Source organism: Thermobia domestica, chromosome 8, assembly GCF_964235325.1.
Source record: "Thermobia domestica chromosome 8, izTheDome1.hap1.1, whole genome shotgun sequence".
NCBI classification, from domain to species: Eukaryota; Metazoa; Arthropoda; class Insecta; order Zygentoma; family Lepismatidae; genus Thermobia; species Thermobia domestica.
Window position 1 is genome coordinate 40,610,859 of NC_137461.1, and position 144,179 is coordinate 40,755,037.

General features: G+C 36.0%; 1 protein-coding gene across 2 annotated transcripts; it reads right to left on the reverse strand.

Moving 5' to 3' along the window:
* Positions 1–23,474: 23,474 nt before the first annotated feature.
* On the reverse strand, positions 23,475–81,403 carry LOC145691697 (ras-like protein family member 10B). Of its 2 annotated transcripts, none has more exons than XM_081767035.1 (3): positions 81,157–81,403; positions 59,167–59,315; positions 23,475–24,128 (listed from the first exon to the last, which is right to left on the reverse strand). In XM_081767035.1, the coding sequence occupies exons 1-3, from the start codon at positions 81,185–81,187 to the stop codon at positions 23,559–23,561; spliced, it is 750 nt and encodes a 249-aa protein (XP_081623161.1). In that variant the 5' UTR covers positions 81,188–81,403; the 3' UTR covers positions 23,475–23,558. The 2 variants fall into 2 exon arrangements, with proteins under 2 accessions (XP_081623161.1, XP_081623162.1); XM_081767036.1 differs by having other exon boundaries at positions 23,476–24,128; positions 81,161–81,400.
* Between the last annotated feature and the right edge of the window lie 62,776 nt (positions 81,404–144,179).

Here is a 144,179-nt window from a genome sequence, read left to right on the forward strand (position 1 = left end):
ATGAAGGTCTTCCAAAGGAGAACTAGTTAACACTTCTTTGCTATCGCAGGGATTTGGAAAATGTTCTCATTCATTTTGCTGGAGAAGCAAAGAAAACTCACAGAAACGTCGACGATAGTTCAACTGAAATGCCGGAAAAACCGAGAGAAGAATCACGCCGGGCAACGAAGATAATGAGAGTAATCAGCCAGTCAGTACCAGAAGTACGTTACGACAATATTGGGCGTTTACCTTTGTTTCTGGTTGACAAATTTGCCAGCTAATGTCGACAAAAAAGGTGCAAATTCCAAAGTAGGGTGATTTGAAAAAAAAATGTACCTGTGTATTTTACAAAATATTTACATAAACAGAGAAAGCATATATAGCAATCTGTTAGTTAAAACCGCAGGTACACATATGTGTAAGACCCTGTACTCCGAGGTAACAAATAAAATATATTAAAAAATGACAAATTTGTATTAATTTGTCCCCAGTCATCATAATTCAAGCAATAGTTGCAAAAAAAAAAAAAAAAAAAATGTGGACAGCTCAGTACCGGGATTCTAGAGGTTAAGACATGGTCCATTTCTTATTTAGATTTACCGGTACTAATTGTTTCCGGAAGTTTTCGTCTCTCTGAATGTTATAGCTTAAAATTGTGTTTCACTAAAAGTTTTGTTTACACTGTTAGAGAAGTTTGCCCATCAACTTATTAGCTGATACACAATCATTCGTGCTCACATTTAAATGTGGTTAATGTTAGTGTGCTTCATATGCATTGGAAGTTAAGCTTATTAAATATTACACTGTCCTAAAGATAAACGGTAACAACTATCTGTAGTTTATAACCTGAGCTTACGTTGTTAACTTAATTAATCATATTATGCTACAAAAATGAAATATTTGAGTTTAACGTCGCACGTTTTTTGCCTGTTGGGCTAAAGGTGACCTATAATTAAAGCAATTGAACAATGATGATGATGATGATGATGCTGATGGAAGAATTGGTGGAATCACACAGTTGGAGGAAACGGGAGTACAGCGAGACAACCCTCGAGAATGGTTTTGCTAACCACAAACTTACTTGGCTGGGGGATTCATTGAGGTTGGCGATGGGAAAGCAACCGCCTCAGATCATTTGCTTCCTATGTTAATAATTCTTATCCAAATTTTATATTTAATGTTAGTAACATCAACCTACAGTTTGAATTTTTACTTGACTTTACAGGAGACGATCGCAGAAACATCAAAAACATTTAAAAAAATCTAGTGGTCTTCAATGGACGAGTATTTGAATGACCAAGATTTTCCCTCGGGATTGTCAGCCTAGTGCCTCAGGTCAACCGACCAATTTTCACCATACTTGTCTATTGCCATCGGCATCACTGAGCCGACCGCGTTTCCTTTATGCTGGTGGTATTACATTAATTTGGATTGACACATTCATGATTTTGCGTCATAAAATATCTCACTACCTCTATCATAGATGCATTAATACGTCATCATATACTTAAATTTTATATTCATTTATTTACTTTAATTTGAAGTTATTTGTTAAAGTGCCTAAGTGCGCTCGATGAGTGATGGGAATCGAACGTGGCTATCTCCTATAGCTAAGCTACTCTTTGCAATAATAGACTGCAAGATAAATTGTTTTGCCCTTAATATTCTTTGGTAGATAAAGAAGTTCAACATGATGCCTGAGAAGAAACACTAATGAGGATCTTCCTTCTTGTGAAGCAAGAGAGCATTGGAGAAAGAAAGAGATAAAGGTCCAGAGCAATTACTGAACTCATCTCGAAATGACTTCCCTTAAACTACTTATATATCGTAATACGTGCGATCGATACTAATGACCCAATCAACAAACAACAGCAGCACAGATAACGAACAGTATATTTGTGTGTAACGTGAAGCTTTCTCTTGAAAATTGTTGAACTTCGAGAAACATAAAGATTAAACCTTATTATCTTAAGACTATTAGTCTGTAAATTATGCATTGGTGAAATGAAATGAAACAGATGGCTATGCAAGGATAAAAAAAAATAGTATAATGATTTTGATTTGAACAACAAAACAAGAAGAGGAATTTATGCAACTTAAGCTTTCTCAATTACTAAAAACTTTCTAGGAAATGTTTCTCATGTTACATTTCTTGCTATATCGTGGATATCTCTTTTAAACTCTCATTTTTATTATCCAACAAAATAAATCGCAATGCAGTACATAGTCTACCAAATCGACTGTAAAATGATAGTTGACTTAGCTATCCACAATTAGCTTCTATGAACATCAAAGTGACTCCTTTGTACAGCAGAACAGCTCGTTTAGCCAATAGGCGACTTCTCGAATCCTTCGTTTAACTTTCTTCTCGGACAACAGTGTAGTATCTTCATCACATCGCCTCGATATTCGATTGATTATTAAAAATGATGTTACCTGGACTGAATGTCTTGTCTTGCGGCTAGTCTAAGTTATGCGTGAATTACACGAACATGTCTGAAAATAAGTTTCTTTTTTCTTTGTATGTTGGATGGTGATTTAATGTTCCTAATATTGCCAGTTTATATATACGTATTTCCACTAACTACGATGAAAGCATAGTTGCTGAAAGTAACAACAGCTGTAGATAAAACTGTAAAACTGTATAATCGTTCATAATTGCAAATGATGGTGTGTTGCAGTTCTGGACAGAAACGTAGATGCGGGTAGTGGTGTGATATAAATGGACATGTGAAACGACGTTTTCAGAAACACAGACTAGCCGTTCAGGTTTACAGGTAGTTTGCAGATGTACATGGAGGTGTAATTGGCGAGGATCACTTCGGACGATCACTAACATCCAGCAGTTGTACGAACAACTTTGAACGAGTGAATGGATATATTACAACGATAACGTTGTATGTATCATTGGCAATCTGTGCCTATTTACAGAAAAGGGATCAGAGGCGAATTATGTGAGCAATATAATGTATAATGAAAAAGAAAGACATATAGAGATTTCGAGATTATTATTTTGTAATCGGTAGCAAAAATATGAGTTGTTGTTACTATAGCAACGATATAAATAATTGTACATATACGTAGACATCTTAACGAGTAAAGAAGTGTGTATGAAGGTCTATATATATTTTATTATATGTGCAGAAAAGTTAATTATATCTACTCATCGTGGTCAAATATTAAAAGCTAATTAAGAAATTGATAAAACGCGTTAAGTTATTTAGAAGATTAACCTAAAATACGAACCAGGCCCTTATAAAAATTGGTGCCTCACCACGGGAGTTATATAAAGTGTCGTTTCGAAGGTCTAGTAAAAACGGCATTTCAACGCGATCTTAATATCACAATTTTGCGAAGTGGAAAAGTAATTAAACGAAATATGGCCACGGATAGTAATGATTTGTTGATGGACAAAGTGTGAATCTTGAATTAACTCCGAGGGACAATTTGGCAGACCTTCTAAAGGATTTGGCTTAACAGATGAAAAACCAATCGGAGCAAATGCAACATGTGAATGAAAAATTGGACCAGCAAATGCGTGTGAATGAAAAACTGGACCAGCAAATGCAACATGTGAACGAAAAATTGGACCAGCAAATGCAACATATGAATGAAAAATTGGACCAGCAAACGCATGTGAATGAAAAACTGGACCAGCAAATGCAACATGTGAACGAAAAATTGAACCAGCAAATGCAACATGTGAATGAAAAATTGGACCAGCAAACGCAACAGGTGAATGAAAAATTGGACCTGAAATTAACGCAACTAGCCAACGATTTTGATGAAAAAATACTAAAATTGAATCAACGTAATGAAGATAGATGGGAGCATGTGCAACATCAGTTAGATCAAATGAACTTACATGTGGTGCAAAATTTTGAGAAATACGAAGAGAAAATAGAAAAAGTCGTACAGCGAAGCACAGAAATTCAAGAATCTATGGATGTTTTAAAATCGACAATTAACGCACATGAAAACCACATCAAAGTACTACAAGATGAAATTAATTTCATCAAAGAAAGATGCATTCCCGGAACTTCATTTCAGGATACAGAAGGCACGAGTCATCCTATAGCCACAGGTTGGGTACCTGATCATCCTCCAAGAGCAACATTGGAATTTGTTGGATCATCGAGTGGTGCGGCGAGTAGTGGCGAAGAAGAACGAGTGAGGCAAACATCCAAACGCAGACGCATCTCCAGTAGATGTATGAAGACATATACAGGTAATCAGTTGCGGTTTAGCGAAGTAAAGTCGCTCACAAAGTTTAGTGGTGTGCCAGGAGATATACCCGCTAGGGCATTTCTCGAAAAATTCCAAGATGAATGTGAGCTCATCGGTGTAAATGAATCTCAATTCTTAAAAATATTACCGCATATCTTGTTGCCACCTTGCTTAACATGGTTTAAGGCTATTAGAGGTAGTCTTCATTCGTATTCAGTTTTTAAGAATGCTCTTTTGTCGAATTATGAAAACGATTTTATGGTAGCGAATAGAGATGCTGTTTTACGAAGGAACCACTATAATCCAAAGTTACATCGTAGTATTACTGAATTTGTAGTATCAACATATCATGAGCTAAGATCATTAAATCCGAACCATCCGGAATCCCGAATTATAGCTTCAATTAGGATCTTATTGCCATTTAGACTACAACAGTTGCTAATGTCAGCTCAGTGCATTAATTTCAATCATTTAATTATGCTCATTCAAAGTTATGAGAGTCAATCTGCAATTCAGAATCACAATAAGATGCAGGATAGAGGTCAGGGTAATTATGCAAGTAATCAGACACAATACGCATCTGTTCGAAATGTAGATATACAACCTGAAAATGAAACTAATGTTCGTAATTTCAATACCAGAATGAGTAGCTATAATGGTACCGGAAATCAAACGCAACTCAATTATAGAATCGGAACTCGGAATTTGAGAAATAACAACCGAAATTTCAGTAGGAATAATAATAATAATCGTCGATTCTCACAAAATCAATTTACAGATGGCAGGAATTTCGTAAACAGGGATCAAAATATGGTATCATCTTATGAAAGACAAGTACGTTCACAAGACTGTGCTATACAATGTTCCTTAAATGAACCCTTCGAACGTATAACTTGAATTGACTAAAAGGCGTCCGATGGATTTGTACTAAATTGACCTTTGCTTACGTTTATGGTTAATGTGTTTTTCAGTTCATTTATTATTAAAATGTACGTTGAAAACATGTGTAATTATGAAATATTATTCCAACTTTGTTATTCTATCGTTGAAGTTTCAAAATTGTATACTTTATCTAATGTTTGATGTTTGTGTTTCTTGTCTTTGCAAAGTTATCTCATAATTACTTATTTGAATATTATGAATCTTTAAAAATAAAAGATCGTAATTTTATGTAAACTTATGAAAGTAATGACAGATATATGAAATAGCTGCAATTTCTTATATGGAAAGAATAAGAATAATGAATATCGAATCCCTTGATTTTTCAAAACTTATTAATGTGTTACGTGATAACCATCAATGCGTTTATATGTTCCACACTTTGTTGACTGATCCTATCAATATTTAATATTATGAAGATCTTTGTTTGTAAATACAGTTATTTGTATATGAAGGAATAGTTAATTTTGTACCCTAGAAGGAAACTACTAGTTAGGTTTAATTCTTGAATAGCCTTAATTATGATAATTGTAATTCGTCGTTGTTAATGTCGAGATATATTGATAAAAATATAAAATTATGTTATGTTATAGTATATTATATATAAATGGAAAAGTTAATTATGTATGTGTATTAAAGATAAAAGGGCTATTCAAAAGATATTCATTAAGCTATTCATTATGTATGTGAGGGCTATACAAAAGATAAATGATGCATGATATCTAACCCAGGGTTCTTTCCTTCATAGTAAAACTATTATGGAAGTCCCGTTCGAGGTGACATCTACAACGATAACGTTGTATGTAGATATCATTGGCAATCTGTACCTATTTACAGAAAAGGGATCAGAGGCGAATTATGTGAGCAATATAATGTTAAATGAAAAAGAAAGACATATAGAGATTTCGAGATTATTATTTTGTAATCGGTAGCAAAAATATGAGTTGTTGTTACTATAGCAACGATATAAATAATTGTACATATACGTAGACATCTTAACGAGTAAAGAAGTGTGTATGAAGGTCTATATATATTTTATTATATGTGCAGAAAAGTTAATTATATCTACTAATCGTGGTCAAATATTAAAAGCCAATTAAGAAAGTGATAAAACGCGTTAAGTTATTTAGAAGATTAACCTAAAATACGAACCAGGCCCTTATAATATTTGACCTAACAGAATGTTTGCCGCCAACGAAATACCTAGAAGCTGAACACTGAACATACACGAGCACATGTAATCATTTATAATGTTCTGCAATACCAAATAACTTGGACGACGTGCCCATCCCAAGTTGTCTCTTGGTCACAAGACAATGCGTATAGTCATCGTCCCACAACATATGCTGCATAACGAACGGAAATGCAAACAGTTCCTTAGTGAAGTTGCCTTAGGATGACAATTTTGTTCCCCACTACATTAGAGAAGAAATTAGTATCCATAGAGTGGGAAATTACCAGTTCACTAGTCCTTAAGAAGTTCAAAGTGCTTTCCCCAGCTAGTAAAGCACACTTTTTCTACACATTGGAGATGTGCTTCTGCTGAAGGTTTCTGTAGAAGGGTCTGGCGATGCGTAGTAAAATTTTAACGCGCTTGATGGCTGTAATCAAGCTAAATTGATTGGACACACTTACATTGGGTGTTATGGCTTTTGAGGATAACGCCAAACCTCATGTAATTTAAATAACTGTCAAACATATGCACAATATTGGTTGGGAACGCATTGAAAACCCCTTTGCTGTCTGAATCATACGCCCACTGACTTTCATTGTTTCTACCAACTGGAAAAATGGTGTCCGGAAAGCGATGGAGGGTGAAAACCATCCTCCGACTATTCTTTCATATGATTGAGAGGTATTTGTATATCATACGTTAGTCAAACTGATGCAACTGTATGAGAAATGTTTTAAAGTCAATGATGAATTATACAGAGAAAATCACTTTCCGCATTAAAGGTGATCATTCTGCTATTTTATGTTCTTACTTGGCTCGATAGGAACATCGAAGGCAGTTCCGAGGAAACAACGTAGAACCATCGAGGACAGTTAGAAATTTCCATGCTCCTGACTGCGATTCGTTGAGTTCTTGTTCGTGGACATTATTTGAAGGCCAAGTTCGCTTTACTACACCACACAAGGTTACCACTGAACCAATACAGATCACGTTCAGCAGATCCCCGGGTAAAAGCTTTCGTTATTATTATTATTAGTCTATTATTAGTCTATTATTATTATTATTATTATTATTATTATTATTATTATTATTAGTAGTAGTAGTAGTAGTAGTAGTAGTAGTAGTAGTAGTAGTAGTAGTAGTAGTAGTAGTAGTAGTAGTATTTTATTATTATTATGATTAGCTTTAGTAGTAGTAGTAGAAGCAGATTGGTAGATTTATTAATACCGTATTCTTGATCCTTTCTATCTTAATAGCTCTGTGTTTTATGTTTCTCTGTTAATAACATGTTAATTCCTATGTTAATAACGAGGCCTTTATTAACTCTGTGTTTTCGTTCGTTTTCCTATATTTCGAGCAATAGGAGACAATTGAAAATCTAAAGGAATTAACACGTATCAACCGTGGTTTTAAAAACACGAAATTATTTTGCTGAAAGTTTAACCCATGAATACATTTCACCTACATGACCATGCAAGTCTGTCCTCTATCAACCCTTCCTAAGATGTTGTAAGTCGGAAACACTATTAAGTATAGTTTGTAGATATAAGAAATTATAGCTCCACCCTATACTTAAGATTGTTTCTTACTGTACAATACAGCATAATACTTATTCGGACTAATATTATTATTAGTATTTTTACTAGTTGTACATTTCTGTAGAGACTACAGACTTCCATTCCCAACACAAAAGTATGGTCACATTACGCAAATAAATAAGCAGGTCGCAAGTCGCCAATTCATATAACAATAATCTGATTTGATTGTCCTTCATTGCGTCCATTATTTCCATATGATCTAAAGTCATGTCAAAGTTCTAGGAGACTCTACACAACAAAAGGCTAAAAGGACTATTACAACGTTAGATAGAATCACAAGTAAATCTGCCCGTAAAAGTTCTTGCTAGAAGAAAAATAGAGGAACACGGAAAACGTCCCACTTTAAACTTGGATGAAGTTTCAAAGTCAATTGTCGTAGAGCAGACCCTAATGAAGCTCTTCCCTCAGAAGGATTAAGTGACAATGAGAATTGTCTGCAGAAAGAGCTGCCGTAATTAATGGATGTGTCTACATTTGAGTTGGTAACATGGTTAGTTTCTTCATTACGTATAATCAATACTAATGACACAGTCCATTTTATATGACCCTTCAAACTACAGTATGTTTATAAATTCGATGTCAATTCTCTTTCAAGCGATTTCTTTTGTCGAAAGAAAATTAAAAATGTTCTAATAAACGTGGTTTGGAACGTGACTGTTTACAGACTTGGGGGCGCGGTGGCTCAGTGGTAAAGCGTTCACCTCCCGTGCTTCGGGTCCCTGGTTCGATCCCAGCTCGCGCCGTGTGGACTTTGTAGTGGACAAACAGCGTGATCGTGGGTTTTCTCGGGTTCTCACGTTTCCTCCCACTTTCTTTATTCCACCATTTCATTCATTTCTCATCTTCACTGTCTCCTTTAGCCTAACCGGCATAACCGTGGGTCGTAAAACTTAAAGATTTCATTTCATTTCTTTTCAGACTTATAAATCGTGAACATTTACGAAATATTATGTTTTAAATAGCACAGTCTTTAAAACTATCGAAACTATAACAAGATGGCCAAATAATTACACAGAAACTAGTGGGTGCTCTATCTAAATATCTATATTTCACAATTAGCGGTATTTTTCTAACGAATTCAATAAAGTATGTTGGGATGTGAGTATTCGCTACATGGATATCAGAGAATTGTCAAACATCGATATTTAGATAGATCATTCTCGATTTGTAACTCTGAAAGAAGATATTTCTCGAATTATGTACGAGGTGTGTTCGATAAGAAACAGAACGTTTGTTATAAAATCTGTATTACTTTTTGACTGCATTTTAAACACAGTCCCCCATTAAATTAGTCCCACTACTGACATCACTCACTTACCAACGTTTCTTCCATTTTTGGAAAGCCAGCTAAAATGCACTTTTTGGGATGGTGCGTAGGTCTCTTGTGGTATGGTCCTGAAACTCTTCTATGGTTTGGAAACGACGTCCTTTGAAAATGATTTGAAGGTTGGAGAAGAGGAAAAAAGTCTGCTGATGCTAAGTCCGGAGAATAAGGTAGATGGGGAACAACAAGAATCTGACGTTTTGTCAGATAACTGCGGCTGAGGAACGAAGCATGAGTAGGTGCATTGCCACGATGCACCAACCAAATCTGCACCATCCGTAATTCAGGCCTCTTTCTCCGCATAGCATCTCTCAACAGCGCTAAAATGTTTTGGAACAGCTGTTTGTATACTATTTGATCATGTGATACAAATTCATGATGGAGAATGAACTTTCCAACAAACAAAACAACCAATTTCACCTTCATCTTTTACCGACTCATGCATGTTTTTTTTTTTTTTTTTTTTTTTTCCGACGAGGAGACCCTGGATGAATTGAAAAGGAATTTAAATGTCTCTGCAAATGTCTCGTCAAGTTTGTAGCAAACTTTCACACATACACATACACATCTTCAGTAAGCTTGTCACTGTATCATTAGTCACACGAACAGCTTATGCACATGCTCATTTCAGCGGCTGTAGCTGGACGACTACTAACGGTCATAGCAAAACAAGGCAAGGGGCAATTTGTTGTCTAAGCCTGCCGCTAGGGGCGCTAAGTACTCAGTACGCTTCATCTGCCGGTTGGCGTGCTATTTCGGTTTATTTTTGTTTTTAACACCCCTCGTGTTTTAGAAGTTCTTTTCTTTTTCTTTGATATGAAGAATTACCTCCCCGAAGTTTAGTCAGCAACATTTCTAAACACATAACATACAATATACAAGGAAATAGCGTTTTCCAATAATTGAAATTTCTCTTGGTTTGTATTTATTTAATATATTATGCGTCTGTTGTGCGTCCATACTCAATATCCAACTTTAGGAGGACGGGACCTGCTACGTGGGTTATGGGGCGTTTACATTTAGTCGATTTGCGTTCGATTCAGTTGAATTGACGTCACTTTCAACTTAATCGACCGTGTAAACGGGACTTCAACTTAATCGCTTGTTGATCGAAGGCGACTAATCGACTGGCAACTGAATTGAAAGACGTTCTATTTTCTGTGGTTGAAATAATTGAACACATCCATCGATCTGATTCGGCCTAGTTGCTTCCATTTAGTGGCAAATGCAGCGAGTCGATTTAGTCGTGCGACTAAATCGACCAAGTGTAAACGCCCCATTACAAAGCACGATGAAGGATTGAATCCGATGCATTTGGTGAGTGCACAGACCATAATACAAATAAGCAATTCTTATACTATTGGCCGTTCCTCAGTACATTATTTCGTCTTTTAAATAGCTGGATTATATGTAACTTTATAGGTAAGCTCATTATGATGAGCTACTTTGTGTTACAGTAAATTTCAAAATTGCTTAATTATCAAATGACTGTTTGGAGAAGTTACTTCAAAATTAGCCGTTTATTTTCTGAGCATCTTGATTGCCAGTGTTAGCTAGAGCCCTTCAGAGACTTATACCTAGGTATAGTCCAGGGCCGGGGTTCTAGGGCCCCAAATTGCTTTGAGTAACAAAAATAATTGAAGCTATTACTTATATATTTTTGAAAGTTTATAGTAAACTCATGATACGTATCATATTCTGGGTTCTAGTTGGCTCCCAGCTTTCCCCTTCTAGATCTGCCTTTAGTGCCATGTTCGCTGGTACAGTGCATAAAGCGTATACTCTTCGCATTCGTGTACGAGTTTTCGGAATTAATTTTTCATTGATAAAACATGAAACGCTCTACAGTGGTCCATATCAGGCCCGTATCCAGGAGGGTCTAGGGGGCGTCCCCCTAAATTTTTGCTGGCCCCCTAAAATTTTTACAGTAGGCTTGCAAAAAAAACCTATCATATGGTTGGATCGCCCCCAATAACTTCAGCCCCCCCCCTTACATTTTTGGGCTGGCTACGGGCCTGGTTCAGATCCTGCTTTAAACAAGAGATTTTGTTCTATATAAGCGCGCTACTGACACAGGACATAATACAAATAAATAACTAAACTTACTCTTAACATTCACAGCATTATAGAATAAACAAAGCCGTCATTGTATTGTCCAACTTTAAGAAAATCTCTTCACATTATTATCTCAGTAGAGTTAATTAATAGTTTTGAGGAAGATGTACTTTGTATTTATGTTAATTTCAAATTGTCAATATAATAGTTTTCGCTATCTGCTACCTCAGAAAAAATAAATATCATAACTTAGAGTTTATTATGTTAATGTAATTTATGTTTTAACGACAAACTTGTTGATATAAATTAAATTAAATTAATGCATTATTTTGTTTCAATGCAATTAATAACATTGCTGTAAAAACACAGTGTGTAATGAGAGATAATATATTAATATATCTCTGAGCAAGAAGGTGCAGTAATAAGCGAAACGATTCTAGTGAAGAGAAACAATTTATTTCAAAAATTGTTTTATTTATTAATTAAATTATTAATACACAAGGAACAATTACGATATAAAACGCATTCCTATAGTACATTCCATTACGTAAGCGGTATTGTATCTCCAACTGCGATATATACAGTATATATACAATATCGATATATTTCGCCGTCTGAGATTCAATACCGCGTAAGTAACATTTCACCATTTTTTACAGAAGAGAAAAAGAAATACTTGAAAACTAGCTTCAGCCTCATTATACGCGGTATTACTTTCAAGGAATAAAAGAGCAATTTCTCGTGATATAGGTGTACTACTTAACCAGATTGTGTGCCATCCTATATTGATTCTAATGGTATCAAATACCAAAACCTCTAATTCGCAAAACTTGGAGATACGCAGTGTTGAATCTCAAGTATGATACGAGCCAAAACTCAAATAGAAACATAGAGAAGTACATTGGCTCACTGCTAGTGCTTACTTATGGCACTAGGGGTCCTTGGTTCGATTCCCGGCGAAGTAACTTTGCGATCGACAATACCGTGTCCTTGGCTTTTCTTGGGGTACTCCTGATTAAGGTTGGGTACACAACAACCTCATTCCATTAATTCTTCCATTATCATTCACTTGCTTTAATCTTTGTCTCCCTCAGAATAAAGGTCATAATAGTGGGACGTTCAACTGAAAGATTTTATTTTCCAATAGAAACATATGCATTTACCGAGACGAAAAATGATCTTATGTCTATTTTTCGAGACGACACAGCCTCATCTCTTGTCTTGTCCTTTAGGCAACTCTCAATGTGAATGTATATACATACCAAATAATATTAGTTCTATGTGGTGACAGCTACTATTTGATTATTGTATAAGGCATTTTTGTTTAAATTTAGTTCAAGTAAGGAAAACGCAGTAGGTGTACTTGAAATATTGATTCTCGTGAGATCAGTAATGTCAAGCAGTGCCGTATTTGGTATTTGTCGCCGTGAGAGGAAATGGGGAGTTTTTCTGTTTGTTTGTTTGTTTGTTGCTTGATAGCATAAATAAGAATTTCTGTCTAGGAAACCAGAATTAACGGCGAGCGGAGACGATGTGGTTACCAGGGCAACAAGACCTAATTGCAAAGAATGAATGCAAATGGCTGGTAGGCACTACGGTGTATCAAAAGAAATTTCTTTTTCGAAATTGATTTTGCGATAGATCTATTTTTGAGTGTCATTAAATTAATATCACGTAAATGAAATTTTAAGTCTATTGGTGACGTCCTCCAGGTGACGATTTGGCTTTTAGTTTCTTAAAAGGGATAATTTGTACCTTCTTCACATTTTTTAATAAAAGAAATTAACGTTTGATATTCGTTTAGCGGTAGGAATATGTGCTTTTGGTTTCTTGCTCTCCAAACAATTGGGTAACAGTAAAAAGGGTTCGTTTGTGTATTTAAAATATTTATTATTTGTTTTGCTTTTAGAAACCGATATTTTAGTAATTTTCATTTTTGCTTAATTAGGAAGCGTATCTTTCTTGACTTTAACAAGGAAGTTGTCCACTACAACATAAAAATAAATTACCCTATAATTGGAAACTTTTGTTTAATTTAACGTATTTATTGGCATAATGATTTGTTAATATTTTATACCTCACACCACTGTCATTGTCGATATTTGACTGCATATCTTTCAAAAAGACTTAATTTTATATCAATTTTGCCGACTTTTTTAAAATTAAATTTGTAAATAAATAAAATCATTTATTTGACAAATATCTATGCAGTATGTATAAATAATAGCCATGGAGAAAAATGAGACACTTATTAACCCTCGGATGCATGTGTGGGGTCATTTTGACCCCAACATGCTTTTATTTCCTAGTATTACAAGGAAATCTCACTGAAAAATCCTGATGTTCTGTGACATCTAAGCAGGATGCTTCAACTACAAAAGAATGTAAACACATTTGTTTTGCAAGTTATTATTATTTATTTTTTTTACCATTTTTTATCATTACCCATCTATTACATATGTGGGGTCAATTTGACCCCAGTTTCAAAATAGTTTAGAAACGTTCAAAATAAAAAGTTTGGCCTGGATATAATGTTCAGCTATACCCAAAGTAGAGAAAATCTTTTAAAATCAGTATTCCCCGGTGGATAAGTGGTTACTCTCACCGCCTTGTAATCAAGGGGTCCCGGGTTCGATTCCCGGTGGGGACACATGTGATTCGGATCCCACGTTAAACTGTAGGTCCCGTCCTTAGGACGTCATCATCATCCCATGGAAGGCAATGAAAAACCACCATGGGCTCATCTTGCCCAGGGACCTTCGGGTCAAAGACCTGCCTTAGGGCAGAACAACAATCATCATCATTCGAATTATCGAGGGATGATGATGAATCTTTTTGTAAAACTGGATATTTTTTATAAGTTTTGATTTCGAGATCTTATTTTCTCTGGGAATAAACTTATGCTCTTGTAAAATTTCCATAAATTCGCATATTGCTGCAAGTATAGTAAAAATTTGTCGCGAATAAAAGGTTGTTTTATCTTATTTGAAAATATTTTTTTCCACTGTAACCTGACAACACTGCAATCAGTTGTTGTTGACAGACCGCGTGTATAGTCGGACGACATTTCTACAGTGCTCCGCTCTCATGTTTGTTTGTGTTGCAGAAACAATTGCACACCGTGTGTGAAAGAACGCCGCATTTTAGGTTTGAACAAGTGCATGCTTATTGCTTTTACGTGATTTTATAAAATCCTGATTATTAGACTGAAAGTGCCATAGACAGTAATGACAAAAAGAGGATTGTCTCTAAATGAAATAAACGAACTGCTTACGGAGGAGGATGATAATGGTGTTGCCAGCAACTTGGACAGTTTTGACGAAGATGATGGAGTTTCAGAGGAGGAAAACATTCCGAGGGAAGACAGTGATTTTGAAATGGATAATGGTGGTGATGATGATGAAGAAGAAGAAGAAGATGCAAGGGATGAGCAAGCGTCTTTCGGTATGATTTCGAAGAATGGAATTGAGTGGAAAAGCAAACCACCCGGTGTTCACCAGACTGCTAGGCACAACATCGTAAGGAATGTACAAGGTCTCCCGCGGGGCTTTGTCTTGACGTCACCCAAAGATGCCTTTGATTTGTTCATTTCCCGTAACATTTTGGAGGAAATTGTGCAGTGCACGAATTTAGAAGGAAGAAGAGTGGCAGTGAAATCAGTGAAAAAGTGGACTGACCTAACATTAGAAGAGCTTCAGGCTTTTATTGGCATCCTTCTTATCGCAGGTACTGAGAGAAGTTGGGATGTTCCTATTCGCGAACTTTTTCTCAACAAATTCGCTAATCCGAAATACAAAGCAACTTTTGGCGTGAATCGTTTCGAAGATATCAGAAGACTGCTCCGGTTCGATGACAAGCGAACCCGCGCTTTGCGTCTGGAAACTGATCACATGGCTGCATTTCGATATATCTGGACACTTTTCATAGAAAATTGTCGAAAAGTTATGGTTCCCGGAGTTTTCCTCACGATTGATGAACAGTTAGTGCCTTTCCGTGGGAGATGCAAGTTTGTGCAGTATATGCCAAGTAAACCAGGTAAATACGGCATTAAGATCTTCTGGTTGTGTGATGCTGAGAACTTTTACGCAAAAGACGGTTTAGTGTACTTGGGACGACAGCCAGGGGAACCAGTTCAAACTAACCTCGCCAGCAACGTCGTGAAGACATTGTGCTACACGCTGCGGAACTCCGGCAGTAATATCACAACTGATCAGTTTTTCACAAGTTATGATTTAGCTAAGGAACTGTTGGTACAAAATGTAACTATTGTTGGTACAATAAAGAAAAACAGACGTGAAATTCCACCTGCGCTGGTCAATGTTAAGTCAAGACAGCCTAGCACATCACAATTCGTCTTCAATAAAGATGTTACCCTAGTAAGCTACGTACCGAAAAAGAATAAGAACGTCATTCTACTCAGCACCATGCATCATGACACAGGCGTGGATGAGGAAGATTCCAAGAAGAAGCCAGAAATCATAAAATTTTACAACCAAACAAAGAGTGGAGTTGACGCCATGGACAAATTGGTTCAAACATACACCTGTAGGAGACAGACGCGTCGCTGGCCAATGGCCCTCTTTTATAATGTAATCAACGTAGGCGCTCTCAATGCATACACATGCTACTTATCACAACATCCGGATTATCATTCAGGGATCAGTCACAAGCGCCGTGTCTTTCTAACTGAGTTGGCGAACGAACTGATTCTTCCTCACATCAGGCTGAGGTGCCACAGTTTGAACCTAAAGAAACCAGTGATTGATGCGATGAAACTCTGCGGTGTAGAGAGGGAAACAAAGGCATTGGCTCCTACATCTTCGAACAAGAGAGTAAGATGTCAGATCTGTACAAGGGAAGAGGACAGGAAGACATCACAGCGTTGCAGCAGATGTGAGATGTATGTGTGCAAATTTCACAGTAGTGTGTTAGTAGTGTGTTCTGAATGTCAGTGATGTGTATTGATGTGACAAAGCCAAAACATGGGTACTTTCTTCATATTTAGTGTTGTTTTCCTTGCTCAAGAAATCTTTTGTTTCAAGTAAGATTATGGTGCTGAATTGCAGCTCGGATAAGTGTAAGTGAACTGTTACTCATATTAATATGAAGAAGAGTGAACTATTTTTAACTATTCGGAAAGCGAGGAAGAGGAAAACAGTTAAAATATCTGAACAATATTTGTAATTGGTTTATTCCTTATATTAATGAATAAAACGCGATAACCTGAACTATATACCTTGCCTAATGTAACCTAATCTAAACAAACTTAACATACCTCCGCATTACCTAACTTAACCAAACCTAACGTAATCTAATTAACCTAACATGCATACTATGTTATATTATTATCAACCAAATATTGCGTGGGGTCAAATTGACCCCACATATGTAAAAGTGTAGAAAAAAACCGACATGCATCCGAGGGTTAAAACTCATTCTCTAGTTTAGTCGGTATACTCATTAAAGTTCGAAAACGTGAATTATTTTTACCCCAGAATTGATAGTTTTCTTAATTTTTGAAGTGCTGAAGCTAATTATTTGGCAAATATCTATGCAAAGAACACATGCAGTAGCCATAAGAAACAAAATGAGCCACTTCCCATGAAAATCGGTTGAGAACTTTAGCCTGTATAATACTAAAAGACACCGATGTCGGCGTTAGCGGCCATCTTAGAAGTATGACGTCATACATCGGCTCGGTCACACTTTGATACAAAACACCCGTTAATACACGATTGTATATCTCATCACCTATCCATCGGCACCACTCATTTAATAGCTTCATTCAAAATCCCACGAAATTATATATGCCCCTCAACTAGTAGTGTCTACTGCTAATTAGCCTTGTAGTCTGACTTTTATTAGAAGTTTGGCATGTGCTGCCGCGATTTTAAGGTAGCCAGAACGAAATCATGCCGTGTCTGCGGTCCACATATAGAAGATGCAGCCTCGGTCACTAACTTTATCATTCTCTTCACGTTCTGTTTGTGAGAAGGAAAAAAATGTTTGGTAAGAAGGCGCACTGTCAGATTTACTGTTGACCAGTCAACCATATCAACGTAGGACGCAGCGTCTAAGTTAATCTTCTTTGGATTTCAAATTTTCGAACAGTTGTAGCGCTACACGTTCGAGTCTTCAGAATTCTTCGCTATCCCAATGGTCGCTTGTCAGCTTCGTCGTCACTAATCAAAGCAAGTAGGATTTTCTTCCGGATGACTGAAGTATGCATTCCTACGTATAACTGGATCGATTACTTCTTTCGTTGAGTTGGCCATTGTTCGAGATAATGAAATTAGTGTCCAGAGGTGTCGTTCCGTCTGTGCAAGACGGTTTTCTTTTAACAGAAATGCACGTGGAAGCATAAACGTACATAGAGAGCTAGGAACGTTATGTTATTTTTGTTTATATCAGTGTCGTCTATGGCTAAGTAAAGGCGCAGGGTTCGGGCCGCTATTGTCAACTACTGGGCTTGTGCTTCTTTCCATTTTTTTTTCCTTTCTAGGTCTATAGAACACTGTCCTGTTGAGATTGTTGTGCAAATGTCGAGCACGTACTGTGGGTAGGTGCTCAAATTGTCCAAATTTTGAAATTCGTCGATCCAATCAACTGCAATTGGCTGAAAGTTTTCAACATGTAGACTTCGCAGGAATACAGTAATCTTCCAATAGATCCAGAATATGTACTTGGGCCGAGGCTTTTCCCATCCAAGTTTTCGAACAGACGTGCAAGCGGCAACTTATTGGTGTGTAGCATACGAACACATCTGTCTAGTACTCTTCCCATAATATGTTCAAAGTGGACAATAGTTCCATTTTTGCGTCCTGAATTCTAAACACTAATAGACAGTGACACATAGACAGTGACCTACCAGATTGATAAAGGCACGTGGCCGGGCGGGCGGAACTCGCTTTGCAGCCACCAACTCGAGGTGAGTTCTGGGTTATTTCTAAGAATTTCTTTCTTGAAAATGTAATGCCAAAAACATTAAAACGACAAATTAAAAACAAACAGAAAAATGCATTATGATTTGCATAAGCTTTGCATACACTTCAACCTTTAACTCTACTACATCACTCCCTTCCTCCCCTCCAATGGATTATTGGTGATTTCTCGTGCGTGATGCAGGCATTGACACTTTTGAAAAGCCTTTCACTTCCTTTCTTTAAAAAAAAAAAAAAAAAAATCTTGCGTAAAACAAGAGGAAACCATTGATATACATTTTTGGGGTATTGTCGAATTTTCTCAAATTTTAACGTTTTAATGTATTTTTAGTCAAGTGGTCACCTGAACGATATGACCAATCGAACTGAAATTTTTCTACATGTTAAGAGAGCAAAACAAATATTTCTTCCTCTGAACGAATGTCACACATTAATTTATTCCTTTAAAGAAAAAAGGAGAGCCAAGTTGTCACCTTAAAGACGTCACCAATCAACTTAAGATTTTGTTTACGTGATATTCAGGTAAACGCTCACAGAAATAGCCGTATCGCAAAATCATTTTTTTTAAGTGTTTTTTCGATCCACCATAGTAGGCACTGGCCTGTTGTACCAGGACTGTACTTTTCTCTTTAGTTCGAGTAATTAGTTATATTAATTCGAGTAATTAATATTAGTTATATATTAATTTGAATAGTTAAGTTTAGCATTCCTTACCAGCACCGAGGCTATGAGAAACGTGGATCCAGATGGAGTTCAGTTGAGTTGATTTTGAGTTTAACGTACCGTTCAGCAGCGAGGCTATATAAGATGTGGACCTACTGATTAACGTGGAATCCGAATTACATGAGCTCCCGCCGGGAATCGAACCCGGGTCTCGCACGCCAAAGGCGCGTACGCTAACCGCTTAGCCACGAAGGAGCTCTGGATCCAGATGGAATCTACACCACCTTAATGCTTTTAGTTTCTTCTCAGAAGACTAAATCCGGGGCCATAACCACCAAATGGTTGGACATTAGAGCAACAGGTAAGTTAATGGGTCGTTACCCATTTCTCATCGTCCCTTTTAGCCTAGTTTGTCTGGTTTAAGCCTATTGACGTTTAACGTGCCCTTTTTTCTACAAGATACAATGAAAATTAAGCGAAGTTGTGTAATACTCGTTGCTTCGGATATTTGTTTCGGAGGGGGCGTCTATCCGTTTAAAAGAAGTTAGCCGAAAGGATATTTTCTTTATTCGTGCTTGGGAGAAACATTATTTGCACTTAAAAGTTCCTTTCTTAACGGAATGTTAGTGCATGTTTAGAAAAACAGAAAACTATTTCTAATTAATTACGGAAAAAAAGCATAATTATACGTACAGTAGTTCATTATTTTACTGTAAGATTGTTTCTTTATACACAGATCAATCTAAACCAGTGTTTATTCTTTCACCTTCTTGGTTTAAAGTATTTACTTTGCTCTCCCATCTGTGATTCATGAAAGAAACATTCGGGATCATACTTGTACACGAAAGAAAATGAAATCTGACAACATCGGTCTTATTGGCTTTCGTTAAACCTCACAAGATTTTTGAGCCGAACAGTAGTAATGATCATCTCCGTAGTTGTTGACCGTTATCACCTGTGCGCCACGGGCAACAGTCCGCCAGTAATACGTTGTTTTCACCTTTGTTTTAGACACATACTGTAAATGTAGACTATAATTTTGTTTGCGTATAGTTTTGTATATACGCGGCATGGACATTAAAAGACTCCAATCAGTGCTTATGGAAATCCGGTTTCCGTAAAATTGGCTGGTATTGCAGTATGTTGTGTATTTTGGCTCCATGATGAAAAGTTTCAATGGGCACGAAGCCCGTAAACCCCATTTTTTGAGATATCCGCTGATTATTATCGTCACTTAAAGACATACGCTCCCCCCTAAACTGAAAATAAAAATTTGATCGATATTTTATTGATGTAATATGAACGAGTCTCACTACGGTATACTAGAGGTTTTGGGGTCGCTGATTCCGAATTCGAAATCGGTTAACTTTCATCACGTCAGGTTCAAGATCATTTGAAGGTCAAATTGAGAGGGAATGATGCAAAAATCTTAACTTAAAGTACATACATTTTTTTTCCAGTCGCTGGATCTGATTATTTCATTTCCTTGACTGGACAAGACCATTTTAAGTTCGTTGCAAGGTCATATCAGGGTCCAACTTGAAAAATCGTCGGAAATATCTAAAAAAGAATTCATTGATAGGATTTTAGAGTAGCTGATTCCGAATTCTAGGTCAATGTTAATCGAATTTACCAGTAATATTATCCATTTAGTTTTCTAGTCAGTCGTTTGCAGTGTCGTCTTCTCCAAAAAAAAAAAAAAAAAAAAAAATCTGTTCAGCATCTCACACCTAATCATTCTTGAGCTTCAACCTCCAGTATATCACATTTATTTCTATCATTTTCACATTTCGATTTTAAGTATCTTGTATGTATTCCAGTAGAGCTTGACTAGAGCATTTGATTTGTTGTCGACCTCGAGCCTATCCTAAAAACCATAGGACACTGGCTACATGTGCACAACAACCTACTGTCCTAGCACCGGACTTACAAGTGTAATATCGGACCATCTACTTCCATGGCCGGTAATTCGTCATCACTCACTGCAAAGCGTATCCAATGTTGCAATATCCAGTAGCGTTTCTAAATCTTGAAACGATTCTAAACCGTAACAATTCTGGTTCAACCTATTTCTATCTAACTGAAAAATATCAGTACTTTCATGGCCTAAATAAAGTTTTCCTCAGCTATTCTAAAAGCCTATTTCAAATGTTTCAAGTCTTTCAGCTTCAAATGAAAGCCTTGACGGATTTTCACATTTGGCCCTGAAATGACCTGGTCGGATCAAGAAAATGACATAATCTCATCCAGAGACTCAAAAACACATTTATATACATTTTGTTCAAATTTTTGCAACTTTCCCTCTAGATTTGACCTTCAAATGACCTTGAACCTGATGTGATGGAGGTTAACCGACTTCGAATTCGGAATCAGCGAACCCAAAACACCTAATATACCCTAGAGAGACTCGTTTACATTTCATAAATAAAATGTCGAACAAATTATTATTGTTTTCAGCTTAGGAGGGAGGGTAGGACCTATGTCTTTAAGTGACGACAACAATCAGTGGATATCTAACAAAAGTGAATATGGCTTCGTGCTCATTGAGACTTTTCACTAGGGGGCCAAAATGCACAACATACTGCAATACCAGCCAATTTAACGGAAACCGTATTTCCATGAGCTTTGAACGGGGTCCTTTTGACTTCTATGCCATAGGTACGTAATTGCAAAAACACCCATAGAATGAACGTGACAAAAATGCAATATGTTGCTTGTGTATGGAATTCCATACACATAGTAATAAACGTAGAGTATGTATAAATAAGTTGATCAAAACGTACAATCGATAATAATAGTAATAATAATAATTTAAATCCTGAAATGCAAGTTTCAAGTTTTTACCATGTACGGTACCGTAAACAGGAAATTACTGGAAAATGTATTGCAGTAACCAGTCATAGATCTGGTCAGGATTTTTTTTTTTTACTTGAGACCCAGATGCAGTGAAACCGTGTGCCACTAGACCCTGGTAGACTCTGTATAACCCAGTGACCCAGACAAATCCATAACCCAGTGTGACCAGGACAGTCCCAAGACGCCGAGTGACCCGGAGAAGACGATACATCGTCACATAGACAGACCATATTTATGAGGTTATTTTAAGGCCCTTCACACACCTATTAGCCTGACCTGCCAGAAACCTTTCACCTGACACAAGCTAAAGACTTCGTGTTTCGAAGAAAAACCACAGCGCCACAATTTGTCTTTCCAGCAACCAGATACTCATTCTGAAAGATGAGCTCAATAGAAGCTTTCAACACAGACGCCTACATTGCAGAAATTCAGGCACAACCTAGTATACAGACCTCCAGCAGGGATTCCTATAACAACAGAAATGAAAGACGAAAGCATGGGAAAAAGTGTGTTGTGCATTCCATAGTGGATTCATGGATATGCCATCGAAAGAGAAGAATCGTATCGGTAAGTACACCGGATGTTGCCATTTTGTTCTTTCTTACATTATCCAAAATTCGGTGCCAAGTCAAATGAACTGTCTGGTGGAAATTTCAACATAGAACTAACTCGTTTTCCGCTTCACTTTACTATTTCAAATTAGACTTTTTTAAAAAAAACTACAAATGACCAGATATTCCCTAACATATTTTACACATTTATGAACTACGATCCTCCAATCCAACATGTAATTTTGTAACATTTTTTAACAAACATTCCTCGTCTGAATTCATTTTTGTAGCTAAAATAAAAAATGAAATGAAATCTCTGAGTTTTACGTGCCACGGTTATGCCGGTTAGACTAAAGGAGACGGTGATGGTGAGTAATGAATGAAATGGTGGAATGAAGAAAGTGGGAGGAAACGAGAGAACCCCGAGAAAACCCACGCACACGGTGTTTGTCCACCACAAAGTTCACTTGGCGGGGACTGGGATCGAACCCGGGACCCCAATTGTAGCTAAAAGAGTGTTACATTCCCATGACACGTCAAGTGTGACCTAGTATCTGTGGCGTCGCGGGTGTGTGTCGAATATCAGCGACGCGTCGACACAGCCTGTGGCGCGTCTTCGGCACACGAAATGACTTAATGTGCGATAGCCATAACGAAGATTCTCTCTTCTCTCTCTCTCTGTCTATCTGTCACTAAATCTATATATTTTTTCTCTATAACCAACTGTTAGGTAAACTAATATTTAAGTTTGACGGAACTAAGTATCAGACTCACAGACAAGATAAACAATGTGCTCTTCTTACAAAGGATCATCAAAGTTTGATAAACCCAATCTGTAACTTTTGTCGATTAGAATATAAAAGATACTACTGAGTCCTAAAAATGTTCCGTTATTTGTATTTAGTATTTGTGTGGTCTGTGTAGACTAAGTAAGACGTGAAGAATCAAATAACATCAATTTTTGAAGTCAAAATATCAAAAATCCCATAACCCGTTTCCGACCTATTATTTTTCTTCCAAGACGTTCAGCATGAAAATAGGTTTACTAAGTAGAACATTAATAAAGCAAAATTGCATAGTAATTTCAATAACTCAAAAGTGCATTACGTTTGAGAAAATTATCTAGTACTTATCGAGAAGATCCCAAAACATATTACAAAATGGTGAAACAATATACAAAATCAGATGGAATATATTTTTTAATTATATTTTATACAAGTTTTCGGCGATACAAACTTGATATAGATATTACAGAACTAGGCATTTATTTTTATCGAAGGCATCATGAAAGTTATCCATGGGCGAATACATTTCTTTACACTCACCATTTTCAAGTACATCAATGGCTCTCATTAATTCTTTAAAAACTGCGACCACTTTCCAATTATATTTTGCACTACATTCAATATGAGAGCAGTTCCACTCCTTTTTCACTAATTTCACAATTTCCCGCTTTTCCTTATTGTCGCCACCATCGCGTGTGTAAGGTTCAATCAGATCCAATTTATTTCCCACCACTATCATGGGTACATTTCTCATATCTCTGCTCTCCATAATTTGGTCCCGAAGTTTTGTAATATATTGGAATGTGTCTATATTAGACAAATCATAGACAAGAATGTATGCGGACGCATTACGTAGTCCATAAAATCGAAATTCAGTCCACTCGTAGTAGGAGTTGACAGGGAAGTATGGAATAACTGGAATGTCCGAAATTTTGAGTTCATATAAATGTTCGTTAATAATCACTGATGGATAATATGTGTGTTTCATATCGGTTGATTCATATTCGTCGGTAAATTCATTCCATACAAATTGCTGAAAAGAGAAAAAAATGGAAAGAACAATATTATTAAACGTTAAAAAACGCACAAGTACTAATTTATATTTCTTGACTTACAATGAAATATTCCCAGCCATAATCACTTACCCATTGATTGTAACACTGCATTGTACCTACAGTAAACGATATCATATAATGCTATGAGTATAACGTGGGTGGTAAACACAATTTAATTAAGATAATTCTGCTGTTCACTTTGTACTTCAGTTGGTCGCAACTGATCTGAATGGAGTATCGTAAATTTAATTTCGGAAATGTCATATTCTGATTGATGAAGATGAACCAATCTCTGAACAAACCTTATGCCTCATAGGTGTTTTAAACAACGTATTTGGGAAAAATGAAATCTTTGAGTTTTACGAACCCACGTTTATGCCGCTGAATCTAAAGATGACGGTGACGATGAGTGATGAAAGAAATGGTGGAATGAAGAAAGTGGGAGAACCCCGAGAAAACCCACGCACACTGTGTTTTTGTCCACCACAAAGTTCACTTGGTGGGGCTAGGATCGAACCTGGGAACCCAACCACCAAAGGTGGACGCTCTACCACTGAGCCACCGTGGACCCAACATATTTTGGATAACTTCATAATAGTAATAGCATAATTATACTATTTAGAACTAATTGAGTCAGTAGTTTTGAAAAGATCATGAGTCAGAAAAGTTAAATTATGAGCAAATCAGAACAAAAAGACTGTTTAATGTTTGAAAATCCTGCTAGACATTAAATCGTTGACGTCTGTTTGAAAAAGCAGAGTTGTCTTGTCAATGTGGGAAATGAACAACTTATCAGCAATTGATGTTCCAAAATAAATAAATAAAATTTTGGACTAAAGCAAAATCTAAATTTTCTGACTCATGATCTTTTCATAACTATTGATTGTATTATTTTCGAAGATTCCCTATTTACAATAGTATTTCTAACTTGGGTCCTTTCATATAATTAATTGAACATTCCTTACAGATATTTTGCAAAATGGATATTTTTATAATACATATTTAGGCAATTAATTGCAAGATTTCTTAATAATGATTGTAACGAAATGTTGTAATCAATAAATAGCATTAAAGAATGAAAACGGATAATAGAAGTTAAAAATAGTACATAACACCTGTATTAAAATAATGTAAAGCACGTCACAGGCATAATTGTATCTTTATATGTGAGAACGAAATCAACGTCATCTTCATAGTTTTAAGAAAATTGATAATTAAATTGGATATTTAACAAAAACGCAATCATCAGTTAAAATCAAGACATCTCTTTTATCATTTTTCCATTTTATTTTTTTTAAAATCATATTCTAATTCGTTTTAAAAATCAGTAGTCACTTTTGCCTGCCTGTATCTAATTTTGACTTTCAGTTCTTTTCCACAAAGCACGATACAAAATTTCTGTTAGACAACCAAAGATGTATTTGTACATCTCCCATTACATTCCACACATTATTTGGAGTGAATTAGAATTTTCTAGCATACCAGTATAGTATGAATTTGTTCATGTTCCGGAACTTTTACAATCCATTCAGGTTAATCATTTTATGTTTGCGAGGGTAAATAGCCTCGTCGATAATCTCGACATTGAAATCGTACTCAAACAGAAATTCTAGGTAGTGTAATTCAATTGAAGAGAACTATATCTGGATGGATGGTTTGATGCGTTTCGCAACAAAATCCACTTCTTCCCGCTGGTCTAATGACTATTGATTGATGGGGTTCTGCGTTCGATTCCCTATGAGGAACTTTGAAATTTGATTCGAATTCTAACTTAAACTATAGATCCTTGTTCCATACGCATAGGCGCTCAAAAAGAAAGCTAAAACCCAACAAACAAAATCTAGTCGTGTTAAGCTAATAAACTGTGTAGAGGACAGTTACCAAATCTAACAAAAATAATAGAGCAGCACCATTTTTTTAAAAAAAATAATGACTTCTACAAACATTCGATATTGCATTTTTTTGCTTAATTGTTCTCTTAAAATAGAAAATATTTGTAGCTCTGCCACTGGGGCACATAATGTATCAAAGAAAAAATAGGCTATTTATCCATTAAAAAGAATGTCTTATTTCTTCGTATCATGCATATCTTCTTCATGCATCCTATATAATTAAGAAGCAGGTGGATGCTTTGAGTAACTTTCATTCACCATCAAAGTGTGTTAACCACTAAAATTCCATTACAGAAGTTGACCGGTTTTGTTTAATTAGCCAATTGTTTGGCTGCTTTCTTTTTATTCCTTTTGTTATTTTCAAAGTTTTTGCGATTGATTATTAGTGATTTAATTGAGAAACTGTTTCCTTTTGTCAAATATCGAACTGAAACTAGTCTATGTTTCATTAAATTTACCATTTTCACTTTATTTTATTTTATTTTATTTTATTTTATTTTATTTTATTTTATTTTATTATTTTTTGTAACTTTAAGATTATCTCCTTTCCTAGTTACGACAAGTCTTCAAACAAATTATGTATAACGATGAGAGATTTTAGACTTTAAAGACGAACAGCGACGTCTACTGCACCCGGAATAGTAACTGTACAAACTGAGGGCAGATTGGTTCCGCGATAAACTGTAAACCTTGTTGCGAGGAGTCCCTTCGTCGATCTCAACTCATGTGAGTTTGTAGAGGACAACACTGTACCAGTGATCATTCTTGAGGGTCTCTTGTTTCTTTCCACATTCTCATTTTATTCTTTTCTCAATTTCAAGCTATATTTTAGAAACATACACTGAGAACAATTACATTATCCGGACAGCTGTATAGTGTACATAAACGAGATCAAGATGTCTACTACGAGAATTTGTACGGAGCATATGTTGTCCATATGCTGCATACATATTGTCTTTTTCCGCTTAGATGTTACATCATGCCGCTGCAGAACGTCTGACGTCTAACAGTCTTTCGTATACTACATACGTATACGCATGTTAAATACGTCAGCTATATGTTACATATGTCCATCTGTATGTGAGATCCGTTGTTCCTTTCATGCGGAAAATACGTATAGGTGGAAAGTACGCCTTATACAAGTATATAAGTATACACTTATACGGAAAGTATTATAAAACATACCTTTACAGCTATACGTTTGCTGAAGTTGTTACATATAGTTGTGCGTTAAGTTCAAAAACTAAAACAGGATTTACGCATGTAACCTACGTTTTTTTCTCTGCGTACACACGAAGTTTTATTTACTTGCATTTACTTTCAGACAGAAAGAAATCAAAATAGGCTATATAAAAATTTACGATATCAATTTCCTCATTATCTTCACCATAGTATATATCAATAATAGCTAACATGCTTATGTGAAAAAACGATAATGAATACGAAATGCTCATTATCAGGATTCCGTGTTCTCTTGAACAAAAATGCCGGAACTACATGAAGATTATAACCGTCTAGGGATGGCCAGAACCGGTTCCTAGTGGAACCGGTTTTCGGGTCTGAACGGATCCGGTTCTAGAAGATCCGGTTCCGAAACCAGTTTTTCGGGTCCAGGTCTGAAACCGGTTCCAGAACCGGTTCTGAAAACCAATCTCCAAGAACCGGTTTCGCTGGAACCGAAACTTTGTGACCATCCCTACGCTCAACCCGGCTGTGAACAGTGTGCTAGATGAATTGGTGGAAGCGACAGGCAGGCGCCCAGGCGGCGGCCGCTTATCTCATTTGGCTAAATAAACTGGGTAACTGGCAAACTCATTGGCTAAACAGGCAAACTGGCCAACTCATTTGGCTAACCACCCACTGGTGGACCAATTTTTTTTCTGGGGGCACAAGCGGGTCTGGGCGGGAAGGGCACAAGCGCATAGTCTTTTTTGCAGTGTTTTGAAGGTGAATTTTGTGCCTCCTTTACGGTTCTTTGGAGGCTTTCAAATCCAGGTCTGGAACCGGTCCCTAAGATCCGGTTCTGGAACCGGGTTTTCAGATCCGAATCTGGAACCGGTTCCTAAGATCCGGTTCTGGAACCGGGTCTTCGGATCTAGGTCCGGAACCAGTTCTGAAAACCGGATCTCCGAGAGCCGGTTCCTCGTGGAACCTGTTCCGCCGGAACCGGAACTTTGTGGCCATCCCTATTAATTATAATTGAATGGTCGTGAAATCGTTTCTGATCGAATTCGATCGTGAATTAATATAGCCTATACTTCTTTAAGGACGATTTTTAAGGCTTCTTCTAAATTGAATCATAGTTTTTGGTATTGTTAATCCAATATTTTAATTACATACAAAACTGCATGTATATGTATAATTAATATTATTTAGAAAAATATTTTTAACATTAGAAGATCAAAGCTTAATAAATATTTATTATTTGATATCTTAGCACCACGTCAGGTCTGGATGAAACCAAGTTTGTGTAACAGACATGGCTGCAACATAATTTTTATATTAAATTGTAGGCAAGTATGCGTGCTGCCATGTTTTGGGGGGAGGAGGAGGGGGGCTTCTTCAAGAGACTGATTCGTATCGAATATGCGTGAGTAATTTTTATGCTAAAATTTTGAATTAATTACAATTATTGTACTAAAACAATTATACATGATTACCTGTAATAGTATTGAAACAGTGCTTAGCAGACAATTAATATCATCTTTGCTAGTTGCTATACAACGTCACAGCAAGGTTCCTCACAAAACACTAGTTTTCTGTTTTCTCAAGACTACGCTATATTTTTAGTTTATTATAAATGCATTTTTTGCGAATATATGTCGATTTTGCACTTGCTATAAACATGAGAATGGAAATTTGTATACGACGTTTCAATCAATGTATTATGCGAATCAAATTGAAATCATTTACGAAGTACCTTTTGTCATATTACTAGGTTAAATTGATTTCAGGTGAACATGTAAGACGAAACTTTGTATGACTTCAAAATCCAGATCAAACCTATATAACACACGAATCTACTGTTGAACTCTGGATTCAAAATATATGAAGATTTGCCGAAAGCCTTGCGTTGTTATTTCAAACCAGAAACGCGTACGTTAACCATGCAAACACAATGTGAGTTCTAAAGTTAGTGGTAGAAACTCTGTTTATATATATGCAATGTGAGAATTTCAAAGTAGCTGAATATGTAATGTCGACTTTGACTGCAGGCAGGAGTGCATGCGAGTCATATTTAAAGCTGAAGTGTATGTCCAAGTCTCAGATAACCTCTGTGTTGTCAATAGACGCTCTCACAGACGGAGATCATGTTCACGAGAAACGCAGAACGAATTCGATACCGACCAGCTGTTTTCCCTCAGGGTCAAGGAAATGTATTTGCTTTCTCAGCATCTTTATTCCTTCATTTCTACGAACCAAATATTCATTATGGAAATGTCTGTTTATATTCAACATTAGTTAATAATACCCTTTTGACCAATTCTTATATCAAATATTTATTTTTCTTTTTATAATATACACGCTATAACATCTTAATTTTTAAATTTTTGTTTTAAATGTGAACTTTATTTTCGTTTTCCTTTCTAAATGAACTATAATTTCAATATGATTTTTCTGATGTCTTCTTTAAATGTGGTTAAATTTTCCTTACTTTCTTCAATATGAACTTGCATTATTCACAAATATGATATTAAGCTTAAATCAAATACAATTAGAAAATATTAACATTACGAGGTACATCCAGAAAGTAAATTCAATAAGAATGTAAAATGAAGGATAAACATCACCGGAAAATTATTTTAATACTGTCGATTTAGTAAAACATAACCTATTTTTTCAACATATACATGATTCTTGCTGAGACGTTTGAGGTAGCGCGGAACCTTTTTTTTTTTTTTTTTTTTTTTTGCATAGACTTTTTACGAGCGTAGGCAAAAACAATTCTGCCGCCGAGAGCTGGAACAGGATTTTCCAACCGCCTCCACCTCATCTGCGCTGTGGATAGAAAGCTGTACGGGTAGAAATCGCTTCATTTGGAAGTCCCTGAATCAGAACTGCAGGGAAGATTATCAAATACATATCAACCAGCATTACGATATTTGCTGTGTGCATTCGTGGGCCTGTTGTGAATTATTTCTATTATCTTCTGACCAATCTTCACTCATGATTGCCGGTCTATACATTTGACATTAACTTTCGGTGTATAGGCCCTATCTGCCGCAGACAGTCTCTTAGCGTGGGAAAACCTGATTACAGAGTCTATCACGCACCCACATTTATCGTATCACAGTTCTCTCATCACTGGCACCACAGAACTGCGTACACGCCAAGGTATTTACCCCACTTCCTCTATTGCACAAGCTCGACCTGCTCTGGCTACTCATGCCATCTTAAGGCACTTTCCGAACTTATTTTCTACATATGGTTCGTATATAATACAATACGTATTTAATTTTCAAATAGCAGAGGATATTTTACATGGATTTGAGTGAGAAATTATAGAAACATCATTAATATTTCAATTTGTTTAAAAGTAAGCAGCAAAATAATTCCCCATATTAACACATCGAGTATAGAACAAAGATTGAACAAGTAATAATTAACACCATAATAAATTAAAATATCGTGTATACGTTTTAGATTGGTATCAGTGAAATTTAATTCCACAGATTTCGGTCTTAACCCCTTTGGGATTTATGGTTAACTTTTGTTACCATGGGCTAGTATCGTCTTTGACCGCTTATTTATGTTCTATAACAGGCGAAACAAAGAACACTCCAGATACATTTTGGAACCGGATGGTCAATTTGGCGGCGCCAAGTGGGGGCGGAGGAGCGTGACTTTTCCCTTTTTTAATAAAGGCAAATTTAAAAAAAAAATTCATGCCTTTAGTTTCCAGGTGAATCATACGGACATACGAATGGTATCGTTGAAAATTTATCGTTATACTGAAGAAAATAATGTTTGAACCACGACTCTAGGCCAAATATTAATGACACAGTAAATTGTTATTACATGTGTGTGTGTGTGTGTGTACACTGTGGTTTCCCATTCAATTACGAAGCGCAGTGTTCGAGTTGAGTGTTACATGCCAATATCCCACGGACTATGATTCAAGTAAGAAAATTGTTAAGACTCAATGTACAATACAGACGGCCTAAAATATGGATTAAACACGAGGTTACCCCGCCCCTCATTTTGTAGGGAGGGGTGTATGAGAAATTTTAAATTGCAACATTGAAAGAAAACAAGTTAAAAAAATATATATAGTAGTAACCGAAGATAAGGCGCAATGTAGAAGAGTCGCTAAAAATTAACTTTCTTTGAACGAGAACGATTTACGAAACATCATCTACTAATCGAAATCATGATTATTCTTCAATAAATTGAATTCCAACAAACTTTCTTGTTATTGTTAATTACGTCATATCGGACTCCCGAAGAAAATTCATCTAAACAACTTATTGACCGTGCCAATAGCGACTACTCTGCCATGACTCCGTTTTCTTTCATTTAGAAATAGGAAAGAAAGAGAAGAAAGTAGAAGGGTAAAAGGAGGTAGGAGAAGAAGAAAGAAGAAGAAATAGGGTATTTTAATAAGAAACAGATTACTGGATAATTCCGGAAATATAGTAAAACTCGAGAAAGTCCTTGAAAGATGCATCATTCTAAATGTTATTAACGACTAATCAATTTTGGAATGCTTCGAAATAGACACATGTTCCCTCATACCACCCAGACCTAGCTCCAGGCACCACGATCGTGGGGTTGCCCAGACCTAGACCTGGAAATGAGAAAAGTGAAATTTAATTCTTTGTACTGTTATTCCAACCGGTGATTGATAACCATCCAGCATCTGAACTCTGTTCTCTAGGATCGACCACACATATGAATTAGCCAAGAGGAAAAAAAAAACTAACTTATTAACTCAATATAAATTTATATATTGTATCAATAAAAGGTTCGACTTCCTGGAAGAAAGATGTCGTATTTAGGCTTATCCTGCTATTTTTGCTTCACTCCTCGAGCCGATTTAAACCGTTAGTGACGGTCCTTCATGACCTAAGTTATTTACCTTAACACATATATTAAAACACGACACATATATTATAGATGTTAATACAACAAATGATATCACTAAAATTACTTATATTAAATCTATCATGCATTCACACGCTCACTCACTCAGGACAGTGTATATATGTTTAAAGGAAACCAACCAACTACAAGGGTACAAATAGTTTATTACATTCATAGTGAAAAAAAAGACAAACATATAATTATGAAGAAAATATTAAAAGCACAAGTTCTTGGTTATATATTAATAGAGTACATAGTATTAAATTTTAGTAAGTTTTTATATATTCAATCATATTGACAAATGGGAAAAGAAAAAAAAAATAATTACATGTATCATATCTTAGGCATGCTAAAACAAAATTATGATTTGCGACATACGCAAAGAAGACACTTATTTCACTTAAAAAAAAAATTTGACAAAGAGGAAAGAAAAAAAAACTTTTTGATGTATTAGAACTTATATGAGTCTCTACCTCACATTGGGTAATAAAATATTAATGATTTTGAGCGTTCAAATCACAAATCACGCACTACTCGTAGTGTCCAAAACATTTCGCTCCATTTAACTTAGTTTGTGGTCATTTATATATCTATATATATATCTAACTATCGGTTTACAAAAACCATTTATCGTCTATATTTGGTTTATAACTTTTAACAGTTTATATCTGCAATCGCACACTGCGACGCTTTATACCCATCCAGGGATTTCGAAAAATCACTATCGCTAGAGGACGTTTCTCCTCTTAGACGGTCCATTTCCAAACTTGTTATTTGAATAGTTTTAAGTTATTTATTTAACACAGGGACACGTCATGAGACCTTTCTTCAGGATCACTTTCGTATATATGTGTATATAATTCGGATTTTTAAAAACGATCTCCCGCAGGTGTACGGAGTATAAAGGTTCAAATTGAGGATAAAAAAAAACTGGTCAAGTCACAGGATACATATGCAGGTGAGAAGGATTCAAGGTACACTTTCCACAATGGTTTTTGGTTGGTAGTTCAGGGATAATATTCGTTATGATGTGGGTTACGTTTAGACCTGCCGTTACTTTCCAATACATGCCATTACAGAATTACATAAGGTATCATTTACATTTATTCAAAAGAAAAGGAAAATTACTTAAGTGCACGGCGGTATTCATGACAAAATCTACATTCTCAAATTCGTCGGAAAACTCACTGGTAAACTATAGCAACCAATACACGTTTAGGGGGGACAGACACGAGCGCTCTTACATATATTCATAATACATTTAATATCATACTTTTACTTTAAAATCATATTCACATATTAAGTACATATACATTTCGACGTATTCATTTCTCTCTCTCTATATATATATATATTTATATTCAATAAATGCGCACACATTTAAATTAATCACCCCAATAATAAAATTTTTTACAAGGTTGCAAACATTGTCCCAAAACAAATGACTTCCGACATTACATATGAAAAAGAAAATCGCTTTTCTACCTGATACCGCGCATCTATAAATTTTTTCACTTTTATATATTCAATTCGTGCTTAAATAATGAAAAAAAAACTTTGTGAGGCAGGCACGTAACACAGAGCATTTCTAAAGATATAACTAGATAAACCAAAGTACAATTTCTGGGCCCAGGTTAACTACAAGGTAATTGAAAACCAAAACAGAAAGGAAAGTGACCAACGGATTAAAAAAAAAACTTAAGAGGGACGACGGTGAGAGAACGTAATCGAAGTGTCGTCAACTACGAAGTCTTTGTTCATTTCGGCGATAGGTCAAAATGTGATGGAGGACCCAATCACTATCTACTTTATCCATGAATCGTGTCTTGCAACGTCTCAGCTGGTAATTTCAGATCAGAGTTGTATGTTAAATAAATCGTAAGTGACAAGTTCAAAATCGGGGGGGGGGAGGTTGAAAATTCGAAAAAAAAATCTTGAAGTAATGAAGACAGAGAGAGGGATAGAGAAGAAGGAAGACGAAGAATAGGGGCGCCAAAGACTTAAGTGAGAAATAACTAACGCTACAAAGATAGAAGTCGAATTTCGCTCTCAACAAAATCCATAGCCAAAATATTCTTAACATGCCAAAAAGGGTGGTCTACTCAAATACGTAGACTCAAGGGGCGCCCTGCTGCCAAGGATGCAAGTTCTGTGTCCATCAGATCCCAATCCCACAAGAGTTTGCTTGTAAGATTGAAATCCGATCCCCGTATCCGGCCCAGACCAGCAGGATAAAAAGAGAGGGGGAAAGGGACCAGGTAACTGCGTCCCCAATTTTGAAATCTCTAAGTAAAAAAAATATTCGACCCCTTAGAAAAACTAAGAAGGTTCAAGGACAGTAATGAAACTAGAGTAATAGCTAAGATATCCCTAATTAGTGATTTGCCAAAAATAAAAAAAATTAAATAAACTGAATTTTGGATCGGTGATTTCTATGCCAAACCTCACCGATAGCTACCCTGCGCAGACACACCACAGTCTGGGATGTCGTTAATTTCCCTCGTCTAATTAAACTAAGAAAAGAAATGAAAATACTTAAAGGGACTAGGGGTCGACATCCGGGTACGCGAAAATAAATTTCAATAACTAATTGTTTTGATTCTGTAACCCTATCAGAGCTGTCGCCTCCATGAACATTGTAAGCTAGCCTGAGTAGGTAACGTGAAGGAAAAAAAAATCTCACGGAGCAGGATATTCTATTTTAAAAACCGACCAGAAAATATAATTCACTACAGCCCTGTTGTATAACTGCTACTGTCTTTTCATAATTTATTATTCGATATGTCTAGTCAGCGATTATATGATGCTACCTATTCTATCAGATGGTATTACTATGGTTGATTATTACTATAACACATTAAACTACAAAGTATTACCATAGTCCGACTATATATTGCCCTCCGGTCCGCGTGATATCATGGTGCAGGGGTCAGAACTTGAGATGTTTGTAGCTACACGTATCTATTCAATATCTATATATCAACACACGGCGAAGTATTCACTGGGCTACTATATATTTAACTATATGGGTGTCCTATATTCTATATTCATTTACTACAATATTCATACACTTTATATTCATATTCACATTAATATTCATTTGCCACGACGCTATATTCTACAAACACCCTGTTTCCTCTATCTACGCCCAGCCTATTTACACATTTCATCATAATACTTTAAAATCTATAGTCACTACAAACATTTCCCATTCCGATCACCGCACGACAACCTCATTCGAACTCAAGACTCTTTCATCCCACACACAATACTATGTAATACCTGGTAGCTTTATTAAGAACGAAAGAAAAAAAAATCCTATGTATGTTCACTGAAAATAGAATTATCTGCGATAATGTTTAATGTTTATAAAATTCTGCAGCAACAATAAACTTCTGCAGCCACGAAGAAAAAATGAACATCTAATATAATTTCAAAGCGAAGAACTAGCATCATATCGCCCGACTTCTGTTAAAAATTTACGTATTGTTTATTTATTTAAATATTTAGATTTCTAGACTAGGCAGAATGTTGAAATTTTCAGAATATATTAATTTTGAGTCACTTGAACTAACTGTACATTTATATGGGCTGTGAATTATACCTTCTAGGTTTTATTTCGGAAAGAAAGGTCAATTTCATGAAAACTAAATCACTAAGCATCTCGACAGAAGAATGGCGGTTAGTACTGACTTTTGACACTAGGGCTAGCGACGATATAATCAACCCTTGAACAACTGAATGTGACCTTGTACACGGAATTATTATACTATATTAAGTTCACTATTAAATATTGTGTATGAGTTCACTTAATGACGGAATAATAAAAAAATTATCGCATAGTAAATACTACACTGTCCACATTTAATTATCTCACACACTCTTTCATCACTTAACTACCACTACCACTGATACTACATTACAAATATACACATACTACTCAAACTACAAGACACATCATGCCAATACACACCAATCATCACTATCATTAATACATGTTATACTAATAAATATACACAGAAAACATTCATATTTTACCATTTTAAATCGGCTCGAAAGGAAAAGGAAAGAAAGGGACAGGGCCAACTGGCCCTTGTATTCACTGAATCACATTCTTAAGTGTTTAATCAATGCCCCCGAGGGGACGTATCGAAGTATTAGCTAACAATAGGACCCCTGCCCTGAAGGGGCAGGAACCCGGAAACAAACTAAATGTTCAACTCATCCCGCTGGAAGCCGTACTCCCAATTTGGGAGTCAGATAGGAGCCCCTACTGTAAATTTACACGTGCATTATTCTACCTATCTTAACTACAAAGAAATTAAATACCGCCATGTATGTAATAAAAAAAAAGAAATCACTCGCTAACTACATAAACAAATCTATAATGGACAGGTCTTGTAACCCTCAATTAGTAGGAAAATTGGGAGGTAGAGATATCAAGGGAAACACTGATCTTCAGAACCGGATTTAGGAAGAAAAACAGAAATCACAATACTTCGGGATCCTGTCCATAGCCATCGGTGGATGCAATCATGGCGTCACCATCTTGCACTTACTATTCTCAGTTTTTTAAACCAGTATTGTTCGTAAAATTTAATAGTGTTTTGGCTCCTAGAGACTTCCAACGATTTTAGGTGTTAATAAAATCCCAAATGTTACCTTAATTTTGATGTTTACCACTGCCCGAATCAGTCCATTTACGAAGCAAAAAAACTAATGTCGTCGACCACAATTTCAGGCATGGAATGGAATAATTGCGCCCTAATATCATAGCGTGGGTTTATCAGCCAATCAAAACTAAGCATTTTGGCGGAGTTGCTTTGAAACGAATAAAATTTGGTAAAATCTGGATTAAACTAGATTTTAGAAGGACCTAGGTATCTAAAAGAGAGGTGAAGGGTGGTCCTGAAAATTCTGTCGAATTTTAGATTGGTTATTTGATCTGGAAAGTTCCGTCCAATAGTGGATCTATATTTTCGGATAGCACTGACACCGTAAGAATTGTAATAATCCATCTACACATCCACATACAAGACTTATAACTAATTTAAAATATAAATAAAGATATTGATTCCCAATGAATTTTTTTACAGTTTTTCCATGTTAATTTGAAATAGAATAATGAACAATATTACGAGTTATATGAACAGCCAGAAATTTTTTGTTAAACGTCAGGTACAGTCGGTGCAAAAAATTTCGGGCACCCTCCTATTAAAACATAATCTCATTACACTGTAATGGCATATTACAACATAGGGCGAGTGATACCTTCTTTGAAAGATCGTGAAATACCAAACAGCTTAGTACAAAATTACTACCTCGTGTTTGACCCATTGTTTGGTCCTGTCTGTATATACATTGACTCTTAATATATTACAGGGTCGGATCCAGGATTTTCTGAGCGGGTGCACCAATAACTACCAATACATTTGAATTGAAAAGAAGCTTTTGAAATGCCTTTAGGCATCTGTAGTGTGAATTAGGAAATGCTCTGGAAAAGCTAAGTATCTTTTCACTTTCAACTTTCAGAAAATTGATTTAAACTATCGAATTTGCAAAACTTCCCTTTGCTTTAAGAGCAAACGGAAACATAGTAGCAGAAAGTTTCGGAAATGGCCTAAATTCGGACTTTCAACGTTTCTTCCGATCTTCGTTTTCAATATACAGAATTGAAATTTTGCATACGTATTATGTGCATAAAAGGATTTTTTTTTTAAAAAAACAGATCCTTACATGAACCCAGGCCCGGGCCAGAGGGGCAAGGTGTTTTGACGGGAATTTAAAAAAAAAATCTGGATTTCTCCCGAACTTTCCGATTAATGTGTATTATAATACATGTGAGTGGTACCATTGGAAAGTGCTCGTTTTACTTAGGAAAATGGTGTTTAAACCATGACTCTAGGTCAAATAGTCTAGAGCATTACTTTTTTTGTATATAATGTTTGGTTTGTGTATAAATGTATAACGAAAAAGGGTTAACTTTATACGTACTTTCAAAATTTTCTCCCGTCCTTAGTTTTCAAGATACAAGATTGAAATTTTGCACACATATTGTGTACATAACATCGTATTTAAACAAAAAATCAAATCCGTATGCCAAACCAGGTTCAGATCAGAGGGCCACAAAACTTTCGACTTGTTTTCAAAAATCTCTCGCTTTTTCCCGTTTTTCGTGTATAATACGGACAAGCGAGTAATACCGTTGGAAAGTATGCTCTATCATGGAATAAATGAGGTATGAACCATGATCCTACGCTAAATAGTAAGGAAACGGTAGCTGTTTGAGTGAAAGTCTAAAATTTACCTCAAAAAGTGGAAATGCTAAAAGGGTTAATATCATTTTGAGAGTGTCAGGCAAAGAGGCAGTTAAATTACAGAATCATCATAAATTTCTTGTTGGAAAAATAAATAAATAAATAAATAAATAAATAAATAAGTGATAGATATTAGCAGTTTGGAAACAAAACATTTATTAAAGGTTCATAATAGTTAAATATTTAGAGTTATCACATTTAACGCAGGGACGTAGTTTAGATGTTTAGTAAAAGAACATATTAACATACTTAGTACATATTAGCAGATAGTTTAGTACATATTAACATACTTAATATGTTACGTTAAAGTAAAGTTCTGTATTTCATACACTCCATTTATTGAAGTGCAAAATTGCATTCAATTTATCACTAAAACCAAACCCTTTCCCAGACAAATGGAAATCAGCTTTAATTTGCCCAATTCCAAAATCCAACAATAGTCAAGATATTACCAACTCTCGACCCATAGCAATATCAGTCGCTTTTGCCACACTATTTGAGCATATCTTGTATCGGCGAATCTTTAATCATATCAAACCGGTTATCTCAATTGAACAGCATGGCTTTATTCCACAAAGATCCACAGTAACGAATCTTGCAATCATTACAGATTTTATAGCGAATTCATTAGATGTAGGTAGCTAAGTCGATGTGATTTATAAGCTTTTGAAAAATTAATCACAACATATTATTGGAAAAATTAAAGCTTTCTCACTTTTTCCGCCCTTGACTAAATTCTCGTCATACCTGCCTAATCGAAGACAATCCGTTCTTTTTAATGCATACAAATCTAAAGAATATATTGCATCCTCAGGAGTTCCACAGGGTTCAGACTTAGGACCATTGTTATTTCTCTTATATATTAATGACTTACTAGATTACATTCCTGACCATGAAAAATTTCTATATGCGGATGATCTAAAAAATATATGCTAAAATCAATTCTCTAAACGATAATAGAAAACTGCAGCAAGGTGTAGATCATATTAGTAACTGGCGCTCTTTTAATCAACTTGGAGTCAATGTAAGCAAGTGCAAAGTGTTATCGTTCACTAGGAACAAATCACCTTGTCACTTTGATTACGTAATTAATGAATATGTAAAAAATAGACGTAATTTAGTTAAGAATCTTAGTATTACATTTGATGCTAAGTTAACGTTTGACAGTCACATTGTAAATATAACAAGTGAAGCATTCAAGCTATTAAGATTCGTTATTAGAACAGGAAAAGAATTTAAGAGCTGTTCGATATTACAGAAATTGTACTGTACAATTCATATGTTCGTTCAAAATTAGAGTATGCGTGTATTATTTGAAATCCATCTCAATTTAAAAACCGTAAGCAATTAGAACGAATACAAGGAAATTTTTTGAAATTTCTAACCTACAAAGAAACTCACATTTATCCTATTTATGACAGCTATAACACCATCCTTGAGAACTTTCGTATACCAACACTAGAACAAAGACGTAATATGATTGATTTATTAATCATTCAGAAAGTAATTCAAAATATTTTGCACTGTCCTGACTTAGTTTCTTCATTAAATTTTCATTTTCTTTCATTAAAAACTCGTAAAAAACGGGCCTCTATTATTGTAAAAAATCAAACACTAATATATTGATGAAATCACCAATCCGGAGAACAACAGCTTTTTTTTTTAATAGAATGTGTGCATATAACAATGGATTGGATATATGTGATATTTGGCCTAAGAAATTTAGAAATGCTGTTATGAATATGTAATTATGTTATTATGTAATTCTCAACACTGTGATTGGGCTATAGCCTGTTGTGTTGACAATCAATTGAGTTGAGTTGAGTTGATTTTGAGTTTAACGTCCCTTTTCAGCAGCGAGGCTATATGAGACGTGGGCCTACTGATTAACGTGGAATCCGAACCACATGATTTCCCGCCGGTAATCGACGATAAATTAATTAAGTGTGGAAAAAGGAAGTAAACAAATTAAACATTGGTTCAAACCCCCTGTGATAAAACTGTTTAGATGCTACACTCGTTTGTCTATTAAAATATCAAAATTAGGTTGTCTTGCAAAATAATAATAATAATAATAATAATAATAATAATAATAATAATAATAATAAACAAGCACTTTTGTGTTTTGCTTGGACTATTTTTTTGAAAACAAGCATATGTTTGTTTATATATTTAATCAATGAATCAATGTCATCATATACTCGCCCCGTTTTAAACTCTTTTTGCCCGCTTCACCGCATTTTATTTCTATAACAATTAAACACGGAAACTTGTACAGAATCGTATTACTTTCGCTTCAGTCAGTGCTATTAGGAGCAAGCTATTCAATTGGAAGTAGAGGAAAATTGTAACATCAAACTGACCAATCACAGTTATCACCAATCGGTACCTCTGGAAGCTTTCCTAGTTACAGAAATGCGTTTGGAAACTGGAAATGGAGCTTCATGCTTAAAAAACAAAACAAAAAAATCTTTAATGCTTTGTGTTTTAACAGCTGTATGAGTTACTATTGACTTGATAGCACTTTGTTCTGTTACGTATTTTAGGGATACGTTTTAATATATGAATAATATGAGTCCTTATATATGATTTATTTATTTAACAATCACCAGAAAGCTGTTCAGAGGCCATTTTATACTGTATATTTAACAACAATAATAACAATGGAAAGGATCTTGGAAGGTATCTGCCAGGGCCTGTTAATAGGTGCCATCCCGGCATTTGCCTGGTAAGACAAGAAAACCCCAGTCCGGATAGTCGGAAGCAGGAATCGAACCCACGGCCTCCCGAATGCGAAGCCAACAGGAGCTACTTCGCTCGGTAAATTCGATTAGTACTGTTTGTAAGAATATTTACCTTTGAAATTTTCAACATATTTTCAATGTTTGGCAGCATTTGTTTGGAAACTTTTGTACTGTTTTTTTTTTTTTTTTTTACTTTTTAAATAACAAAATTGCACGTAAAGTCCTCTTATGACGTTAGAGTTCTATAGGTAATTAATTACACAAGACTACACATAAATTGTTTAACTGAAAAATGTACAACCTTCAAACTCTGAACTAAATTTATTTCTGTAAAGTTTACAAAATGAAATATTTTCTACAACACAATACGTACTCAGATCGTTTACGATGATAAATACCAAGATGAAAAATATTGGAAGGTGGGATTTGTGTGAAGTAAATATGTAAAAAGTACTATTCTAACGCAGAAAATTAGTTCTCTATTCTTGGATATTTTAGTTATAATTACTATTCATATCATCGTCGTCATTCGAGGGATTATTGGCAGGTCACTTGTTCCAACTGAGAAGCTTCCATGCTCCATGGTCTTCCGCTAACCTTTTCTTCTTCATGTATGATTTTTCTGTTTTCATATCGTCTATAAATCATCTCTCTCTCTCTCTCTCCTGCCACAGTACCCTCTAAACCTTCCCTCATGATTCAGTTCCTTCTTATCAATGTCCGAATAAGTTTCTCTTCTTTTTGTTAATAATACGTAAAATTGTTCTTTCCTCTCCTACAATTTCTAAACACCGTCTCATTCGTTTTCCGCTCTACTCAGCTAATTCTCCCCGTTCTTCTCCATATCCACATTTCTAAAACTTTTAGTCGTTTCTCATAATTTCTTGCGTAATGTTCATTAGTAAGACTATTCATGGCTTTGGATTGATTATTTTAACAAAAGAGACACTGACCAAGTTTTCGATAGTGTCTGAAGAAGGATATGCTAGATATTCGAAACAGTTACAAATTATAATTTAAAAAAAAGTGGGTTTGAAGCTTTTGTCAGTGTCTCTCTTGTTAAAGTAATGTACATGTTTCTGAACTATGCAGCACAATACTGTACATGAGGCACTAATAAGAGGCCCGCGGTGGTTCAGTGGTACAGCGTTCACCTTTGGTGCTTGGGGTCCCTGAAATATTTTTATTTTGTTTTCATACAACTTCCATTAGAATCAAATATTTTTTTATATTATTTTGCTTAATTTTATTTCTAAAAAATATTTTTTTTATTTGCAAATATATTCATAATACTATTTTTGTGATAAAGAGATTCAATTTGAATCCAATGTAAATAGAATCCTATATTGCATACATACATATGTTTCTTGGAAATAATAACCATCGTTATGCAAGGTACGAACGGAACTGAACTCGGTCACTTTTACACGAGGGATAGTCGAAAGAGCTTATTATGGCTTATGTGTGGGACATAGCTTTAAGATCAACACATCTGGTGATAGACGGCAATCAACAATAGTTCTCAATGTAATCACAAATTTGGTTCAACCGCTTATTACAACGGCATTTAATGTGTTCTGTACCATTTTTTTTGCACAGAAATCCGCATCAGGTTCTCGTAGCTACCGTGAGGCAGCAGTTCTGACATAATCATATGCCAGATAATGGTGGCCAGCCATTTTTGGCTTTAAAACAGGGAAAAGATAAAAGTCACTGGTGCTAGGTCAAGGCTGTAGAGAAGGGTGCTTTAGTTGTTCCAAATAAAACGTCAATAATTGAAGTACTGGGTGTACTGCTGTTTCCAAAATTGTCATTAACACTATTAGTCCATCTTTCTTTGAAGGCACGATACCGCTTTCCTACATGTTGCTTTATAATTTAGCTCTACCCATATGCCTCTACAATCTGCCTATAAATGCCAATAGGTGTAGTGCTTTTTTGGCCCACAGGAACCGCCCCAATGATTTCACTTCTACTCTGGATTAATTTTGCAAACGAGTAATCATTTTTAAGGTACGCTTCTGTGATATACATGAGCAGAATCTTCACGTACATCATGTATATCAAGTTTTCAAACCTGTACCAAGACAGTAAAATACAAATAAATTTAAGTTACAGTGAATAACATAAAGGTTTTATCAGGGGCGGATCCAGAACCGACTTCTGGGGGACAGTGGGTTGTAATACTGCTACTTAGAGCTATTTTTAAGAGCTCCAAACTCTGGGATGAGTTTTATTTATATATAAAATACGAAAGTTTTCTGTTTTGGGGAGGGGAGGATAATGGCCCCGATCGCCCCCAGGATCCTCCCCTAGGTTTTATGCTTTATAACCTTTTTTTTAACATTCCTCGTACATGAATCCCTTATCCATATGCTTAAATTTATATACTACTTTCGATAAGCCCCCCCCCCCAAAAAAAGAAAAGAAAAGAAAAGAAAGAAAAAAGAACACTAGAAAATATCATATTGTACAGCAAACTATTGCTAAAATTTTACAGAAATAAAAGTAAAAAACATACAGTATGAAGTTTTGGAAAGAGAAAGATAGAAATTTCCATAGAAAATGTTTCCTTCAGCATGCACGATGTAACCTTTCTTTCTCTTTACGACTCATGCATAATAAAATCAGATTGGATACACTAAAAGGATGGAGTTAAATGTCACAAGGGAATCGTGTGCAAACAAGATTATATTATCATCATGAGATGAATATGAGAACATAGGGAAGGAACCAAAGAAGAAAAGTTAGTTCGCTTTTTTTTTTCTTATTTTCTTTTAATATCAAAGGGTAAAAAATCAATTGAAGTAGTACCATGGGAAGTGTTTGTGAATATATAACTGAGATATATATATATAATATGTAATATCATGAGAGAATTGTAATGTAATAACCGTAATGAAATAACTTTAAGTCTCAAAGCAGAAGTTCACTTTTACAAAGATCTTTTCATGTTTATATTAAGAGCTACGTCTGAGGCTTAACAAATTTATCACACTTCCGCTTATTACTAGCTCTTAGAAATAAATGCTTTAAATCTGAATAAAAGCGTAAACATAACTAATCTCCCAAAATATACTAAGAAGAGAATATAATTGCAGATCAGGGACGTATACATTAATTTATTTCGGACTGTCCAAAGCTTTTCACGCGGTTCACATTCAATATGAGGATAATTATAGTAAAATTTGCCAAATTGGCCCTAATATTAAATAAAATTTATAGAAAAGTCGGGATTTCAGGGAGAGTCTGGATCCCGAGAACCTACCTCCTGCGTACGCATCTGGTGTAGACCTCTAGCAAAATGCCAAAGAGTAATTAGTTATTTAGCTTTATGTTCTATGGAACCCGAATGTTCATAATGCCGCTTTCACAAAGGCTCTTCATTGAGCTTTGACCTCTGTACTTAGCCGACTGGATCTTGTTTCTACTTTTAATTTCTGTTTCTGCAAGTCCATTTTAATATTGTCCTAGTATGTCCCCCTAATGATCATTTGTGATTTGAGTTGCCAGTTAAAATTTTTAAAGCGTTCTTATTTTTTTCCCTTCTGACTATATGACCTGCCCACTTGAGTCTCGCAGATTTAATGACCGCAGGTTGGCTCAGTGGTAAAGCGCTCACTTCAGGTGCTTGGGGGTCCTTGGATCGATTCTCAACCAAGTAAATTTGTTGTGGACAACATCGTGTCCGTGAATTTTGTAGGGGTTCTCCCGTTTCCTCCTACATTCTCATAAATCATTATTCACTTGCCTTAATCGTCCCATTCTATAGCCTAAACGGCATAGCGTGGGACATTAAACTAAAAAATTTCATTCCATTTATAAAGTTTTCGCCATTCCGCATTCTTACCTCTCTTGAGTCCAGATACTCACCTCAAGATTTTATTTTAATACAAGATTATTACCTAAATCTAAAGTTAATTTCCTGATCTATGGGGGAAAAATTGTAATAGTTGATCAGAAAGCACGGCAGAGAAATGAACTTAAATCTCTGTCTAACATCCAACGACTATACTCTACAGCAAAAATTTTCATTTAATCTTTATATGACATTGGAGCACGCTTTTACAATCAGATAAATCGTATAGAGAATACACAAAACACAAGGAAAGGAAAGGAAGTAGGACATTGGAATAAGGAAGTAATGGCGACGGTAATGACTTTCTTTGGTGGGACAGAAGAACGGACCTATAGATCTTGCAGATTGCAACTTTTTTTCTTTTATTCCGAAAAAAATAATTTAATATTACATGGCCTACGTTACAATATAACATGTCTGGCAAGCAATAGGGTAGAAGCCTCCTACCCTTTGTCCCCCTCTAGAATCGCCACTTGTTGGCAGTGTATAAGTCGTCACAAATTCACGAGTCGTATGACAGCAACACCATCAACTTCGTTATCGAGGTTCTTACATTCGTGTCACCACTGTTATTTCTCAACACCAGATTAATTGTCTGTTCCTTCTGCTGCCCGAGAGGTTTTCTGAGGGAGTGATGAACCCACTCTGATGTCATAGAGCAGTGACGGATCTAGAAAGTAAAAACTGGGGGGGTGGGCAGCCAGGCCCCAGATTCTTTAGGTTGTAACGTTCCTCTTTGAGCGTTACATTTTCTCAAAGAGAATATTTGCGGAAATGTTCAATCAGCTCTTAGCTAATATTATTTCTTATTATATTTTCTCAATTCTCGACTTTCATGAAGGATTCAAGATGGTTGACAATTGGACTAGTGCGTGTAGATGTAGTATGCTACTTTCCTTTGTATGTCTATGGTTTGCGTTGAGCGGCTTTTGAGAGTAGCTCGGATCGTTTGAAATAATTTAAATTTTTGTGTTTTATGTAAAACGGAAGGATTATTATGAATCTGCATATATAAATGCTCGTTTATATAATTTTTATTCTCCTTTAGTTATATTTGTTTTGTTATAAAATCTGTTATTTCCATTCTACGCTTTGATGCGTAGTATGGAATGACTAATCCGGAAGTGAGAGGGCTGCGGAGAGCCCCCTCTGGTTCACCTTTTTCTTTGTACTACGAACTGCGAACATGGCCGTGGTGTGGTGAGAAGCACGATTGTCCATAATTTTGGATATTAATTTACAGTGAACTGTGCAGTGAGTGGCGGTTCTTTAATATAAATATTTAAAGAGGCTGTTTTAGTCGAACGGTATGCTAGGCTAGCGGGTGTAAACAAGAATCACAAGAGAACTTACTCAAATATTCGACCTGTGCGTTTTGAAGCATGGCTGAGATTGGTTGGATATTTCCTAACTGTTAATGTGATGAAAGCTGAAGGTCAGGAATCCCTTTTGTGCTGTCTCCGGGACTAAACTCGATTGATGTATGACCTCCTTCTCTTGACGTGGTGAATTTCCGTCCACCCTTACTACATTTTCTTGGCAAGGGACTTCGTCCTATATTACTTGTTGTCAGCTCAGCCTGCCTCTCTGGAAATTAATGTGTCTAACTGTGGTCGCTGTTGTGAGGATGAACATTGCAGCAGCTTTGCAGTGATTGTTTGTCTACCTGGTGGAGATAGTAGCGGAACGTATGCTTTTGCTATTAACCCAGGAGGGGTCGTCGTGTGATCAATCCACGCCGAGGTTATGGCTGTACACATGGTGAGATGTTGGAGGAGTCATCAGGACCGGTTGCCACCCTGGAGTGCTGTTTCACAGTGTTTCCACAGTGTCCCTATTCGTAAAGTGAAACCACGGTCGGGTGAGCTTTGGTAACTGTCTACTAGGTAAATATGTCTATTTCTTTTTATTCCGTCTGGTGAAGAAACTGGTATCATCCGGGAAGTTGCGGAAGAAATTGTCCACCATTTATAGTTGTCCAAATTGTTTTAAATATATCTAACGTCATATCAATGTCTTCGTGTGTTCATTATCTTACTACAGATTACTTATGAACAAACAGTAATATACGTTCAATAATCCTCAGTTTTCTTGGTGTACACATATATATATATTATCCGAGTCAGTTTACAATGTCCATAATATTGTCCGAAATGAGTTTTGTCCGTAATATGTCCGAGTAAACGAGAGTGAGTCTCTATCCAGTAAATTGAATCATACGCCAGCGGGGTAGTCTGATATCAAAGCCGTTTCTCTCGTGCTCTGAATAAGATCATCTCTTAGAGTTGTCTAGATGTATAATATATTACTAGCTGCCATCTAGCGCATGTATGTTAGCAACAGGTATTCCGTATTGTCTATTCTCTCAGGCATTCTATTTGATAAATTAAAGATTGATTAGCGATGGCTAGTTTATGTCTGTCTAGCAGCGGGCATTCCGTATTGTTTATTAATAACTATATACATATGTATATCTATATAATCTACAATCTAAGCATTAAGTCGCCGCACCCAAAGTTTGCATTCTCGAGTTGTTCTGTTACGTTTGATTGTGATGTTGCTCACTAGATCAGTGAGGCACGTTAAGACGGTGGGTGTACGATACCACTCGTACTTCAATGCGGGAGTGTCAGAAGTCGAGTCTAATTTCACTGGCTGGTTTTGTGTTCCCCATAATGTGCTACAGAGTTTAATGTTATTACCGCCGCTGCTAATAGTAAATGTCGAGGGAAATGCCCTCTTAGCGGTTGGATGCGGGTGAAGTGGAGAAGTTATGTGCTAAAAGGGGGAAGGTTAATCGACGCAGCCGTAGGTCTCTCTCTCTCTCTGCAATGAGATGTTCACGAGTGGTAATGTAATTGGTAAATTTCCCTTGGTGAAGTAGCCTACCAAGGATTTTGTGCTATTGTCTAGAAATGTAAACAACTCTCTTACTGTTAGTACAGTGTGGCTTAATTCATATTGTTATTTACCTTCGAGTGGTGTTGGCGTTAAAAGGTTTGAGGAACTTAACGGAATATAAAGATTTTTTTTTCCTGAATCTAGCTATCCACGATCATAAATGTCAATGAGAGTCCTTTGTTATGCGTTTATTACAAGGAAAGTTAAATAAACAGAGATGCAAGATATATGGTGTTATCCTAAATGATTTTTTTTCTTTCTTTTCCTCGTCTTTTCCTTAGCATTGACAACGCAAGTAGTGTACAAGAATCTGGAGTAAGTAGCGTTGTGTTTACTGGTCTATAAATTATAGTGTAAGAAGGAATAACGGCGACCCAATGTTTTTTTTTCTCTTTCTTTTCCTTCGTTTCCTTAATGTCAGCTACGGATACAAATTCAAGGTAATATAAGACGCAAGGTAGCGCTTTTCAAGATGGCGTACGCAGCCAGAATTCTAATTATCGAAAGTGTTACTTTACAAGATGGCGAACCCAGCTGTAGGATTATTTTATTGTCTAAAATGTTACACTATTTTTGTCGTGTCATCCGGGAAGAAACGAGTGATACGGACTGTTGCGTTGGTGTTGATGAGATATACTGCATAGAGCTCACATATGTTTATGTTTATTAGACTTATAAGTCAGTAAGTAAGAATGTCGGCTGAGTCGAGGAATCTTCCTCCTAATGGAGATGATATTATTTGTGTTTGTTGCAGTGAACCTCTTGCTGCCGCGGAACAAATTGATTCTGATAAGAAACGTGCTATATCTTGTGACAGGTGTCACGAATGGTCACATTTTGTTTGTGTTAAGTTAAAAGATACTTCTAGTGTTTTCGAAGCTGTTAGCTCAGATTCTTTTGTTTGGGTTTGTCCTAAATGCGACGTGCATGTTTCTCCTGAAGTGTCGGAGCGTGAGAACGAATCACCTCCCAAGCATTTTTCTTCGCCTAAGTCCCCGCAAGGTAGCGAAAAAGGGACAGAGCACGTTAGTGAACTTGCTGAAATGTTCGCTCTTGTATTGAGTAAGATAGAAGAAAGTAATGCAAATACTAATAGGAAGATAGAAGAAAGTAATGCTAATACTAATAGTAAAATAGAAAGTATAAAAGAAAGTAACGAAAGGACTGAAGCTAGAATTTAAGAGTGCATTGTTGAAAATGTACATAGCCTCTCCACTACAATTAACAAAATTGATGAAAGAATAGGTAGTGTAGAAAACCTTTGTAGTTCGTTAACTGTTAACCAAAAGGATTTGCAAGTGCAGTTAGATAGTATTAAATTGGAAGTTGACAGTAATAAGTCATGTATTGAATCTGTGAAAACGGAAGTTGATAATAATAAGTTGTGTATTGAGTCCGTGGAATCTCGTGTTGATTCCATTGAGAATGAGGCAGAATCTCATCATAAAGCATTAAAGGTTGTTTTTGATAGAATAAAAAAACTTGAAAATGAGAATGAGGAAGTGAAAATTGAACTAGAAGGGTGTAATACTAGTCAATCTAAGCTTTTCTCTGAAGTGTTAACCCTAACTATTAAAGTGGATAAATTGCAGAAACCTAAATTTACGTCAGTTGAGTGTGGGAGCCTGAGTAAAGAAGGTGTTCCCTGTAAACGTCCTTGTATTAGTGGAAATTCTTTTGTGTCTTTTTCTGAGTCAAAGGATAATTTGCCTGTTAATACTATTGTTAGTACGTCTGCTGAATGCAATGCGTCTGTTACTAGTTCTGATAGTTATCTGAGTAAACCTGTGTTTATGCAATCAGAATTAGATATTAAATACGAGTTTCCAGCTAGTCCTAGTGAAACCAAAGTAATTGCTAGTGCTTTAAATGTTTTTCCAAATGTTAATTCTTCTGTTTATTACAGCAATAATGTAAGTAATAGCACTCGTACTACTGACACTGTCACATGGTCAATGTCGAGAGGGATCACTTCTCATGTTGGGAATAGCCCACCAGTGTTTAGTACTAGCTATTTAAAGCCTAGTTATGATCCTAGTGTTTTTCACACTGCTATTGTGCCGAATAATCCGGTATCGCGAAACAGTGTTGCCACCTTTAGTGGTATAGCACCGCATTCATTGCCTTTTGCGATTAAGCAGAAAGATTTACAATCTTTTCCTTCGTATTCTGGGGATATCAAACCTGGAGCCCCAAGGAAGTTTTTGAGGGATCTTGAGAAATGTTTAAGTATGTATTCACTTACTGATGGAGACAAACTACGGGTCGTAGAACATTGTATGGTGCGAGCCGCGTTTGCTTGGTATAGCTCAGTAGCTCCTGAAATTAAAACTTATCAAGATTTTGTGCGTCTTTTTAAGAATCAGTATTGTTCGCCTCAGATAGAGCGTGCACAGAAGAAGTCGTTGCAATCTTTGCGCTATGATAAGACGAAGTTTGCTTCATTGTTAGATTACGTTTGGTTTGTAGTCGAAAGTTACTACAATATATGTGAAACCCCGAGTACTTCGGAACTTGTGGAATTAATTTTGAATTGTTTACCGCCTAGGGACATGCGTTTGCTGTCCGTTCAGCAGTATAATAGTGTTGATGAATTAATGAGTAAAGTAGCGTTATTATCTGGGATTGAGGATACTTCTATGCATGAAGTTAGGCCTCCAACAAAGAAAGTATTCGCTAAGCAAGCTAAAATCATTAATCGTAATTCAGAACATGTTGACAGTAGCTGTCAAACTGAATTTTTAAGCTATGCTCAGACTGAAAATAGGAATAACAATAACAATAACAATAATGGTAATAATTATCAGTATAATAATCGATATCGAGGAAATGGTAGAAATCGTTATCGTGGAAGAAATCGAGGACGTAACGGAAGATATCAAAATAATGATAGGAGACGAGATGAAGCATCTTCCAATCCAAGGGAAGATCAACCTTCATCTACTTCGGAAAACTGAGGTTGCAGTCTTTTCCGAACACGGGGGGAAACGACTGCTGTATTTCTCCAGTCCCCGTAGATAATGATTCGGAAACTAACGTCAAAACTCATAATGTCTTGGTGGAGTCATTATCCGGAGATGTAAATAATAACGAGAGTAATAATGTCATATCATTTAACGTAAACTTTGTAGTCGAGGAGGATGAAGAAAAAGAAAAGCCCGACTATTATTTTTCTTCTTCCCCTGTTGTCAAAGGAAACATTGGCGGAGTCCAATTAACCTGTACTATTGACTGTGGATCAGATTTATGCCTTTTGGACTGGAATATTTGGAAGCAGTTAAAATTAAAATTTTCATCTTCTAAATTGCGACCATATACTGGTTTGTCGTTAGGTGCCTTTGCTGGTACAGAGAAGTTTTCGGTTCAAGGTGTCCAGATATTTAGTTTAAATATTCAGGGTCATTTATTTGATATTCCATTGTTTGTTATAAAATATCTTCAAACAGATCTTATTTTGGGTTGTCCATTTTTAGACAAATTCAAAGCTGTTATCGACAGGGAGAGGAAAGAAATCCGATTGCGTGATAATGCTGGTAGTCATGTCGTAATTTCGACTAATCAACCTAGTATTCTTATAGTAGCTTTGTCTTCGAACAAGGTTGAGATCGGGAGGATTGAATGGCCATCCGATGAGCAGGAATCGCTTCCTTCTGAACTTTTGTGTTCTGATGTCAACATTTTAGAGGTTCCTCCTTCAGTAGAAAATCCAGTTACCTCTTCTGTGTCAGATGTGCATATAGTTTCTGAATCTAACCTTTCAGATACTGAAATTCAGAATTATATCTCATCTCGAGAAGATTTAGATACTAACGTTAAGCAACGTTTATATAATTTGTTACTCCGATATCGTAATATTTTCTGCGAGTATCCTCGTAGGATACGAACGCCCTTGTACAAGATAGAATTAACTGACGAAGAACCTGTCGTAGGACCATGTTATTCTGTGCCAAAATCCATGGAAATGGAATTTGAGGCAGAATTACAAAAATGGATTGAATTAGGCTTAGCCCGTGAACAGACCTCACCGTACCGGAACCCCATGCATTGTGTTCGCAAGGCGTCTGGTGCTGTTAGACCTGTAATTGATTTTCGCCTACTGAACCACCGTGTCCGAGCTCCTAAGGCTCAGGTGGAACCAATAGGCGATATATTGAACCGTGTAGCGAAAGCGCAATACTTTTCAAAGTTTGACTGTTCGTCAGGATATTATGGCGTAGGTCTCCATCCTTCGTCATACCCCTGTACGAGTTTTGTTTATAAAGGGCGACAATACGTAATGATGGTCTTACCTCAAGGAATAAAGAGTGCGCCCGCTATTTTCCAGAGCGTCATGCATAGTTACTTCGATCAAAGTACTAAAGATTTTGTCACTTTGTTTCTGGACGATATTTTAATATCTAGCACTTCTCTAGACGAACACTTCGCCCATCTGGAGCGTGTGTTCGAAATTTTTGAACGTGGGAATTTTTCCCTAAATTTCCGGAAGTGTTGCTTCCTTCTGACGGAAGTGAACTTCCTGGGACATGTCATTAGTGGTCAGACTGTCAAAGTTGACCCACGTCATAATGAGCCAATCCGTTGCTATCCCATCCCGAAAACCAAGAAAAAGATGCGTCAATTTCTAGGATTATTGGGATGGCGACAGCGGTTCATTCCCAATTATTCGACACTTACTTCTCCGTTGTACGATCTTATTAAGAAGGATGTTAAGTACAAACTCACTCCTGAAGTTTTGGATCTCTTTTATAAATTGCGGGAAATCGTCAGTAATCCACCTGCGTTGGGACAACCAGATTTCAATTTGCCATTTCACATCCATTCGGATGCTTGTTCTGAGAATTTGGCTGGTTTTCTGGCACAGTACCCTGATGGGTCCGATCATCCAAATGTCATCGCCTACGCTAGTCGTAGAGTTAAACCTCACGAACTTTCATTGTCTTCTTTTCAGTTGGAATTGCTCTCTGTTTTATTTTTGTGTGAACGTTTTTCACAATATATTCTTGGAAGAACTGCGTATATCCATACGGATAATGCTGCAGTCACTCATTCTTTTTCTATGAAGAACTTAGATACTAGGATGACTCGTATGCTTCTTAAATTACAAAGGTTTGACCTTGTCTTCGAGCATTGTCCTGGGAGTCTGAATTTTGTCGCGGATACATTGAGTAGAAATCCACCGGAAGTGCCTTCGAAGTTAGAAGTTAGTGTCAATTTCTTGTCTGTTCAAGATTCGTCTCTTTTCAACCTGGAGAAAGTCAGGGAAAAGCAGAAGTATGACGACTTCTGTATTAAGTTAAGGTCTTTATTGGATAGTTCCTCAGAACATGTCACTTGTTATCAAGGTTTGCTATATTTCAAGCATAGGAATTCGAACCAATGGCTTTTGGTTATTCCTCAAGAGTTAATAAAAGAAATAATTGGAATAGTCCATTCACGTGGTCATTTTGGAGCTAGGAAATGTATGTCTTTATGTCGTTCTTTATTTTATTGGAAGAAACAAAGACTGTCAATTCGACAGTATATTAGAGATTGTCTTGATTGTGCTGAGACAAAGTTCGCCAATCAGGTAATACTTAAAGAAGAAATTCATATAGAAGCTAGTCGACCTCACGACCGCCTAGCGGTAGATCTCGTTGGGAGGCTCCCAGTTAGTAATGGATATTATTATATTTTATCTATTATTGATGTTTATTCTAGGTTTGTTTGTTTCTTTCCTTTAAAGACTGCTCATGTTAAAGGTATAATTTCAGTGTTGGAAAAGAATTATTTTTATTTGTTCCCTTATCCTAATGCTATTGTCTCGGATAAAGGTTCACAGTTTATCTCGCGCCTCTGGCAGGACTATTGTAAGGAGCATAATATGAAATCCGTATTAACGTCTAGTTATTCCCCGTCTTCGAATGGTTTGGCAGAAAGGAGCCATAAAGAACTCAACCGAATCATTCGTTTAGAGTGTCATAGTAATCATTCTAAGTGGAGTACTGTACTGAAGCGATGTCAGGAACTCCTAAATTATTCATTATGTAGTAGTATTGATTGTACGCCTGCAGAGCTATTTTTATCTTATTCTGCTATTGAAGCATTTAAAAAGAATTTTCCTTGGCCTGGTGTTCTAGAGAAGACACCGACCCAAGATCGTCATATTACATTGTATCCTAAAGTTACTAATAAAACTAAGAAATCTTTGAAACGAACAGGAAGGGAGGTTAAGTTAGAAGAAGGAGACCTAGTAATGGTTAAACTTCACCATCTTTCCTCTTCAATTAAAGGAGAATTTGCTAAATATATGAAATGTTTCTCGGGCCCTTTCTTGGCTAGAAGGGTTCTGAAAAACTCAGTGATTTTGCATACCCTCACTGGGGAAAGTGTGGGAACGCAGAATTTTCATAATTTGAAGAAATTCAACTGTTCCAAAGAACGAAGAGATGAACTTCTTCGAAATTATCCATATAAATAATTTCTAATAATAATATATAGGGTAAAAAAAAAGAGAGAGGATTTTTTTTCTTTTTTTTTCCTTGTCCTCTGGGTGGATGTAACGTTCCTATTTGAGCGTTACATTTTCTCAAAGAGAATATTTGCGGAAATGTTCAATCAGCTCTTAGCTAATATTATTTCTTATTATATTTTCTCAATTCTCGACTTTCATGAAGGATTCAAGATGGTTGACAATTGGACTAGTGCGTGTAGATGTAGTATGCTACTTTCCTTTGTATGTCTATGGTTTGCGTTGAGCGGCTTTTGAGAGTAGCTCGGATCGTTTGGAATAATTTAAATTTTTGTGTTTTATGTAAAACGGAAGGATTATTATGAATCTGCATATATAAATGCTCGTTTATATAATTTTTATTCTCCTTTAGTTATATTTGTTTTGTTATAAAATCTGTTATTTCCATTCTACGCTTTGATGCGTAGTATGGAATGACTAATCCGGAAGTGAGAGGGCTGCGGAGAGCCCCCTTTGGTTCACCTTTTTCTTTGTACTACGAACTGCGAACATGGCCGTGGTGTGGTGAGAAGCACGATTGTCCATATTTTGGATATTAATTTACAGTGAACTGTGCAGTGAGTGGCAGTTCTTTAATATAAATATTTAAAGAGGCTGTTTTAGTCGAACGGTATGCTAGGCTAGCGGGTGTAAACAAGAATCACAAGAGAACTTACTCAAATATTCGACCTGTGCGTTTTGAAGCATGGCTGAGATTGGTTGGATATTTCCTAACTGTTAATGTGATGAAAGCTGAAGGTCAGGAATCCCTTTTGTGCTGTCTCCGGGACTTAACTCGATTGATGTATGACCTCCTTCTCTTGACGTGGTGAATTTCCGTCCACCCTTACTACATTTTCTTGGCAAGGGACTTCGTCCTATATTACTTGTTGTCAGCTCAGCCTGCCTCTCTGGAATTTAATGTGTCTAACTGTGGTCGCTGTTGTGAGGATGAACATTGCAGCAGCTTTGCAGTGATTGTTTGTCTACCTGGTGGAGATAGTAGCGGAACGTATGCTTTTGCTATTAACCCAGGAGGGGTCGTCGTGTGATCAATCCACGCCGAGGTTATGGCTGTACACATGGTGAGATGTTGGAGGAGTCATCAGGACCGGTTGCCACCCTGGAGTGCTGTTTCACAGTGTTTCCACAGTGTCCCTATTCGTAAAGTGAAACCACGGTCGGGTGAGCTTTGGTAACTGTCTACTAGGTAAATATGTCTATTTCTTTTTATTCCGTCTGGTGAAGAAACTGGTATCATCCGGGAAGTTGCGGAAGAAATTGTCCACCATTTATAGTTGTCCAAATTGTTTTAAATATATCTAACGTCATATCAATGTCTTCGTGTGTTCATTATCTTACTACAGATTACTTATGAACAAACAGTAATATACGTTCAATAATTCTCAGTTTTCTTGGTGTACACATATATATATATTATCCGAGTCAGTTTACAATGTCCATAATATTGTCCGAAATGAGTTTTGTCCGTAATATGTCCGAGTAAACGAGAGTGAGTCTCTATCCAGTAAGTTGAATCATACGCCAGCGGGGTAGTCTGATATCAAAGCCGTTTCTCTCTTGCTCTGAATAAGATCATCTCTTAGAGTTGTCTAGATGTATAATATATTACTAGCTGCCATCTAGCGCATGTATGTTAGCAACAGGTATTCCGTATTGTCTATTCTCTCAGGCATTCTATTTGATAAATTAAAGATTGATTAGCGATGGCTAGTTTATGTCTGTCTAGCAGCGGGCATTCCGTATTGTTTATTAATAACTATATACATATGTATATCTATATAATCTACAATCTAAGCATTAAGTCGCCGCACCCAAAGTTTGCATTCTCGAGTTGTTCTGTTACGTTTGATTGTGATGTTGCTCACTAGATCAGTGAGGCACGTTAAGACGGTGGGTGTACGATACCACTCGTACTTCAATGCGGGAGTGTCAGAAGTCGAGTCTAATTTCACTGGCTGGTTTTGTGTTCCCCATAATGTGCTACAGAGTTTAATGTTATTACCGCCGCTGCTAATAGTAAATGTCGAGAGAAATGCCCTCTTAGCGGTTGGATGCGGGTGAAGTGGAGAAGTTATGTGCTAAAAGGGGGAAGGTTAATCGACGCAGCCGTAGGTCTCTCTCTCTCTCTGCAATGAGATGTTCACGAGTGGTAATGTAATTGGTAAATTTCCCTTGGTGAAGTAGCCTACCAAGGATTTTGTGCTATTGTCTAGAAATGTAAACAACTCTCTTACTGTTAGTACAGTGTGGCTTAATTCATATTGTTATTTACCTTCGAGTGGTGTTGGCGTTAAAAGGTTTGAGGAACTTAACGGAATATAAAGATTTTTTTTTCCTGAATCTAGCTATCCACGATCATAAATGTCAATGAGAGTCCTTTGTTATGCGTTTATTACAAGGAAAGTTAAATAAACAGAGATGCAAGATATATGGTGTTATCCTAAATGATTTTTTTTCTTTCTTTTCCTCGTCTTTTCCTTAGCATTGACAACGCAAGTAGTGTACAAGAATCTGGAGTAAGTAGCGTTGTGTTTACTGGTCTATAAATTATAGTGTAAGAAGGAATAACGGCGACCCAATGTTTTTTTTCTCTTTCTTTTCCTTCGTTTCCTTAATGTCAGCTACGGATACAAATTCAAGGTAATATAAGACGCAAGGTAGCGCTTTTCAAGATGGCGTACGCAGCCAGAATTCTAATTATCGAAAGTGTTACTTTACAAGGTGTGTCATGGATTTTCTATAAACTTTAAAAAATATTTAAATGATAAATTATTTTTGTCACGCAAAAAATTGGGGGCCTAGGCCCGCCGGCCCCAGGCTAGATCCACCACTGTCATAGAGCTTCCAGCTCGAAGCGAGTCCCATTGGGATTGGTCGTTAATGAAATTGAAGATTCCCAATAAATTGCTGATATGAGAACTTGGGGAAACTAAGAAAAAGTCAAAAAAATGTAATATTGAAATGTCACATTACCGCCAAAATCTCACATTTGCTAGTATTCACCAATGTGTGGCTTCAGTGATGAGCTCGGTGCGCTGTATCATTGAGCAAACTTACAATTAGATGTCACAGATCAATCGTATCACGAATAGCCAGTGCATCTGTACTCAATTTCATTGTTGCAGAATTAGATTCGAGTTCCCTTTCTCTTAATTCAAATAACTCACTCCCGCAATTGCTCCACGACAGCTTGCATTAATACATACAAATTTTCTTTGTCTTAGGACGTAAATTCATTCGTAATCTTGCCCAATTTCAGTCCATTAGTAAACGTTTGATTACATAGCTTCAAATGAATACTGCTGTGATTTGTTGATGAGCCCGCTGCACGACTGCAGAGACAGTTTCATAATCTGAGAAAAGTAAGGAGAAACTTGATTAGGAAATAAGCGAAGAGAATGAGGTAGGGAAACAAATGTTGCCAGTATAATTATAGAAATGGATTCAAGAGTAGTATGCCAGCAAAACCATCCACTACTCTATTAATGTTGTTGTTTGCTGACACTACTGACTTTTATTAGGTCACTTTTACCTGCCAGAAGTTTAAACTCTCACTAAGAAAGAGAACAGCAAACTGTGACGTCTCAGAGCATTCATCTGAAAACGACTGCAACACTGTATCAAAATATATTAACTTTATTAAAACTTGTCGTGGACCGTTAGTTTGATATCCCATTTTGAAATTCCAAACAATGAAAATGAGGCAATTTATGTTTGGTTCAATGACCCATGATTATGTTATTTAGTTCACAGCAGATAGATAATGAATGAAACTAATGATTATGAAGTGAAATGTTTGTGCTCTGCTACCGGGGATCGAATCCGTGCACCGAGAACAAATGCATTTGTTGTTACATAGCGAGACAGGTTTCTGAAATTCCGGTTGGAATTGATTTTAACCCATTTTAACACTTAATCGTATTAAATGAAATGAAATCTTTAAATGTAACGTTATGACCGTTAGGCTAAGGGAGGTGATGATTAAGGCAAGTGAATGATGATGGAAGAATTGGTGGAATGAGAATATAGGAAGAAAGAGCAGTAACCCAAGAAAACACACGAACACGATGTTGTTGACCACAAACATACTTGGCCGTGGATCGAACCTGGGACCCGACGCACCAGAGGTGAGCGCTATACACTGGGTCATCGTATCCCCTTAATTTTGATACCAAGCAAGGGAAACATATAGACATCTTAAAGAACCACATTACGTTTGAATCTCTTTTTCACACTCTGAAATTTTTCATGACAATTGTTTTGTTATCACATAATAGCAAGCCAACTACTACCTCATACTACTCCTCAAGTCCCTAACGGCCTGGTTCGATCCTAGATCGCGCCGTGTGGACTTTGTGGTGGGCAAACACTGTGCTTGTGGGTTTTCCCGGGGTTCTCCCGTTTCCTCCCACTTTCTTCATTCCAGCATTTCATTCATTTCTCATTATCACCGTCTCCTTTAGCCTAACCGGCATAACTGTGGGACGTAAAACTTTTCATTTCATTTTCAAGTTCCTAACGGTTTCCAATACCAAACAGTGTATCCTTTTTCGTAAGCATCAAAGAAAGAAGAATCAAAGTTCCATTAACATCTAATAACGTTAAGAAAGTTATCATGGAACAGACTAAATATACCTAGGTAGAAATAGAAACAAATGCAAATTTAGTCAAACAGCAGGAGCTTGCTTAAACTCTTAATAGAACATACCTGTATAATGGACGTTTTCCCCACTCGAGGCGCTCCTAACAATATGACCTTGATGAGGTCCACGGAATCAGGACTGGCTTCGGTCTGTGGTTGAACCTCAAGAATTGCTCTAACCTCACTCCGCTTCTCCAGATAATCCAAGTCGAGATCTACAATAAATGTTGTACAATTACAGTACGTACTAAAATATATAGACACAAAATATTGTTAATATATGACTGATTTACCAAATCATCACTGGCGCAAATCCCGGGGGGATGAGGGGGACATGTCCCCTCGAATCCTAAACTGGGGGAACTGTCATCCCCAATAATCCGATTTAAAATGTGTTTTTCGGGAGAAATGTGATGATTTGTGTCCAATTACCACAAAGGAAAATGAGATGAAACTGATGTCCTCCAGAATAACCCTCAAATCAGCCCGCCTGCCAATGCTGAAGATAACTTTGCTCCTTTGATCCTCCACAGCATTGTTTTTCAACTTCAGAAATATTTTGAGTATTGCTTAAGAAAATATGAGAACTGTCTTACCCGTTTCTTCCACCCACCCCCAATGTTGATTTGTGCCGACGCAAATCATTAAATACATGTTTTATTTTTGGGCCTCAAAATAAAACTCAGATATCTATATATTTGGTACTCAAAATAAATTGAAATTTGTTCCATTCCTCGATTGATAGGTTTGTATTTTGAGCAACAAGCAAGTGTTAGAATAGGGAAAGCAAAAACAGGGAAGAGTGCAGTTTGGCAGGGATGTTGTCTCTCGTAAACGTTATTTAATATAATATAACAAAAGATAGTGAAGAAAATCCAACATAATAAAGAAGGTACTTTCGTAGAAGGTAAATGATTAGGTGTATATGGTTTGCAGATGATACTGCACTTATTAAGGAATCTGAAAAATAACATTAATAAGATTTTAGAAAACTTGAAGAACGATTGTGAAAAATATTGCATGAAAATAAACGTTAAAGATACAAAATGTTTTGTGGCTAGTTTTCGATACCTGGGTAGTAGTAAATGCAGGGACGATATGAAATGCGAACACAAAATAAAAGCAAGGGTAAGAATGGCGAAAGAAGCATTTAGGGAAATGAAGTGTACTTTTTGGTCCTTGAAAAAAGATTTTTTAGAGGAAACTTATAAAGTGTTTAATGCACAGTTTCGTTCTCCATGGGTCAGATTCATGGACATTATACAAAATTGAAGGAAAAAAACTAGAAGTCTTGAAATGTGAATGTGGAAAGCAATGGAGAGAAAGAACTGGGTGGAAAGGGAAACAAATTAGACAGTGCTAAAAATGTAACCAAGAAAGTTCTGTCGCTTTTTCGGGAGGTCTGTGTTCAATTGGCCCTCACTCCATGAGTTGAACGCGAATGAAAATAAGGCGAAGCTCAGTTTTTGGTCTGGATATATCCAACGTACTACCTGGTTGTGGTAGTTCAGTTACGAAACACTCGAAGAGTCATCATATGTCGGAAGACCAACACATGTACAAAATGAAGATCTTCAGGCACTAATTGAGGCAAACAGTGGTCAGACGTGTGAAGAACTGGGACTACAACTCAGTGTGAGTGGAGAAACCACCCGACAGCACTTCCATCAACTTGGAAAGCACTACAAGTTGGGTCGATGAGTCCCACATGATTTCACTCCGAGCCAGAAGTCACGCGAGCAGACACCTGTGTTTGTTTGCCGTCTCGTCTGAAGAACGAGCCATTTCTGGACAGGGTGTGAACATATGATGAGAAGTGGGTCTTTTACGAAGCTGCACGCCGTCGTTATCATTGATAGCATCCCATGAACCGTTCTAACACAGCCCAAACCAGCACTGCACCAGAAGTATGTTCTCCTGTGTGTTTGGTGGACTGCTCGCGGCATCGTGCATCAGGAACTGCGAGCAGCTGGTCAGAGCATCAACGCAACTGTGTACTGTCAGCAGTTGAACTGTGTTCAAGAAAAACTCAAAACTCTGGATCTGGCACTTCTGAATCGCAAAGGAGATCTCTTGTTACAGGATAACGCTAAGCTCCAAGTGGCTGGAATGATCTGGACACCATTTTACGCCTTGGATGGGAAACACTATTACATCCGGACATTGCACCGTTTGAGTATGACCTGTTCCATTCCTTGGACAATCAACTTAGAGGACGCCAGTTCAAATCCCTTGTAGAAATGCAGAATGTACTCGATACTCTACTGCGATGGAATCCATGACCTTCCAGAACGCTGGCAGAAGGTCGTCGATGCTGATGGGCTCTATTTTTGATCATCCAGGTACGTCGTAAGTGACATATCGATGTTCGAAGGTGGTGAATGAAAAAGCGACATTACTTTCTTGGTTAACTTTATAGAAACAGTGGAGAAGAGAAATACAATTTTAGATGTAGTTGAGAGGAAGAAGATAAATTGGCTGGGACACTGACTGAGAAGGAACTGTATCATAAATGATGTTCTGCAGGATATGGTGGTGAAAAAAATGGTAGGAGGACAAAGAAGTTTACGTTTGTATACTATATTAAAGCAAAAAAAAAAATCCTAGTCAAAGATGAAGAGTTAATCTAAAGACGTTTTGCATACTATGTCCTCAGTTGCGTGAAATGACCTGCCAATGTTGATATCACCCAGGCTGGTAGCTAGCCCAAAAATGTAGGGGGGCCCGGTAGAAGTTAGGGGGGAGCGATCCAACCATATTATAGTTCATCACCGTATTATAGTTAATTTTCAAGCCTATTCTAAAAATCTTAGGGGGTGCGGCCCCCTAGACCCGCCTGGATACGAACCTGATATCACCTCAACAGGGAGACTATATATGACGAGACCTACAGTTAAAAGTAGATTAGGAATTATTAGATTTGTGGGCTTTGGGCATTTATCGCCATGTTAGCCAATCAAGTATGTGGGATGACGTTCCTTAGGGAAGGGGAAGGAAGAAAGGATTGGCGAAGGAAGGAAGCGGCTTGGGACCTGTGTGTTATATACCGTCCCAGCATTTGCCAGATGTTAACGAGGAAAAATGAGGAAAACCTAACTTAGGAAGACTGGCCTGAAAACTGCTTTTACAGTTTTAAGACCGGGTGTCCTCACCGGGAATCGAACCCTGGACCGGTCTCACCAAGTTAAAATTAGAATCTGAATAACTGCAATGCCTGCAATAACTGCAATGCCAATACTTTCTTACAGATACTCTAAGCTGGGATCTTGTGCGCATGTAGTAGTTAAAAATACCTGACAGGTACATTGAAAAATATGTAACTTCATAATCCATGTGCTAAGTACGACAATAATATTTGTTTAAGTAGTGCATATGTTGTAGCATTCAAAAAGCATTCAATTAATTCATATCGCGGGGTGACAAACCTTAATCATCTAATCTAATAGTGTTTCAACGGCCCTGAAATAGATAATTTAGAAAAAAAACAGCAATCATACGAACTAAATCCTGAACAAGAAAGATAGTGTTCCCTGATATATATTTGATCTCTTGGCCATAAATGGAGGTCCAAAACTACAAGCCACTACGTTTATGTAGCATTAAACGAGTATTCTGCACCTGAAAAGACAGTAAGTAATTGTACAATACTTATACGTATATTTTCAGGAAAAAAATGATAGATTTAGATTGTTTCTATAAGAGAAAGAGCACAGATGAAGTGTAAACATCAAATGTTCATGCTAAATCAATGATTTCCCTGTTTAAGAGCCTGCCTTACTAAAAATAATACGAAATTTTCCATTTTTCTGTTGCTTGTTTATTCATCAGCGAAAGAAGATAATGAAATGCAAGTCACCATAATCATAGATAATGTTATTCTACAACAGAAAATATGACATTGAAGAATGTTCAGAGTTGCCATCCATAGAAATTACAGAGTTGCCAGAAAAACAATTTCCCTAAAATCTAAGTTAAGGCAGCGAGCAAAGGAACGAACTCAACTGCATTTGATTACGTATCACGTTGTTTTGGTTTCTTGTGAACTACTTTTTAATTAACATTATTATTTAGTTTTAATAACTGTATGTTAAAACTATTTTGTTTATTACAAACTAAATACAACTGTTATTTACAAAAGCAGTTCACAGGAAACCAAAACAATATGATACGTAACCAAATGCAGTTGAATTTATTCCTCTACTCGCTGCCTTAACTGAGATTTTAGGGAAATTGTTTTTCTGGCAACACTCTACTTTCTATGGATGGCAACACTGAATATTCTTCAGGTTCATATTTTCTGTTCTAGAATAACATTATCTGTGGTTGTGGTGACTTGCATTTCACTATCTGCTTTCACTGATGAATAAACAAGCAAAAGAAAAATGGTAAATTTTGTATTATTTTTAGTAAGGCAGGCTCCTAACAAATACAGTTTCGATGAGAACGTGTACAAATGTATGTTTAGTTAGTTTATATTTGGTGCGGCTCTGGTCATCACGTTAAATGTTATACACACTTAATTGAAATATATATACTTACAAAGGCAACTGTGTATTGATCAAAATTAACCCACGTGTGTTCCAAGAACTAAAATTATATGCACTTTATCACCACATATTATTATAAATATTTAAAACTTCAATGCCATAAATATAATGAAAGAGAACAGTTTTATCTTTCGAAGTAATTAAAATGTATATTATTAATGGATTTAATTATTATCTCTGTCACGTTTACGTCAGAATATGTTTTAAAAAATGTTGAATAATACTTTGTTTTGAAATTAAAATAATTTCCATTAGTCTAGTGTGACATACATTCATTTTGTAAAAAAAAAAAATAAAAAAAAAATGGAAATGTCATATATACGTCACATCATGTTTCATTCCACTTGGTTTTCCTCTTGTCAGTCTTCCATAAAAAGATATAAATTCATTTTTTTAAATATACGTAGGTAAACTAAATACATGACGTGTGATGCTCGAGGCTTAATTCAAAGCTTAACATGCAAGTACTAATTCACAGAATCAGATATCCGTATGTGTTTATAGCGAACGTTATCAAATTTGCTTATCCATACATATATCCTACATACGGATTTATCACTAATTGAAATGCTGCGTGTTGGTTACATTTGTAATGCATTCCACATTTATCATATATCAGTGAGCATGCAATATAGGTACACACAGATTATATATATATATATATATATATAGTCTGTGTGTACCTATATTGCATGCTTACTGATATATGATAAATGCGGAATGCATTACATATGTAACCAACACGCAACATGTGTGTGTGTGTGTGAGAGAGAGAGAGAGAGAGAGATTTTGCTAGAAATATGAAGATAATCATTTTAGTTTAATCTCTGTTTCATACACTTAAACTAATTAATCATAGTTAGTAAGTGAGATAGTTACTTGACAAAGCTTTTTCTCCATTTTTAACTAACTTAAAATGTTCGTTACTGAATTATCTGTCTGTCCGTCTGTCTGTTATTTGTAATTTTTTTTTCAATTTTGAGCCCACCATTAGATAGAGCATCAAAAACTATCTGAGAAAGTCATGGAATGTTTTGCGTCACTCTTACTGTTCCTGAGATATCGGCCAAAAAAATGGTCGATTTCCGGAGATTTAAGGAGCCATATCTCTTCGTAGGACCATAAGTCATAGAGAGCTGATATTGGTGTCGATCAATACCTAAGAGAATTGTGAACATTTTGGTACCAAATGGTAACCGGTGGCCACTGTCCAAGTGGTTAGTTGGCCAGTGACCACCATTGAATATTGGTACCAAAATGTTTACAATGCTCTTACATATTGATTAGCATCAACATCATCTCTCTATGACTTACCGTTTCCGACATACTGGCCAAAAATAGTTCCGATGTCGGGACATTTAAGGATCCATATCTCAGTAACCGTAAGTAATAGAGAGATCATATTGGTGTTGACCAATACTTAAGAGGATGGTGAACATTTTGGTACCAAATAGTAATCGGTGGCCATTGGACAACTGGCTACTGGTAAACCAGCCACCGTTCCCCAGATATTGGCCAAAAATGTTTGAATTTCGAGAGATTTGAGGAGCCTGTTTAGCCTGTTTCGGGAACCGTAAGTCATAGAGAGATGATATTTTGGGATTTTTGCGAGAAACAGAAGGAGGTGTGAAAAAAGAACACTTTTACATGTAGGAACAATCACAGTTATCCTTCCCACTCCATCTCTCCATTCTTTGTAAGTTCATTCTGGCAATGCTCTTGGAACATTCTCAACTTGTTAATTATTACTGTGCAGACACAACATATTATCAACAGCTCTAACTCAGTAGCGGATATAGCGTGGGTTGGGGAGGGGTAGCCCCCTAGTTTTTTGAGTGACAAAAATAATTTAAACTATTATTTATATATTTTTAAAGTTTATAGTAAACGCATTATATACTTATTATAGCCCGGGTCCTGGATGGCCTCGCAGTTTTTACCTTCTGGATCCGCCCCTGGTCTAACAGTCTAAGTTTCTTTCGGAGGATAATACTTTTGTTTAATGGTAGAGCGGTCAGCTCAAGTGCCGGTAGCTCCTATAGCACGGCCAACAAGAGATGGTCTCGGACGTTTCTTACCACATGCGGTGGGACATTGCAGCCCCTACTTTGATACCAGTGTTACCAACCACGATCACACTGTCTTATACCATTAATTAAATTGCCACTACAGTTGCACCGAAAGAAAACTTGACACGTGAGTAGTGGGAATGTCACTGCGAGCTGTCAGAGACGTTCTCTTACTGGACGCACTATAGCTCATTATCGCCTATGTGAATGTGTGGTGGATAATGTTGTACCTATGAGTTTTCCCACATTTTTTGTCACCAATTACTTTATAATCGTTTCCTTTCTATGACCCTCTGCCTCCTTTTGTTCTAACGATGACAACTATGTTGCATTAAAAACTATAAAATTCAAATTTTAAATCCAATTCTTATGCCTTAATTAAACCATTCATTATATGAACCTTGCATTACATGACACACATTTACACAGTAATCAGTGATGCCAAGTAGTGGGGAAAAATCCATTTCTTTGACATTAATTTTTCCCATATCGATGAAGGGAATTGTCATCAAATTTGGCAGCATATCTAGTATTGGCCATATGTTTATTTTATCAGCGCTCTCTGTGAGCAGAAAGCAAGGTAATGACTAGGCAACCCCAAAGCATAAAAGGCATAACAGCAATTTACACATATGGTTGGTACCTTGAACATGATTGTGGTTGTCTAAGGGTCCAGAAGCATAATTTTAGAAAATAAAGCATAAAACATAAGTTAAAATAATAGCACAATTCCTGGAAAATTCTGTTTAACTGCAAGTTTAAAATACTGTATTAACATTTCTTAAAATCAATATTTACAATACAAAATCTTTGAGAACATAGCAATGCAACAATGAAAAGCTTATGTTTATTTCTGTAAACTATTCGGTGCAATCCTTTGATGTGGAGGAAAGAAAGAAAGGGAAAGAAGAAGACGGAAATATTCCGCCAACAATGGATAGTACACAAGAACTCCACTCTATATTGTTTTGAGTACCGTTTGAACTTGAGCACTTTCTGTACTTTTTGGTGGCATCTTTTACTTTCCCTTTCTGTATATATGCAGCTCTAAGGCGCACACAATTGATAAAAAAAACTGACTCGAGTAAAGCCTCTTTACAGTGCATTAAGTAGAAAGTTCATTAGATATGGAAAAAACTGATTGCATAAAATATTAATAAATAGATCAATATATTTAGAATTTATTATGTATAGTAAATATTATACATTATACATGATTTATGTTAAACAATGATTGAAATTAACAATAAAGCATATAAAGTAAAATTTAAAAAATAAAGCATAATGTGGGTTGCTTTAGTGATGAATAAATGTGAAATCAATGTTAACTGTCAACTTTCGTTACTTGAAAGTAAAGTGCAAGTGAGTGTGAAAGTCATTTATGCAGGAACGTGTAACTCTCAAAAAACAAGCAACAAGAAACATAAATTGGACGGTGTTATGCATCAATTGACCAAGCGCCAATTTGGGATTTTTGGGAATTTTACATCAGTGAGTAAGAAACAATGTAAATAATGTAAAAAAAATAGTTTGAGAGCCTACTATTTGTTTAAACGTTCAGGAAAAGCTATTCGACCAAGCGCCAAGTAGTGGATCGTAATGGGAACACGTTTATTATTTCGTTCAATATCTCAGAAACGTGTTTTGGCGCTTGGTCAATTGATGCATAACACCGTCCAATCGTACTCTGGAGCTTCAAAGAACATAACGAACGAAAGAAAGTAAATCATAATACGAGCAACAGCCAATTTCTAGAATATTATGGTACAAAACAATGATGAAGATAATCAATTCTGACAACAAAATGTGCTTGATTCCATCAAAAATTAAGGAACATATTTATTAGGAATTTAGAAGACAGGAATTTACGAATACATTTACACAAATATGGAAAAAAGTAACGTATTAGTAGTTTGAATTTTCAGATTTTATAAATTTTGAACATTTTGCAATTGGTATTGTGTGTGAGAAACTTAAGAGCAAAATGGAGATTTTTGTCTTTCAAGATGGAATTTTGTAAGGTTCCTGGTTGGCATCACTGACAGTAATCGAATGCATTTCATATTTAATGTAGCATGATCGCCATATTAGTCTATAATGTATGCGTTATTCGATCACAAAGTTGATCAATAAACATGGGCAATGATGGTACATGAACACTATCTTTACCGAGGACGTTATAAAATAGAGGATCTGCCCATACAACAAAATCGTGAAGCCATACGTCACAGCTTCGCCACACCTACTCTGCCCACTCCGCGCCACTAAGATCGCAATGTTTCGAGCCAACAATCATGGCGGAAACGAGAGTAGCCAATCAGACATGCCAGCTAAGACGATGCTCAGTTGTTTTTTGGCTTCACTTAGTTCATATTATAAAGATAATTATGGGCAGATCCTCTATTTTATAACATCCTTGATCTTTAACGAACATCCAAACAAATCATAGTATAAGTTTTAGAGGACGAGATGGCTAATATGCAGATGATTCTTTTAACATGTAGGGCACTCGATCCATCACTGGAAGAACTCACATATTCCAGTGAAAATAAGGAGAAGGAAGTTTGTTGATTTTATTGGAGTTTAATGTCCCTTTCACCTTCGAGGCACTGTGAGGTGTGGACCCAAAGTTTAACGTGGGACTAAAACCAAAACCCAGCCTGGAAGAGTGCGTTAATTGACATTTGTCCATACTTGCAGAGTGTAGTCAATAATATTTCTATTCATTTGTGGTGATAACCAGTTTTCAAATATGTCCACGAATACGTAGCTAATCACAAATAATTCAATCAAGAAAAATACGAGTTATGGTGATAGTTGTAGGTAAACACAAATGGCGACTCGTTTGTAAAACTGGTCTCGCAAAGAAGACCATTCGGTTACTCAATTTCTGTGGGCTAAACATGTAAGCACGGCTGAAGTTCACTGGCAGCTGGGAGAGGTTTACGAAGAGACTGTAATATCTTCAGCATGTGTCGAATAGTGTCGAAAGTTTGCAACTGGTACAGAAAATGTCACTGACGAGGAGCGTAGTGGCCAATCCTGCCGTTTTGCTGGTACATCATCGACCACACTCCCTATAGTCCGGACCTCGCTCCAAGTGAATTTCACCTGGTCTCTCACTTGAAGAAGCACCTAAGAGGCCGTCGCTTTGCATCAGACGAGGATGTGAAATAATTCATGACAACGTTGCTGAACACGCAAGGACCGGATTTTTACCAAAAGGTAAGTTTCAAACTCATCCTACGCTGAGACAAGTGCCTCACGTCTGTGAAGTTGTCCCGCCCAACTAACGAATTTTTCTTTTTTTTATCTACATCGTTAGTTTATCGTTAGTTTACGTTAGTTTTGCTAAAATTATCGTTAGTTTCGAAAAAATAAAATTTTTATTCAATAAACAAATGGGCAGGCCAACTTCACGGTTCCCCACCCACAAACGAATTTCAAACGTTTATCATAACACATCGTTAGTTTATCGTTATTTTACGTTAGTTTTGCTAAAACTATCGTTAGTTTCGCAAAAAACCGATTTTATTCTAGAAATAAAGCTTCCAGCAAACTGTGAATTAGCCCGCCCATATTGAATTCTCATAAAATTCCAACCCATATCTTTAGTTTATCGTTAGTTTACGTTAGTTTTGCTAACATTAACGTTTGTTTGGCAAAATTAACGATTTTATTCGAGAAATAAGGTTTCCCTCCAAATGTAAAGTTAGCCCGCCCATAAAGAATTATCAAATGTCCATCTCACATCATTAGTTTATCGTTAGTTTTACTTTCCTTAGGCACATACTGGACACATTCCATTGTACCTGACGGAACATGCCTGCTATGTAATTGTGCTGTTAGGGTTTACGTTTGGCGGGAATCTATTTCTCGAATGAAATCGTTATTTTTGTAAAAAAAAAAAAAAAAAAATTAGCAAAACTAACCTAAACTAACGATAAACTAACGATATGAGTTACACGTTTAAGAGAATTCAATATGGGAGGGCTAATTCACAGTTGGGGGGAAACATTACTTCTTGAATAAAATAGTTATTTTTGCGAAACTAACGATAGTTTTAGCAAAACTAACGGTAAACTAACGGTAATGATAGAAAACGTCTTGAAATTCATTTGCGGCTGAGGAACCGTGAAGTTGGCCTGCCCATTTATTTCTCGAATAAAATCGTAATTTTTGCGTAATTAATGATAGTTTTAGTAAAACTAACGTAAACTAACGATAAATTAACGATATGAGATGGAAATTTATGATAATTCTTAATGGGCGTTCGAATTCACTGTTCGCGGGAAACTTTATTTCTAGAATAAAATCGTTATTTTTGCGAAACTAACGATAGTTTTAGCAAAACTAACGTAAACTAACAATAATCTAACGATGTGATATGAAAAACTTTTGAAATTCGTTTGTGGGTGGGGAACATGAAGTTGGCCTGCCCATTTATTTCTCGAATAAAATCGTAACTTTTGCGTAATTAACGATAGTTTTAGTAAAACTAACGATAAACTAATGATGTGAGATGGAAATTTGATAATTCGTTATGGGGCTGCTAACTTTACATTTGGAGGGAAACCTTATTTCTCGAATAAAAATTCTCGAATAAAAATAATTCACAGTTGGCGGGAAACTTTATTTCTAGAATAAAATCGTTATTTTTGCAAAACAAGCGTTACTTTTAGCGAAACCAACGTAAATTAATGATAAACTAAAGATATGAGTTGGAATTTTATGGGAATTCAATATGGGCGGGCTAATTCACAGTTGGTGGGAAATTATTTCTACAATAAAATCGTTATTGTTGCGAAACTAACGATAGTTTTAGGAAACCTAACGTAAACTAACGATAAACTAACGAGGTGATACGAAAAACTTTTGAAATTCATTTGTGGGTGGGGAACCGTGAAATTGGCCTGCCCATTTATCTGTTGCATAAAAATTTTGTTTTCGAAACTAACGATAATTATAGCAAAACTAACGTAAACTAACGATAAACTAACGATGTAGATAAGAAAAAGAAAAATTCGTTAGGTGGGCGGGACAACTTCACAGACGTATGTGCCCCAACTGATATAGAAACTATGTCGAAAAATAACCTTATGTACAGTGGTGTATTTAAAGGGAGCTTCCGGGCTTAAGCCCCCCGAAATTGTATTTAGTATATTAAGGTAAATGAAATACCTTGCAGAATTTCCATATTTCCGGGAACAAAGTTATCCCCCCCGAAACAAAATCATAAATACGCCACTGCTTAGGTACCGGTATGTACTATCTTTTGGTATATACACGATTCACTGCAGGTTTTGTAACCTTACATTCTGATTACTTCTCTTAATAATACCTGTCAACACTTCGCACAAAGAAGGTTCACGTTTTGAGAATGTCTCTTATGACTACCCCCTTCTCTCCCCTAAAACAAGACGAGTATAGTTACTCCATTTCCTAGACAGATGCTGAAATTTTTGTCCATCTTCTCAGTTATATAGACTGTTGCTTTATAAGAAAAATGAAATGACATCTTTAATTTTTACGTCCCACGATTATGCCGGTTAGGCTAAAGGAGACGGTGACGATGAGAAATGAATGAAATGGTGGAATGAAGAAAGTGGGAGGAAACGAGAGAACCGCGAGAAAAACCACGAGCATGGTGTTTGTCCACCACAAAGTCCACACGGCGCGAGCTGGGATCGAACCAGGAACCGCAAGCACCGGAGGTGAACGCTCTACCACTGAGCCACCGCGCCCTTTATAAGAAAACAATAGCTTTCTACAAAACCATTTTGTTCCATTTTCAACTGAATCTACTCGCAAAGCGAATGCGTTTTCATTTTGTCACTAGTTCTGTAAGCTCTGAAACATAATTACTGAGAACCTGTTATTTTCGACATGTCCAATTCCATGCTTACTTTAGTCACTGACTTCAAAGGACTTCTTTGAAACCTTTTCTACACTCAGTCAATGTTATCAAACACACTAAGCCAACCAGAACTTTTGTCTTTTTTTATTATTGCAAACATCTAGCCATTACAAATTATCGGGATCACAATGTACTGTAATCACGGATACCGCGTTGCCGTCTCGGGAACAGAAAACGCGGTTTCTCTAACTGAAAGAAGCGGAGTGATGGTAACGTAGAAAAACGTTGGAGAGATGTCACTTCTAACGGCGTGAGATTTTGTAGTGCAAATTGAGAAACAAATTCATTATTTACAACTGAAACCTACTATTACTTTGTACAAAAAGTAGTAATCTATTATTACTGCTTGAGAATTCAACATTACATTGTATAAAAACCCATTGCTTTACGATTGCTTTTCTCCAGTTAATATTTTCTTATAAGTGTATATTTTATAGTATTAGATATAATTTAGTTTCTGTGAAAGCTTTGCTTTTTTCTGCAGGTGCCAAATTTGAAAACAATAAGGTTATTTGCTAAGGGAAAGTCAAAAGTTAATACCGGTACCCAGTGGCGTATTTACGATTTTGTTTCGGGAGGGGCTTTGCTGACTTTCGGGGTGGGGGGGGCTTTGCCTGAAAATGTGAAAATTCTGCAGGATATTTCATATATTTTACTATAGTAAGTAAGATTTCGAGGGGGGGCTTAAGCCCGGAAGCCCCCCCCCTAAATACGCCACTGCCGGTACCTCATGTATGATTTTTCATCTACGTAATTCTACGAACACGTGAAGAGTTTAGCTACCACTATCGTCCAAGATGTACTACGAGAAAACAAGAAAAAAGGGAAAGTTTAAGCAATATTGTTTACTCGTTAGCCTAAGAAGAAATTAACTGTATAGCTCAAATAATATTTGTAATCCTTACAAACACAGGCGCCATTTGTGGAGTAGACGAAGGGAATTGCCCTGTCTTTGAGAAACAACTTTTTAAAACATACGTTGGATACTAATAAAAACAATAAAGCACATATTGATGGACAATCTTGTTCCTACTGCTAAATCTGAAATGGCGTTACTGATTATAACGTAATAAATGATTTAGTACAAGAGCGTTCAATGAGTTTTCATTAGATGCGTACAATATTTTTATTAGTTTCAATATGATGAAATTTTAGGTGAACACACTTTCATCTTTTACCTTCAAAATCAAGGATGTTATAAATAGAGGATCTGCCCTATTAAATGTAACTTCATCCTATTAAATCGGTGAAGCCAAAAAGCAACCGAGCATCGGCACGTCTGATTGGCTACTTTCGTTTGTGCCATCGTATGATTAGCTACTTTCGTTTCCGCCATGATTGTTGGCTCAAAACTTTGCGATCCTATTGGGCGCAAGGGGTGGCGACACTGTGACGTATGGCTTCAAGATTTTATTGTAAAGGCATATCCTCTATCTTATAAGATCCTTGTTCAAAATGGTAATAATTCTTATTTTCTTTTATTCAAGGTAAACAACAAGGGACACTGAAGTACACATCATGACCCTACAATAGTCGCGTAATGGAATTCCTGTTCAAAACTCTTAATGAATCAGCCACATCAGTTCATTGGAAGTTGCATCCGGTTCATGGGGATCGTACATCGGACCTCGCCGGTATTCTACGTTGGTTACAGCAGTTTAAAAGAATCTAGGCTTTGCAAGTCAGGCTAGACAATTATGCCATCCTCTTTCTGGGATCAGTGCTGTGTCCGTTTTGTGGACTTCTTAGAGCATGGCTTCACAATTAATAAGGAACGTTATTGTTTGTCACTAGATAAGAAAAATAACTGATTCTTCGTTTACATGATAACGTTTTTATTATCTATTAAGCAGGCGCAGCTTTAGATAAAGAAAAAATAAATATATAAGAGCAGAAACAGAGAGATACTGACTACCTGATATTACTTGAATCATTAGTGTAGTCTATATATTTATAAATAGAATGACATTATCTTGTTTGTGGTCCTATAACAATGAAACAACTGAACCGAGATTTTGATTATGACTAGCAAACACGTCTGCGCTTCTGTTTGAGTTACCTCGATTAAAACCCGTATCCTACTCTGGAAACAAATTCTGTAGTTTAAATTACAATATATCAATGTAAAATCATTTACCCTTTATTTTGTATGCTGATATACAATTTCTTACTGTTAGATTAAATTACAAGATTTGCTGGTTCTCTTACAAAATTACAGTAAGTTAAAAGAAAATATGATATTTGTATTGATAAAAATATAATTTTACACGATTTCATATATGTATTTTTACTTTATAGATTTAGATTGATTTACATAGAGGATTGGCAAACAGATTGCCAATTTTGTTTTGTAAACTTACCTATGAATTTTTTTACAATGTAAATTAAGTTGAGAACTAACGTCAAAAATAGAGAATTGCAAAAGCCTGTCAAGTTAGGAACTTAAACCTCGATAGATAAATCTTCCCACACGAGTAACTTTAGACTTGTAAAAGCTTTTCGAAAATTAGGAGTGGTAAAAGTTTTATTTAGCTTTTAGTTCTTAACATTCTAACCTATGTTATATGATATTTCATCATAAGGGAATTATGGCCAAAACATTTCAATACATTTTCGAAAGTAGTCGAAACGCCTGTACTAATGGAGGAGGATGGGGTTTGAAACGTACCAGAATAGAGTATTCTACGCGCCATTCACATTGGGAATGTAAAAACAAAATACAAACAAATTACTAAAAGTAAAGGCTCTAGCTTTTTAAAAAGAAAATTCGGGCTCCAATAGGAAATGCACCGTATTAACTTAAAACTCGATAGATAAATCTTATTGAATTTTATTTTATTGAATCGATATGAATGTTTGAACATACTTAAGTCGAATTGATATATTAATACAAGTATTTTATTTCTAGTCAAATATGTATCCAAAGGGAAGGGGGAGTGAGTTCAAAACTGCACTTCAAATATTTACTCATTTACGTGGCTTTCCGGGCTAATAACTGACATTTTAGCTAGTAAGGATTATACTTTTTTTTAAGCACAGGAAGAAACTGAAAGATAACGGCTTATCCAAGCGATTAGTATCTGAACGTTTTGTTAGGTAAATACACAATATACAAACAATTGTGTTCAGAAAATTTGCTCATTTTGCTACTTAATAAAAGGATGTTATCGCGATAAGTGCATATTGGTATTCTCAATTTCAGTACGGAAACTAGAGCTCAATTCAGAGGAGTCAATTTGCAAAGGGCAAAGGAGAATTGCCTCCTCCTCCTAGAGTGACAAAGACGTGCTTGCAAATAAATTGTATATTAATATTACTAATTAAAAATGTTAAACTCTTAAATCGGTGGGAGTACGGTGGGTCAATGGTAGAGCACTTACTTCAGGTGCGTGGATTTCCTGGTTCGATCCTTGGCGAAGTAAGTTTGTGGTTAAGAACATAGCGTCCGTGGTATTCCCGTTTTCTCCCACATTCTCACTCCATCAATTTATCCATTATCATTCACTTGCATTAATCATTCCTATCCCTTAGCTTAAAGGACATAATCGTGAGACAAACTGGAATATTTCATTTTCATTTTCTTATATCGATGTAAATTTTGCCCCCATCCGTTTGCAAACTCTGAAATGATGCTACTCCTTCAAACCCAGGTATGATTGAATATAGTTTGGATGTCACGTCCAGCTAAAGCTCTAAATCTCATCTCGCCATTGTGTACTAAAAGGGTTTTAAACTCGAATAAAACAAATTAAAATACGAATACGAGCAATGCAACATAAATGGTCAGTATACGTATAAATATGTTCACCAACAAACAATTTTTATTACAAATGGCGTCGCAGTGAAGTACTTCAGTTTCAATAAAATAAAACAAAAATGGATCGTGAAATGTTTTCGTTACGATAAGAAAATGCAGTAATTCAACAGGTAATACGATAAACACTAAGGGAGATTGAACTCTATCTTATGGTCATCCCCTGTGTCGTATGCAACCCAAATGACATGAGTGTAAAAGAAGTTGCCGAACTAAACGACTTCCAAACTGAACAGTATTCATTCCATTTTCCCTGCTGGATTATTTTCACCCTTCCGAAGACTCCTAGTTCCTTATTCCTCGTTAATAAGTACTAATGGAACAAAAACTTTGTACCGAAATAAAGTATCGAACTTATATTTACAGAAATATGCTGCGACATATTGGTATACGTAATTTGACAAATTTTCGAAACGAATTGCTATTACTTAAAAAAGGTAAATTTTATTCGAGTCGAAAGTTAATCCGGTTGGCAATTTGAAGATCTGATTATCGTAGGTCTGAATCCCGGTGAAAGCATTCGTCCTATGTACTTCTCTCAAAACACGAACTGGTTCGATCCTTGCGTGGTAAGGCGGCGTGGTATCATCGTGTCCAACCAGTTGCAAGTTTCACAGTTAGCGCTTATCTAACCAGGAACCAAGGACGCCTATCAGGGGGGGGGCAAGGTGGGACGCTTGCCCGCCTAAGAGGAAATTGTACTTGGGAATATCGAAAACCCAATAGAGTTTTTACATTAGTTACAGCAAAATTTCAAGTTATATTTGAAACGTCGCTTATACTTGCTTAACCCCTCCCCCCGTTGGAAACCACAACATTTGCACCGTTGCCAGGAACCCTCTGCACTAAAGGAGCGTGCAGTAGGCGCTAGAGCAGCGTGGCTGACTTTACCATTTGTATATAAAGAAATATATTATGCAAGATATTACATTCCCATTGCTTAGGTTCCATGCACAAATATAATAACAACATTAAAAGAAATGTAGCGAAGAATCAACAACTAGTAGATCGGAACAGTTACTTTTTACTTTAATTCCCATATAAGTTAGCCTATCATTTGTATGCAGTACAATATTAACAATCATTCCACTTCAAAGGATACTTATTGAAATTTTATACAAAGTAAAACTGGAATCAAAAATTAAATAATTATTCACGTGCCTGTTTATTAATGAGTGTTACTCATATATAATTAAATGTTCTCCACAGAGGTATTTCACAATACCTATACGATTAAGATTTCTCTTTTAGCCAACAGTGTGTAGCTATCTAGAAATTTGTTAGATATTAGATGAGCAAGGTATTACTAATCTATGTATGTAGGTGTGGAAATTATTATACTGTCTCCTGTTGCTGTGTACAGAATATGTTTATTTTATTTTATATTGTGTTTTAATAATAGCTCGGTTGGGAAATATGAATTTATGCAAACATTATAAAATGAAGATTTGATGTACAGTATGTAAACTCTATTAGATGATTGTGTATGCTATGAAATCTTACTTTTAATACATAGAAACATAGGTAAAATCTAAATTTTAAAATATATAAGTGAAAAATATGAACAAACCTATCAGGTATCGTTTCCCTTATATATATATATATATATATATATATATATATATATATATATATATATATATATATAGATAGATAGATAGATAGATAGATAGATAGATAGATAGATAGATAGATAGATAGATAGATATAGATATAGATATAGATATAGATCATTAATTATGTTAGTATGACTGTGCCAAGTGAAAGTGCGTATTTAAATAAAAATTAAAAATTAACATAAACATCTGTGCGAATAAAGCACATATTTTAATAACTTTTGATTCTAGTGTCGCCAATAATTATTTATTATTTATTTCTTTTATTTTTTTAAAAAAAACGAATGATTGGCTGATAGTATGACACTGCCATAGAACGATTTCAATAAAACACATTAACTTGCCATTTCTTAGAATGCTTTCATTGGATCAGGATTCAATCAACGAATACGATCAGTGCTTTTTGATTTGATTTGCGTTTAGTGTCCCATTCAGCAGGAAGACTCTGTGAGACGTGGATCTACACGTTAAGGTGATATCCGAAGTACATACTCTGTCGCCGGGATTTTACGACCCTGCACATCATGGTCAAAATTGATGGTAATCCATCAATTGATTTCTTAGATATTTTTTTCTCTCCTGGACGAACAAATTCAGGTCCTATGTCTCTCGAACGGACGAATACCTATACGGCTGTCTTGAACGGACAAACAAGATGAATATATAAAAGTTCTGGTAAAAAACTTTTTTAAAAAGAAATATCACAGACAAATTTTATGCGTAACTTCGTTAAATATTGATGAGAATCTACGTGAATGGATAAATGTGATTTTCTTTCTTTTCTAATTAGATATATGCTAATGAAAGATAAATAATACTAGAATTCACGTCTATAAAATTTTCTCTGTCTGTTTACCTATAGAAAGTTGTTGGGTCCGCACTGGCTCAGTAATAGCACATTCACTTCTTGTGCATGGGATACTTGGATCGATCCCAGCTCGCGCCAAATGAGCTTTGTGGTGGAAAAATACATTGTGCATGGGTTTTTCTCGGTGTTCTCCTGCATCGTCCCGCTTTCTTCATTATTCCACCATCTCACTCATCATCACCGTCTCCTTTAACCTAGCCGGCATAATCGTGGAACGTAAAACTTACAGATTTAATTTTACTTTTTTACAATTCGCCTCTATAGGATTTTTGTCTCTCTGTTTGTCTACGAAAAATTGTTTGAAAAATGTTGTATCTTGCATACATTAGAAATACTGTTGTATCTTGCATACTTTTACTTTATTATACTTTCTTCGGAATTTAAATTTAAACCTATGAAGAATGAAATGATTAAATAGAGGTTAATTAAACCTCAACTTCCAAGGTTTAAATGTATGCAGTGTAAAAAAACTTGCAGTAAATTTAATAATAATCGTTCATGAGATTCTGATATAATATTTCTCATATCTTTATTAAATACTTTGAAATTATTCAAGTCGCTTGGACTTGAAATTTGTCGCGAAAGAAGGATCTTAGCTTAGTCACCTTGTATTACTTAGTACAATATGGTGAAACTAATGTTTGTCAAAATTTCGGTAGTGTATTTTGAAATACAGTACATTCTGTCACTAAGAGGTAGACCTGTATTATTAATATTGAAGATACAAAGACAAGAATTGAAACTTTCCTTTAAACAGGAAAAGTCTAAATTTTGGTGAAATATGGCTTTCTTTAAGAATTTTTGTGAAGTATATTTATTGCTTGAAGTTCATATAGGTATCAATTAGCGGCTAAATAATAAATATATCCCAGCACCAAAAAAAGTTTCACTGAACAAAATGGAATATGGCATGGTTTTTTATGATACTGAGAAGCGCCGGTAGTGGTTATCTTAAAATCTCGTGTCATTCTTATAGAAACATCTTCAATTTTTAAAGAAAACTATACCATCATCTAAAGTTCTCGATACTCCTAAATTAAATAGATTTTAGTTTAAAATTATTTTTTTAAAAAAGTTTCAGAGATTACGTTGAAGAGTAAATATTTCAGCTATCTAAGAAGTGTAGATTAGTGGTTCTCAACTTTTTGGGGCCTCGTGTCGCAAAGCCAAACCGTACACACACACACACACACACACATATATATATATATATATATATATATATATATATATATATATATATATATATATATATATGTGTGTGTGTGTGTGTGTGTGTAAATGAAAGGAAATTGTTTGTATATTTTGTAGAAACCCAAGAAGAATACATTTGGTTTTATTTATTTTTTAAAGTTTACGCTTGTTCTCCCTTTTCCTAAGAAAGCGACCAACAATCGTTTCTTTGACAGACTGTTATAAAACTATACCAAGCGAACAAAATTGATATAAAACTTCCGACTAACGCAGGAAATATTTATGTTGTATTATGAAAAGGAATACTGAAAAATGCATAAACTACCGCTCACAATGTTTGCACATTAATTATTTTACCAAAGAAAATTTTCACTCAAATATGTCTTAAACAGTCTATCACTTCTTCAATCGTCCTCTTTTTGTTTCAGTGCTCCCTTTGAAAACGAGGACGCCCCCTGGCGAGGCGTTTAACCATACGTTAAGAACCTCTCGCTTAGATTATTGCTTTTATATCAATGATTAGAATGGAAGGTTTCAGTTATGTGCGGGTCACCTCCGGACTCGGATCCGTTTTATTTACATTTCCTAGTAGAAGAGAATAATTACTTTGCTAGTGTTTAGAGTAATTAAATCTGAGTAACTAAAATTAATAACATTTTTCTCAATAATTAATAATTTGAATGCAGTCAAAGGATTCTCTTTTATATTTTAATTATTTATAACATTTTAAAGCTTGTATTTAATACGAAATATTATCTTTTCTTATTTCATTTTAAACTCTAGTGTCCCTTTCCAGCAGCTGGGCTACATGAGATGTGAACCTGATAGTTAAGGTGGAATCCAAACCACAGTCGTGCGTTGAATGCCCCCCACTGAGAATCAAACCCCGCACCACGTGCATCATATGCAGTGTTTCTTTCAGGATAAAATGTTCCAGGGGACGTACTTAGTATTAGGAGAGGCATATATTATTTTCACAAGGAACTATTCTATTTATTATTATATTGCACACGTATTATAATAATCCGGGGATCATTTTCAGAGCTCCAGAGAACAGTGCCTCACCCCCCCCAAAAAAAAACGTCTAGAAGAAACAATGATCACATGCGCGCGCGTTAGTCACTAGACTAGCAGGGTGGGTATGAAAAGTTAAAGTTTCACTCTTTTCTCGAACGTAATTTATAGTCTGACATAGAAGAAACTAATTTCCCATGAATAAGGACTTATGTAAATAAGTAATATATCATAAATTGTACTTAATGGTCTTATTTTCTTGAAAATAAAAGACATTATGAGTAAAATTCTTTGAAGAATCTCTTCTTAGGGATGGTGATAGGAAAGACAGCGAGGATAGAAAAAGTAAAACGTCATGGCTTCAAATCGTACTTCGGGTACATTTTTTTTCTTAATTGCCCTCAAAATTTGTGAGTTTCTGTTCACTGTCAGACTGATTCAAATTTAAACAAATTATTTTGGAAAACGTAATAAGTAAAATGTATTATTAGATGAACCAAGAAAACTAAAGGCGTTTTGTATTTCGGATTTTCAATAAAAGTAATATTCAAATTGTTACTATGTATGTTTAAAGATCGCTTGTTCCATTGCATTCCATGTAATATTTGAATTTTGTTTTCGTAATTTTAGTTTCATTCCACTGTTTTCAATTAAAATAATCAATATTTAGTGCACTTATGGGTAAGTTGTTTGGGGTTTAGTGCTCCTTTTAAGCATTGAAGGGTCACATAAGCCATAATTCTACTGTTTAGAGTGAAATCTAAACCAGCCTAAATTTGCAGAATGTTCCAGTAGGAATCGAACGCAAAACCCCCTGCACCAAAGATGCGGGGTAGTCAATATATCAGCGAGAAAGTCTAAAAAACATTTATCAGCCGCATTCTTGTATTTACCCATCATACACGCGAACCTTATACGATACCTTAAGTTTTTCATTAAAATAAGTATATACAGATTTCAAAGTTTAGTTTAAAAAATCAAGAATTATATGGAAACGTTTTATTGTGTGTTATTTACTTGCCCATGTTTCTGCTGCAAGTAGCCCCATTTTCAACGTCGTCGTCGATCACGTGTTGCTGTGTCTTCTCTTCTTGTTCCTTGTGACAGTCGTAGTCCGCCACCGTGGATCAGGTCGCTTGAAACAGTCACAGTCAGACAAGTACCTTCAGCGCCGAGTCATAAACTGAACAACGTTCTGTTGTCTCGTCGCGCCTCACCAAACCTTCCGGAAAGTTTAAACGTTACCATCACTACAGGCAATGAGGAAGCATACTGCGCATGAGCCCTTTTCACCAGAAAGAAGAGACGTGGAGCGTTTTCGATGATCACCGCGGCGGCTGGGAAAGTTTTTTGTTTCTTCCCTTTTTTTCCTCCGTACTTTTCTAATCTTTGTTGTTTGACAACTTCATCTCAATTTGCCCTGTCATTTCCTCCTCTCTTATGTCTTTCTTCCCCCTCCCTTTTCACATCCTTCCTTCCACCTCATCACATACGGTACTTTTCCCAAGCGTCGTGCAGTCCTCAAAGCAATTTTTATTACGTTTTCCTTGCAGGTTTCATCCACTCACCTATTTACTCTATCCTGCAAGATATACAATTGAGTCGTGTAAACATTTACCGTGGGGTCAAGGATTCACGGAAGTGTATTAAGGAAGGAAATGTGTTGTGTCGTACACGTGGCAGAAACTTCTGGAAATAAAGCAACGTGTAATGTAACGTAGTGTATTTCATTTTTATAACGTTTTTTATTTATTTAAGAAATTTATGGATACAATCTGTTTCACTGTCAGTTTTATATTGTTAAAGTGAGTGTACGGAATTGATACCATTCGACTTGGGCATTTTTGTGTTGCTCCAGGGAAGCACGATGGCTTAGTGGTAGAGTAAATAGATGTGTAGGGGTCATAGTTCGATTCCTGGTCAAGGAAATTTCTGACAGACAACATCGTGTCCATGGGTTTTCTTGGATATACCCCGTTTTCTTCCACATTCTCATCCCACCATTTTTCCATCATCATTCAAGTGTCTTAATCTTCCGTTTCCCTTAGCTTAAAGGGCATAAACGTGTGACGTTAAACTGAAAAACGTTATTTTGTGTTTATCCGTCAGTTTGTTCTACGATACGGTACCTCGCAAAATTTATTAGATTTCAATAAAATTCAGTACATGTCATTTTAAAATTTTCCGAAATAATCCAGTTGTTAGAGTTACATTCCAACAGATGTAAGAGGGTTAAAATCCACCCAAAATTAAAAATTTGCACATATAAATTCAAAATACCATTGTCCGTCAGTTTGTTTCACGATACCTCTCACAAAATTTATTTGATTTCAGTAAAACTCAGTACATATCATTTTAAAATTTTCCGAAATAATCCAGTTGTTAGAGTTACATTCCATCAGATGTAAGAGGGTTAAAATCCACCCAAAATTAAAAATTTGCACATATAAATTCAAAATACCATTGTCCGTCAGTTTGTTTCACGATACCTCTCACAAAATTTATTTGATTTCAGTAAAACTCAGTACATATCATTTTAAAATTTTCCGAAATAATCCAGTTGTTAGAGTTACATTCCAACAGATGTAAGAGGGTTAAAATCCACCCAAAATTAAAAATTTGCACATATAAATTCAAAATACCATTGTCCGTCAGTTTGTTTCACGATACCTCTCACAAAATTTATTTGATTTCAATAAAACTCAGTACATATCATTTTAAAATTTTCCGAAATAATCCAGTTGTTAGAGTTACATTCCATCAGATGTAAGAGGGTTAAAATCCACCCAAAATTAAAAATTTGCACATATAAATTCAAAATACCATTGTCCGTCAGTTTGTTTCACGATACCTCTCACAAAATTTATTTGATTTCAGTAAAACTCAGTACATGTCATTTTAAAATTTTCCCAAATAATCCAGTTGTTTAGAGTTACTGTACATTCCATCAGATGTAAGTGGGGTAAAATCCACCCAAAACTAAAAATTTACACATATACATTCAAAATACCATTTAAGTATAAATTACCTAATAATATTAGATTTTGATAAAATATATTGTATTTCACTTTTAGAATATCTAGGTCTTTACTATGGGTTCCAGTTGAAGTCGAATTGAAGTAAGAGGTAGAAGTGGGTAGCTTCTCACTAATTTCAAAATTTCCTTATTTAAATAACATGGCAAGAAACGAATTTTTCTTCATGACGGTCATCAAAGTAATTCGATTTAGATGCATGATATAAACATCTATCTATGGAGAAAATGTATCTATATCTATACATCTCTCTCTCTCTCTCTGTCTGTCTGTATCTTTCTCTTTCTCTCTCTCTCTCTCTCTCTCTCTCTCTCTCTATATATATATATATATATATATATATATATATATATATATATATATATATATGTGTGTGTGTGTGTTTCCCAAACCAACTGGTATTCAGAATAAAGGATGTAAGGATGAAGCTATTCAGAATAAAGAAAAAGAAAAGAAAATCGAAAGAAAGAAGTGAAATGCGTATCACACGATAACACTCCTAAAAGCATCGATTTCTCTGGATTATGGACGTATATTTTCTTCCAAGTTTAAAAATGATTCCCATTAGTTAAGGGTAGTGTAAGGGGATAAATATGCATTCTCTTAAGTTAAATATATGTTCCGTGATAATTTTCGCAAATAATTATTTGGACTTGGTTTAGTATGAGTTTAGTATGTGGATCTAGAGCACTTTTGTTATTCCAAGTACTTAGGTTTACAGTCATTCGAGAATGCGGAAGTGAATTTAGTTTTTCTCCGCCCACCGAGATTTTTTTCTATATATTCTACGAGGCTCACTTACAGTCTTTACAACATGGGGCTAAATCCAGTGAATAATAGGAGAGTCAGTGCTGCTTTCAAATTTACACAATATTTTCTACGACTTTTTCTAAATGCGACCTTTTCGAAATGAAGTGAAATTATTACAGGATGTGATTTTAAAAATATGTGTTTAAAAATATTCCGGCTTTTCTGCAATGCACAGCGACACGACGTCTTATGTAAAACAGTAAAAATATATTGTTACTGTGGCAAATTCAGAACTAGAAGCTCATCGAAACTTATTTTCAACAATTTTTGTATATTTAACACAACACACATCTTTTCTTAGTGTCAAATGTTTCTACATAGTTTCCTGATAAATGATTGTTTGTAGCAAAGATGTCTACACGAGAGATGAGAGGTTAAATGACTAAATTATGTTATTATAATTTAAGAATGAATTGTTGAAATATTGGTTAAAAGATTCCACGTTATCTACTCTACGTAAATAGAAACGAAAGTCACTACGTTTTTGACTTAATAATGCTTGAATTATCTGAGTGATTATGTTTGTGACTTAATAACTCTTGAACCATCCGAGTGACTATGTTTGTGACTTAATAATGCTTGAACCACACGGCTGATCTCGATCAAATGTTGAACATAAATACGATTTGGGATCGTCATTTCACTTTAACGGTGCAACTTAGAGGAGGGGGAGGAGGAGATATATAAAAATGATCCAAAATAACCGATATTACTGTCGAATCCATAGTTTTCGTGGTCGCTGAGACGAACAGTGACACTTCCGTCGTTTAAATCCAAATTCAGCTACACAACTTGAGGAGGGGAAGAGATATACCGGTATATATAAAAATGATCAATAATGACCTATACTAGAGAGTGCTATAGTAATAGTTAAAAGTGACTGACTATCGGAACTCAATACTATTAAAAAAAAAATTAACCCAGCAAACCGGGTGATTGAAAGGGACAATGGAAGAAGGACCTATCTCACAATTTGCTGATTTGGAGAGAAGTATAGTTGTAATGTAGGAAAAATATTTAAGTAACATAGGTATTTTAAATTGTAGAAGTATATACAGAACACTATTGCCAGGGCCGGCCTTAAGCCGATTGGACCGATTGCTTCCAATCGGGCCCCGCACCTAACGAGGCCCCGTGCTAGTGTCGTCTACTCTACTGCCCAGTCTAATCTATTCTCCAGTGCCGTTTTAATTATTAGGCCCAGAGCAAGCAAGTGTGTTGTGGTCACTATGACTAAATTTTGCTCCTAATACATGTAATTAATACAGGCCACTCTGCTCACGGGGCTCCCAGCTAAGTGGCTATGGTACCGTTAAGATGGCTCTGATACTCTCGGTTGTCAAATACACACAACATATTACAATACAAGTACACTCATGTCCAAAATTATTGTCGCATGTCTATAAATATGTTGTAGGAATATAATTTGATAACGAATTCGCCCGGTATTTCTTACAATGTTATTAAATAGTATGTGTATAATCGGCAAAAACATGTATGTAGCAAATTTCATGTCAACAGAGCAGTAAATAAGAAATATAAAACGAAAATAAAACTTGTTTGTTCATTTAGCAACATTTTGCTTTACTCATTCTAATTTTCGTACTTATAATTCTTTTCCTATGAAATTTACCACAAATATACATTTCCCGACTATACACAAAGTATCACTATTAAAAATACCCTGCAAAATCATTATCAAGTTATATTCTTACAAGAAGACAGTTATAGATATGCGACAATCATTTTGGACATGCATGTACATCCATGGACTCCACAAGGAAAGGTATGGCTTCTCCCTAACAAATTAATGAATAGCTTGTGTTAAGTTTCTGGGCATAAGCAAATATTTTCTGAATTTAATCTTGCAGTAGTTTTTTTTTTTTTTTTTTTTTTTGCGTTTGCAACTTCTGTTGTAAAAATAGATATTATGCCTAGGAAGTATTCTGCACACCAATAACACTCCCCAAAATTTCCGTACATACACCCCTGGACGTAAAAATATTGTTCTTATTGAGTTTGTGTGAAAATGCCGTTGCCCCTCACCGCACTGCACTGCTCACTAGCGTACATTAAGTTTTCTTGAATTATTTTCAAAAAGATACAGTTGTTAAGACATTTTTGAACCGACGAATTCATATCAATGCATTTTATTATGTGTTTCAAATAAAAACTAATACAAACATTGTATTTCTCGTAATCCTAGTCCAACTTGATATATTACATGACCCCCTTCGTATTTAAAAAAAAAAGTTGAGCGAGATACAAGGATGGCTGATTTCAAGTTGGCGGCCACGATAAGCATACCCTCAAATTAGGGTGACCAAATCGTCAGCTAGAAAAAACGGGACATTTTTTTACGTTTGGATAGGTTACTCCCCTAAATATATATTTTTGCCTCTCCGTTCTCTCTCTCTCTCTCTCTCTCTCTCTCTGTATCTCTCACAATAAAGGGCAAATTTACACTTTTCATTTTAAAATCTATTGAAAAGGTTGTGGAATTAATTAAATAACAAGTAACTATCAGCAACTAACAAACAATGAAATTTTGAAAACATTACTAAAATATATAGAACATTCATGAATATCTGTCAATCAACAAAATCTGTCACTGGCAGAATTTATGACGAACTACTCTCAGCATCGGATTCCACCTCACTTTATTTGCTTTTTCTTACTTTTAAACATTATTTCACTTACAGCTAGTTTTCTTTTTACTTTCACTTTTATATTTCTATACTTTTGTTCCCCTTTCGTAAATGACAGTATGTTACATCTTAGTCAAATCACAGAAACACTGTACTGCACTGGTGACAGCGCCTCAGTCTTCCACCTCTCGAAACAGAGAGTAAAAACAGTTCAGCCCCTTGCACTGTCGTCTGCGGAGTGGGAGTCTTGGACGGGGAGGCCTAGAATGGAAAACAATGCACCCACCACTCTAACGCAAACGTCGTAATGACGTTGTTCAGTAATTAGACATATTCCAATATAATCACATAGCTCAGAAAATAATAATATTATTATTTTCTAAGCTATGTGATTAGAAAATAATAAAATAAATTAGGAAATATTAGATTGGAAAGCTTTCTTGTACCTGATGGACGTAAATACGGGACATTTTGGTGTCCCGGGAAAATTTTTCGGGACACCGGGAATGGTAGTGAAAAAACGGGACAATCCCGTTTTTACGGGACGGTTGGTCACCCTACCTCAAATAGATGTCTACTTGCTACCAGTGTCGGTTAATGCTTTTTATGTTCTTTTTCAATCCTTTGTGTTAATGATTTTTTTTTCATTGTTGTGGCTTATTCTGATCAATCAGCTTTTTACTCACTGCGGCCATCTTTACGGACAGAAGCATTTTAAATTTTGCTTACCTCGTTTCTCGGTATTCCACACTTCTTTGCCAAGTTTGGTCAAAAAACTAGTTTACCCCACGTCGATAGATTTACTTGTAAGAGAAGAAAATTATGAAATATTGACACAGAGCTTCTTGAAAAATTATCAGGCACAAAGACGAAATATTTATTATAATATTCATTCCTTGTTTGCGTTTCCATATGCGTTATTTGTCTGAAAATTAGCTCTCATAAGCAATGAGCGTTTTTACCAGAATATGTTGTAGAAGGAAAAATATTATAATGGGAAATAGGTATAACGACTAGACCAGCTGGGAGAGCGCAAGATTTTATATATATATATATATATATATATATATATATATATATATATATATATACAGGGTGGTTCAGTAATGTTGGACAGCCCTGAATAAATCGGAAACCAGAAGAGATATTAGCAAGAGTGTGGTGGATCCATATACTTGTGGAAGGGGGACGTCTTGTGAGGTACCACACAATGTTACCAGGTCAACAGTGTTGCCAGCTCAGTACAAAGTTGTATTTTTTTAAATGGAACATATAGAAGTTTATGCCATCTAAAGAATTAGTACAGAATGTGAATACCAACAAGCGAAACCGCACCTGTCAGTGTTGCCAAATAAGGAAATTATAAAGCTTCAAAGATCAAAAAATTAAAGTGTCCGTAGAGCAAAACTAGCAAAAAGGCAAGAAAAATAATACTACGGAATGAAAAGGAGTAATCGAAAGAGTAAACCAAAGAACGCACAGCATCCAGTGAGTAACAGGGTTGCCATAGTAAAGGGGGAAAAAATTGAAAATTTTGCAGTTGCTATAGGAGGAAAAGTGCCCATATGACATAATGCTGGAAACACCATAGAAAGTCTATGTAAGATTCAGGAATCCTAATAGCGTTTGTTCGAAAGCGATATCTCTAACCGTTTTCGAGATACACCAACGGTGTGCGGGGTTTGCAACACTGCATAATTGATTTGACGATTAGACCCGTGTAGTTCTTACATTTTGTTGGGCGTATCATTTTCATTACTCGTTCCTGTAGTTTGGAGGGCGAGTGAATTATTATGCAGTGTTGCAAACTCCGCACACCTTTGGTGTATCTCGGAAATGGTTAGAGATATTGATTTCGAACAAACGCTATTAGGATTCCTGAATCTTACATGAACTTTCTATGGTGTTTCCAGCATTATGTCATATGGGCACTTTTCCTCCTATAGCAACGGCAAAATTTTCAATTTTTTCCCCCTTTACTGTGGCAACCCTGTTACTCACTGGATGCTGTGCGTTCTTTGGTTTACTCTTTCGGTTACTCCTTTTCATTCCGTAGTATTATTTTTCTTGCCTTTTTGCTAGTTTTGCTCTACGGACACTTTAATTTCTTGATCTTTGAAGCTTTATAACTTCCTTATTTGGCAACACTGACAGGTGCGGTTTCGCTTGTTGGTATTCACATTCTGTACTAATTCTTTTGATGGCATAAACTTCTATATGTTCCATTTAAAAAAATACAACTTTGTACTGAGCTGGCAACACTGTTGACCTGGTAACATTGTGTGGTACCTCAAAAGACGTCCCGCTTCCACAAGTATCTGGATCCACCAAACTCTTGCTAATATCTCTTCTGGTTTTCGATTTATTCTGGGCTGTCCAACATTACTGAACCACCCTGTATATAGTGATTCTACAGAGCTTGGTGCAAGTTAGTAAACCTGGGGCCTCGCAAAATGTTCCCAATCGGGCACCGCACCACCTAAGGCGGGCCCTGACTATTGCATAACCACAACGCATTAGTCCAATGAGTAACACTAGGTGACACTAGGTTATACTTCCGCCACAAATCTCGGTTTACGGTTTTACTTACGGTTTAGAATCCCCCACTTTTCTAATTTTAAAATATGGCGGCCCTACTATGGGAAGAAGACAGGCAGTCTTCTTTATCCGAAAAATTTAGTATCTCACGTTACGAGAATGAAACTCGATACATAAACTCCTTAATTAAAAATAAGAGGACAAATTTCCCAACGTATTTGACCATTTCCGTTTCAAAGGGGTTTAGGGGGAGGACGTATTTTCTGATTATGCAATGAAATGCAAGTATGTTTCACGGTCAATCTCTCCTAGACCACTAAAACCGAATTCGATTTTTTTTATTGGAAACTGACTGAACTATTACTGAAATTAGAGTTTAATCATATCATCAACAGGGAGGACGACAAGGCCTTGGGTTGGGGTTTATGAAGAGATGATACGTAAATTTATCTAATACGACCGACAGGTATGTGCAAGTTGGAACAGAGACCGTACCAATCCCAAAGGACTTACTTGTGTCGAGATAATGTATAACATTGTCACAAGAAATGAATAGCCATATTGAAGAGAGAAATTTGTTCAAAGTACAATGATATCACAAGAACAGAAAAACTGTTGCAACGCTAACCAAAATACTTACATATTGAAGAAAGGCAGAAAAATATATTTACTTACTATTTTAGTGAAGAATTTGACCGTTCATATTTTGAATGAGTCTCTCAAGTTCGGTGGTACATTGGATGTTCGAATGCGAATGATACTTTTCAGGTGAAATCAGTTATCCAGTAAAACAAATCAATTCACATTAAGAGAATACGAAAGAAATATATGTCTAATAACGGGTCAGGAGGGCGGGATGAAAGGGTTCAGTGGCTTTATGACCGACCGTTGTACATGGCTCCTAATCCATAGTTTTCGGAGCCTCTGAGATTGAATAGTGACACTTTCGATGCCGTTTAGGTCGAAATTCATTCCACACTGGCATGGGAGAAAAGGAATAGGGGTGGAAAGTGGCTGGCATATAAGAATAATTCTAAACTGCAAATATTAGTGTCCCATCCCCCCTTTTTGGGTTCGCTGAGATGAATAATGACATTCCCAATATTTTTTAAATCCACAATAAATTTTTAACCTCACATGGGGTGATATTACGGTTTTTATTATTACAATTTCATTAAAATTCGGATCTTAAGGGGAAAAGAGGATTTAAATACGTTCCCCTAATGTATTCTCTCCATGCAAAAAAAAGAAAAAAAATGCATTTCGGCAATTTAACTATAGAAAATAACTTATGCAAAAATAATATTTTGCGTCAAAGTAAACAGCTCAATGAGGGTAATTCCAGGAAGATGAAGGCCATTGATTAAGTTAAATAGCTGCTGTAAGTTTTGAAGTGAGTACGTTAGGAGAAACTACGGAAGAAGCGCAAAAAGGATCGTGAGGAGGTTGATAACCCGTTGATCTTGAGAAATTAGGAGAAAATTGTCCATTAGATTACTTTCCTATATATCTTTGTACTTCCTAACTAGAAAAACTATGTACTATATTACGCTTGACATGTACCAGCTGAAAGCAAGAACGAAATAAACACGTTTGCTGAATCATATTGCAAATGAATATTGTAAAACGTTTGCGAACATGCTTAGTAGTAATTTCTTTCTTTCTTCAGTAAATAGTTATGAATATTTATACTTAGTATAACTCAGGAAATAATATCTTCGCATGAAAATCAGAGGAACGTAACTCCATTTTTGTAGGTTTACAGGCGAGAGGACAAAAATGTTATTTTCTTAGAAAGGTGTGTTTTTAATAAGATGGTAAACGAGCTACATTACAACAGATGATCGACAAGGAGAACAAGTGGCGTTACGTTCCATTTACACCATTTTACGTTCGTCTGGTTCTCATGCGACGATATGTAGCAAACATACCTTAAACATGTATTATACTCAGTGCTGTGCAGTGGAAAATCAGCACCAGGGAAGAGAGTATAGAGAGTCACCCCCATATATATGAGTAAGGTCGACAAACCAGTCGCGAAGCGCCACCATCATCAAGTTTTCAAAAAGAAAAACTTTTCTCTGATTTTGAGCACGTTTTGTTACTTTTTTCCTTCCATTTTATATATGTACACATCAGTGACGACGCCAGAGGGGGGGCAAGGGGGGCGAGCGCCCCCCAGGTGACTACTTCTGCCCCCCTGACTGCCATCTAGACTGCCCCCCCATACTCTTACAATCATAAATCATTCTACATATAGTATTTTATATCAGTATCATAACCAATCTCATTGTGAAATTGTAGTCTACTTTCCATGCATTTACTATGTGGCAGATTAGTCCTCAAGCTTTCTTCTTTGAGCGTCTGGGTATGAACGCATATTTCTGTTTTCTAATTTAGCGCCTTTTCCGGTAAATTTTAGTTACAGTTCTTTCTTATGAATTTTAATTACTGTGCCTAGCGACCAATAGTAGATTTGGTCGACTTCTTTTCTTCTCATTGGATCAACTTCGATTAGAAACAAAAGAAAGGTAAAACCAATTACATAACATGTTTGCATTTATCCAGTTTTGAAGTTTTCAGTTTCATATTTTGTTTTATTTAAAGGTTTTATACTTCTATTTCCTGGAACATTATTCTCGGCTTTCAATATTCGGAGGATGGGCTTATAACAGCTTAATTTGCGACTACCAGGGCGTAATTTTTTGAAGGAAAAAAAATTGTGTTGTCCCTTCCTCCAAATGATAATAATAATAAATGTATGGAATTAAATCGATTATTTATTTAGCTCCCAATAAAACATATTTTCAGAGTGTTGTTGATCTTTAGTTAGTAATGGTATGCACTAGTGCTCCCTTACTTATATTGTTTCAAAGTACTGACATGACGTCTATCATATTGACTAGAAATGTACGCGGAGCTGCTGAAAAATTCGTAGCCCAACCCAGTGCATGTGGAATGGTGAAGTTTTACTTCTTCTACACTTCCCCCGAGAGTCAATATACTACCTTGTACAGTGCTCCAGTTCTGCAGAAGTTTAAAAAATCTGGAGACTTCCTCGCACCACTGTTCGTAACACTACCCTTATCAGATCTAAAGTTCAATCAGATCTAAGTTTAGGAAATAAATGCAGGCAATAGTTAGACGGAACTAAATCTGGGGAATAAGGATGATGATCTAGACATTGAAATCCTAGATTATGCAATGCTAATTGTGTTCGCAGGGGTTCGATGGACAGGTGTATTCTCTTAAAGGAACACAATTCCTTTCATTTCATTTTCCGCGGTGTTGAACTTTGAATTTTTCTTTCAGTTTTGTAAGTAATGTAGAGATTCTGAATTAAATATCTGGCCGTTGCGGAGGTAGTCTATCAGTACGGCTAGAGATGCGCACCAGGCGAGTCGAGACAGGATTTTCCTGAGAAAATTCGAGTCGAGACATGGCTCTTCCAATAGAAAAATATACATTTTTCGAGTCGAGACATCACTTTTACAGCACATTTTCGAGACGAGACAGCCATAAATCTTGTCTCGTGAGCATCCCTGTACGACTCTATACTTATCCCAGAAGAATGTTGCAAACAGTTTTTCAACCTACTTCTGTGTCTTGAACTTCTTGCGATTGAGAAATGAGTGCTACTACTCCATTGACTGTTGTTTATTTTCAGGATCATAGTGGAACAACCATAATTCGTTCATGGTTACTATTCGTGAGCGAAATGATCAGCATTACATTCAAATTGGAAGAAGACTTCTCTTAATGCCGTCACTCTTTTATTCTCCTGACAGATTTTTTGGGAACCCATTGTGTCAAGAAGTTGCACATACCCAAGCCATTCTGAATTATACTACAGACGCGTTCCAAAGAAATGCCCACAATCTCTGACACAAGTTTTACTGAGACGGTAAAAACTGGGGAAGGGGGTTGCAGCCAGACCTCAGACTATAATAAGTATATCGTGAGTTTACTATACACTTTAAAAAGTGTATAAATAATAGCTTAAATTCTTTTTGTCAGTCAAAAACTAGGGTGGCGTAGGAACCCCGGTCCCTGGTTATATCTACCACTGGCTGAAATGCTGCAATTTTCAAGAATAATGTCACAAATTGCATGCATGATTTCGGGAACAGTCACTGGATGTGAAGTCATCCTGGATGTAAAGAATAATTTGTTGAGAAACCGCAACGTTTGAACTAAGCCATCACTTCTTCACCACTGTATATAATGGAGGAGAGTCCCGTAGTGTTTCACTGATTTTCTCATTAATTTACTTTGGTGACTATCCTTGGTGGGATAAAAATGTTATAATAGTTGTGATCTGGATGTTCGTGAAATTCGCTGTTTGGGCACACATAATCACTTCAGAGGTCTGAGAAAGCAATAAGAATTTCATTATTAACATGAAAATTTGTTTTCATTATTAATATGAAAATTTGTTGAAAACATGTTTTTTCAAAACTACAGTTTCACCTTTCTACCTAGTACCTACACTCCTTCTGGGTTGGATTACGAGATTTTCAGCAGATCCTCGTAGCATATAGTACTAGACGAATTTGTTACTTGTAGCAAACGCGAAAGTAATTCAATTTAGGTTTCAAAAGTTGCATTGAAAAATATTTCATGTGCAGACGTTACTTATTTGTTAGTTACAAATTTTACTTGAAATAAGTTTATCATATAGGCCTAATATAAAAACAACAACGAAATACACAATGTAAAGTAAGTCAAACATAATAAATGTCATTTTTGGTGTGGAAAATAGCCGCCCCCCCCGAAAATGTATCTGCCCCTCCTTTGCCCCCCTAGGAACTTACAGCTGGCGTCGTCACTGGTACACATGCATTTTCTGACCCTGGTCAAATTAAATACTAGATTTAAAAGTACTGCAGTTGATCTAAAATATTCTAAGTAATTTTTCCTATCTATTTTCTCTTTTGTTCTTTTCTTTTCTTTATCCTTCTGAATTTTGCGCTCCACAGCACGGCACTGATTATAACAGCAAAAATCGCCAGCGGAAAAGTAATGTTAGGCTTACGGTAATTCTATGAAAACACACATATAATCATATCAATTTTATAGTGAAAGCAATAGTCAGCTAGCGGCGTCTTCCGTGTCACGAACGTGCGATTAGCTCTCGTGGAGATGATAGTATGTGGTGTGGATCTTCCTTTACTGTGAGGGCTTATTTTATATGGTAGTCTATGCATATGCAAACTGCAACTAATTTTTAAGCCCATATAATGGTTCCGAGTCAACACAAATAATAGGTCCCATCAGTTACGACTTCGGTGTTGTCTAAGCAAGGACAATAAGATACAGCAAGATCAATAAACACGTGCCATGATTTGGTGGTCTAATGTCTGTCAATCGCACGATCTATCTTTACGCGGGTTAGAATCTCCATCATGGAACGAGTATTAAGTATCAGCTATTCATTATTCATTTTATTGTGGTCATTCACCTCTAACACTCTCACTTAATGTAAATGGCAGAAACACAAAGTGATGCCAACCTGAAACTTTATAAAATTCCATCTCGAAAGACAGAAATTCTCATTTCGTTCTTGAATTTCCCAAGCACTATACTAATTACAATATTTTCAAAATTTATAAAATATGGAAATTGAAACTGCTGTATATCAGTTACTTTCTTCAATATTTAAGTGCATTATTCGAGAATTCCGATCTTGAAACTCCTAATGAGTATTTTCTTTAATTAAAAGAGGTTATCGAAATTGATGAAAAAAACAATTATTTAGTTTGTTGCCAGAATTTCCCTCACGCTTTTGTGCTAAAATCTTCTATTGAATTGAATAAGACTAATCACACTTCTTTCTCCAGTTATTTTGTATAGGAAGTTTTATAAATACGCTAATTTTCTTTTGGTAATTTATTTTCTTATCTTTATATGAATTTTTTGGAAGATTCCCAAGTTTCTGTATAAATCATTTTCACAATACGATGCACTTTCCTACAACACAATTTGACAATTAGGACCAATTTCACGTTTAATTAAACGTCATTAGCCTCTTCCCGCCCGTAAAGAATTCTATTACCGTCAATGAAATGAATACATGAAAAATCCCATACTTGCTGCCAATTTTGACGAAAATTCCCTTTAACCCTAGTCGAAAAATTATTTTAAAAAACTCGCAAACTGTATTTTCCCTGGAAAAATGAAATGAAATCTTTGAGTTTTACGTCCCACGATTATGCCGGTTAGGCTAAAGGAGACGGTGATGATGAGTGATGAATGAAATGGTGCAATGAAGAAAGTGGGAGGAAACGTGAGAACCCCGAGAAAACCCATGCACACGGTGTTTGTCCACCACAAAATTCACTTGGCGGGGGCTGGGATCAAACCCGGGACCCCAAGCACCAGAGGTGAACGCTCTACCACTGAGCCACCGCGGCCCAAAATGATTTTCCCTAGAGTTGGCATCACTGAAAGCACAGTACTTAAAATTAAAATAAGAAAATAAATGATAAATGTGGAAAAATACAATTCCAGAGCTATACCTAGATACCTTCCCAGAAAAATAAATAAATATACGTACTGACTCGTTTAGAAATGTTATTAGTAATTGTCTACTATCTACTATCATTCAGGAGAGTTTGTGAGTAGACTAACCTTCATTAAATCAAACGCTTTTTTGTAGTCACTAAAACAGGAAGCTAGTCTGTCTCCTGTCCTCCAGTGGAAAAGATGGAAATCATGGTTACAGTGGTCACCTGTAACAAATCTCTATGGTTTTCATATTTGTCTTTTTTATCATATATGTTACCACACATATTGTACATTATCTGTACGCATTTTTGTGTACCATGCGTGTAAAAGTGCGCAACGTTTCTTTCAAAGTGTTAACACGAGTATTACGGAAAGAAAGTTGTATTTGTATTCATAAAGGTTAAGCGCTCGTAAAGTAAATCTACACCATGGAATGCAACTCAAATCATACTTTTATAAATGTTATGAGTACTAAGAATGTATTTAATGAAATAGTAACCATGTATGTAATAGAGTGGACCATATTATAAATCTGCAGACGAAAACTACGTTTATAGTCAATTTTACTTATCTCAGAAAAGATTGAATATTAATTAAACTGCAATTCAAAGAAGGTCTTCACGTTAGCCCCTCAAGTGTTTGGGCCAGACGAGATTTTTATTGGGCTAAGTAGTACTTCATTTGGGCTGATTGGGGCAACAACGTTTAGCGTTTGGGCTATTATAGTTTCTGAAATATGGGCTATTAAACTTTTGAAAAGTGATTTTCCTGCTTCTTTTGTCGGAGTCAAATTCACTAATATGACATTTCTGGCAAATACGTTTACTGGAATTGGCAATACTTTGTGTCGACTAGCAGTGTAGCAAAGTTCAAGATTTGGGCTGTATTTAAAATAATAGTTGAACCTTCACGAATTTTGGGGAGCCAAGTTCAAGCCTTTCAAGTGACTGGACCTGACGGAAATTTTATTGGGCTGGATAATATTTCGTTTGGGGTGATTGGGTCAGACAGTTTTAGTGTTCTGGGCTATTAAGATTCGGTCTGTATTTGAAAGATGGTTAGACCTTCAGATATTTTGCTGCCGGAAATAATAGGTTTTAATCTAATAGGTAGGGATTTTTCTTATCTTATAAACTGTTTGGACTATACATCGGTGGAACGCCAAATGGTGAAGAAAGATGCAATGTTCCACACATTATGCAAGAGGTTTTGACACAGAATTTCGTTATTATTAGTTTCTACGATAATACTAAATTTACATTTGGCAGAGGTTGGAAGTGGTCACACAAAACCACTGAAATGATTCCGTGTAATTTCGCACTGTGCATTTTCACACAGTGCTCATTATCGAGGAATTTCGCACCGTCTTCCTTATCGGATTAATCATTCTGCAGGTGTGATTCATTCTCACACGGTCCACCTGTCAACCATGTGATTCATCCTGAAACCGCTTTCACTATAGGGTGAGGGAGGAAAGAATAAATGTCAACTAAGTAAGAACACAAACAGCAAATACAAGTTAAAATAAATACGAACAATTGAATTAATACCACCTCAATTGAGCCGATGGCTTGATCAGGCTGGGTTGAAATGAGTCCATCGGCTCGGTTTGACTCTGCTCAACTGAGTCCATGGCTCAAGGCGGCTTGGTTGGATAAGTTGTAAGCTCGGCCAATTTCTAGGTTCGGCTCGATAGTGAATGGGCTGTGACCCGAGCAACTCGAGCCGTTGACAGCCCTAAATCCGGGCCGAGCAGTTTTAAACATGTTTGCCCGATGCCCTATAACTTTTAATAATTTTTGCTCGAGCCTCAATATTTGCTTCTCCAGAACTCAAACCAAGAACCTCGTAAACGGTGTCATTGCCTCCTAGACTCGCCTCAGATTTTGGTAGTCAGATATAAACCGCCTGTCTTTCGTCTTTATATGCTGTGTTGTTAATAATAATAATTAATAATAATAATAATAATAATAATAATAATAATAATAATAATAATAATAATAATAATAATAATAATAATAATAAAGTTCTAGCAGTAGTAATATCATTGATAATAATTATATTGTCTATGTAGGATACTTGAAGAAAGTACTTAAAATTGCACACAGGATTTGGCTTGATTTGGCTCAACTCGACTCGAAACTTAACCTGAATTTGGGTCAAGTTGGAGGAAATTATCCGAGCCGAGTTCTCGACTCAAGCTTAAAGATGTCTGTTTCGTGTCGAGTCGAGTTTCAAAAGAACTCGCTCGAACTTGTTCCTACCCATCTCCAAAAGCTGGAATAATGAACTTTGAATTGTACAAAATGGATTGACGATGTTCAAAAGTAGGAATGTTCCACCTTTGCGAAGTGCTGTTCACTCAGAAAATATCAAGACGACAAGGTTCGTCTTCAAACAGTCTTGGAGTATAGAGCTAATGTTTTGTGTTTAACAAATAACAACGTTTTTCTATGCTTTGGGGGAGGGGACACATTTTTTTTCGATTTTTGAACTTCCTGACAGTTCTCTGATGTGCTATTTATTTTATTATTTATTTATTTTAATTTGTGATTGTTCTATCTTCTATTTCTAATGATTACAATTTTTATGTTCCTTTTCTGTTCTTATTTATTTTTATTTGCTATTCTTTTTTCTTTTCATCTATTTCAATTTGCGATAATTTTTGCTATTATTTTTCCTATTTATTTCAGTTTCATATTGTGTATGTTATTATTTTCTCTCCTTCCTTACTATAACTTTGGTTTGCTTATCTTTTCTTTTGTCTTGTTCTTAAGTTATTTTAATTTCCGGTTATTTTGATTATTGTTTTTGTGAAAGTGAAATATTTCCTAAGCTCTCCTCCTGTAGTAGTAATTGCAATTGTTCATAATTAACCTTTGTTTGCTCTTTTTCTTTTCTTAGTTAGTTAACAGTTGTTATGTGTCCTCCCTCCTCCTATAGTGAAAGCGTTTTGAAGATGAATCAAATGATTGACAGGTGGACCGCATGAAAATGCATGACACCTGCAGAATGATTAATCCGATAAAAAGGACCGTGTGAAATTGCATCGTGAGAAACTGCACGTCACCATTAAAATGTAGGTCATGTAATTACTGCTCCCATTTATTTACGACTGTACCTGCGGGCACCGTGATCGCCTTTGGACGGGGGCATCGCCCCGGTTGCCCCAGACTTGTTACGCTCCTGGACCGAGGATGCATATGCTAGACCAAAACCAAGACTAAATGTGTAAGAATACCAAGACTGCCAAGACTCCAGCAAACACTTGACCCACCTGCGTTGATACTTTTATAAATAGGCGAAAAATATAGAAAAGCTTTATACTTCAAATTCATTATTTTGTATTTTGTTTTCAGCAAGATGGAGCAGAAGGATTCAAGTACTTCCTTAGAAACATGAAGTGTTCATCGTAACCTTTTGAAATAAACAAACTAAGAAAAAAAGATTGATTTTTTATTGCTTTTCATATATACATTATAATGTGGATGAGCATTCGGCTTAAAACTTACAAAGAATTGTTAATAATAATAATAATAATAATAATAATAATAATAATAATAATAATAATAATAATAATAATAATAATAATAATAATAATAATAATATAAAGGAGACTAGTTAGAAGATTGCATGCTGCTTGAGACTCTATTGGGAATCAAACCTGGAGCTTTCTGCATCAAACACAGGTATATATTATCCACGTATTCACAAAAGGCTTGCGTAAAAAGGAAAGAATGAATGGATATAAAAATTATTTGGACATAATTTTTCAAGGTTTGACGCAATTCAATTATGTATGTAGCATATATAATTTTCACCAGTGTGTTATTCATAGGTTAGTTTACCGTATATAACCATTGCAATTCTAAAGTTATTGCTTTTACAGTTTATTAAGACAATAATTGTTTTCCAGTAAAATAAATTTAGGGGATTAAAGCCAATAACTACTTACACAAAATTAGCGCTGTCAAAAACTGACATTCACATAACCCGGATTGAGAATTTCAAGTGAAACCGAAATCCGGATTTCCGATAATGAAATTTCAGAAACTGAAATTAGAATTTCGGATAATGAAATGTCAAGAACCGAAAACGGACTTCGGATAATGAAATGAAAGCCGAAATCCGGATTTCATATAATGAAATACTAAAATCTGGATATATGCTTATTGGGCAGCATCAGACAAAATCTTATGAAAAAAGAGTTCCAAATTGAATTACATGAAGACGAATTAAAAATCTTATATTTGAGTTTATAGTAACTGGTATGTTAATCTATTTCAAATTAATTGGCACAAGTATCATCACCATTATAAATAACATTCAAAGAAATAACAAAGAAAGAAAAATTGTACTAATTATTAAAAGTGTCATAAATATCACATTAGTGAAGTTGACCCCAAAAAAGAAGCAGGAAAATCACTTCTCATAGAGTTTAATAGATCATATTTCAGAAACTGTAGTACCCAAACGCTAAAAGTTGCAGACCCAATCAGCCCAAACGAAGTGCTATCCAGCCCAATAAAAATTTCGTCTGGCCCAATCACTTGGGGGCTAATTTGAAGTTAGCCCCCCAAACGTTGTGAAGCTCTAATTCTGTTTCAAAAACATCCCAAATATTGAAACTTCCTAAACTGCTAGTCGACACAAAGTACTGTCACTTCCAAACGTCTTTGTCAGAGATATCATATTAGTGAAGTTAGCCCCGACAAAAGAAACAGGAAAATCACTTTCTACAAAGTTTAATAGTGCATTGGAACGGAAAACTACTGCTGAATTTGACTGGCAGAGAGACTGCCGGCAGGTTATCAATAATTATTACAGGAGATGGTAATGAGAGGCTAATTGGTGTTCCCATTTTCTCGTCATCAAAAGAAGAACATATTGATTTACTAAAGTACATTCGCTTGAAGAATGGAATTTGGTAAAGTTCGTGCAGGCAGTTTATTGTGACACTACTCCTTACAATATAGATCTTGTCAACGGTGCTTGCATTCTGCTAGAACAGTAGCTCCAAAATAACATTCTATACCTTCCTTGTAGACACCACATTTATGAATTAGTTTTAAAATATGTATTTGATAACTGTTGTGTTTCGTTTGCATCTGGACCGGACGTTCTCCTATTGAAGTGTTTTCAGAACGAGTGGTCTAGATTAGATTGCACTAACTTTATTCCAGGAATTGATGATGATGTAACAAACAATATTTCCGATGTAAGATATGAAGTGTTGAATTTTGCTATCAAACTTGTAGAAGCAAGACACTGCAAAGAAGATTACAGGGAATTTTTAGAACTGAGCATCATATTCTTAGGTGGCATACCTCCTTCAGGAGTTTTCTTTCGTTTGCCTGGAGCAATTCACCAAGTAAGGTGGATGGGAAAAGCAAGCTACTATTTAAAATATTTCTCTTTCGCCAACAATTTCGTTTAACGAAGCAAATAGAAACGGGTCTTTGGAGAGTATGCACTTTCTGATCCGACTATATGTTCACAGTTGGCTTAAATGTGATCAAACATCCCATTCACCATTACAAGATCTACAATTTTTGAAAGATTTGTACAGTTAAAGACAAATAGATGCTTAATTATCTGAAGTGGCTCTTTCTAAATTTTCACGCCGACTCTGGTACTTGACGGAGGAACACGTAGCACTGGGGTTTTTTGATGATGGAGTTACCATAATGGAAAAGCAAAAAATGTTGAAAGAATTAAAACTATAAGAGGAAACTATAACTATTGAAGCAGCAAAGAGGCTTGACGCCAGAGATGATACCATAAAAATTCTTGAGAAAAGAGAAATCAGTGATTTTGTTACAAAAAACAAATTTTCCTCGAGAGATCTAAAATACCCAAAGGGTTTCTTGAGTTTGATCCGACTTCAATGGCCAAATAACAATGACTATCTTCAAAGAAAGACAATAGTTTAATTCATCCACGTAACAAACGGTGCAGCAGAAAGGGGAGTATAACTAATAGAAGATTACAACAACGTTCTTACGAAAAATGAGCACACACAGTTTCTTTTGCAGATAATGAAGGCCCACAGGCAATCTTTTCTTATATGCGACAAAGTGAACTATGTAGCAAATAAGATTCATAACTTACCAAAAAGATACTACATAAATAAGGGATATTTCAATTTCTTCCAAGTGATAATTTTTCTTTTTGCTCATAATGGTCTATGAATCATCTTGATGTAAAAAAAAAAAAAAAAAAAAAAAAAAAAACTTATTTGTAGTTCAAAGTGAAACAAGCAGTTTGTTTCAGTTTATGTAAAAGACTTCCAAAATTCTTACATATCTGTGTTCCATAACTGCAATAAAATAACATTAGATGAAGCATTTTTTTCACACGTAATAACTCTTACATGAATATAGATAACTTGAAAATAATACCAGATTTGTGCATCTGGTGAAGTGCTACTTCAAAAAGATATGTCACATGGCCCTCTTCCTATTTAAAAATTTTGACCTGAATTCAAGATGGCGGACTTCAAGACGGCCGCCATGATAACGTATACAAGATTAAGTTCTTCTCTTCCTCTAGTTCCTTCCTTGAGCCGTTTGTAAATTACGAGAGTTTATTCCAGCTTTTCCCCATACACTACGTATTGTAAACGCATTCAAAATTTTAGGTCGTTTGGGGCACCATTTAAAATTATTCAATGGATCTAATTTTTCTCCTGGCTTAATTTGGTTCCATTTGGAACCATTTTAGGGGGTGAGGGGGAACTTTAAAATTTTAAATGGAAACATGGGGCGAGTGACACCTCGTTCGATAGGTCTTTAAAAACTAAAAAGCGATCTGGCAAAAGAATTTTCATATTGGACACCGTATTCAAAATGGACGCCAAGACATTTCGCCTGTATCAGATAAAACGTCCAGTACCACTAATATGGAAACGGTTGAAGTTTATAACGGATGAACAGAATAAAACACAACAGAGGAGAAGATGATTAGAGTAAAAGTGCCATAATGCAGAAGGAAATCTAATTCCTAGGAAATCATCAATGTCCTTCGTAAGTGGGTGAAGCCGGACGGAAAAGAACGGTGAAATTGCAAATGAAAACCTTGGTTTCTACAAATCGTATCTAAGCAACAAAAATATCTGGAATATGCTTTTATAACACAAAGATGTCCGTAATGGAAAAAAGTAGGTAAAATTCTTGTTAAATGGTACGTTCTATTTTGATTACAGGCAATGATTTGTGCAAAAATAAATCAACTGAAATGCGAAACCAGTTTGTCGAATATCTGTTATATCTAGGTCATATCCTTTAGTGCACGCGCATGAAAAAATTATTGACAAGGCTTGTATACAACGTTCATCCAATGGTAAAGATGTTATTTTCCTATTGATATTTACGTAGAAGACGCGCTTCTAGTAATCCAACTGTGGTTTAAGGAACATCAAAATCAATTAGTTTATACGTTGTGGATTCCATAATCACCGAATTTAAATACTACAAGCCATTGTGATCAGTTTTGTAAACAGAGAAACTCTTTGTCAATAAAATTGAAGTTTTAAGAAACTAGTCTCTATTTGAGAACAAGATCCTGAGACTCAAGAGTGAACGGGAATGATGAATGGCGGAAACTTCATAACGAAGAACTACATAATTTATACAGTTTACTTAACATTGTTAGGGTCATCAAATCAAGCAGCCTCGGCTGAACAGGCCATGTAGCCATGATGGAAGAAAGTAGAAACGTTTTCAAAGTCTTAACTGGAAAACCAATCGGAAAATGACCATTAGGAAGACCAAGGCGAAGATACGAGGACAATATTAAGATGGATCTCGCAGAAATTGGAATACAAAGTAGAAAATGGATCCAATTGGCTAAGGATAGAAGTCAGTGGAGAGATTTTGTGAACGTGGCATTGAAGCTCCGGGTTCCATATGCCATAGAGTTAGTTAGTTAGTGACTTTTTGCATGCAGAATGTACCGTGGATTTTACCAAGAGTGGTTAAATAGATACCATTAAACAAGATCCAAGTTCATTACACGTTAATTTTCAAGTAGATGTTAGCCTTCTTGCACGTTGTACTCGAAAACAGTTACAAATACTGTAGAGAATAGTAAATATGAAATTTCCCTCTTTATCAAGTTCACTTTAGTTCTACATTCCATATATATACTTTTATTTGTATCTGTGTATGTGTGTTTACGAAAAGGTAAGAGAAAATCTCAATAACAGAACATGCCTGAAGGAAGGTTTAGTATTTGTTATCAAACGAAATACCTTTCTAACTTTATAGAAATGATGTAAAAATATTTTCCTACACAATTTGCTACATAAAATTCCTCAGATAATATGTTTTTCTTTCCTCTACGATTCGCGGAACTAGAGTTGTGAACATTACAAAATATGTCTGTTTCTGAGATTTCTGTCGAAGAGAATGTATATGTCAACTTAATTAAAAATCGTATACGTTTCGTGCAAAATCCAATCTCCAGATAAATTAAATTCTGGCACATACACGCATACACACATCTCTCCAGTGAGTTTATTGTACTTATTAAGCACCAAAAAAATATATGTTCAGGTAAAAAAAATGTAGGCTTTCGGTGAAGCTTTCATACGTAAACTTTTGTTATTGTATTGAACAAAAATATTGGAAAATAGTTCTTCCTACTTTTATTTCTCGGAAAAGAGAAGAATTATTCAGATATATGTCACAGTTTATTTCTTCATTTGTGGTCTATCTTGTACTCTATTATCAAAAATCCAGTTACTGTGCTTGTATTTTCGTGCATATGATCCAAAGATTGTATTCCTGTTAGTGCATGTAATATTGAATATAACTAGATTTACCCAATACTTTAATGCATTGCCGATGCACTCTGCTTAGAGAGTACATGCAGTCTCTACTACTTCTCATAACTTTTTCACAAAATATGCCTTGCGGTTTCTTATTTCTACACCCTTTTGACAAACATGTCTTGTAAACTTAGATGTATCCATCATGTTTGATTTCTAGTAAGTTATACAAAATTATATTTATGTTCTTCTAGGCTTTTTACATCTAGCCACGAGATTTTACGTCGAAAATGGCCTGACACAAGGAGATGCGTTGTCGCCATTATTATTCAACTTGGTCTTGGAATACGCTATAAGGAAAATCAAAGACAACAACCAGGGCCTTGATGTAAATTTAATAGGGAACGATAGGAGAACAATAGAAAGAAAGGAAGAGGTCTTGTTACCTAGGTAAACACTTGCAGGGGCATGGGTTTAGAAGTAAATGCAGAGAAAACTAAATACATGGCAATTCGTCGGGATCGTAATACAACAAATTAAGGCTGCCTGAAAATATCGAGTAATACTTTTGATAAAGTGAATACTTTCAAATATCTAGGATCATTATTAACAGACGGAAACCATATTCACAAAGAAAGTAAATGTCGACTAAAAGTCAGGGTTGGAAAAAATACTTTAAAAAAAATGTGTTTAAAACTTGAAAAAGGGGTTCAAACACATTTCAAAATCTTGTAATAATGCCTTTATTAAGACGTTTTTTTCCTCTTGCAACAGACCTTTTCATTTATTTTATTCTCGTTAAGACTACACTTATTGGGTACAGAATATTTCAGTATAGATTAGTAATTCTCAACTTATTTCATATCACGACCCCCTTTTATTACACTCTCTTGCCAGTGACTTTCGTAAGTACTTTCTTGGTTGTAATCAGCTGTTTAGGTAGACTTTAAAATGTACCTACTATAGAAATTTCATGCAATCTATCAATATACATGGCAAAACAAAAGTCTTCCCATCCTTGTGTATTGAGAACGGGTTGAGGGAGAATGATGCAACTTAGAAGTGGTCTGATACTACATCAGATATAGCTATCAAGCATCATGGCGGACACCTTTGATTGGTATTCGAAATTTCAAATGCCAAGGGAGTCATGTTACATGTTTTAAGGCTAGAATTGTACCAGAAATACGGTTGTGCGGGTATTTTAGCCCTAAAGCAAGTTATTTCGGAGTTACTGCTTCTGAAAGTTTTCTAGTTATGCCTTTAAAGGCTAAGATCGCATTTCGTGGACACGGGTGAGATTTTTGTTGCTCAATTTGATTACTATTTGAAAACACTAATGCTAATAAAATTATTGTAAAATAATAAATATTCGAAAAGTAATGTTTGAAGCACACTTCATGTTGTACTAACTTTAGAATATTTTCTGCAAGCCTATGTAATTTGTTGCTTTTGAGTCAATAATTTATTGAAGAAGGGTAATATTTGGGGCGTTCAGAGCAAGATGGATCTAAATCAATTTTCAATAAAGTTCAGTTTTTCTCAGCAAATGAATTCTGTTTCAAACTGAAGTATCTTCACAGCCAAGAGTCCAAAACAAATGTAACTAAAACCATGCGAAAGGGCTTGGGGTAGTTTCATATGAAAACCGCTAGACAGGGGCGTCAGTAGGACAGGAGGGCAACCGCCCCATTCCCTCTCTGGATTTCAGATTTAGAAATCTTTTGATAAGCAAAGTCCAACAGAACAAGCTTGAGGTCCTTACACCGAATAAATACGGAGAACATATAGATTATTAAAACAGGAAAGTTACTTAGCCCCAATTTTCAGACTTTTAAGCAAGCCCGAAACTCGAAAGTAGAGCCACTTATGGAATCTTTGGGCCTAAAAATATACAAGAGAGCGATATAGGCCTATAGCTCCTTACGGCCAATAGAAATCGATTATAATTTATCAAAATACGTATTTATTCGGAGTAAGGACTTCAATTCTTTTATGTTGGACTTTGCTCCAAAAAGGTTTCTAAATCTGTATTACTGCCCCCAAAATCTGAAATTCAGGGTAAGGGACGGATGGCCTCTAAGGGAATGCCCCTCTCTAGCGGCAATTACATAAAATTATATCTAGATTGAATGCTATCATGTAGTTTTTCTTTCTTTCATCTCGGATTCCTGGTTGTGAAAATATGACGTTTTCCGTTTGTGTATTCTTTTGGACACAACATACACTTATTTAACGTAATTATGCATCATTGAGTACCCGTATAGCGTTCGGAGATTGACTCGTTAATCATTCCGATGCTGAGCGTGCACAATATAATGTTAATATCTTAAATTTATGAGGAAGGAGGGGGAAATTAATCCTCTTCCTCCATTCCATCAACGTCCTTCTCTAGCGGTTGTGATATGAAACTTTAGCCCACACCATTTCAGGTGGTTTTTGTTTAATTTATTTCTTACCCTTGGCTACAAAGATGCTACACTTGCTGAGCAAAGAAAACTGAGTTGAAGCCAAATTTATCTTGCAACCCACATTTGCAGGATGGTTTGTTTAGTTTGATTGGTTACAGTCTTGCATCAGTAGAAAGGCTATATGAGACAGTTCGTTTTGTTTAAAGTAGGATCCGAACCAGCAATTTTGAAATTTTACGTTGGATCGCAGTCAAAATCTATACAACAAATTCCGACGTCTTGTGAATCTACCCTCAAAATTTAATGTTAGAAGACCGAAAATTGCGCCCTGTAGCGTGGTGCATACATACAGATAGACGAACAAATTGAGATCAAATTGTCCCAGACACTGATGTTACAATAAGTATCACGATTTAATGGTTAGTTAGGCGGGGGACTGCCATAACTTGCGCTATCTCGCCTAGTACCTTCATAAAAGCTATGCCAAGGCGTAAAGTTTTTAAGAAAATTTCGAACTGGAGGGGGGGGGGGAAGAGGGACGAAATAAAATTGTCATGATATAATGAAAAAGATATTGTTGATACAAAATTAATTCTTACCTGAAGTTTCCAGTTGCATCTCAACCACATCACAGACGTTAGAATCATCTGAAGCAATTTTCGGATCAACACTTTTACCATCTGTTTGGGTTCCCAGTTTTTTCACAGCATTGCATTTTTCATAATGAGTCTTCATTCTTTGAACTAAACCAACCATTTCATTCTTACACATTTTGCAAGGAGTTCATATGGTCGTTTTCTTATCTGATGTAATTTAAGTTACTTTAATAAATTTGCTCCAAATGATGTCCTTTTTTCTTCCCGTAAAACTTACGTTAAACGATTCCAAGTTGTACGGAGACTGAGAACCAGCATGTACAGTATCAACGAATGCCTGCTATATTTTAATTTCAGAACCGCAATTTAGCAAATAACCCTTTGTTTCTTTTCTGAATACAACACAAAAACTTTTTCCCATTATAATTCTTTTCTTTATTTTTTAATATCAGTTCTACAAGTAGTCCAACCTTCAACTACGACACTTTCTCGCAGGCTAACTGAGAAGCATTTAAACAATACAATATATGTTAGAAATAAGGAGAAAACAAACACAAATTAAATTGTAGATAACAATATTGATCTGCTGTAGCCACGAGAAATCAAAACATTCACATGGGAAAAAAATTCAGAATGAGGAGCACTTTTGAAATTTTCTTTCTCTGGAATTTTTTTTTTACAGAAATAGAATAAAATAAAAATAAACATATGTTTAGAACGTCTTAAAAATACACATGTTTAAAACAAAATGTTTAAAACGTATTTGTTTAAAACAAATTTTATTCCTTTGTTTTAAACAAAACAACCTTGCTAAAGCAGGGTTATTATTCAGTTCAAATCTTTTGTCGTTGTGAATTCTGTCGAGGAATTTGAAGCTTAAAATATATTAAAAGGTAGTCATGCCTGTTATTCTATATGGTTACGAAACATGTTCGCTTTCTCTGAGGGAACAACATAGACTGAAAGTATGTGAGATCAAGAGAAAGAGATGGCACTAATAGTTACTGCTTCTAAAGCTATTAAATGTCGACTTCTATGTACTGTGCATCTAGGTAGAGGCAACTTCGTGCATTGATACCCCACTCCGGTCCCCAACGCCGCCGATCCTGAGGGGCCGGGGCCCGGGCCTCCTCAAGCTAATATGGGCCCCCATGTATTTATATGAATATGATTTTTAAATATGCATTTTTATTGTTATATGTATTGTTGAATGTATTTTTTATGAATACTCCCTCGAAGTTACAGAGAAATTGCCGGTCCCTACATTCGGATGGGGCTTTGTTAGTAACTGATTCAAATTATCAACGGTTCATCTCAATTGCAGTTGGTGAAAGGCCCGTATCCAGGGGGTATAGGGGGGCCGCCCCCCTAAAATTTTCACGGTAGGCTTACAAAAGAACTATAATATGGTTGGTTCGGCCTCCCCTAACTTCAGCCCCCCTACATTTTTGGGCTGGCTACCGGCCTGGTTGGTGATTCAATAATTCAGCTTGTTTCAGGACACTTCTGTACTTGGCTTTATTTCTTGAAAGAAAGATTTTCCAAAATGTCAGTAATCATGGTTATGCATATATTATAGCGAGATAGCTAAAATGTTTTTCATAGCAATGGGCCCAAACAATTCCGATTTCCTGTCTCATATCCGGCTCACACGTTAATTCAGTGATTTATTTATTGAATGATGGGTGTCAGTTTCGCTTTTGCTGTTTTATTAGATTGTGTATATACATATAGCAGATAGACAGACATTAATGAATATTTTATATAGTAAGTCACCAAAATACAATTCTTATTGCGTAACTTGCTACTTGCTATTGAATTCATGTGTATGCATTTCCATCAATACGGCAAATTGGAATATCCCTGTGAAACAGAAGATCCCATACTAATATAAACAAGTGTCAGAAGCTATTAGAACGACTTTATAAGGATATCTGAAAAGTGCAAATAAAACAGCGATGCCAACTTGTGGGAAAAATCCCATATCGTGGGAGTTTTTGACCTTATCTTCTCGGAAAGGAATAATATGCAGCATATATGGGATTTTTCGAGAAGATCGAAATTTACGGCTTATTCATTTAGATATTATAAAAAGTGACTAACACGAAGAAATTTAATTTTTAATATTACAGCGTACTTTTAATTAGTATAACGTGGGAAATTCATACGTAAAATGGGATCTTTTGTCTCTCAGCATGGGATTTCATATTGTTTCAGGTTGGCATCGCTGAACTAAAGAAGAATACAGTTACGTTAGTGGTAGGATTAACAGTACCAATCATTTGCAATATGACATTTATGAAAAGTGTATTTTGGTCATTCTAAACAGTTTTCCGCTACCCTCCAATTAAAAAAAAAAGTGAGATCAATAATGAACCTTCGTCTATCGTATCATGATATCGTATGATGTCAGAAGTCTTGTCGTAGTTAGTGGTCATGACAATTAGGATGATGATGAATTCTCAGGATAGGCTAAGGAATATAAATCAAAGTACTAGAAGCATTGTTGTGGTCAGTTGCAAATACTGAAAATTGTTTTACCAAGAAAGCATTGTTTTGTGGAAGAGATAGCAGGAGCAAACATAATCTGTTATGTTTCATGGTATTGTAATTTGAAATTTCTGATATTTGATGCATTTCTCCAACTAATAGGTGAAATCCATTTTTGAGAACTGCAGAAGAAAGACTATAGATTTCCAAAAGATAGTCCAGAACATTCTATCGAGAGACTGCTTTAAAGAAAATCAGCATGGACAAAAAAATTACAGAACTTGCTTATATTTCTTCCTGCAGAGGTAAGCATTGTTTTGTTTCTGGTGCGTCCTGTTATCTTAGTGTCAAATGGTTGGCATACATTTTGGAATTATCTCATCACTGATTCTATTATTTGCAGAACAAAACCTTTCCTTTAGTGGCAAAGAGATTGTCTAACTGAAAAGACGAATGCTGAAAACATTTTAGCTCTAGTAAAGTTTCTGTAGAAATCTGATCCAATTATGAAAAAGCATGTCCATTGAATAGCCACAAGGAAGGCAGAAGAAAGAGAATTATTTCATTTTTCTCGAGATATTCGAAAGAAACTGATAACTTTCTTGGAGTAGACGTTCGCCAGCACGTACTGTGCTGGAAAGTGAAAAGTTCAAAATATTTCAGTATTATATATACATATTTAATTCAACTTCTGATTACTCTCATGTGGAACCGTTGTTGCTAAGCATTCTATTTATTGAGATGCAGTGAACTCAGTTCTAATTCTGGAAGGATTTATTGATTTCATTGTTATTCAGGTGGACTGTTGATAGCATTTTTGCAGACATTTTGAACGAACTTCCGCGTGATGGATTTGATTCGTGATTATAGAGGCCAAGCATAAGACAACTAGCCACAATGTCCGGTTTATATTCTGCAATTCAACTTCTGGTATGGAATGCCAATCCTCTTTATATATTACTGCCCTGCAACAGTGTCTTCTTTAAGCTTCCAGGTGTACACGCTCCGCACGTTCACATTCTAGCTGTGACTTTCTTTGGAACAATGAGACATGTGTTTGTGTTCTTCCCTAGATCGATGGAGTGTTACAAGATTGGTAGGAAACACGAGTGTGATACTCAATGATGTTTAAACATTTTAAACTGTGAAAGTACTTTCTAGTCAATTGGATTGGATTATTGACACACTGAAAGAATTACCTGAAACCTACACTCTAAAGAACTTAATATTCGAAGATATGTAATCTTCTTCTTTGAAATATACATTCATTTAATATTATTGCCTTGCTTTATTTCAGATCTGCCTTATGTCAATGTAATGTTGAACGGATCAAAAAATGTAGTTAAACTATGAATATAGCTTTCTATACTATTCTCATTTAGTTTGAGAGAGTAGAAAGTGTAATTGATACTTGGAGACTTAAGCTGTAGAAACGCGACGTACATGAAGCAGAGGAAAGGTGCAGAAATTGAAACATCACAAAAAAAGCACAGTGTAGAAGATGAATGTCAAATAAAAGCAAACGATGAACCTCTCCGCAAGCTGAAATGAAGCGATCTTTCAATGAAATTCTAGCTGAAATAAGATAATAAATTTGTGACTGTTTCTCAAGATTCAAAAACTAAATAATAGATTTAGATTCCTCTGCTCTGGTCCTAATTTCAATTAAAAGTAGTCAAGCATGTTGTTCTGGTTTGGAATTATCGTATCCCTATGACTGCGACAATGTGATTTTTTTTTTCAGATATTATGACATCATTATTCCTTTACTAAGATACACATAGCAAGTTGAAGAATAGCTGTACTTTACGCACAAGGCTCTTCGTACTATTCTGAAATACATATATTCCGTGGAAGCTTGGGGGCTATAAGAGTTTGCAACTTCGCTTCAAATGTTGATTACACTGTCTACATTCGTCGCATCATGTGAACGGTTCTTCAGTAGAATGAAGCTGTACTTGTGTACTTGTGAAATTGTACTTGTGTCCTACTATGAGACAAGAATACTTACAAGTCTGATTTCTCTATTCATCGAGCATGAAATACCATCAAATTCGAACTATGAAATATAAATTGAAAGTTCTGTAAATACCGAAACACGCAAGTTTTGTTCTGTATGTTTAAGCAAAAATAAGCTGCGAGATATGAGTAGCAATAAAGTTGTGGAACAATGTACACATAATTCTTATTTATGTAGATTGCATTGCACAAGAGTCACATATAAAAACACTAAAAAGAAAAATAATTATGAATGAAAACATAAGAAACGAACATAAAATATGTAAATGTCTGTGAAAATGTGGCTAGTAATCTCTACGTGGCATTGAGTGATGACGAAAACTAAGTATTTGCTGCAAACAGTTGTAGTTTCCAGTCAAATATTCGTAAACTGATCTCGAAGAATTTCACTTGCAAGAGTCCCAGTTGGTCCTATACCGCATCTGAATCTAGGTCAATTTCCTGCACCTAACGAACTAATAATTATGTACAATGAAACGACATTCACGTATGATGGATGTGCAAGTGATTCTGATAGCGAACGAAACACAAAACAAATAGATATTTAACATATCACAGACACAGATAAGATGTCACGGAGTATGATGGAGTATCCAGATTATTTCATGTTACCTAAATTTTATATGTGTTGCATTTAAATATACTTAGCAAAATCACTATAATTTATAATTTATTTGCAGAAGAGTAGTATTAGCGTTACCTGAGGCAAATTTTGCGCCCCCTGGAGTGCGACGCCCATCTTAACGTCGCCAGTGTTATCACATGGTATGACGTCATGGGGTCATGCGATGTTAGGGTAACGTCGCCGAAATTTTGCGCCCCCTGGAGTATGGCACCCGGGCGCCAGATTCCAGAGGGCGCGAAATGAAATCAGCTGTCCTACATACTACTACTAGTGTCTGACCATTCAATACATCATTAATTAGTTTTATATCTGATACATATATTTATTTTACAGAGAAACTGTACAACTTTCACGGACTAACAAGAGTTTACCCTGTAAATCACAAAATGAATATATCACAATTATTGTTATTATTTATTTTTAAATTGTTATTCAATCCATAAATACAATTACATAACAAGTAAACACGGTGCCTCAGTGGTAGAGCGCTAATATGTGGTGCAAAGGGTTCCCAGTTTGATCCAAGGCGATGTGAGTTTGTGATGGAGAACATCATGTTCCTGAAATTTCTCGAGATTTTCCGTTTCTTTCCCACCATTGGCGCCCGCAGGAGAGACCATTTGTCCCCCCCCCCTCCTCTGGGTTTTGGAACCTAAATGTTATTTTTGACATGTGTGACAAACAATATTTGTCAATGAAGAACGATATTAATATATTAGTCGAGTTAGCTTTCTTGGACACATTTAAGGACTCTAAATGTACCAAAATTAGTTAAATCGACTTCTTTGCATTTTGTAGAAAAATTTGCAAGCACGGTGTGTCAACTGGCAGTAGCTAAAGTTATTTTCTTTAAACTGTGTTTCATTTATTGTCATTGTACGAACAGATAAAATGTCTGGATTTTACTGTTGAGTTTGCCTAGTTTTCCTCTAAAGATGTATGGAATAATACGAAAAGATATTGTAAGATGAAGACATTCTCAAATGATTGTGTTTTCATTTTTATCTGATTATGTAAAATATATTTTCTTCCTGATTTCCTGACTTTACTGTTTTTTGGAAACCACGCACTTTACCTAAGAGGCATCTGTGAGATCCCATACAAGAGCTCACTACTTATAAAGCTCAATCTAATATTATATAGACTGACGCTATGTTTGCAGTAAAGGTTACAGGAGTGGTTGAGGTTTACTTTCGTACTAGGCATCCACTAAATATAACCCTTGCATATATGAGAGTACTGTGAAACATGACACAAAATTTTGGCCTCCCCTGAAAAATTTTCTCTGGGCGCCCATGTTTCCCACTTTAACATTCTACTAATTGCTATTCTATAAATTGTTCAATTTTATTAAGCATTCTTCTTCTTAGACTGAAACACATCAGTTGTACAAATTTCAATTTAATTTAAAATTTAATTCAAATCTCAGTGTGAATCTAAATTATAAAGTGGACTAAATGAAGAAGTTTTTGGTGCACTAATCCTTGATAATGAAAAATTGGTTCATGCACCTAGTCATCGTTGGTCATCGTCATATAATTACTACTGCTTTAATCAGTAGCGGATCTAACTTAGGGCCGGGGGACTAGCCCCTTACTTTTTTGATTGACTAAAATAATTTAAGCTATTATTTATAGTTTTTTTTTTATTTAGTGTAGACTAATGATGTACCTATCACAGTCTGGGTTCTGGCTGCCAACAGTTTTTATTTCCTAAATCCGCCACTGGCTTTAGTTACTATAAGAAGTGGACGGAACACTTTAATAAACGTTATTTTAATCAGGTAAAAAATTGCATTATTCACATAATATACTAGTGCGATTTCCCAGTACCTTATTGTACATTAAAAGATTGCATACACCTGTGTTTGACCTCTGTGAGGTAAGAACCTGATTATAAACAATCGATCCTAGTAATTTACCTTCCACGTGTGTTCTCATTTTATGCAGCGAACAGCTTCAAAAGCCTATTTTCTACGGTTTACCACATCAAAGTTGTTTACGTGGAAAATATTGAAAGCACAAGCATATGTAGTTTCTTGTGTAGGCATTTGTTTCAGTATTACAGCAAATTAAAATGCTTGTCAAAGTGTCTGTACAGGCTTCTTTCCTTGATGCTTTTTATATCAGCTGAACAGTGTAATTATGTGTTATAAATTGCAAGGGTGGGGAAATATTGTATTATATGTTTTTATCTTCATTTTATTTTTTGAGCGGAGCCTTTTGAAACTCAGAGTTGTAACAACTGGTGGTGTAAGCAGTGCAACTCCTGCGGTCTTTGACAAAGAGACTCTCACTTATTATTTAAAGCTCATAAGTTTTGCTTGTTACTAAAATAATATAAAAAATAATTACACTGTCACTTAAGTTATTTATGTAGCACGGACAAATTACACATAAAGAGCAAAACTACAAAAAAAGCTAGATTGTTCTGGAATCATTTATTTTTATGTCCTCAGCATATCCTGAAAAGAACTATTAGTTTGAGCTGCCTTATACTTTTAGAAGTGCAAGTGGACACTAGTTATTTTTGTGCAATTATTTTTTTAAAATATATATTTTTCAAAGAAAACCGTTATGAGGTAAATGACATCTTATGAAATTCTTCATAATAAAGTTCCGAGTTTGAGGTATAAGACGTTAAAGTTACCACGATGTCTAGGCCTAGATGGATGAAGGGTGCTAGAGATAAGTTCTTAGTTTGAGGAGACACATTACTGTGACACGTGTGAAATTATTAAAAATCACTGCGAAACTACATTTTGAAATTGAAAGAACCAAACAGTTTATAAGTAGGGATAGACGCTAGCTCGGGACATGAGAAATGCAGGAGTCTCGTCTCTGGTTTCCCAAAAAATATTTCACTCTCATCTCTTTTCCATCTCCAAAGACCTTTACTTTTTTGATTTTCTGTGAAGAAATGCCTCTTTCAGCACTCAGGCGAGAAATCATTTACGACTAAGACGAAAAACAAGTATGTCTTCTGGTTTCAAGGTGGAGAAGGTATTTGGGTAACTACATCAAACGAAGTTTCTACAATTTCATTATTAGACGTCTTATCCCTATGAATAATTTAGGGTCTTCAGCTCGAAAGCCCCCTCCCTTTAACCGCCACTGCCTTATATAATAATAAGCTACAGTATAATTCTCAAATAAATATGAATAACTTATCTGACATTCAAATTTGAATTGCTATTTTCTTCCATTTATTAAAAAAGTGCCTATTGTGAAGTTTGTGCCTCTTCTCCCATATTGCAAGAACATTCCTCATTAGTTCTACTAATAATGTCTTACAAAACCAAATTTAGATTGCAGCAAAATCATTTGAACTTAGGTACACACAATCCTCTGCAGATGAAACTCTGAACAAATGAAGTTTTTATTACTTCCAGCGCTTCAGGAAGAACCAATGAGAACACGAGCCACAGCGATTCTTCCACTGAACATAGATGTAAAAACAAGTTCGGTTGTTTATAATCGCGAGCACTAATTCACCCTACCAGTCGACCTCTACGTCGCGATGTAGCGTACATCTTCGGCATACACTTACCCATTAGAATCTATGTGCTTGTACACTCCGCATCAAAAAAATTCCGATACTAACGCCGTGCAGCTAGACCACCCAATATATACACCTTCTTATCACATAATCGTGTCTGGTAAAGAGACCCCTCTCTCCCCTTCTTCCTTCTCTCCCATACTAAAATTAGCTAACAACATGAACGCAATTCTAATTTCAAACTACACATGTATTAATATCGATAAAATGAAATAACAAAACGGAGACGAAACAAGATTCATAAGTTAACTTAGGGAGAAAGTGAAACACACACAATGAAAACTTGAAACCAATGGATGTCTATTACACACAAACACACAAACACACACACACACACACAGAGAGAGAGAGAGAGAGAGAGAGAGAGAGAGAGAGACAGGGAGAGAGAGAGAGAGTGAAGAAGAAGAAAAAGAAAAGGGAGAACAGATAAAAATGTGGAATTTTAAACTTAGTAAGAAAAGAACCTAACATTATAAAGTTCAGTACCAGAAATCCAACAGTAATATGGAAATAACGTTTGTTTTTATATATATTTTAGGACTATTAGAATAGAGGATGTTGAATTATTCATTAAGTCACTTTCAAAAAGGATAACATACTCAATTTTCAGTAGAACTGTAGATCTCACAGACACATCTAAGATAATGTCAACAGTTTAACACATGCTTTGTTTCAGCGTGGTTCGGTTGTAAATTCGGTAGTGTTCATTGGACGTACTGATGCAAACTACATTCTAATTAACTCACTAGGTAGCATAGGTCATATCGTCCATTCCAGACTACTAATGCAAAGTGAACAAAAAAGAAAAAAAGAAAATGAAAGAAAGAAAAATAAAATTGAATGAGTGCTATTTTACTGGTAAATTTTTATCAGAAATATCCTATATTAAAAGTCCAAACCGTATCATAATGAAAAGTTACAAATGTTCAAATGGATAATTGGATGTTACTTATAGATGTAGCAGACTCTGCATGTTTCAAATTTCAACGTGAATAAATCACATTGAATTATATGATGGAAGCAAATTTGTGTCGAACTAGTAGAAATAAAATTTTGTTTCCAAATAACCAAAGAGGTTGCCATTTTCTAGTCTTTTCCGAAGATTTATCTGTTCCGAACATTCACAATCACTTTCATCTCTTGCGAATATAATGTTGTAATTTGCCCAGATAGAATGAATACGCTAGAGCTCAAACGGATCATAGTGTCAGTCGGATGATGTTGGCTAGCTTATGGACCACCAATCGGTCGAGGATTCAAACCCGTAGTGACCCGGTAATTCGACCGAGACTCGATAACCCAGATGATAAAAAAAAATGTTTTGCTTATTCCCATGCGTTTAAACAGTATTTCTTTCAGAGATGACCAGAACTGGAGATGTTATATCCAGAGCACGAAAAACTCGACGCTGAAGTTGCCAGTTAATTACATTCTCCATATCAAGTCTATCGGTCTCTTGCTCCATTTCAACTTTGGAACATTTGTACGTGAGAGAGAGGGGAGACGGGAAAGATGCAACGACATGATAGGGGAACATCAAGAAAGGAAGAGAGAGAGAGAGAGAGAGGGACGAATATAAATATGAAACATACTTATCATTACAGTGTATGATGAAGAACGCACATACTGTTTATTCGAATTCTCGCCAGTGATGCTTTGTAAGTTCGCCAACAGAAGATAAATCTCTGTTTGCAGCCATTATTTTATGGGGAAAAGTTATATAACCTGACGGGGAATCGAACCCAGATTTTCTGCTTGCTTCACTACACTTATTCACTACACCACCGATTGCTTTACCCAAACTTTGTTCAACAAATTTTGTAATATTTCTTTCTGAGAACGATAACGCGAAAAGTGTTTACTGCACATCAATGAAGTGTTTCGAATGTCCTGGCAATCCCTTGCCCTTTCCGAACCAACATTCGTAAATCGTCTCTATCATGATAAAGGTGTTTGCTTCCACATTTTAAAGCATTGCATGTCAAATATGAGAAATCGATTCTTCACTATCACTTTTGTAACTTTAGTTAGAGCAGGATTTGAACCCATGGTGGACAGCTTTATTAATCATAACTCCATTAAGTTACCTCTACACTATCAGTTCTATTATTACCTTCTTGGTAAATATAAAATGGACTCAACCAGCTGAGTCTATACAAGAAAATCACTAGACATAAAATAAAAATTACCAATGCTGGGTCTACAACTATAAATGCATAGAATTAGAAATATATAAATGCCTATAAAAACACGAGAGAAAAACTTTATTTCATGACAAAATCACTTCTAAAAACCTACTAAAGGAAATCCTTTCCTGCTCCGGAGAATAACATTTCCCTCGTGTACGTTGAAGAAACTCAAAATAAATGCGTGCATCCAGTAATGTGATATTTAGCTGGAAATATAGTAAAGTGTTTGCTAGAAGGAAAAGCACTGAACGATGCTTAGTGGACTGAAAGAAATGAAAGTCCGGCAGGAGCATATGATCAATTTGAAATTGTGCACTCGGACGACGAGTGATACGACCCACCATCACCTGTAAGGCGTTCCATATCACTGGCGCTCCCTCACAAGTTGTAAACCGGTGAGCCAAAGTGTCTTCAGAACGATATATAGTACACAAGTCATCTGGTGCTCCTTGTATTGCATAAAGACGCGCACGTGTCGGGATAAGTTGATGGACTACTTGAAACCATAACACTTGCATATAGGAATATGCAAGATTGGGTTCCAAATGTTAGCCCACACTTGCTGCCACTCTGTATGTGGAAACTGTTGTACTACTCGTAACTGAGTCGACTGAGAGGACAATGTGAAGAGAACAGAATATAATGAGGAGCACTGTGCTGCTGAGGGACCAAAGTCACCCCTCCATAAGTCCAATATCGAATAAAGAGCAAGACATATTTCGGACACTGATCGGCAAATTGAATAAAAGGGGGATTGACAGGGTGATCGTACTCCGACCAAAAACAACTAAACCAATGGTTCGTAATACAGTCGACGGATGAAAGACCCACGAAGGAATCTGCCATGAAGAAAGTTTGACATTTGAGACGGATATGAACTAAATCTAGACCACCTCGGGAACGTGGGAGGTAAATGACATTTCTAGAAATGCGAAAATAGTAACCCCGCCATATATGCCAAAGGAACAGAGATTCAAATCTTATTGCGTAAATCTCAGGGAGGGGAAGTACCCGAGCCCTATACCACAACTTAGATGCCACATATATATTGATAAATTGAATGCGATGCCGTAAATGAAGTCTACTAAAACGGAGGGAGAAGAGTAACCCACGAATTTGCTTGAGGATAGGATGCCAAACTTCTTCATAATGGGTAGTGGGAAGGGACGTGAATGGAATGCCTAAAATACAGGGTTTTCATAAAGTATGGACGGATTTAATTCCCTTATAATTTACATAAAAATGCTCATATTGAAATCAAATAAAGTACAAACGGTAGCGGAAGGATTAACTTTTTACCTATAATCTGCACCAGCTCAGTTCATTCACCGCCACACCTCCAACTGGGCGCCATTTACGTCCACACATTCGCGTAGGACCGTCTAGGAATCGACTTCTGTGGGCTGTTGATGATGCTTTCCCTTACCCTGCTCACTGTTGCAGGCGTTGTTGGCGGCCTCCCACTTCGAGGACGGTCCAGGACGCTTCCTGTCTCCAAGAACTTAGCATGCCACTTTCGGGTTGTACTCTCATTCGGTACCGGCTGTTTGAACTCTTTGGTGAATTTTCGACACACCAGAATTGGCCTTGCCCTCCCTCTCCCTCTCTCAATGTGTTCAGAGTTGCCGCTTATATAACAGTGTTGCCAACTAAAAATGTAATCCTTTCGCTATCGTTTGCACTTTATTTGATTTCATTATCAGCATTTTTTATGAAAATTATAAGCAAATTAAATCCGTCCAGACTTTATGAAAACCCTGTAGTTAAGGATGTAACATGCGGTATAGGCTGGGTACCTGGGGTAGGAGTGGGTAACTGAAATCCGTGAAATTGTAACACTTGAGTTTTCTTTTCATTAAACTGAAGGCCAGAACAACTCGCGAAGCGCTTGAGAACCGGAAAGACACAGTGAAGAGCAACCGCATCGACCCCTGTGATAGTCAGATCATCAGCGAAACAATAGATGTTTTGACAAGTAAAGAGGGTAGGGCCTGGAGGAGACACAAGCGCCAATCGATAGAGGAGAGGGTCTATAACTAAAGAAAACAAAATAGAGCTTAAACTACAGCCCTGGCGCAAACCTCGCTTTAAGGGAATGAGGTCAGATAGATGTCCATTAATTTGGAGACGAAACGTGGCGGTGGCGTATAAATTCGAAATTACTTGACAGAAAGCTGGGGGAAAACCCCAAGCGTCTAGGGTTAGACGAAGGAAATTGTGATCGACACTATCATAAGCCTTCTCTAGGTCTACTGCTAACGCTCCTGCTGGAACACTGCGAGACTGAAAGTATACAAATAGATCTCGAAGAGTACGAAGTGTGAATTGAATGTTATACGATTCGTACAGGGCTGCTTGATACGGACTGGTAAGTTTCTGTATGATAGGTCGTAATAGGGTTGTAAGAACTTTAGTAAATAATTTGAAATCAACATGCAATAAAGAGATAGGTCGGTAATCAGCCACAACCTTCGCCTTGGACGATTTGAGTATAAGTGCAACAACAGCAGTATTAGAATTAAAGGGTACATTAGACAACCAAACTATCATGCCACCTGAAACTAGATGCCAAATATTACTTACTTTGGATCTTTGGAACGATCAAGCTTGTTCCTGTAAGGTTATTTGCAGTTAAGTGCACAACGAAATTCATTTATTCGACGACCTAGAGAGAAATTAGTGCCCACTAATAAAGGAAACAACATACAATCCAGGAAAAATTACAGAAATAAAAACATATTATAAATTAATTTCGCCCTGCAAGTTCAAAAGTACGCGAATATTATTATTATTATTATTATTATTATTATTATTATTATTATTATTATTATTATTATTATTATTATTATTATTATTATTATTATTATTAGCATCAATTTTCCGCTTCTCTGCGCTAAATTGAGAAAAATAACAATATGCTCTGTTATTCAGATATTTTTTACTATTACTTAAGCGCTCTTTGATATCGGTCATTTTCGATGAGTTTTGTATATCCCCTCCCCTTCCCATGTTGCGGAGCACGGCATCGTGAGTGTCATTGTTCATCTCAGCGACTCGGAAAACTATGAATTCGACAATAATATTGGTTAATTTGATAATTTTATATGTTTCCCCCTCCTCCATGTCGCGGGCTGAATTTGGATTTAAGCGGCTGCAGATGTGTCACTGTTCATCTCAATGACTCCAAAATTATAGATTCGATACTAATATCGGCCATTTTTCCGTTCTTATTTAAAATGTTGCTATCCTTCCCTTTTTCTTTAGTTACACCATCAAAATGATATGAGGAAAACCATCTCGGGTTCGAACTTCATCTAGGTTGAAAATTTTATCGAGATTGGTACGGTGGTTCAAGACTTATTAAATTTTATTTATGTTTATATATATATATATATATATATATATATATATATATATATATATATATATATATATCCCCTTCCCATTCCCCTTCTCTAAGTTCTAGCGTCAAAGTGAAATAATAAAAACGATATCAGGCACGAAGCTCATCTATGTTAAAAATTTGATCGAGATAGGGCGCGTGGTTCAAGAGTTATTAAGTTTGATTTATTTTTATATATCTTTCCCCTCCCCTCCACTCCCCTAAGTTGTGCTGTCAAAGTGATATGATGGAAACCACTCCAGGCTCGAAGTTCATCCATGTTGAAAATTTGATGCAGATCTGTCCGGTGGTTCAAGACTTATTAACCCGTTAACATAGTCAATTTTATTTTTATTTAAATTGATTATTGTATATCTCCCCGTCCTCCCCCTTCCCTACATTCCACCATCAAAGTGAAATGATTAAAAGCATTCCATGCACAAACATATTCTACGTTGAAAATTTCATCCAGATTGGTCGTTTGATTCAAGACATTAACTTTTCTTTCTTTTTTATATTTTTCTATCCTCTTCTTACCGCAAGTAATACCGTCAAAATGTATATACTGGCACTAATGACTCTAGGTCGTCAAATAAATGAATTTCGTTGTGCACTTAGGTTCAAATTAACTTACAACAAGAAGCTTAATCTTTCCAATGATCAAGGCTAAAGTAAGAAATATTTGGCTTCTGGTTTCAGGTGCCACGATAATGTAGCGGTAACGTAATGGAGTTACGACTAGTACAGCTGTCCAGCATAGGTTCAGATCCTGTTCACGCCAAAGTTGCATTTTTTACAAAGTGATAGTGAAGAATCGATTTCTCATATTAGACGTAAAATGCTTAAAAATGTGGAAGCAAACACCTTTATCATGATAGAGACGATTTACGAATGTTGGTTCGGAAATTGCAAGGGATTTGCCAGGACATTCGAAACACTTCATTTATCTCCAGTAAACACTTTTCGTGTTATCCTTCTCAGAAAGAAATATTACAACAGTCGTTGAACAAAGTTTGGATAAAGCAATCGCTGGTGTAGTGGATAAGTGCCAGACTTCCAAGAGGAAAATCTGGGTTCGATTCCCCGTCAGGCAATATAACTTTTTCGCATAAAATAATGGCTGTAAACAGAGATTTATCTTCTGTTGGAGAACTTACAAAGCATCATTGGCGAGAATTCGAATAAACAGTATGTGCGTTCTTCATCATACACTGTAATAATAAGTATGTTTCATATTTATATTCGTCCCTCTCTCTCTCTCTCTCTCTCTCTCTCTTCCTTTCTTGATGTTCCCCTATCCTGTCGTTGCATCTTTCCCGTTTTCCCTCTCTCTCACGTACAAATGTTCCAAAGTTGAAATGGAGAAAGGGACCGATAGACTTGATGTGGAGAATGTAATTAACTGGCAACTTCAGCGTCGAGTTTTTCGTGCTCTGGGGATAACATCTCCAGTTCTGGTCATCTCTGAAAGAAATACTGTTTAAACGCATGGGAATAAACAAAATATCTTTTTTATCATCTGGATTATCCAGTCTCAGTCGAATTACATGATCACTACGGGTTTGACTCGTCGACCGATTGGTGGTCCAGAAGCCAACCAACTTCATCCGACTGACACTATGATCCGTTTGAGCTCTAGCGTATTCATTCTATTTGGGCAAATTACAACATTATATTCGCAAGAGATGAAAGTGATTGTGAATGTTCGGAACAGATAAATCTTCGGAAAAGACTAGAAAATGGCAACCTCTTTGGTTATTTGGAAAAAAATTTTATTTCTACTAGTTCGACACAAATTTGTCTCCATCTTATGATTCAACGTGATTTATTCACGTTGAAATTTGAAACATGCAAGGTCTGCTACATCTATAAGTAACATCCAATTTTCCATTTGAACCTTTGTAACTCTTCATTATGATACGGTTTGGACTTTTAATATAGAATATTTCTGATAAAAATTTACCAGTAAAATAGCACTCATTCTATATTATCTTTCTTTGTTTCTTTTTTCTCTTTCTTTTCGTTTCTTTCTTCTTTTTTGTTCACTTAGCATTAGTAGTCTGGAATGGAAGATATTATCTACGCTACCTACTGGGTTAATTAGAATGTAGTTTGCACCAGTACGTCCAATGGACATTACCGAATTTACAACCGAACCACGCTGAAACAAAGCATGTGTTAAACTGTTGACATTATCTTAGATGTGTGTGTCAGATCTACAGTTCTACTGGAACTTGAGTATGTTATCCTTTTTGAAAGTGACTTAATGAATGTTTCAACATCCTTTATATTTCGAATAGTCCTAAAAATATATAAAAACAAATGTTATTTTCATATTTCTGTTGGATTTCTGGTAACTGAACTTTATAAAGTTAGGTTCTTTTCTTACTAAGTTTAAAATTCCACATTTTTATCTGTTCTCCCTTTTCTTTTTCTTCTTCTTCACTCTCTCCCTCTCTCGCTGTAATAGACATTCATTGGTTTCAATTTTTCATTGTGTGTTTCAGTTTCTCCCTAAGTTAACTTATGAATTTTGTTTCGTCTCGGTTTTGTTATTTCATTTTATCGATATTAATATATGCGTAGTTTGAAATTAGAATTGCGTTCATGTTGTTAGCTAACTTTAGTATGGGAGAGAAGAAAGGAGGAGAGAGAGGTGTCTCTTTACTAGACACGATTATGTAATAAGAAGGTGTATATTGGGTGGCCTAGCTTCACGGTTTTAGGTGTCGCAATTTTTTAATGCGGATTGTGGCATTATCGAAGTAGCGACCGCGAGTTAAAACTCGACCCCGATCGCGAGGTATCTTCGGTATGTCTTTACCCTTAGACTTTGTTTCGCAGAGTTAATCATTTCTCAGATGCAGACTGAAATATATGTGAACTGAAATAAGTTTAGATTTGCAAAATATCTAAAAAAATAAATAAATAAAAATAATAATAAAAATAAAAATAAAAATGAAAAATAAGCATAGGGCAGGGAGAAACTGCCTGATATAAAAAAGCTTATTGTTTTGTAGGAGGATATTCACCTGCTTAAACTTCAGCCCGCTCTTATGTATTGAGTAAACTGAAAACTCAAATAAGTCCCCTCCAATGCACATTCGGATTCTACGAAGTAAAATAAATAAATTATATCCGACACATTTTTCATGACTCATGATAGAAGTCGTTGCGATCAGCAAAAAAGTAGGAAAGATCTGCTAAAGATCGATTCCTGCCGGAAAATAAATAGCCATTATGTTATGTCATGTTTTTCAACCGATATGGCAAACATTTAACTAAACTCCAAGAACAATTAAAACGCACGGCCAAACTTGCAGTGTTATATTAAAAATGAACCATTCTTTTTAAAAGATTAAACTCCTGTCATCATGTGAATCACCAAATAGTGATGAGAAGTATATTCCATACATAACAGATGAAAGTGTTCTAGAAGTCAAAGGAAGGAAGGAAGGAAGAAATAACATCTAAAATACCAAGATCAAGGCCTTGCGAATAATTGCAAAGTTATCCTCTACAAGCAGGGGTGTTAGTTGTTAAGTGGAAGAGTAGGTGGGAATACCCCCTGATTGTTATATTACGCTTCAATCAGATTAATCTACGAGCAGTGATGCCAACCTGTGGGAAAAATCCCATATCGTGGGAGTTTTTGACCATATTTTCTCGGAAAGGGATAATAATCAGCATATATGGGATTTTTCGAGAAGATCGAAATTTACGGCTTATTCATTTAGATATTGTAAAAAGTGACTAAAACAGAGGAACTTACTTTTTAATATTATAGCATACTTTTAATTAGTATAGCTGGGAAATTCGGACGTATTTTTTTTTTTTTTTTTTTTTTGCCTCTCGACGTGGTATTTCATATTGTTTCAGGTTGGCATCACTGTATACGAGAAGGGTCAGATAAGTTTCCGGGCTAATACAATAAATGAACTCATTTTCCAAACTACTTATGTTATGTAATTATGTATTATAGTATGTTTTGAAAAAATCGTAAATTTATTTCAAGTACTTCTCTTTTGTTGCAGGTTTGAATTGACCATAGCGGTGGACTTTGTGACTTTCACCAAATATGAGAAAAGAATAGTCATTAAATACCTTTTCTCAAAAAGTATGGGTGTGAAGGAAATTTTTAGTGAATTGATACAGAAAATGGCCAATGACTGTAGTTCATATTGCACAATGAAATCGTTGATAGCGTAGTTCAGGAGGTCAGGAGGAGCTCCGAAGATGAAGATAGATGTGGAAGACCAAAAACAGTGGTGGCCGTGGAAACTGTGGATCGTGTACACGACGTAATCATACAGGCAAACTGGTCTTTCAAGTATTGCAGAGACCCTAGGGATCGGTGTGGAGAATGTTCGTTACATCATGCATGAACTTGCTATTAAATAATTGTCGGCAAAATGGGTCTCTAACTTCTCACAGCTGATCAAAAGCGGACAAGACGGGACTGTGAACAAAGTGTGTTGTTATCAGTGAGTGTATCCAACTTTATTAAACAAATTGCTGATATAACGCCATTATTTGTGTATGATCCCGAGACCAAAACACAGTCTATACAGTGGTGCCATAGTTGGTCGCCAGGTGTGGGAAAAAAAAGTAGAGGAAAATCGCTGTGAATCGCTGTCATTTTTGGGGATTGTAAACGGTAATACTGAGAGAATATCTGGAAATGAAACTACTTGAATGCTGAAAGATATGTGAATCTGCTGGGAAAATTGCATACCGCATAGAAGGAAAAGAGGAAAGGAAAACTTTCCAAACGCTTCATCTTCTTGCAAGACAATGCTCCTTGCCACAAAGCAGCCATTACAATGCATAAGCTGCATGAACTGAAGTTCGACATGACTGACCATACTCCTATTCTCCAGATCTAGCTCCTCAAAGAATTATCTTTTCCCAAAACTTAAGATGGACCTCAAAGAAACTTACTTTAGAGACACTTATGACTTCATAGCAGCTGCAGAGGCATGGTTTGAAGCCTATATTTTTTTTATTATAGAATTTCTGCAGGATCGTTGTATTGTTTCAACCTACAAGGCAATTACGTTGAATAAAATGCTATTACTGTGTTCTTAGCCTCGTAGTTTCCCTCCAAGGACAGAAATTTATCTAACCTCCCTCGCATCAATGATAAAGATGAAACTTTACGTATGTCGGAAAGTCTTTCTCTCCACCCCGCCCCCTTTTCCGAAGTAAATACTGAAATGATGCAACTGCTGGAAGCCCACGTAGCATCACACCATTAGAGCACTTGACTGAAGGGATTTTGTAACTGTACTCAGTGATATCAGGTTGCTAGACATAAATCCCTCCTACGTTTGTCAAAATATCTCTCATACTTGAAAAGCATTCGTACGCTCAGTGTAAGAAAATAAAGATAAATATCATAGATGGTTTAGAGGTAGTTCACAGGAAATTCGTCCAGGTTCACATATCTCAGATCCTATTCAAAGTAGATTGCCATTATTTTCACAAAACTATTTTCTTCTGATTTATATTTGAATTCCTCCTGGGATGAAGATTGGTATATTTTACTCCAAAATGCAACAAAGAAACTAAAACTCAGGTAACTTTCGGAAGGAGCATAAAGAGCAAGACAACGAGAGACTGAGGTTGCGATTTCTCTTTTCAAAGTGGCACATGCTTCCTCATGTTAAGCACTTCGATACCCTAACACAGTACTATATTCCTTTAAATCCTGTTACACAAAGCCACATACAAAACATGATGAAAAAATACGGTGAATAATTTTATTAGAAGCAACGTAATAAGCTTTCCTGGAATTTGATTTAGTTTCCTTCAAAGTACTGTTCTTGGTAAGCAATGAAATTATCTCAACAACGAATCCATGACTGGAAGCATTTCTGGAAGGCTTCTTTTGCAAGCGTGTTCAGCTGCTTTGTCATGGTCCCCTCTATGTCAAGAATGCTGTCAAAACGTTCTCCTTTAAGTACAGTTTTAAGTGTTGGGAGGAACCATAAGTCGCATGGTGCTATATCTTGATAACACATCGAATGTGGCCAGACAGAATTATATTTTCGGCTAAAAACTCGCGGATCAAAAGCAAGATCTGGCACAGTGTTTTCGTGGAGAAGGAGGTAGTCATTTGCCCATTTAGTCACCATTTAAAATGCTTTCCAGGGACTCATACGAGATGTTTAGCTCTTCGGGAAACTCTGGAATAATTATTCACCTCTGTTAAGAAATCGTTTGTGCCATTATTTGCACGTTTCCATCTGTTTTTGAGGCCGAAGATGTCTCGATCGATGCTCGTTTTCAACCGATTCCTTGTCGCTTTTGAATCGCTCATACCAACTGCGAACAGTCTTCAATCCTACCGCTTTATCGCCATACACTGATTTTGAGATTTCGTGAGCTTTTTGGCACTTTTTTGCAGCTTAGAACAAAACGTAATGTTGGCGCGCAACAAACACTCTTAACACGTTCTCACTCTTCTACCACTAGGAGCCAACTAACATGTCTGAACTCGTTCAAATTCAACTCTGGCTGTACCAAATGTTTAAGCTACCGAACTTACTAGTTGAAATGCATGCAACATCAATTGATGTCACTGTGTAACTACATTCACCGTGCTTTATGATCACACCTTGTATTTCTAAGGAAGAAGTTATAAATAACCGTATTGCTAATGCTGTTTACCTTGTATTTCTAAGAAAGAAGTTACAAATAACCCAATGCTGTTTACCTTGTAATTCTAAGAAAGAAGTTACAAATAACTATATTGCTAATGCTGTTTATCTTGTATTTCTAAGGAAGAAGTTATAAATAACCGTATTGCTAATGCTGTTTACCTTGTATTTCTAAGAAAGAAGTTACAAATAACTATATTGCTAATGCTGTTTACCTTGTATTTCTAAGAAAGAAGTTACAAATAACGGTATTGCCAATGCTGGTTAATATATTTCTATGCAATAAGTAGAATTCCCCCAAAAATAAGACCAAAAGTATGCTTATTTTTAATATCCCTTGTATAACCTAGTATGACCTAATGCTAAATTATGGTTCAAATATGCATATATGTGAACAATGAACCGTATTGGTGAGAGCTCTAACATTGATCCACAGTGTGCATTCACATGTTCAGATGTAATTGGCAGAATAGTGAATAGGATAAGTAAAATATTCTTCTTGTAGTTCTATATCATAAGAAAAGGAAGTCAGTACTAGAACTAATTCATATAAAAGGTTCTCTAAGACTAACCATTATAGAAATGAATTACAGAGGAAAAGGGTAGGGAAGCTGAAACTCTAATAATGACTCTTATTATGAACGCTGCAAAGACTTCAATATACCATTATTCAATTAATTAATAAGATCTCAAGTGTTCAAATTCAACATTCTGCGAAAACTAACAATTCACCTTTAACAGAAGAACTAAGTTTTGAAGACATACCTGGTAAAACGAACAGCAAAATGATTCAGCGACTTTAGAAGGAGAAATTAGTTCCCTTTCAATAAATCGACTCTTTGTTCCTACAAGTCCTTTATCTGAATATATGTCATAAGGGTTTTTACTTTGTTTGACCGTCTTTGAAACCTCATTCATCAAGTGCTTCTGTTCTTTGACAATTGATCCTTTTTACCTTATTTTTTTTCTTGAAGAGAGCAGGGTCTTGTGTTTACAGAATGTCTTAAGTTCAAATTTGTTTGTATAACTTCCTCTACGTGTAGGGAAGAGAATCTTCTATTTGAAATTCAACTGTACCCTAACTCTCTTCATATTGTACCAAGAGAACGCTAAACTTTATAAAGTTCCGACAATAGAAACTTTCAAGTGGATCATTACTTCAGTTCTGGGAAAATCAACATAGTTTACTCTTGAGCATTTAATTGTTCTTGAGTTCCAGTACCACAAAGAAACGCTGTTGTAAGTTCCTTATACGAGGAATTCTCTTACTTTCATACTTTCCTTTCCTAGCTGTCATTAAAAGTTTCTCCCTACCCCCATCCGTTAAGACTTTTCAACTTTAGTAACAAAGTAACAAGATAATTGCTTAAATTTATTGAGAAAAATCCCTTTTATTTCCGAACTATGCTTTGCACTAGTATATGGAATTTTAAACTATACTACAATTGATTCTACTTGTCATTTCTGACAGCTCGCTGAACGCATGTGGTGTTCAATGCTGTGTTGCCAGCTTTCGCGAGAAATTTATTCACTGCAAGTAAATATTAGTTTTATAAAAATAATTGACACAAAGGAGAACTAAACAGAATGCTCTCAATATCCAGCTGGTACACTACTTAAGTTGACATTCAATTAAAACAAATTTGATTTATTTATATTCCAGTCGGCAACGTGCGGAAAGGGTGGAATATTGGCCATTGTAGAACGAGATAAATGAGCCACGGTAAATGGCCGAACGACCGGTTGCCATAGAAACAAGTTTTGAACGACCAGTTGCCATAGAAACATTTTTTGAACGACCAGTCGCCATAGGAACAGTTTTTCTAGCGTGCTTGTTATGACAAAGTGCAGGAAGTAAAAATCAGAGGAAAGCAGCTTTCAGAAGGGACAAGTTGTATTAAATGGACTATAAATCCGTTTGTCTTTCTGTCCAAAGATGTCACAGGAAAAACAGTAATAGACACTGAGAGGCAGAATTTTGGAATCGAATCAGCGTTCATAGAATAGATTATTGATCTACCCTTGTCTCTCTACTAAATTGATCTACCCTTGTCTCTATCAGATATTATTAAAAACTATACTAAAAATAATACATAGGTTATCATTTTTCTTTTGCTTGTTTTACATGAGTGAAAGAAAGATAATGAAATGCAACTTGCCACAATCATAGATAATGTTATTCTACAACATAAACTATGAACCTGAATAATTGTCAATGTTGCTATCCATAAAAATTATAGTGTTGTCTGATTAACATTTCTCCCAAAATTAAGTTAAAGCAGCGACTAGTGGAACGATCTCAACTGCATTTGGTTACGTATCATGTTGTCTTGGAATCCTTTGAACTACTTTTTAAATAATATTAGTATTTAATTTTAATAACTGTACATTAAAACTATTTTGCTTATTACAAACTAAATACAACTAGTATTTAAAGAGTAGTTCACAGGATTTCAAGGCGTTGCTTGCTAGGTAATACTGTATAGATCTTGTTTCTAGCACTATGGTTGCAAAATTAATTTTTTGACTTCCAGATTTCCATAGAATTTGGTGTAGTTTCAGAATACTTACAAAGTAAGCTTTCAATTTTGTCAAAGGTAATATACAAAATGCAGTGTATTTCAAATTAAATTTGTAAACATCAAAGGAAAATTCTGCAACAACGCATATTTCATTTTCAAATTACACTCTTTTTAATTTTCATATGTATTTTTTTGAATGAGTGATTGAATGACTGAGTCATACTAGATCAACATTTCAACTATTTCCTAATAAATGTGACTTTCTACTAAATTAGAAATCGCGTACATTTTTTTCTAAAAAGAATATTTGATTCTGGTATTATCGTAGTATCCAAGGATGTTATAAAATAGAGGATCTGCCCAAACAACAAAATTGTGAAGCCATACGTCACAGGTTCGCCACACGTACTCTGCCCTCTCCGAGCCAGTAAGATTGCAAAATTTCGAGCCAACAATTATGCCGTAAACGAGAGTAGCCAATCAGACGTGCAGGCTCGCACGATGCTCGGTTGCTTTTTGGAATCATTGAGTCCATATGATGAAGATATGTATAGGCAGATCCTCTATTTTACAACATCTTTCGTAGTATCATTAAAATTTTGCCAAATTTAACAAGTCATAATATGCGTCACTCCATAACATACTAGCAGGCGTGGTATAGTAGTGTAACTTCTTTCAAAGTTAATATAATATGTCCAACTGCCATCTACTGGAAAATGTTGTTTCGAAATGATCTTTAGAGCAAATGTAGAATTCAGCGATTTCTTACAGTAACAACCAAAAGAGTGCGGGGCAGTTTGAAGCAGCGGCTGGTAACATTTGCTCGTTCATCTGTTACATTTAAGTTGAAACAAAGATTTTTCCACATTTTCATTGTCTTTGAAAACTAAAAGTTTCTTATATTCGATTTTTGGTTATCGATATTTATACCATTTTTCGTATCAAAATTGGTCTGGCGCAAAATGTTACGTATCCTTTGTGTTTTTATTGTCGGTACGGTATACGTATAATTTTCATGTGTTGCTGGTATGTGCCTTGGGTTTAGATATCGATCGTAAGTGGAGATGGGTAGGCCAAGCTGGCGCTGTGTGACGCTACAATCGAACACGAATATATAGCCTATATATATGTATAAGTACTGTATATACAGTATATGTAATTAGAAGAGAATAAGAGAGAAAAGGCCCCTGACCCAGCTGCTTCAGTGATCAAAGCAATTGGCGCTTTCTGGTGTATCATTGGTCCAAGATTTGACCTTTCATGGCGCACAATCATTATTTCTGTCATATTTTGCCTGAGCCCATTATCTTTTATTTCAGCCAGCTTCCCGTTGCCTTATGATGTTCGTTCAACACCAAAAAATCTTTAAGCTCCCATCAGAAATCGAACTTGATATTACAAATGAGGAAGCCAAATTTAAGCGAAACGGGAGGTTGCAATAACAATCGGTACCAATCATATAAATACCAGCAGCAATAACCATAAGTAGCAGTAATAACAATCAGCAACAACAGGCTAATTATTGTTAAACATACGCAGTGGCGTATTTACGATTTTGTTTCGGGGAGGACTTTCCTAACTTTCGCGGGAGGCTTTGCCTGAAAATGTGAAAATTCTGCAAGATATTTCATATATTTTACTATAGTAAGATTTCGGGGAGGCTTAAGCCCGGAAGCCCCCCTAAATACGCCACTGAAAATACGTGTGGAATATTTTTAGTTTATCTTATCAGATGTGTTAAGCACGGGTAGACAAGTAAAACACAATAATTAAAATCAAAAATAAACAATCCACTAATAATATGAATTTTTTCATTTATTTGCACCATTGTTGTGTTCTAAAGATGCTAGCTAAATCAAACACTTGAAAGAAGCGGAGTTTGAGGGAAGTCACATTCATAAAAATTTAGGTTTTATAACTTATAACTAAGGAAATACAGGTTATCTAATGTATTAAGTGTTGTGCACAACAATTAATACATTCAGTTTTTGTTTCAAGCAAAAAAAAAAAAAAAAAACAATTTTAACCGATAAGATAATAAAAAAAAGATGGAACATAAGTGTTGAGGTGGAGATCTGACGTCCATGACCCATATCTTCCCCTATTGTGTTCATGATCTGACAATGAGTGTCAATATTTTGGTTGACACATTTATGACTTTCCATATTTTCGTTGTCGGTGACATAAATATTTCGAATGTCATTGTCTTACCTGAAACAGCAGTTACTTTTCTTCTAAGTAATCCTCGTTGATCGTAATCTTCTCCTGTGAACGGCTGTACGAGTCCTGGAAACTCCTCACGTCCTCGTCTTTAGGGATGACCTTCAGTTAAGTCGTAATATTACGTTGGATGTCCGAAATGTCCAAAAGTCTGATCCTTTGGGGTTGATTTCAATTTGGGGGACAAGAAAAGTCCGGGGGGGAAAGTCTCTGGAGTAGAGTGGGTGATTGATACAATTTCTCTGTTGTACAGGAACTGCTCAACCAGAAAGTGTATGGCCGAGCGTTGTCGTAAAGGAGGGTCCAGTCACCTTGCTTGCCGTACTGGGAACGTATCCGTTTGATCTGTTGCGGAAAACCTTTAAGCATTTCCAAGTATGTAGCGGGTTGAGTTGGGTTGATTTTGAGTTTAACGTCCCGTTCATCTGTGAGGCTATATAAGACGTGGACCTACTGATTGACGTGGAATCTAAACCACATGAGCTCCCATCCGGAATCGAACCCGGGCCTCCCACACCAAAGGCGTGTACGATAACCGCTTAGCCACAGAGGAGCTCAAGTACGTAGCGGGATTTAACGTGGTGACTTCAGGGAGAAATTCTTCATTCTAGAGCCGAAGATCATTGTCTTGATGTGGGATCTCTCGCTTTGTAACTTCTTACTTTTTGGCGACCCTGAACCCCGCCATTCGTGGTCGCACGTTAGGCACCAGGTGACGTCGTCTTTGATGAGGTTTCCAGGATATTTTGGTTTCGATTCGCCATGTCGATGTGTTCTCCACAAGCCGAAGTTGCATTTGTTCCGGCGTTAAAGTATAGTGCACGAATCGGGACCAAAGCTTCCGTTTGCCCAAATCTCTATCAGTATGAGGTGGACCCTCTCATATTCTACGCTATCACTGACACTATCACATAACGATCCTGATCCAAAAGTTCCTTTACATTCTGTACCTTATTCGGAGTACACGCAGTTGTAGGCCGGCCAGTTTGGGGAGCGTTTTCCAACGTACACCACCCTTCTTGGAAGCGTTTAAATTATTCATGAATACACACCAAGGTGGCAGCACGTTCTCCGTAAACTATTGTCAGCATTTTATGAATCTCTTTGTTGATTTTCTAAGTTTGAAACAGAACTGTATGTTCTTCGTTGCTCCAGTTTAGTATCCATGTTTGGTTTCGACCGCGCACACCTCATTTTCACTTTACAATGTGCTGTTTAAAGCACACTCGCAGCTCTGCTGCTTGGGAACGTGGTCAGACATGCCTTAATATGTCTTTCGCGGGATGCGATAGTGGCGCAAACTTATGGCCGTGAGCATTATAACATCATACACAGAACTATCTGGACAGAGGTATTTTTTGCTGCATGTGGAAATTCGTCGTAATTTGAACAGTACTACCTTTTATACGTAATTATTAGAGACCGGATTTTAAGTTGCAAAAATGTGGTAGAAAAAAGGGAATAAAAGATGCTGAAAAATCATTCAAAAGGTGCTAATAGGATATCTTTATTAAGTGCTGTAGTATACAGTTATATGAACATTCTTTATTCATTACACCAGCAAATGTTGTTAAAATCTTGGCTTTAAACATTGGACATATATTGCAAAATTGTTTTATTTAATCTCAATTTTGGCTTTAAACATTGGACATATATTGCAAAATTGTTTTATTTAATCTCAAATTTGTACAACATTAAACATTGTTGTAATAAAATTGTGGTTGAAACCAACTCGGTATTTAAAAAAGAAAACTTTAATTTAGCAATATCGTGGCTTGAAAAACTGGTTATATTTGATTATGGATGCACAACATTTCTATGTTTTCGAATATTAATTGCTGTCGCTTGAAGCTCAGGAGATCCTTGTATGCGGAGGAACTTAGCTCGACATCAACGGAAACCAGAAGTTCATATCTTGTAAGCACATGGACAAGAAGTTCAATTGACGTTGCAAAGATTTTTCTATGTACGGATTGTTTTGAAAATTCAGCTCAAATTTATCCCTAGCAAATCCGTTAGGATTGCGTCTAAATTTATGGAATGTTGTCTATGTGTAAACTAGTTTGAAAATGAAACATTGTTCGGTCCAATTTAAAAAAAAAAAAACAAGATATTAAAAAAAATGGACAAAAAAAGGTGTTGAAGGCTATATGAAATGACGAAAAAAGTGAAATTTTATGAATCTAGCAAAACAAAAAAGGTGCAACGTTCACTAAAAAGGTGCGTTCATTTCAGTTCGTTTTATGACCGGAAATTTTGAACTTTGGTTATTATAACAACTACATATTTAGAAAAGGTGCTGCACCTTAAAATCCGCTCTCTAGTAATTATAAGAAGTTGAGTTATTATTGTGTTCCATTTAAAGATCTTCTGGCGGCTGCTTTAATAAAACCCTAACTGGAAACTTAGAAAAAATTATTATTAAGGTTTTGAATTCTGGAATACCGTATTTCATATTTTCTAAGGGCTCAACTTCATTTTTTGTACAAGGACCCAAATATTAATGCTTCCCTTCCCAGAAAAAAAGCTGCAAGTTATGACGCTGCGTTTAGTCATAATTTTGTTTAAGTGCTATATTTAGCTGTTTGCTACATTTTGTAAGCTATTTAGCTCCTGTTGGCAACACTGTAGCAGGCCTCGACGAGGCTGTGCACCAGACAACGTAATTGAATTTAGCTTCAGTGAGTAGGTTATCTAATTAAGTTAATTATCTTTCTTTAATAGAAAATGTATTTATTGTGTTACTAGTATATGTTTACATAAAGAACTTACATTACAAATATAATTACAAATTATGTATCTACAAAGCAAACTACAAAAATATGAATTAATTACAAACATATTCGTTAAATCTAAATGTTTTATTTAGGAAACGAATATCCACAAATTTATACAATAATGTAACAATTCATTGTGTAATATATAGTACAGTCTTGTTAGAATAAACTTGGCCACCCACCTGTGTTTCAAAGCCATATATTCTCATCTATTGATAGAAATACCAAATTTTCCTGAATGCAAGATTACTCGCAATTCAAAATGATTTCACCCTTTCACTTTCTTTTGACAAAATATTACAAAAAAATACACCTATGGCCAGTGGTGGATTTGGAAGATAAAAACTGGGGAGGGGACAATCAGATCTCAGACTATGACAGGTATATCATGAATAATTTATTTTTCACTCACAATACTAGTGGACTTTTGCCCTCCCTCCGTTCTCGGGCAAAATCCGCCACTGTCACGGATCATAGTGCATATATCTTCAGAAAAACTATAAACTACACGAAAAATCAAATCAGGGCTAAAAGCAGTAGGCAAGGAAGACATACACACATAGGTACATCAGTTTAACGTCCCACGTTTATGTAGGCAAGGAAGAGGGTAAAGTTAAAGGTTAATGGAGCCCCGTAATTCTGTTGGAAAAAAATAAAAAGTCTACTGTATGAATTGCAGAAAGCAAGACGACCTCGTAGGCCCTATTTTTGGCCAGAAATCGCTTTTAAAAAAGGGAGATACAGAAAGAAAAACAGGAAAGAAATCTCGACTTTGATTGAGAAGTATATGCTAAATAGGCCTATAATAAATTTTAGTATTCTTTGGTCAATTGATTTTTTATTTGTAACTAAATTATTGTAACTTTCTACGTGTGGTTGCGATAATATAGCAATTTAACGATAGGTGAGTGGGCAAATTTCTTTTCCTGAACAAGACAATAGGTGACAATGTGTTTAACTTTACATACAGTGCACAAACAAATAACAAGAAGCAAACAGAAACTTACCAAATTGTGGCGCAATGATTTGGTGTCATTAGTCATATGTTGAGCTAATTATTGCGATATATATACATGATCTTTACTTATTGCAACATATATTTTAATACTAATACTAATAGAGCCTATATTATTATGTACAGTATATCATGTCATTTGTGCAAAATATTTGAACTTTCTATCTCACGTTTCGAAAGCAATAACTAAAAGAATGTTTGATGAAGTCTACAAAGATGATTCTAGCTATTTACGGAATGGTAGATTCAATATCTAAGTGCATCAATATTTGTTAGATCAACCGCTATAAAGAGTCAAACTTAACTATTTTTTCATGCCTGAAAAACAGTAGATTTGTTAGATTCTATGTCTCAGAAATGAAATTCGAGAAAGATTAAAGTGTATCTAAATCGCTTTTTAATGTCAGGAAAGGAGTAAATACGCAAAAATTTATTTAAGAAATCATATATACACGCATATATGAGTGTGTCTAATAAATTTCAAGTTAGGCAACACTGTAAGAGAACCATTGTAGCCACCAAGCAGATATGTCTGTAGCTTTTAGTACCGAGTCTGTTGTGCATTGTGAGAATAATTCACGATTTTATGATCCGAATTTTGTGAGTTACGGTGATTTCAGTGAACTTTATTTCCTTTGTTCGTCATGAATAGTAAAGCGGAGCAGAGAGTAGCCATCAAAATTTATGTAAAACTTGGCGAAACAGTCATGAAGACCATAGACCTGATTCAAACAATTTACAATAATGATGCTCTTTCTCGAGCGAACATTTTCGTGTGCCATCGTCGTTTTCTTGAGAATCGGGGGAGGGGTGTCATGAACGACCTTAGACCTGGCTATCCGATAACCGTTCGAACTGAAGAAAATGTTGAAAAAGCGCGGAATAATCTGGCTTAAAATCGCTAACAATTCCTCAGGATGATTACAAATAACTTGAACATTGGTAAAGATACTGAAACAAGATTTGCAAAAGAGGAAGATTTGTTGCAGATTTGAGCCACACAGTCTGACATTAGAGCAAAAAGACCGGTTGGCATCGTGTCAGAAATGGGCCCAACTGACCGAAAATGACCCAGAATGGTTTAAGAAACTCATAACTGGTGGTGAATCACTTTTCCAAGTTGAAAGGAAAACATTTTGACTGAATTTCGGACACCCAAACAACTGTTAAGAAAGGACCTCAAAACTTTCGGATAAGAGGATTTCCACAAAGGAATGAAGAAACTACGGTATTCAGCGCTGCAATTACCTGTATACAATGGAGAGAGTCTTATATTGAAGATTGGCAGGCAATCAAGGTAACTCTCCTCTGCATTATTTTGTGTTAATGCCAACACACTATATATATATATATATATATATATATATATATATATATATATATATATATATATATATATATATATATATATATATATATATATATGAGCGTCTCAGGCAAACTTAATCTTAAGTGCCACTTCCGGTGAAATTGGCTTATTAAATGGAATGAGTTGAGATCAGACCATAGACCAGTATGTAGATGGTTTAATTTCGGAAATCTGCCTGCAAATGGTCGGGGAAGCTTGTTTGGTATGTGTCATTGCATTCTACTGCATTACATGGGAATGTTTATGTTCTGTTCCAGTTTAATTGAGAGTTACAAAATGTGACAAACGAAGTGTGTTCAAAAACTATCGAATCTTATTTTTTTTTTTTCCTGTGTAAACCAATGAAACGCGGCAAACTTTGTTCAGTGCACATATAGAGGGAACATTTGTGCGCAGTCGTAATTTTTTTTTTTACCGCTTACAGAAAGCGTCAGTTGTTGGCGGTCGGCCAACGAGTGAAGACGTGTGGTAAGCGGTCCTCCGATTTCAGTTTACTGTAAAATGATAGAAAAGCAACAATGTTACACCAAATTTTGCCAAACGTGTGGCTTTACCCAGGCGATAACCATTCAATTGGATCGGTACATTCGATTTTGAACGAGAATATGGACATGAGAAGAGTGTCCGCGAAATTTGATTCGGGTTTTCATCGCCCAAACACAACATCCCTGTGTGTCGTTATGCCCCCTACTCACCAAACATGGTTCCATGTGACTTTTGGTTATTTTGGAAGCTGAAACGCCGTTAAAAGGGACCCGAGAAGAGTAACGGAATGCGGCGCGCTGTTGCCCACCATTCCAAAACTGCGTTCCATTCAAACATATGCGGAAGCGCTGGGAGAGGTGTCTGCATTTCAAGAAAACTGCTTTGAAGAGAATCAGTGTTTCGGATTTTCAAATCAATAAGTGTATTTTTGCCATCCGGTTCGATACATTATGAACACGCCTCGTGTATTATACTTTTATAACACACATTATACCATATTCATAATTTATGACATGCCAGTACTTTATACATATGTTGTTATGTACTGTGTGTACCGTACGCTTTACAATTTATTGAAAAAGGAAGTCCAGAAATAAAAAAATATATATTGCACGATTCAACTTAATTGCAGAAAACATAAAACAATGTACACTAAACATACAAAAACTTCTAAAGTAAAACAGCAACGTAAAACTTTGTTCCATTTTCTTAAAGAGTTACTTATAATTTATCACATTTGCGTAATCGTTTTTCAATGAACAATATATATATATATATATATATATATATATATATATATATATATATATTGTTCATTGAAAAACGATTACGCAAATGTGAGAAGATAGATCCAAAGGCCTACAGACGGGAGGTCTACGGGTCCGGCCCAAATTTCGTAACTTGACTATTATTTGTAGATTTCCTTAACAGAACTATACTTATTTAACGTAGAAATGATTGATGTAGTACAAAGATTTGATTTTATACGTCATCCGTACTCTTTCGTTTCTTATAAAAATAATCTAGTTCTATATGTTTTTCCTAAAAATATCGGTAGTAGTAATTACAAGCTACTTATCATCTTTTCAGGTACATGCGAAAACAAGTTCAATAGTTCATAGAGATTTTGGATCAAGGGCACCAATTTCTCTGTAAATTTGGGGAAGGGGCATTCAGATGCAGAAAGCATATATGATGATTTTTAAGATAAATTGCATTCAAATTACGCCTAATATTGCAAATTTACAAATAAAATGAGGGGGCCAACATGAGCTTTGGGGGGCCCGGGCCCCCTCTTCTTCCCAGGATTGGCACCCTTATTTTGGACCTCACTGGCTAAAAAATACTTTGGACCATTCCCAGCTATTTGTGGGTGCGCGTCTGTGTAAGTCAGAGAAAATAAAGTCAAAACGTATAGCTTTTATTGTTGAAACATTAAACATTGTTGTTGAAATTTTCTGTGTTGAAATTTTTTAAACAAATATAGTTTAAATTTTAGTTATTCTGTTATGCGATGTGTACGACAATACTTGAGTTCGACATGTTAGTCTCCAGCCGAACCATAATATCCATCGAGGCGAAGTTAAGTTGGAAAGTTTGGCAGGGATCATGACAAACTGTAAACTCATAATATACCTATCATAGTCTAGATTTTGGCTGCCTCCCACTAGTTTTTACTTTCTAGATTCGCCACTGACGAAGGCGTTAAAAATCAAGTAGAAACGGAGACCTAATATTCGAAATATATATTGTGTGAATATATAAATTGTTTTAAATCCATTTAAGGAAGAAGATTTACCTATTTCATAAGTACAACTACTCACTGTTTTTCTCTTGAGATATTAGGTTGGGAATGAAGTGTTTACTTTAGTGGTGGGCAAAAAAAAAAACGGTTTTTCGGTTTTTAGAAAAACCGTAACCAGATTTTGAATTTTTTTTAAAAAAAGATATCTGTTTTCTCCAAAACCCGGTTTGATTTTTCTTCAAAATCGGTTTCGGTTTTCTTCAAAACTGGCTCGGCTTTCACCGAAACCGGTTATCGGTTTTCTTCAAAACCGTTTCTTTTCCAAAATTTGTTCTATTTCTGACCAAAATAGTGTTTCGTTGTTCTCCAGAAACCGAATCCGTTTCCACAGAAATAGTTTTATGTGTTTTCCAAAGGTTTTCACCGAAACCAGTTTTGAAGAAAACCAAAACCGGTTTCGGTGAGACTTGCTTGCTCATCTTTAGTTCAGTTTGACACTTGGTATAAGACTCACCTCAGTAACACAACGCAGGCATGGTATAAGTTCACACGTCTAACGTCACATTCATAATCTCTGTACATATGTACCGAAAATGTTAGAGTATCCAGATAGTCAGAAGGAAAGAAAAGAGTTATTGAACAGGATAGTGTGAAAGTATGCTATGAAGAACACATTGATTCAAGTTGGCACATTCTGAACAGCAAGCCGAAAACAAAATAATTGCCTTTGGGCAAAGAATGGCGAATGGACCCTCCATCTGCTGTTTTTTTTGGGGGGGAGAGGGGTCAAAATTCGTTCGTATGACACAGTGTTGCAAAATGAGGCGAGTGAGCACCAATCATCGTCCTGTTTGGATGACCTCATCAGGAACATCGTTAAGCCGATCAGAAATCGAAGATTTTTTCAACAGAAAAGGTCTGGGCGGAAGACGAACATACAAACTAAATCGAGAATATACAAACCTATAGATATGCACATACGGAATACTTATACATAAACTATTTTATATTCTTGGAAGATCGAATAGTTTCACTTCATTTCACATTTTATTATTAATATAACGTCAGAAACTGAAAACCAAGATGTAATTTTTTGATTTTTCAGGTTGGCATCAACGATGTATTGTTAGAAAATGTGTGAGAAACCAAGGTATGATATACTTTATAGTTACTGAGTGAATTACATTGTTATTATACTCTAGAATTTAGATTCAGAGTAACGAGTTTCGTAATTGGCTCCTAATAAATATTAAATACAAATATTATTTCAAATTAAAGTTTCTAGCACACCTTACTTTTACAAATAAAGAAGAAGTACAATTTTATCTTTTCTTACTTGAGGAAATACGAGTACAAAGAAAGTTTGAATGGTCTGTGCAAAAAGAAATAATGCCTACCCTCTATCCACTGATTTGTGGTATTAAAAAGAGATTGTGAATGGTTATTTGTTGGACACTGACAAGCAGAGGGTACGATATCAGCACTAGAGTTGTGCAATAAGAGTTATATATCCTTAAACAACATGAAGTTAATCACCAAGTAATTTGCTGCAGTCCGCCAATGGGGAACCAGTAACTATGGGACTTCAAATGTAATATGGGAGTTATGTAAACACAAGAAAAACCGTTTCTCTCGTGCCTTCTATGTATTTGGGAAGGTGAGATAGCAATTTAAATGACATGTTCAAGCCACACAGTTGATGTGGAGAGAAGAAAGAATCGGATAATCCAAAATGTGGACATCTTACAATGTTCATCGACTAGCAGTCATAACACAATTCAGTGGTAAGGGAGTTGAACCAGTACTGAATGGGTATCCGGATTGATATTCAGGTACCCCGCTTTGTAGAAATCAAATCGAACCATCTTGCAGAACAGGGGAGCACATAACTGATACATCGTAAACGATTGGACAATCAAGAACTTGTCATCGTCGCAGATACTAGTTTCCTGGGAAAGTACGATTGTGTCAGTGACGAACTTGACAAAGATATTTGTAAGGACGGAAAAAGTACACGTCCAGGGGCTACACTCGTCCTGTGGATCCAACCGGGATGTTTCTTCGTGAATCTGACATTCGAAGGAACAAATTTGTCGGAAAGCTCGTTGTTTTTCTTCGGGGTTCATGAGTCTAGCAATTAATAGATGCTCTCCCTGTTGTTCGGAATGATGTCCCAGAACGCTTTGTCATAAAACTCCGAACGATGGGCTTTCTACATATTCGCTGTCCTGGCGGCAAAGGATCTGATGTTTGGCGGATCAGGGGCTTATTGTTCTGGAATTTGCCGTTTCCTTCGGAGACCAGGACATATATTGGCCTAACAATTTCCCCGTCAGCGGCGATGACTGGAGTGATCACATGTGAATTGATGGGTACAGGCAACTGACCCCACAGTCTCTCTGACAAGAGTGATTCCCTGTAGTGTAGACGCAACGTTCGGTGACTGTGGAACTCCTTATCGAAACGGCTCTGATCTGTGTTCATGAGATTACCTGGTAATAAGTGCAACTCCTCCATCTGTGCCCGATGCCTGACGAACGCACCGGCTGTGGCTTTTTGATGCTCCTCACTGGTATGACTTGCCCGACCGACTTTATGTGTGATTGCACGGCAGACAATCTTGTTCCTGCACTGAAATGTTTTGACCCAAAACTAGGAATCCTTGAAGTTCAGCTTGTTGTCTGGATTGATCAGTCGTTTGGCTTCCATTACCCAGATTCGAAGGGTCCTGTCACAATTAATATCACAACTGTTCACTATTTCCTGGAATTTTGTCAACACTGCTTTGTTTATGTTCGACTGTTGTGACAGACCCATCTGTTTAATGACTGTGTAAAACGGTGTTTTGGAAAGGCATCGGAACTGACGCAACACAGCGGTAATTTGGCCGGCTTTGCTCGTCTTTCACCGGTTTTGGGATTATGCATCATAAACTTGGACGTTTGCCAATCGTAAACCTTCCGACTCCCTCATCTGCCGATTCGTATTCGTATTACCGGTAAGAGACTCTTCTTCGTACGAGGATTCACTGCTCTCTTCGAGGTTTCAGAGGAGTGACCTGTGATCCTACCGGTGTTCTTAATGATGACCTTTGCACCTTCATTCTCATCGTCGAAATCCGAATCATCGTGACACATACTGTCTGGGCACGTGACGCCAAATTCCAGAGTCCTAATTCTCCACTACTTCATATCGCCATACAGGATTTTCTCCATCTCCTTGAAACAGCGTCTTCTCTCGCATTCATCTGTCCATCAGTTGTACCGAGTCTCTTAACGAAACGCCAATGACTTGTTCCGGATCCATGTGGACCCGAATGGCAGCAACATCCAATTTCGTAATTCATTGCAGATGATAGTGCCATCAAATTGCTATCTGTAGCTCTCTCTGCTTGTCTTCGCCATATATTCCGTCTAGCTCCATCTAGTTGCTACCTGTGGCGCACTCTTCTGGTGTTTACCTTAGACTCCTATGCTATCTTTGAAGTCACATCACTTTTGCCCTATGTTGGCTGCAGTTAATAACATTGGTAAATAACTAACCACGTGATGCTATTGCGCAACTTGAATCCTAATGTCGTACCCTCTGCTTGTGTGATATGTTGTACATGTTTTACGTCTTCATAAAGAGTGCTACTGAAAGATCTCCCCTCTTTGGGAAGCTAATA

Coding starts and splice junctions, on each gene's coding strand:
- LOC145691697 (XM_081767035.1), bottom strand. CDS start 81,187: ATGGGGCTACTTGCAGCAGAAACATGGGCAA. Junction 59,316..81,156: donor TGCAGCAGAAACATGGGCAA/GTAAATAACACA, acceptor CATTTATTGTAG/ATCTCGACTTGGATTATCTG. Junction 24,129..59,166: donor GGAAAACGTCCATTATACAG/GTATGTTCTATT, acceptor TTCTCTTTTCAG/CAATTTGTATGGAATGAATT.